The sequence below is a fragment of the Carassius carassius genome, chromosome 18 (genome assembly GCF_963082965.1).
Source record: "Carassius carassius chromosome 18, fCarCar2.1, whole genome shotgun sequence".
NCBI lineage: Eukaryota > Metazoa > Chordata > Actinopteri > Cypriniformes > Cyprinidae > Carassius > Carassius carassius.
The window spans coordinates 33,261,891-33,406,069 of NC_081772.1; the positions used below are offsets into that span (position 1 = coordinate 33,261,891).

The 144,179-nt window shown below is 40.5% G+C and overlaps 2 protein-coding genes and 1 long non-coding RNA gene across 4 annotated transcripts in view; 1 reads left to right on the forward strand and 2 right to left on the reverse strand.

The window, feature by feature from the left end:
* Positions 1-5,133: 5,133 nt before the first annotated feature.
* Positions 5,134-9,613, reverse strand: LOC132091977 (uncharacterized). The gene is made up of 4 exons (XR_009422183.1): positions 9,315-9,613; positions 8,975-9,023; positions 7,549-7,634; positions 5,134-5,266 (listed from the first exon to the last, which is right to left on the reverse strand). It is a non-coding gene; the product is annotated as an uncharacterized LOC132091977 (long non-coding RNA).
* Positions 9,614-54,914: 45,301 nt separating this feature from the next.
* LOC132092818 (monocarboxylate transporter 10-like) lies at positions 54,915-99,235 on the forward strand. The gene is made up of 6 exons (XM_059499242.1): positions 54,915-55,459; positions 82,052-82,196; positions 82,980-83,409; positions 89,393-89,536; positions 89,689-89,917; positions 97,516-99,235. The coding sequence occupies exons 1-6, from the start codon at positions 55,162-55,164 to the stop codon at positions 97,746-97,748; spliced, it is 1,479 nt and encodes a 492-aa protein (XP_059355225.1). The 5' UTR covers positions 54,915-55,161; the 3' UTR covers positions 97,749-99,235.
* A 42,183-nt stretch (positions 99,236-141,418) lies between these two features.
* The window catches only part of LOC132092825 (BTB/POZ domain-containing protein 9-like), a 27,230-nt gene continuing 24,469 nt past the window's right edge, over positions 141,419-144,179 (reverse strand). The window contains exons 8-10 of one of the 2 annotated variants that reach the window (XM_059499257.1): positions 143,070-143,177; positions 142,149-142,227; positions 141,419-142,073 (exon numbers count right to left, since the gene is read on the reverse strand). In XM_059499257.1, the coding sequence (XP_059355240.1) occupies positions 142,011-142,073; positions 142,149-142,227; positions 143,070-143,177 (250 nt within the window). In that variant the 3' untranslated portion in view covers positions 141,419-142,010. The remainder of the gene's footprint in view (positions 142,074-142,148; positions 142,228-143,069; positions 143,178-144,179) is intronic. The other variant, XM_059499258.1, reaches the window with a different exon arrangement.

The window sequence follows — 144,179 nt, forward strand, 5'->3', positions numbered from 1 at the left end:
CATTTATTCATTTAGCAGACGCTTTTATCCAAAGCGACTTACAGATGAAGACAGTGGAAGCAATCAAGAACAACAAAAAGAGCATTGATATATAAGAGCTATAACAAGTCTCAGTTAGGTTAACACAGTACACGTAGCATGGGATTTTAAATAATAATAGGATATTATAATAAATAATAAATAAAAAGAAAACAGATAGAATAAAAATAAAAAAGAATAGAGCAAGCTAGTTAGAGGTCTTTGCACATACACACACACACATACATATACAATTGCATAATGAATGAAAAGAGAATAGAATATAAAAAGATTAGAAAGGTAGTTAGATTTTTTTAAGAATAGAATTAGAATAGTGAGTGTTAAAGTTAGAGGGTCAAATAAAGATGGAAGAGATGTACTTTTAGGCCAATTCTTGAAGATGGCTAAGGACTCAGCTGTCCGGATAGAGTTGGGGAGGTCATTTCACCAGGAGGGAACATTTAATTTAAAAGTCCGTAAAAGTGACTTTGTGCTTCTTTGGGATGGCACAATCAAGCGACGTTCACTTGCAGAACGCAAGCTTCTAGAGGCACATAAGTCTGAAGTAACAAATTTAGGTAAATGGGTGCAGAGCCAGTGGTAGTTTTGTAGGTAAACATCAATGCCTTGAATTTTATGCGAGCAGCTATTGGAAGCCAGTGCAAATTGATAAACAGAGGTGTGACATGTATTTTTTTTGGCTCATTAAAAATTAATCTTGCTGCCACGTTCTGAATTAATTGTAAAGGTTTGATAGAGCTGGCTAGAAGACCTGCAGAGAGAGCATTGCAATAGTCCAGCTTGGACAGAACAAGAGCTTGAACAAGGAGTTGTGCAGCATGTTCCCAAAGAAAGGGCTTGATCTTCTTGATGTTGAATAAAGCAAATCTGCAGGATCGGACAGTTTTAGCAATGTGGTCTGAGAAAGTCAGCTGATCATCAATCATAACTCCAAGGCTTCTAGCTGTTTTTGAAGGAGTTATGGTTGATGTGCCTAACTTGATGGTGAAATTGTGATGAAACGATGGGTTTGCTGGAATCACAAGCAGTTCTGTCTTGGCAAGGTTGAGTTGAAGATGAAGAAATGTCTGTTAGACAAGCTGAGATGTGAATAGCAACCGTCGGATCATCAGGATGGAATGAGAGGTAGAGTTGAGTGTCGTCAGCATAGCAGTGGTATGAAAAGCCATGTTTCTGAATGACAGAACCTAATGATGCCATGTAGACAGAGAAGAGAAGTGGTCCAAGAACTGAGCCCTGAGGCACCCCAGTAGTTAGATGTTGTGACTTGGACACCTCACCTCTCCAAGATACTTTGAAGGACCTATCTGATAGGTAGGACTCAAACCACTGGAGTGCGGTTCCTGAGATGCCCTTTGCCAGTAGGGTTGATAGGAGGATCAGGTGGTTAACCGTGTCAAAAGCAGCGGACAGATCAAGCAGGATAAGTACTGAAGATTTGGATTCTGCTCTTGCCAGTCTTAGAGCTTCAACAACTGAGAGCAAGGCCGTCTCAGTTGAATGTCCACTTCTGAAGCCAGATTGGTTGCTGTCAAGGAGATTGTTGTTTGTGAGAAATGTAGAGACTTGGTTGAACACCGCTCCATCAAGTGTTTTTGCAATGAAAGGAAGAAGGGAAACTGGTCTGTAGTTATCTAAAAGAGATGGGTTGAGGTTGGGTTTCTTAAGTAGTGGAGTTATATGTGCCTGTCTAAATGATGAGGGAAAAACACCAGTGTGGAGTGAAGTGTTGATGATGTGAGTGAGTGCAGGTACAACTGCAGGAGAAATGGCTTGAAGGAGATGAGATGGAATAGGATCAAGCGGGCAAGTTGTAGGGTGATTAGAAAGGATGAGTTTGGAGACTTCTGCCTCAGAGAGTAAAGAGAAGGATGTAAATGAGTGTAAGGTTGCTGGTGATATGAGCTTGACTGATTGTGGTGTGGAAAATTGTGCACTAATGTGTTTAATTTTATTAATGAAAAAAGTTGCAAAGTCGTCAGCTATTAGAGATGAAGCAGAAGGGGGAGGAGGAGGACAAAGAAGTGAGGAAAATGTTTTAAAAAGCATGCGAGAGTTAGATGAATTGTTAATTTTGTTATGGTAGTATGTCATTTTAGCAGAGGAGACAGTATTTTTAGTATTTTTAGTATATTTTTTAGTATTTTTGGACTTGCGCCACACCCTTTCAGCAGCTCTAAGCGGACGGTGTTTGCGTAGAACATCAGATAACCAAGGGGCAGAAGGGGTGTTACAGGCTGGCCTGAAAGATAAGGGGCAAACAGTGTCTAAACAAGATGTAAGAGTGGAGCAGAAAGTGTCAGTAGCACTGTTAGCATCCAAAGATGCAAACAGTTTAGGGGAAGGAAGTGAAGATGAAACCATTGCAGATAGCCGGGAGGGTGAAAGTGTGCGTAGGTTACGTCGAAAGATGACATGTGGAGGGGTAAGTGATGTGTCAGGGACCATGTTGAGGTTAAGAGTGAGGAGGAAGTGATCCAACGTGTGCAGTGGAGTAACCAGAACATGATCAGTAGAGCAGTTTCGTGTATAAATAAGGTCCAGGTGGTTGCCTGATTTGTGAGTAGCAGTAGTTGACACTGAGGGGAATGTATAAACAATGATCATCTTCTTTGTATGACCTGACAGCGTGTAGTGGATGATGATCAATCAGTTCTTTCACATCAACAGCAATCAAAATGTGAGTGGGTGTCACACAATATGAAAACAAATGCCTCTCAAAGCCTATTGTTTCCCATTTCTGAACAACAAGCTTTACTGATGGTGTTTTTGATGTTTGCTCCATCAACAGGATGGTTTGTAAGAGCCCAAACTGGGGTTCTCCATCTGTGTCGTAGGCAAGGAACACTGTCATGCCTGGTCGGTATCCTGTACCGTTTACCTTAACCCATTCAGGCACAAACACTTCACTGAACAGTGGGAACCCTGTCAAACCACTTTGGATGTTTTTAAATTCTTCTAAAGTGGCCAGAAAGGAACTCTGCCCTGGGCCAACTTCCACATTGTGGCTCAAAATTGTGCCAGAAAGAAAATCATAACACTGCATCATCTGATGCCGAAACGCCATTGTCTTGCAGATGTTGCGGAACTTGCATGTGATGTGACTAATCCGTTTAAAGAAACCATGTTTGGCCTCAAAGCGCATTGACCAAAACTGCATCAGGGGGCCTAGCTTCTGAATTGCTGTTGGGTAATGCAGCATGAAGTGGTGTTTTGGCCGCAAATGTAGGTGGGGAAAGAGCTCCAGAAAAAGGCAGTGATGCTCCTCAATGATCTTTCTCAAGAACTCTGTTGCTGGAACAGTGAGAGAAGGAGAAAAAATAAACTCCATACACTGGAGCAGGAGCAACAGAAGTTGCCACTCTTTGTTTCCCACTGGTATCAGGTCACCAATCATGGTAGGCAGTAACCTAAGTAAGCACCACATCTGAGCTGCAGATTGGTGCATAGACTTGTCTAGGTTTCTGAGGTCAGTTTTGCTTATTAGAGAAGGTTTGTTGCTTTTATCACAAAACCCATAATCAAAGCTTGTGATTCTGTTGTTCAGCTTGTCAAGCGTAAGATGTTTTTGTTCAATTAATGAACTCAAGACAAGTTTCACTTCATATGGCCCCACACCTTCAAGGATGTCATGCATTATGTCTGGAGCCACATTTTGAGTTACATGATAAGACATCAAGTTGTTCAGCACGCTGTCTCTTTTTAACTCTGTCTCAGTGGGGTTTCCTATGAGCAAATCTGCCTCATGACTGCAGATAATGCTCAGGCAATAGCATTACATCTTCTGATGTCTGAACCCGCAAGACATCTCTATGTGCTTTGCACCATCTGCAGACATAATTTCCAGAGAAGCTTTCAGAATAGCCAAGAATGGCATTTACACCCAAATTATCCCCCAAGACTTGGACAACCGCAAACTTAACAGTACCTTTGAAGTTTGGAGTGTTCAGAATGATGCCATCAGTCTCAAGAGACCTGAGTTCTGCAACAATCGGGCTTAACAGTGCATCAAGGCCATAGGTCTTTGCATCGTCAGTTTTGTACACTGCTAAAAGGAAATGTGACCGTAAGCTTGACAACAACTCTGGTGGCAGGCTCTTTATGATGAAATATAAAAAGCCTAACTTATGAGTCATAGTCTACAATCCCAGAGGATTGACAGTTTCACAGTCATCATTAAAGAGCAGAAGAGGGATTGAAATCTCTTTCAAGAAAAGTGGGTGTGTTTTACAGAACTACCCATCAAAGACATCCTGAAGTGCTTCTCTGTTTTTCTGCTGCCATGACAGCATGGTTTCCAACATGCCAGGAATGTTAAGTACCTGGGCTAAAATTTGCTTCAGTGGAATACGCTGAAACGTATCAGGAACAGCTACTTGTTTAACAATGCCTGTGGAAGATTCTGTTTGCTGTACATAAGAAACTCCAGGCAACCCTTCCTCAATGAAGGTACCTGATTTTGCAAAATACTGCATCTGTTTATAATCTGACTCCAGGCCTCTGAAGGGCTCTGCAGCATTTGTGAACTCCTGTCTGAGTTCCTCTACCTCTGGAGTATGTTCATGGCCAAATGTCTGAAATAATGACATGGTCTTTGATTGTAGTTTCCTGAAAATGTCACTAATTAAACTGGAGGTCTGTCGGACTACCAAGTTTATGGTGGAAAATGTCTGAGAAGGTTTAGATCTCAGGTTAGCTAGAAAAAGAGCTACATGTTTGGTAATGCTGTCCTGCTCCAAATCATCCCATTCATTTTCAGCATTCTGTACTGGTTCCTCTGTGCTATATAGGAGCTCAAAGGACTGGTCTGGACCACCACTGGCCTCACAAAGAGGCTCTTCGGCCTGGTCTCTATGCTGCAGTAGGTGCCTAATGTAAGACCTTATGTATGAAAATGTTCTGCCACAACCGTTTTCACTACATTGAAAGTATGTTGTGGAACTGTTTACATTGTGCACTGCACGTAAATGTGTAAAAAGAAACTTTGTGTGACCAGGAATCTGCCTTTTACATCTAAAGCATATAAATGGCATCTGTTCAACAAGGCAAAACTGCAGTGAGTTTTGTGTGAATAGTGTCTAATAATTAAGTATCCGACCCAGTTCTAGCAACTCACAAATTTTTTGTAGTATTTCAGGAACTTCAGCCTAACACCGATCCTTGGAATTAGGCATTTAATGGTCCCCTCATCTAAAAAGCAAAAACCTCTCCTCATCAATTGCCTGTTCTGAAAAAGAAAAACAAAAGAAACAAATTTTTTTACATTTACTTAACGTATGACTCTTCGACAGTTTACCAAAAACTATAACACCCAAAAGGAGGTTATATACATCAGTTTTGTGTTGTTTATTATATCTAGAGCCAGATGTACATAACCCTCACCCTCATTCTTCAAAATATCTTATTTTGTGTTCAACAGAAGAAAGTCATGGTAGTTTGGAACAACATCTGTAAGAGTAAATGACAACATTTTGCAGAAATGTAAATTAGCTCACTTCCAGCATAAAAAAAATCCTGATAATTTACTCACCCACATGTTATTAAAAATTCATGTTCAGTCAAAAATAAATTAAGGTTTTTGATGAAAACATTCCAGGATTTTTCTCCATATAGTGGACTTTAATAGTGGCCAACGGGCTGAAGGTTCAAATTGCAGTTTAAGGCTCAATCCCAATTCTATTTTATACCCCTTCCCCTACCCCTCCGCCTACCTCTTCCCCTTATCCCTTAAAAAGTGTCAAGGGGTAGGGGAGAAGATATTCCCCTAAGGATTGGGACACCACTATTATACCGTCACACGCCATCATTCATCGTCTAGCTCTTACGATACACACATATACTGGTGGGCTAGTGTGCATTAGAGCCTTTAAATATCGTTCTGTATTAATGAGCTGCTTACTGACACACACACGCGCGTATATCGGAAATCATGCAGCTCACACATCCAGGAGAAAATAAACTTGTCAACGCTTCCCCTCGACTTTTATTAAATACAGTTTAAATACTAAATCGCTACATTATATTTTCCAGTGACGAGAGCTGTTTTTAAGTAAACTCACTCTAAAAATATAAAGCCACAGATGCAACTTCCATTTCTCTCTCTCTCTGTCTCTCTCTCCAATAGGCAATATTTGAGAAAATGGTTTAGCGATTTCTAATTATTGGGGGGATTAGCCCACATCAATGTCTATGGCAGTTATTGCCCTGATCAGACATATGCTGTGGCACTATCATGCTGTCTGTAATGATATGACGTTAGCAAATATTAGAGATTGCAAACATTTCTTTGAGTAACATGACCGTTAATATTAACTCACAATTGAATGTAACATAAAACAAATGATTACTTTTCGTTAAAATCTTTATTTATGCCAAAAAAGCTTACATTTATGTGTCTTTTTGTTCACTGTAGCTGCCATGTTCCCGAGATAATTCATACCCCTTCGTTTTAAGTGTGGTCCCGAAAAATCTTCGTTTTAAGGGCTATCTGGTCCTTCCCCTTACCCCTACCCCTCCAACCAAAAGAGAATCGAGACACCCCTACCCCTTCGCGTGGGGTAGGGGAAGGGCTAAGGGGTAGAATTGGGATTGGGCCTAAATGCAGCTTCTAAGGGCTCTACATGATCTCAGCTCTAAAAAAAAAATATATATATATATATATATATATATAAATATATATATATATATATATATATATATATATATGTATGTATGTATGTATGTATATATTAAATTTATATACTTTTTAAACGCAAATGCTTTTAAAAAGATAATAAACTTAAAATATAAAAATATATTTAAATGTTAATCTATTTAGAAAATTACAGATCATTTCACTAGATAAGACTCTTATTTTTTGCTGGGATCATGTAGTGCCTTTTGAACCTGCAATCTGTTATGCAGAACTCTGTATGTATGGAGAAAAATCCTGGAATATTTTCCTCAAAAAACTTAATTTCTTTTTGACTGAAGAAAGAAAGACATGAACATCTTGCATGACATGGGGGTGAGTAAATTATTGGGAAATTTTTATTCTGGAACTAATCCAATTTTATTGGCAAAGAAACACCCACGCAAAGTAGATTGCACTTGAATTGTTAAATGCACAGCTACCTGCGTCTATAAATAACTTGCATCTGTGTGCAGCATTATTCTCTTTTAGAAAATATAGTATAGTATAGTGATTTTATTAACACAAGTCGTGGGGCAGGGCTGATAAGTTTCTGTACTGAATTATTGTATGTGTGTGTACAGGGTGATCTCAGATCTCTATGTGCAAATTACGTTTGCGTGTTTCAGTGAAACATTTTTAATATACAACTGTGAATAAGCTGAGATTGAACTACCTGTGCATTAAACAGATTTGTGCCACAATTTGCAGCTAATCAGAATTAAGTATTCAGACAGAGTATGGTATAATTTAAGAATAGTGTATGGCCTGTATGACTTTATTGGATGGTGAAAGGACAGGACAAATATGACATAACAGGAAATAACAGGGAAACTTACCTTCAAAACTATTAACAAGTTCTGGAAGCTGCCATTCAGTTAACTTTTCCTGAACAAAGCAATCCATCCATGCATAATCAAAACACCTAAAACACAAAAACACAGACCTTCACTTACAGCAGACAGTTTTATTTCTGATGCATTATTCGACCATCATTTCTCCTTTCAGTGTCATACATACAACATAATTTTAGTCAGTCAAAACTTATTTTGAGGTAAACTATCCCTCATAGTCAAAGAAATATTTATTTAATTACGGGTATTTGATCTTAAAAAACTGAATTGCCCCATAATCAGATTTAAAATATTTTTTTTTAATTATTCAATTAAATGGTGAGTAACTGATGACAAAATTTCCATTTTCATGTGAACATTGAAGGCATAGTAGCAAAGACTACAGATATATACAGTATACCTGAAAATGACTTTGATATTAGTGAATTACTGAAGGTTTACCTAGTGACATCTGGTGATGACAAATGCTGTCATGACATCAGGAATGTTGTTTCTGGCTCCAAGCGTCCACTTGTTTCAAGTCTTAACATACATTTATGAGTAACTATTTATTCGTATTACAAATAAAATAAGCTTTTAAATACTCAGGTGTACACTGTAGTCTGTGAGATCACACCATTCCGGATACCAATATTTTAAACATAAATAAATCGTTATGTCAAATAATAATTTAGGACTAATAATTAATAATTTGTCAAATAATGTTCTTAGAACAGTGGTTTTTATGGTGCAATCAAGCCCTCCTGGGAAGTTAGTATGTATGAGTCGACAAATCGAATAATGACATATAGGGTGCGAGTTTGCCATCTATTAGCTCTCTATATGAAGCACGAAATTTAGAGTCACAGAAAGAAAAACGTTTTGTTGAAAAATGCACAATACATTATATTCCAATCTAGGATGAAGTCATTACGTTCATTAACAATAATTTGGGACAAATGTAATGTAAAATTATGTGAGTGGCGGCGCTGAGGCGCTCTGTGCGGCAGGATTTTTAACAGCGCCCAAAGTTGCAGCTGGGATCCTCGGACAGTCGTCGGTGTGCAATTCACTCATAAAAAACTATTTGTGCTAAGTTTACAGATTAGGTGCAGCGCGGCGCGGTCCAGTGTGTGGCCGCCTTAAGCCTGGAGTAGCATTTTATTTCAAAGAATTGTTTTAGAAGAGGACCCTGCAAGCTAGGCTAGTAACGTTAGTTAGTTTGTTTTTCCCGCAATGAGGGTAAGTTAGGAGGAGAGGGCAAAACCTCAATAGTCACGGTTCGCTACTGGTCGGTCCTAACTAAAGGGTATAACCACAGTATTGTTACCGGATCTTTTTAATAATAGTAACAGCTGTTTTTTAATGGTTTATGGCAATTTTATAACCAATGTATGGCAATAATTCAAATTAGATGAGTTAAAAGTGTCACCTCGAGCGAAAGGCTGTGGGTTTGCCACCAAGGACAGTCAAGAGCAGGTCTGAGGGAAAAAAAAAAACTATGTATTTTAATCCAAGATTAATTGACACTCACCTGGATTTCAAATAATAATACTAATAAATAAATAAATGATTAGATATGTATTTTTATTGTGAAAAAAAAATGAAACTCACATCAGACAGAAAAAAAATACGTTAAACATTGTAACGTTATCTCTGGTTCTCGCAAATGCAGGATGCTTTATGATCCGTCATACAAATGATATTTTAAAAACAGAACGGCACATTTTTGCCAATCGGTAACGATTCAATGATAAAAGACCATTACAAACCTTTATTTCACCAGAAAAAAAGGCTGAAGTCAGTCTGCTTGAAAGGTGCACCTTAGAATTTCTCCTGCTAACGATCCAAAATGCCCGCGACAGATGACCTAAAAATTGGGTTGTTTTGACTTAGCGCTGCATGCAGTAGGATGGGGGGTGGGCAGATTTGTGTACAAAAGGTGGTTTTCTGAAATTTATTACCAGAGATTTGCTTAAAGGCTGTAATGGACAAAAATCTAATTTTAATAATCTAAAAAGGCAAGGAATGCGCGTTTACATCACATTGATCTCATGGCATTGAAATTAATTGACTTAATGGACTTTGAAGTAAACTATGTCATATAACAGTTAGTTTAGAAGAAATGTAAGACTTTGACAAAAGGGGTGTTTAAAACATAAAAACAACAGTAGAAAACGTATTTACTATCCAGCAGGCATTACAAACCAGCAAATCAAAACGAGCGAAGCTGGCGGTGCATTCAATGTCATGTAAACTTGACTGTTGTCGCACATTTTTTTTGCCTTTTTATAGCCCTCAGTATTATGTTATGTGTGTAAATATGTTAAAAAATACATGTTAAATGTATAAATATATTGATACGAACCTTATTTCTCCAAATATTACAGCATGTGTGTGGCATCCACCTCCACCTCGAATTCAGTCAGCCCGCGCTGCGCTGAGCCTGCGCTGAGTTGATTTGACCCAATGAGCTGGGTTATTGCGTCCAAGTGGGGGAGGGGTGCATTGATTCAGCTCTCTGTGAAAACGACCCAGAAAATAACCCAGCGGTTGGGTTACATAGAACTACCCAAAAACTACCCAAGACTGAGAAAATAACCCCCAAAAATTACCCAAATGGCTCAACCCAGCACTTGGGTAGAAAAAATAACCCAGGATTTTTTAGTGTGTGTGTACATAAAGGGTCCAGTTCTGGTGGTGATGGTACCTGGCTGCCACTTTTCCAGTCTGTAGTCACGTGCTAAGACTTCTTGTCCTACTTGGAAGTTTCTTATTTGTCTATTGTTCATGTGCACAAATTGTTTGTTTTCTACATCTCGTCGAACATCAGGTTTGATGAGATCCAAACGAGATCTTATATTCCTCTTCAGGAACATCATCGCTGGTGTTTTAACCAGTCGTGGAGTGGGTGGCATTTCTATACATGAAAAGGACATTTTCTATTTTGTGTTGGAGCGAGATGGTGTCATTATACATTGCTTTTATTGCTTTCTTGAAGGCTTGTACAAACCTTTCTGCCAAGCCATTAGTGGCAGGATGGTATGGTGCGGAAGAAATGTGCTTGACTACGTTCAGCTTCATGAATTTCTGAAACTCGTCTGAGACGAAGTGTCGTCCATTATCCGTACATATCTGTTCTGGCAGCCCGTTTCTGGAGAATATTGTTCTTAGCACAGAAACAGTCTTTTCGGATGTGGTTGTCTTCATTAGAACAACCTCAGGCCACTTAGAATGCGCGTCCACGGCGATCAAGAATGTGGAGTCCTTGAATGGTCCAGCAAAGTTGACATGCAATCTTTGCCACAGTGTCGACGGCCATTCCCAGGGATGCAAGGGAGCTAATGGTGGAGAGTTCTGGGTCCTTTGACATCCTGGACAAGCCTTTGCTAGATCCTCAATCTGTTTGTCGATTCCCGGTCACCACATGTAACTGCGGGCAAGGTTTTTCATTTTTACAGTGCCCAAATGTCCTTCATGCAGTGTATCCAGCATCTTACTGCGCAACTTGGAGGGAATGACGACTCGTAAGCCACACATTAGAGTTCTTTGACAGAGAGTTTCTCTCCTCGCTGTGAATGCTGGATACAGGGAGTTCCCTTGTGTCGGCCACCCATGTACAGTGATATCATAGACCGTAGACAAATGTTGGGTCATTGCGGGTTTCTCTCTGAATAGTGGCATTTGTCACAGGAAACTGGCTCACAATTGAGGTTTGAAACGCGTCAGCTGGATCCATCACCTTTGACTCTTCTGTCAACTTTAGTGGAAGACGTGACAAGCCATCAGCATTACCGTGTAGTTTGGTGCCTTTGTACTCGATATCATATTGGTGAGCACCCAAGAAGAGTGACCAATGCTGCAGCAGTGCTGAGGCCATCGCTGAGACACCCTTCCGAACATTGAAGATCGAGACCAAGGGCTGATGATCTGTGATCAGGGTAAACCGTTGACCATACAGATAATGGTGGAATTTTTTTACACCCCACACGAGACTAAGTGCGTCACGGTCTATTTGTGCATAGTTACGTTCTGCTGTCATTAGTGATCTAGATGCGAAGGCTATTGGTTTTTCAGTGCCATCTGGAAACTTGTGTGACAGCACTGCACCAATTCCATATGGTGATGCATCGCATGCCAGTCTGATAGGCATAGATGGGTTGAAGTGTGTCAGCACTTCATCAGAAGTTATGAGCCTTTTGGTCTCTTGGAAAGCTTGTTCACAGCTGTCTGACCATTTCCACTGTGTCTTTGTTTGCAACAATGCATTCAAAGGATCTAGTACAGTGGAGAGGTTTGGAAGAAATTTGTGGTAATAGTTCACAAGTCCGAGATATGATCGCAGTTGAGACACATTTTGTGGGTGTGGTGCCTTTAGCACAGCTTCAATTTTGTCTTGTGACTTGTGTAGACCATCTTTGTCTATCACATGACCACAGTAAGAAATCTGAGACTTAAAGAACTCACATTTTTCTTTGTTGGCTCTTAGTCCATACTCACACAATCTCATCAGCACCCACTGCAAGTTTTGGAGGTGATCTGAATCCATCGCTCTCTGCCACAAAGCAGGGGCTGAGGCAATTCCAAAAACAAGATGGTTGTACTGATAGAGCCCTTTATGTGTGTTGATGGTCAAGAATTTCTTGGATTTCTCATCCATCTCCATTTGGAGGTAAGCTTGGGCTAGGTCAATTTTTGAGAAGTGTTCTCCACCAGACAAGGATGCAAAAATGTCTTCAATGCGTGGCATGGGATACTGTACTGCATGAAGCGCTGGATTAATGGTCACTTTAAAATCAAATTTTCCAAATCCAAAATCCAAATCGCAAATACGCACATCTCCTGCTTTCCCTTTTTTGATCACTGGGACTATGGGTGTTGCCCATTCACTCCATTCAACCCTTGTCAGAATTACCATTTTTTCCAAATTATCCAGCTCTGCCTCCACCTTGGGACGAATTGCGTACGGTACTGGGCGAGCTTTAAAGAATTTTGGAGAAGTGTTTTCTTCCAACTCCAGATTTGCTTTTATTCCCTTAAGTGTTCCTATTCCTTTCTGAAACACAGGTTCTGCATTTTCTATAATTTGCACTAGGGTCTTTTGTGTCTCTTTGTTATTGACTTGCTGGGACACATCCAGGTTTTTTAATTGTGTGCCAGTCCACAGGTATTTTCCTCAGCCACTCACGTCCGAACAATGCAGGCCCTCCGTTTACCAACACATACAAGTTCAATTGCTGCTGATTTTCTTTGTACTTCACAATTACTGGTAATTTCCCTTTTGGAGACACTTTTTCACCAGTATAGGTCTTTAATATCACTGATGTGCTTTGCAGTGGTATTTTTGAGAACAGTCGCTGGTAATCAGCTGCTGAGATGAACGATAAGGCCGATCCAGTGTCTAACTCCATTTTGAGTTTGACTCCTGACACTTCTGGTGTACGCCAAATAACTCTTCGATCAGTCTCCTTAATACTGTACAGTTCCAAACATGAAAGATAATCTGTACCTGAACTCGTGTTTGTTTCATTTTCAGTTACTTGATGTACAGTAGTGGATTTACATTTCACTTTGTGTGTTCTGTCTTTTTGTCTCCTCTGTCTGTCCATTTTGCATACACGTTCGACGTGCCCCTTTTTATGGCATTTCCTGCACTCTTTATCTTTGAACCAGCAGTCATTCGCATCATGAGACATTTTTTCGCAGCGATAACATTTCTGTTTTCTTTCCAATTTCAGTGACAGTTTATTTGTTGCACATTCCATTGTTTTTTGCTGCAATTCCAATGCATCTTTTGCTGCAGTCTCCATGGATATTGTTATGTTCAGTGCACGATCGAGTGTCAAGTCTTTTTCTGTCAACAGTCTTTTTTGTGTGCTTTCATTGTGCATTCCACACACAAGCCTGTCTCTTAATGCATCTGCCAGTCCAGCTCCAAATTGACAATGTTCTGACAATCGGCGTAGCTCAGCTATATATTCAGAAATGCTTTCTCCTTTTGCTTGGTTACGCCTATGGAATCTGAATCTTTCCGCAATTAATAGGGGTTTGGGGTTTAAATGTTCACTTATAATGTCCACTATTTGCTGAAACGTTTTATCCGCTGGCTTTTCAGGGGTTAACAAACTACGGACCAGTCCATACGTCTTTGCTCCCATCACGCTCAGCAAAACAGCCACTTTCTTATCATCTGCAACATCATTAGCCTCGCAGTATAATTCCACTCTTTCCACATAAGTTCCCCAATCTTCAGCATTACTATCAAAAGCGGTGATAGTTCCAATCATTGACATTTTGCTCATTTGCAGTTTAGCTTTACACTTTAATTGGCTTCTCTTTCTTTCATGTGACTCTGTGGCTGTCTTTTCACGATTACATGAAAAGACAGATACAGAAAAGATTTCACGATACATAAAATTACATTTTACTCTCCCTGTTACATGTCCATTAAAGCCTTGTTGACGCGTCTGTAGTTGTTGATCCAGACCTCGTCGCCAATTTTGTTGTGTATGTTGGCAGAATGAATGATACACAGCAGACAATCGAGTCGTGTTAACTCACATTGTTTTTACTCTGAACTGTTAACTTCAATACATCACTATATGAGTCACCACTAGAGGGCAGGCTTATTACAGAATGCTGATACCCAATAGTACATACATTACACTGAGAATTTACTCACCTTTATCTGAAGAAATAACAAAACATATGATTGGATGGGATGTATGCTATTTCATGTCTAGTTTATTCAAGAATCAACTGAAACTGCATAGACAAAGATTGATCTTGGAATTTAAGAATATTGTTCAAATGTAGATGTATATTATTAGTAGTTTCATATTACATTCTGCATTTGCATTGGTTTGAACAGCACTATATTTGCCTCACGTGCATACTAATAAAAACAATGAAAAATTAGATATTTTTCAGGTATGAATGTGTGCTGTTAAAACCCTACTAGAGAATGTTCTTGCACAGGAAGTGGTGCTGGATGAACTGCTGCACAATCACTGGTCCTCATGGACTGAAGGACATCAGCACAGTATGGGAAGTCCGAGTCCTTCTCGGGCACTTCAGGAGCAGATGACCGTTCTGAGTTCACCTGCTGAATCTCTGAAGGAAATGTGATTGCTTGAAGGACCAAATTTGGTCAGCCTTGTTTTGTTTAACTTAAGACATAGTTCACCCCAAAATTTAAATTCTGTCATTATTTACTCACCCTCATGTCATTCCAAACCTGTAAGACCTTTGTTCATCTTCTGCACTCAAATTAAGATATTTTGGATGAAATCCGAGAGCTTTCTAACCCTGCATAGATGGCAAGGTAACTGAAATGTTCAAGGCCCAGAAAGGTAGTGAGGACATAATTAAAATAGATCACAAGCATTAAAAACTGCTAGATCCGATTACTTTTCTTCTCTTTTAGAAGAAAACAAACATAACCCCAGGTATTTATTCAATACAGTGGCTAAATTAATGAAAAATAAAGCCTCAACAAGTGTTGACATTTCCCAACACCACAGCAGTAATGACTTTATGAACTACTTTACTTCTAAAATCGATACTATTAGAGATAAAATTGCAACCATTCAGCCGTCAGCTACAGTATCACATCAGACAGTGCACTATAGACCCCCTGAGGAACAGTTCCACTCATTCTCTACCATAGGAGAGGAAGAATTGTATAAACTTGTTAAATCATCTAAACCAACAACATGTATGTTAGACCCTATACCATCTAAGCTCCTAAAAGAGGTGCTTCCAGAAGTCATAGATCCTCTTCTGACTATTATTAATTCCTCATTGTCATTAGGATATGTCCCCAAAACCTTCAAACTGGCTGTTATTAAGCCTCTCATCAAAAAACCACAACTTGACCCCGAATCTCCCTTTTCTGTCCAAGATACTAGAAAAGGTGGTATCCTCACAATTATATTCCTTCTTAGAGAAAAATGGTATATGTGAGGATTTCCAGTCAGGATTTAGACCGTATAATAGTACTGAGACTGCTCTCCTTAGAGTTACAAATGATCTGCTCTTATCATCTGATCGTGGGTGTATCTCTCTATTAGTTTTATTGGATCTTAGTGCTGCGTTTGACACAATTGACCACAACATTCTTTTGCATAGACTTGAACACTTTGTTGGCATCAGTGGAAGTGCATTAGCATGGTTTAAATCATACTTATATGACCACCATCAATTCGTAGCAGTGAATGAAGAGGTATCATATCGATCACAAGTGCAGTATGGAGTACCTCAAGGCTTAGTACTAGGGCCGCTACTCTTCACGCTTTATATGTAACCCTTGGGAGACATCATCAGGAAACATGGTGTTAGCTTTCACTGTTATGCTGATGATACTCAGCTCTATATTTCTTCGCGGCCCGGTGAAACATGTTAATCCATGCATTTATGACCTCAAGGTTAGATTATTGTAATGCTTTATTGGGTGGTTGTTCTGCATGCTTAGTAAACAAACTACAGCTTGTCCAAAATGCAGCAGCAAGAGTTCTTACTAGAACCAGGAAGTATGACCATATTAGCCCGGTCCTGTCAACACTGCACTGGCTCCCTATCAAACATCGTATAGATTTTAAAATATGGCTTATTACTTATAAAGCCCTGAATGGTTTTGCACCTCAGTATTTGAATGAGCTCCTTTTACATTATAATCCTCTACGTCCGCTACGTTCTCAAAACTCAGGCAATTTGATAATACCTAGAATATCAAAATCAACTGTGGGCGGCAGATCCTTTTCATATTTGGCGCCTAAACTCTGGAATAACCTACCTAACATTGTTCGGGAGGCAGACACACTCTTGCAGTTTAAATCTAGATTAAAGACCCATCTCTTTAACCTGGCATACACATAACATACTAATATGCTTTTAATATCCAAATCCGTTAAAGGATTTTTAGGCTGCATTAATTAGGTAAACCGGAACCGGAAACACTTCCCATAACACCCTATGTACTTGCTACATCATTAGAAGAATGGCATCTACGCTAATATTTGTCTGTTTCTCTCTTGTTCCGAGGTCACCGTAGCCACCAGATCCAGTCTGTGTCCAGATCAGAGGGTCACTGCAGTCACCCGGATCCAGTACGTATCCAGACCAGATGCTGGATCAGCACCTAGAAAGGACCTCTACATCCCTGAAAGACAGCGGAGACCAGGACAACTAGAGCCCCAGATACAGATCCCCTGTAAAGACCTTGTCTCAGAGGAGCACCAGGACAAGACCACAGGAAACAGATGATTCTTCTGCACAATCTGACTTTGCTGCAGTCTGGAATTGAACTACTGGTTTCGTCTGGTCAGAGGAGAACTGGCCCCCCAACTGAGCCTGGTTTCTCCCAAGGTTTTTTTCTCCATTCTGTCACCGATGGAGTTTTGGTTCCTTGCAGCTGTCGCCTCTGGCTTGCTTAGTTGGGGTCACTTCATCTACAGCGATATCGTTGACTTGATTGCAAATAAATGCACAGACACTATTTAACTGAACAGAGATGACATCACTGAATCCAATGATGAACTGCCTTTAACTATCATTTTTGCATTATTGACACACTGTTTTCCTAATGAATGTTGTTCAGTTGCTTTGACGCAATGTATTTTGTTTAAAGCGCTATATAAATAAAGGTGACTTGACTTGACTTGACATCAGTAGATCAACCATAGGGTGAGCATATGTGCCGTTCATACGGGACATGTCCCAGCCAGGATTTTAATAATGCCTAAAACATCCAGAGCAGTTTGACCAATAACATGCAGGTATTGTACATAATCAACCAATCGTGGGGCTGCATGTGAGAAGGTGAGATCTAGAGGGAACGATCAAAGTGATGCAAATATGCTCACTTGTTTGTTCGTTCGATTGACTTGAAGCGTCGCTGCTCACAAAAAAAAAAAAAAAACAAAGTTTGCCACAATGCTTCATGTCAAACGAACGAACAAACACGTGCAAAATGCAAATGACAGATTTACAGATACTACTAGCAGGTAAATATCTCATACATCATACAACTATGATGAAATCGAGAGAAGCAGAAATTGTAATCTCAATTAAAATGTGCTTTATCATTAAGTCCATGTTCACGCTGATGTTCACCAGGGCAGCTCTGAATAACTCTAGTGCTTATCAGTGAGCAAGGAGTCTTATTTCTCTCATTGTAGTTAGACCAATATACAGGTGCAGCTCAATAAATTATAATGTCTTGGAAAAGTTCATTTATTTCAGTCATTCAACTCAAATTGTGAAAAAGAATTTATTAAAAGATTCAGTGCACAGAGACTGAAGTAGTTTAAGTCTTTTGCTTTGGTAACATGCAAGCATTTGCCAGATTTCAAGAGCTTAAATTCCCCGTTCAGAGGGTTTCATTTTCTGCTGAGTGGTTTAATCTTCCCAACCACTCGTTTTTTGCACGTATTTAGTTATCGAGAGGAAAAGCATGCAGCAGTTATTACTCATTTATCTAAAGGCAGCTCTCAATAGAGTCAGGGTGTTCACTGCTTGTGTATTTGGAACTTATTTTTACCCATAAATGCAGAATGCAGATGAACTTATCAAGGCCTGTGTGTCTGTGTGGCACTAGGCTTTTAATGTCACACGCAGGGCACCTGAAATCCTCTTCAGGCCAGACCTGATTGGACGAGATAATTATGGGATGCATGAAAGCATGTTCAGATGCTTCCTGCAGTCAGATATCGACCTGTGGCTCAGTTTTGTGGGGAACGTCCTGCTGGTGAGTTTGAGAGGCTGCTCTGCACTGCTCTCTCCGCTGTGTGACGTGCGTGTGTGTGTGTGTGTGTGCGTGCATGTGTTTGTGTGTGTTTGTCCTGCAGGCGGGAACACACTGTTGTGTCAGCAGACCAGGCCATCAGGATGTCTCCGCCAAGTCCCAGGAGTTCGGCCCACAGATCATCTGCAGGAAGTGCTTCTGACCCATGACTGATCCTAACGCACTTTTAACACTTTTAGACGGAGTTTTTCTTTTTCTTTCATTTTGTTGATGCTATAGAGTGCAGAAGATGGTGCCAAGTGTATTGAGTCTTTTAGGGCTCCTCTAAATCCTGTCTGTGTTTTTAGTTTCCAAGAGAAAAATTACCCTTTTAAGCACGAAGCTTTTAACTTTTAAGCTCCTTCACTCTTATACTGGTTGTATCAATCAAGATTATTTGTATCTTTGCCACTTTAATTATAATCTTATCAATCGATCATGTCTAATGTAAATGTATGTGTGTTTAATATATCTATGAGGTATGTATGTGACCTGTTCAGTGTTCTGATGCTCTTCATGAGGCTCACATTGCAGCTATTGCTGGTGTCACCAACAGTGGTGGACGAAGTTCAATTTTATATTAGCACATATTTTTTTATAGTCCTAATGCTCAAAATACCTGGGATTTTCCCAAAATAACCACTACATGGAGTCAAGATATATTTCTGTTGTTGATATGGATTGCGTTGATGAGAGTTATGTTCACTGTGAAGCTTACACTGCGATGTACCTGAGAGAAAGCAGACCTGACCATCTGATCTTCACCAGCAAGAAAAAAGTGTTTTAAAGTGTGTTGTTTTACAGAACATCACAGTTATATATGACATGAGAAAAAGGCCTGAACATTTTAAGTGAAACATAATTATATTTTGATAATGATTTTTTTTCTTCTCAAACCTTGTCTGTGGTGTAAACACTCGTGACCAAATGCCCCAGAGGGTATCACTTCCCACTTTGATAATTACTGTAGTTACTATGTTCTGAACATCACATCCTTTCTTTTCCCCTCAGATGTAATCTATCTAGATGTTTGAATAAAAATATTTGGACTTTATATCTAAAAATGACCTCAACTTAGCACCAGCAAGCTTGTTAGCTAGACAGTTAGCATCAGCTAACAATATTTACTTATTTTCAGCATGGTTATGAATAAACATTTATATGTGTCTACTCGGCTAGTTAAACCAAACAATATAAAATGTATACTGTTGATGAACAATATAAAAACAGAGATGTCACATAGGGCTAAATGCGTAGCATTTTAATATTGTTAACCTTAAGGCATTCATTTTTCCATTTATTTTATGGTATACTGAAAAACAATGATAACCATATATATTTTATAGGCTTTTATTAGCAAAAAATATATATAATGAGACAGTATTTACAGTGTTGACCCTTGTTGTTCTTAACCTCTGTAGTTCGCTCTGGCATGCTGGAAATTATCTTCTGGGTCGAATCTTGACTGATGGCCATCCATTCTTGCCTTATTAGTTCTAACTACGTTGATCACAATTTGTGGGTTTCTGCTTGTCCACTTGCCTTTTGAGGACTGACCACCTGTTCTCTATAGAATTGAGATCCGGGGAGTTGCCTGGCCATGGATTCAAAATTTCAATGTAATGATCTTCGAGCCACTTCTTTATCACTCTTGCTTTTTGACATGGTGCTCCATCATGCTGCGAAATGCATAGATCATCACCAAATTGCTCATGGATCGTTGGAAGAAGTTGCTCTTGCAGGACGTTTTTATACTATTCTTTATTCATGGCAGTGTTTTGCGGCAGAACTATGGGAGAGCCCACTTCCTCTGTTGAAAAGCAAGCCCACACATGGATGGTGTCAGGCTGCTTCACTGTTGGCACAACACAGGACTCATGGTAGCGTTCACCTTTTCTTCTCTGAACACTTGATTTTCCAGATGTCCCAAACAGTCGAAAGGGAGCTTCAGAGAAAATAACTTGGCACCAGTCTTCTTCTGTCCAATCCTTGTACTTCCTGCAGAATTTCAGTCTGTTCTTGAAGTTTTTCTTCTGCTCTTCTTGACATCAGGCCGTTATCCAAAGGTCTTGGCCTTACTGTGTGTGCAGATGCACTCACATCAACTGGCTGCGATTCCTGAGCAAGATCTGTACTGCTGGAGACACGATTCTGTAGCGGACCACTCGGGAGGAGACTGTCCTGTTCCATAGCTCTCTATTTATAAAGTGACATCAGGTGTTGTCAGCTCCTTGTTAGTGACTAAATAATATAGTAATTTGTTTACAGCAACTATAACCTTGTGAAACTGCAGTATTGGCATAAATAGAATTAAATTTATCACTTATCCTGAAGTATAATAAAAAAAAGTACATGCACCCAATATTTTGAGACAATATTTCACATAGTCTCACACAGACATCAAGATTTGGCCTATGATTCACAACAACGGTGACAATCAAATAAAAAAAAAGCTTGGGTATCAAGCATGAGTTTTGTACTATGAAGCTTTTTTGATTGTCACCATTGTTGTGAATCATAGGCCAAATCTTGATGTCTGTGTGTGACTGTGAAAATTTTCTCACGTTGGGTGCACATATTCTTTTAAATCATCCTTCAGGATAAATGATTATTTTAATGCTATTGGTGCCAATACTGAAGTTTCAAAAGATTATAATGAATACTATTGTACCAAACAAGAACAGAAAACATCAGATGATCACTTTCTGATGATTTAGTTATCATTAACAAGGAGCTGATAACACCTGATGTCTCTTTATCATGGCTTTCTTAGCCATAACTATTGTGTTTTACAGACAGTTACTGCAGCCAAAGAAAAGTTAACACAAATACGGGGACCAAGAGCCCAACTAAAGCAAACGCTTCCCACCACAGTGGTGACTTCAAATGTAACATATATATTAACATCTAAACCTCTGTACATTCTCAGTAAGAGCTTCTGTAGACGTCTGACAGAAATGGTCAAAGTGTCTGTCTCTTATTTCTGTGATTAAGGACAGCACCAGTGTCTCAGTGGGAAACACTGGCTCCTCACCGCAAGAAGTGTCTTTCCTTCAGGTCTAGTTTCTCTCACAATCCAAAGACGTGTGAATTACAGATGCTAAGTAGTCTAAAGTGTCTAAAGGTGTGAGCGAAGTTTCTTTTATTTTTATGATTTTTGGACAAACTCACACTGTCTGTGAGTTGATTTGCAATTACATAAGGAAAATACAGCTCTGGAAAAAATTAAGAGACCACTTAACATGGATTTCTCTATGTTAAGTGGTCTCTTAATTTTTTCCAGAGCTGTATGTCCACAATGAGCACATTTAAACTAGTGTTTAACCTTGAGGTTCCATGAGCGTCCAAAACAGACGTCATAAAAACTTTCATTCTGGCTTCTCAGTGGACGTCTTTTCAACGTACGCCTCTAGTGGCAAAGACGTAGAAAAGACATCTTTTGGACATAACATTGCTTAGTGGGTACGGACGATGCTTTTCATACTTTCCTGGACCTTGACACTGTTATTTACTTGGCAGTCTATGGGACAGTCTCAAGCCTCCCTGTTTTCATCCAAAATATCTAAAATTGTGTTCTGAAGATGAACAAAGCTTTTACGGGTTTGGAACGACATGGGAGTAAGTGATTAATGACAAAATTTTTATTTTGAGGCGGAGTAAGCCTTTAATAAGTCTGTCTACAAATATTAATTTAAATGAATTTATTATCAGACTGTTTTAAATAAATGAATGGAGACTTGTTCTAGAGTTTTTGAAGGAATGATTCAGTCCTAAAACAGATTTCAGCAATTATAGGTGTGTGCTGTACTGTATATACAGTCGTTATTGTATATAAACACAGACAGTCAGTTCCTCTGTCAGTTCAATTACATGAGAATAAGGACTGAACTGAGGAAGAACATTTTAAGTAAAATATAATTATATTTTGATAATGATTTTTTTCTTCTCAAACCTTGTCTGTGGTGTAAACACTCGTGATCAGATGCCCCCAGAGGGTATCACTTCCCACTTTGATAATTACTGTAGTTACTATGTTCTGAACATCATATTCTTTCTTTTTCCCTCAGATATAATCTATCTAGATGGTTGCATTAAAATATTTGAACGTTATATCTAAAAATGACCTCAACTTAGCACCAGCAAGCTTGTTAGCTAGACAGTTAGCATCAGCTAACAATATTTACTTATTTTCAGTATTGTTATGAATAAACATACATATCTGTCTACTCGGCCAGTTAATCCAAACAATATAAAAATGTATACTGTTGATAAACAATATAAAAACAGACGTCACATAGGGCTAAATGCGTAGCATTTTAATAGAACTGTTAACCTTAAGGCAGCAGGGAATTTGAATGTGCATGAGTTATCTTATTTAATCTGTTATTTTAATGTTTCATTTTTTTACCTAAAACACAGAGACACCGATTGATGTGATTCAAGCATTTCAGTGGGCTTAAATAGATCACACTTCACAGCAGATTTAGTTCACAAACAACTGACAGTTTTGACTAAATATGATTTCAAGTAACAAATAACAATAAATAATTAAAGTAACTTCCCAGATAGCAAGGTGACATTGATTCAATGTTGAAATTCCATCAGAATCATTATTTTGGGTGAGGTTGAAAATTCAATGCTAAATAACACTGGACCAATGCTTTTCGGTGTTGAAAAGACAGATATTGAATCAATATTGATTTTTGGTCTGTATTTCCCCTACGGTGGAATTTAGACTGTTTATACCTCATTCAAAACTTTAACGCAAATAAATTTGGTAAATTTTTTTGTGAAATGTAGTGAGCACATGCTCATCAGAGGATGAATCCTGTTAATTTTGTGAACTCATCACCACTAGCACCGAGAAAAAAAAAAATTCTGCCTGCAGAGTGTGGATTAATAAAAAAAAACTGTGAGCAGTGAGATGAACCTGTTAGACATTATTATTATGTTTTTACGCCATATCACCCAGATAGCAACATTGTGTCGGCCCAGATCCGGCCCACATCTGGCACCCATTGAAAGATGATCTGGCCCACATGCAGCGTGGAATGATGGCACTTGGGCGGACCGCTCCTGTTTGCCAGAACTGAGCCACAAGCAGGCCATAGCAATGCCACATGTCAGCCAAGAGTAAAGAAATTAACCAGAACTGGACCTTATCTGAGCCACAAAATCGGTTTATATATTAAATATGAATTTCAGCCTTAATAAGCCTGTTAACAAGCAGAATCACTGAAGTAAAGAAAATAACAGAGAAAGAGATAAGCAGAAACACAAGAACTACAACTGACTTCAGCCACAACCTTAGATGAAATCAACTGAAGATAAAAGAAGACATTAAATCTCTGGAGATCTCACCAGAGGAGGATTAAACAACTCCACAAACTGCATTAAAAGCTTCATTTATTACTAACCAGATTGACTTTATTTCTGTTGGACATCTACAAAAGTTTTATTGAGAATTAAGAAAGGTTTAACTCTAATGTGTGTCACCATAACAGTGATTAGTGTTTCCATTAGTTGGACTCCTAACTCTTATTTTATCTTTAGTCTTTTTTGGCTGCTGTGACAGTGTTTGTTAAACGCATTTGCGGCATCAAAAAAAGCTAAAGAGAATTGAGGTCAGGTGATGCCGGTTATCTGTTGATGATTTTATAATCCTCATGAAACATGCTGATTTGCTCATTTTTTTTTTAATCCAACAATTATTTCATTAACATATTAACATCACAAACCATGTTTTTCTCCAGCATGAGGTCAAGCAATATTACAACAATCAGTTAGAAGTTTTTAACGATTTTAAAGAATTCAATCTATGATGCCACACACAGACATCAACAATCAGCACATGAATCTCAACAATGGTGACAATCAAATGTACCTTGCTGCAATGCATGCTGGGTATTAGCATAGTACAAAACTCCCAGCATGCATTGCAACATGAATAAATTATGCAGCTGAATTGTCCTATTATTATGTTTAAATCTAAATATTTGCTTATATTTTGCTTTTGTTTTTGTTGTGACAGTAGCTTTTCAGTGAAGTTCTGAATTGATCAGTTTATCTAAATATTTTTGATTGTCACCATTATTGAGATTCATGTGCTGATTGTTTATATCTGTGTGTGTCAGCATAGGTTAAGTTTTTTTAAATCATGTTTGTTAAAATATTTTAACTGATTGTTATAATACTGCTGGATCTCATGTGGCAGAAACACAGGGTTTGTAATATGAATATATTACTGGAACAACATAATTGTTCGATTAAAAAAAAAACATCAATGAACCATTGTACTTCATGATGATTAAAAAAACCATCAACAGATAACAGCCGACACTTGATATCATGTCACTCTAGCTTTCTTTGAAGCTGCAAATGTGTTTAACAAACACACCATCACAGCAGCCAAAAAAGACAAACTATATAATAAGAGTTAAGAGCCCAACTAATGGAAACACTAATCACTGTTATGGTGAAACACATTAGTGTTAAACCTCTGTTAATTCTCAATAAAAAACTTTTGTAGATGTCTAACATAAATAAAGTCAATCTGGTTAGTAATAAGTGAAGCTGGTAATGCTGTTTGTGGAGTTGTTTAATCCTCCTCTGCTGAGATCTTGAGAGATTTAATGTCTTCTTTTATCTTCAGTTGATTTCATCTAAGGTTTTGGCTGAAGTGAGTTGTAGTTCTTGTGTTTCTGCTCTTCTGTTTTTCTGTTCTCTTCTTTCCTTCAGTGATTCTGCTTCTTAACAGGCTTATTAAGGCTGAAATTACTTCATATTTAATACACACAGATTTTGTGGCTCAGATAAGGTCCAGTTCTGGTTAATTTCTTTACTCTTGGCTGACATATGGCATTGCTATGGCCTGCTTGTGGCTCAGTTCTGGCAAACAGGAGCGGTCCGCCCAAGTGCCATCATTCCACGCTGCATCTGGGCCAGATCATCTTTCCATGGGTGCCAGATGTGGGCAGGATCTGGGCCGACACAATGTTGCTATCTGGGCAGCATGATTACTATGTCGCCTGCCTGGGCCTGGCCCATGCCGAGGCGGTGCTGGACGAGTCCAACTGTGGGCATTGTCTGGATCCACCGCAATGTGGCTCAAGGCCTACCACCGTGCCGCAGGTGGATCCTCCAACTCCCATTGACGGGAGCGTCTTGCTGCTCAGCCATCCCCAGCGGTCGCCCCATTCCCCGGTTCCCCAACCCGAGGACTGCTTCCGCCCTCCTTCCAACATCGCAGAGTGTGTGTCCTTTAGCCAGGAGGAGAGGGATGACATGATGTCCATCTTGGCATCTTATAGGGAGGATTGGGACAGCGTGGGACCCCTAGACCTCCAGGAGGAGCCCATGAGGGTTCTGTCAAGGGCTGTCCAGTAGTTGGAGCTTACTTGGAGTCCTCCCATGGAGGCTTTTAGGAGTAAGCTTGACTCCTGGTATTTCAGGTCCACCCGGAAAGCTGACTCTAGGGTGTCAGCCCCCTTCTTTCCTGACGTACATGAGCAGATGGTAAAAACATGGTCTGCGCCCAATCAGCGCACATCCACTCTGCCACAGAGGCCATGTTTTCCCATATGGATGGGGCACGGGGCCAACAGGTATGGACTTTGCGCTGATGGTGACAAAGCGAGCAGCCCAGGCTGTGGGTAAGGCCATGGGGTTTGTTGTCGTCCTTCAGAGGCACCTTTGGTTAAATCTGACTTACCTCAAGGATGCTGACCATCATCCTGATGGTCTGAAGAGAGGAGGAGAGTGCGGCCCGGCTCCCAAGCGCCACAAGTTCATGTTTTCAAATGATTGTGTGTTGGATGTTCATTCAATAAAAATGCATACATTCTCACAAAAAGAGTTAATTCCTCCTCACTCAGTCAATGTGGTGCCACTCACCCCCCTCAGAGAACTGCAGAGCCACCATCCACAAAAGTTATAGAAACGCAGCACTCGCCAGAGCATCCAACGATCAATCAACTAAAGCCATTATGTCAGTTCCTAAGCATGTGGAAAGTTATTATGTAAATATGCAGTCGAAATATATGTAATAATATGTATTACATAATATGTAATATATGCTCGAAAAAGGAGCGATAGAACAAGTCGCTACTAGTGAGTTGGAGAATGAGTTTTACAGCTGCTATTTCGTGGTACCCAAAAGAGATGGGGGACTCAGAGTGCTTTGCAAGCGTCTATTTAGGATTGAGGATGATCTATTTAGGATTCCCCACTGGGCGGGCAATCGACTGGTAGGCACGCGCTGGTGGTGAGTTTTCTTAAGGGGGTGAGGAGATTGCATCCCCCGCGTCTGCCTTCAGTCCCGCCCTGGGACTTAGAGATGGTTTTAAGAGCTCTTTCACAGCCATCATTTGAGCCTTTAGCATCCGTTAATATGAAGGTGTTATCTTTTAAAAGAGCATTTCTTCTTGCCCTTGTTTCGGCTAAGCGCATAGTGGATTTACATGTTTTCTGTGGACAGCAACTGTATTTGCTTCGGACCCAGTGACTGCAGTGTCACTCTCTGGCCGAAGCTGGGCTACATGCCTAAATCACTATCTACCCACTTCAGAGTGCAGACTGTGTCGCTGTCTGCCCGGTCTTCTGAGTCAATGATCTCTCGTGATGCGAACGCTCAGACTTCAGTGTGACCTGTCAGGGCTTTGAAGATTTACATTGATTGTTTGGCCAGCTTTCGGCAATCTGACCAGCTTTTTGTGTGCTACAGTGGTTGTGCGAAGGTTTGGAATGCCCCTTTCACATTAGGGCCCACTCAACAAGAGCTATTGCCTCCTCTTGGGGGAGGTCGAGAGGTATCTATTCAAAAGATATGCTTTACAGCTGGCTGGTCTTCTCAGAATAACCTTGTCAGATTTTACAAGCTGGACATATAGTCCTTAGCCTCCAGAGTGCTGTTGGTGAGTGACTAGTCTCAGCTTCAGGCGTCACGCCCACGGACCATTGGCTAAATGTCTGATGCATATGAGACACAAAAGTGGAAACACTTAAGGAGTGTCGAAGTCGTCATCGGATTGGTTGAATTCTATAGGATTTCCGGTAGAAGTGTGTGTCACGTTCTTTAACGTTCCTCCTGGAAACAATGATGGCATGGTGCCAAACCCCCTCACGAAAGAAAAAAGCCATTGTGTTTACAACTGTGATGACTGTGAATTATCAAGATCAACTAAACACTGGAGTTTCAAAAGTATTTGAAATATTTAAAGTTTGTGTCTATCTCTCAAATACATCAGAGAATTTTACACACAGGTCTGTTATTGTGGCGACAATTCCACACCCGAAACGTAATGCTAAACAAAATGAACTGTAATTGGTTGTTTGACATATCGGTCAAATGGCCTTATGGGCAGGCCTTGGGCAATGAAAGCTGTCATGGATTCCAGACCTTAAGCTTTCAGTCTGAAGGTCTGGCTATGCAAGACTAGTGAGTGACTGATTCATGTTACGCTATCTCTATTCATGTGTGTTTGCTGCCTTGTACAGTAATTACTCTGTGCAGCCCTATATGCAATTGTTGTTGGTGTCTGCCCTGTACTCAGTGCACCTTCCTGTAATTCATGTCTGATTCACTCCACCTATCAGCTGCAAACCAGTCCATCAGTTCTGATCATTTGTAGTCAGCCGAGAGCTGCGAACAGGAGGTGAGAGCGAGCACGCGTGCGGCTGCGGGAATGGCACGTCTATTGTGTGTCGTCTGTCTACTGTCTTCACCATGAAACACATTTTTTATAATTATCTTCACATGTTTATTTACGTATACGCATATGCTAATATACATATAAAACGAAAGTCTTTTTTTTTGAGCAACTGGGATGGTGACCCCCTGGGAGCTGGTGCCCTACGCAAACTGCGTACTCTGTGTATAGGGAGCGGTGGTACTGAATATGTCGCAATTTATTACACAGTGCCAGAACTGCAGCTGATAGAATGTGCGCTGCTGCATTATACAATGATATTTTTTCAAAACCAGGTTGTGGAGACATTTTTATCATCCATGATCAAAAATCTTCATATCGCACACCCCTTTCCTCGGAAGAAATCGCGGACCGAGGGCAGACCGGACCGAAAGAGCACTTTAGCGTTGGACCTCACAGGGTTTAGCCTCTCAAGCCCCAAACACCCCCTAGAAACTTTGGGCTGGTACTCAGTGTGTTTCCACCGCTGGAACCAGGAATTAAATAAATTTCCAGGTAAAAGAAATGCCCCTCAGAAAGTCCCTGCTGGTGAGGTAGTACTTTTTCAAAGTTCCGGAACTTTTGGGGGTGGGACTTGGCCGCTAAACATGCTGATTTGTTGAGTTCACGCAGCATTATGATTTCAACCTCCATTTATTCGGATCATTTTCAAAATATTAGTGTTATTGTGTCATGCAATGTAATTTTAAAAGTATTTCATGTGAGAATGTAGTTGTTTAAAACTCAAATCTGTGGTTTATTTATAAAGACAGCGCCTATTTAAAAATGTGTAGGAGGCAGTGCATCCATCCTATTTTGTTTTATTGTAAATATACAGAGAGAAAAATTGCAGTAGCCAAGGCGAGCTGACTGATGTTATCAAGTACGCTGCTGTTTGCTGAATTAATAGATTTGTGTCATCGTGGACATCACACTCCCGAGTCGAATGAGCAAAGTCCAAACTACCAAGGATGCTAGTCTTAAATGTGCATACTTTGTATTGAGAAACGCGCACAGACCTACGTCACCAGACTATTTGCCTAATCTTCCCGGTACTTTAGACCGTGGTGGAAACACAGAAAGCAACAGGTCTGGTGGGAAAATAGTTCCTGGGGAAAAAAGTTCCTGGTACAATTGTTCAGAGTAATTTCAGTGGAAACGCGACATAATGTAACTTCAAGCTGGCTGTCAACCGCCAATCAAATCAAAGCGCGCCGTAACAGATTTCAAATGCGCAACAGACGAGGCCTAAGGGCAGCAACAAAGTAGTTTTTAGAGGTAAGTAATGAAAGATTACTATAAAAAAGCGGCATAAAATATAACGCCTAGAAATAATAATAATATAAAAATCTGTGTACTTTCTTTGTTGACAGATGTTAATTCTTTTCGAAGCGATGAACATAACAGATTCAGAGAAAAGAAGCACTTCGGCTGTATTTCATTTCACGTGTATTTCATTATTCATCTTCCTTAGAACTTGTGTGTTTTCTGGACAAATCCAAGTGATCTGCCATGCTAAGAGTCACATGAATAAGCACCGCACAGACCAACAGCAAAGGTAAGGACTTTCCTTAAATATATTAAATTTCAGTTTGTTTTTCCACCAAACTCTAAGGCTGATGATATATGGGGCAACATTCTGAGCAATTTTGCCGGGCAACTTTTTTTGAGCAATGTTTTTTGGGCACTTTCCCATTAAGAAAACAAATAGACTTTAGATCAGTCATCAGCCCTGGGTCTCACCTGATTGCCCTTTGATGGCAACATTGCTCAAAAAGTTGCCCTGTGTATCATCAGCCTAACAAATGTGATCGTGAGAGTGTAATGTTTGTATTTGAACACTGCTTGTAACAGCATGAGCGTGCTGATCACGATTTTGACTTTTGTCCTAATTAAAAAAATATTAATATGTAATAAATATTTGTACAAAAATTATTATTAGTGTACCTACTTTGAGTTTGATAATAAAGGAAAACCTAGCATTGTTTGATATTATGTAATTTTTATGTTCTATGTGACCAGTTTAATAGATTACTTTTGTTTTACAATACAATTTTGACACACCTTGAGTAAGTAAGGCAAGGCAAGGCAAGGCAAGGCAATTTATTTCTAAAGCACGATTAAAAACAACAAGTTGACCAATGTGCTGTAAAGATTCTAAAAACACAAATAAGCAAACAACATATACACAAAAAACATTTCACAAATAACAAAATATCACTTAATAGCATTTTGCAAAAAAGCCTGGGAGAATAAATTTGTTTTTAAAGGGACTTAAATGACACCAGTGTGGAGGCAGTTTTTATCTGTACATTAACATTTACATTTAATCCTTAAGCAGACGCTTTTATCCAAAGCGACTTACAAATGAGAACAATAGAAGCAATCAGGTCAACAAGAGAACAACAACAGTATACAAGTGACATGACAAGTCTCAGTTAGTCTAGTATAGAACGCATAGGTAAGGTTTTTTTTTTTTTTTTTTTTTTTTTTTTTTATAAATGAAAAGACAAGAAAAGGAAAAGTGCTAGTGTTAGTTGGTTAAGTGCAGGCGAAAAAGATGAGTCTTTAGATGTTTCTTGAAAATGAGTAAAGACTCAGCTGTACGAATTGAGATTGGGAGGTCATTCCACCAGCTGGGCACAGTCCAGGAAAAGGTCCTTGAGAGTGATTTTGAACTTCTTTGGGATGGCACCACAAGGCGTCGTTCACTTGCAGAGCACAAACTTCTGGAGGGCACATAAGATTTAACCAGTGAGTTTAGGTAAGTTGGTGCCGTGCCAGTGGTCGTCTTGTAGGCAAGCATCAGTACCTTGAATTTGATGCGAGCGGCTGCTGGTAGCCAGTGTAACCTAATGAGGAGAGGAGTAACGTGAGCTTTTTTTGGCTCATTGAAGACAACCCTCACTGCTGCATTCTGGATCAATTGCAGAGGCTTGACAGTACATGCAGGAAGAGCCAGGAGAGTATTACAATAGTCCAGTCTGCACTGTAAAACCTGACAAGTTAACTTAACTCAAACCGTTTGAGTAAACAGATTGCCTTGATTTAAACCATGTAAGTTTTAAAACTTTGCATTCAAGTAATTAAGTGATTAACTAAGTGCTGATTGAGAATTAGTGATGAACAGCTGCTGTTAACAAACAGAATCACTGAGGAAAAGAGAAACACAAGAACTACTACAACTGACTTCAGACACAGCCTTAGATGAAATCAACTGAAATAAAATACATCTCTCAAGATCTGATTAAACAACCCCACAAACAGCATCACCAGCTCCACTTATTAATAACCAGACTGACTTTATTTCTGTCAGATGTCTACAGAAGATCTTATTGAGAATGAACTAAGGTTTAGATGTTGATTTGTTTCATTTGAAGTAACCATGTTAGAGATCAGTGTTTGCTTTAGTTGGGCTCTTGACCCTTGATTTCTGTCTTAGTCTTTTCTCTGGCTATTATAACCGTGTGTTTCTAAAACACATTTGTTGTATTCAAAAGCCCAGAAGAAATGCCATCAGGTGTTAACCTGTACCAAGGTGTAGGTTGTTATACTTTATATTGGTGATGATAATCATCAATTATTGATCCGTTCGGAGTCTAATCTCTGATGAAGTAGGTGTAGTGTAATTTGTAGAAGTGGTTCTAGTAAAAAATGACACTAAGAGCCAGTGGTTCTGTGATAATCAGTTAATATAAAAATGACTTTCTAAACATTTTGTACACATACATTTTTCTTCTGTGACAGTAATTGGTCAAACACAGACATTAATAATCAGAATATGAACCTCAACAATGGTGAGCATAAAAAAAATGTTGCAATGCATGCTGGGTACTATTGTATTACAAAACTCATCCATGGCTCCCAGCATGCTCTGCAGCATTTTTATGGTCACCATTGTTGAGGTTCATATTCTGATTATTGATGTCTGTGTGTGACTGTTTGACACCGTAGAAGACTAAGCTGTTTGAAAAGTCATTCAGATTAACTGATTATTACAGAGCCACTTGCTCTTAGAATCACTTTTACTATAATCAATCAAATTACACAACACCTACTTCATCAGAGATTAGACTCCGTACAGTTCAATAATTGATGATTACCATCGCCAATATAAAGTATAACAACCTGCGCCTAGGTACAGGTTAACACCTGATGGCATTTCTTCTGGGCTTTTGAATACAACAAATGTGTTTTGTTGTAATTACTTAATTGCAATGTATATCTTCTTTCAGTGAACTCAACTGAATTAAGTTCAGAGTACTTATAACTGTTAGTTTTTTCAACTTAAATGGTTTAAGGCAACCGGTTTCCTCAAATGGTTTGAGTTAACATAACTTAAGGATATCTGTTTACTCAAACCGTTTGAGTTAAGTTTACTTGTCTGGTTTTACAGTCAAGGCAATCGGTTTACTCAAACGGTTTGAGTTAAGTTAACTTGTCGGGTTTTACAGTGTGAAGAGAACAAGAGCTAGGACAAGAAGTTGGGTTTCTTGCTCTGACAGGAAGGGTCTAATCTTCCTAATGTTGTATAAGGCAAACCTGCAGGTAAACTGTAAAGGTAAACTATTCCAAAGCCTTGGGGCCACTACTGCAAAAGCCCGGTCCCCCCACTATTTGCGTCTCGACCTAGGACCAATCGAAAGTTTCTAGTCAGAAGACCTAAAAGATCTTGATGGAGTGTATGGTTGCAACAGATCTGAAAAATAAGATGGAGCAAGGCCATTTAAAGATTTAAAAACAAACAGCAAAATTTTAAAATCAATTCTATAATGGACCTGCAACCAATGCAAAGATAACAAAAAGGGAGTAATATGGTCCTGATTCCGAGAACCAGTTAGCAACCCTGCAGCGGCATTTTGGACAATCTGTAGCCGTGAAAGGGTGGACTGACTAATACCTACATACAGGGAATTACAGTAGTCCAAAAGGGAAGACAAAAAGCATACATCACTCTTTCCAAATCACAAAAGGATAAAAACAGTTTAATCTTTACCAGTGTTCTTAGTTGAAAGAAACCAGATCGAACAACACCATTGATCTGCTTATCAAATTTCAAGGCATCATCAAAAATTACACCTAAATTTTTTACCATGGATTTACCATAGATAGATAAAGCGCCTAAATCAACATTAGTAGACCCAGATGCATTAGAGGGTGCAAAAACAATAGTTTCAGTTTTACTTTCATTTAAGTGCAGAAAATTCACAGCCAACCATGTTTTCAAGTCCTTTAAGCATGCAAGGAGAGGTTCTAAAAAGTTACCTTTCTTCTTTACAGGTGCATAGATCTGAGAATCATCAGTGTAGCAGTGAAACGATATACCATGTTTACTAAAGATAGATCCAATTGGCAGCATATACAATGAAAACAGAGTGGGTCCCAAAGAGCCTTGTGGGATCCCACATGTAAGAGAGGCAGATGATGATGAAAATATGCCCAAGGTAACTGAAAAGCTCCTATTTGTTAGATAGGACTTAAACCAGTTTAAAACAGTACCTCGAATCCCTACCACCTGTTCAAGTCGAGTAATAAGAATTTCATGGTCTGTGGTGTCAAAAGCTGCACTAAGGTCAATTAACACCAAAAGTGCAGTATTACCAGAGTCCACTACTAGCAGAACATCATTTAGACCTTCAAAAGTGCAGACTTTCAGCTATGATGCTCTCTAAATCCTGACGGGAAAACTTCAAATAATGAATTCTTATTCAAAAAAGACTGCAATTGAATAAGGACAGCTTTCTCCAGCACCTTTGATTAAAAAAAACAGTTTTGAAATAGGCCTGCAATTTGTGTATTCTGTAGGATCCAATTAAGTATTTTTAATTAATTTTTAATTGCACTAAAGCATGCTTGAAAGGTACAGGAACAGTCCCTGATACATGGGAGCTATTTATTATTGATAAAATGCTAGGCCCAACTACATCAAATACTTGTTTAATTAGTCTGGATGGAACAACATCAAGAGGGGAATCCAATGGCTTCAACTGATCAACTATTCTAGCCAAGGTAGAAAATTGAAGAAGTTAGAACTGATAAAACACAGTAAGGCAACAAGAAGGAGCAGAGGGGGATCACTAGCTACAGGAGGAAATTGGGATCTAATCTTTTCAATCTTTGACACAAAAAAACTCTTAAAATTCTCACAAGCTTCCACTGAAATCTCCGGTCCAATGCTATTTAATGGATTAATAACAGTATAGATGGTATTAAACAATACTCTAGGTCTGTGACAATTATTTTCAATAATAGCAGAAAAATACTTTACCTTTATTGCCTTAAATGCTTTTTGGTAGGCATGCAAAGAATTCCTCAAAATTCCTCAAAATTTCAAAAGACACCTGGAGCCTGTCCTTGTGCCATTTACTCTCTGCTCTTCTGCAAGTTTGCCTGAGAGCTTGTGTAGTATCATTTAACCAAGGCTCTACCTTAGTTTTTAACACGTTTCACCTTAAGAGTTGCAATAGAGTCTAAAATATTTGAACAACCATACTTAAAAGAACACAGTACAGGTTCAGGATCCAAATATATTGGAGGATTTTCAAAGGTAGAAATATTATGATTTCTCAAAAATGCCCTAGAAAACTCACTAATCACACTAGAGTTCAACATACGACACAAACGTGTTGGTAGGCAAGATCTAACTGGCTGAAATGGGAGAAAAATCCCCAAAATAACTGGACTTGCATCACAAACATTCACATAACCCAAAGAAATACCATTAGATAAAACTCCATATTCCATGTGTAGGAATCTTTATAGACTGTTCAAGATTAAAATAATCAATAAGATTCAAAAAGTCTTTCACCAGGAGTTCAGCTGGACAGCACACATTAATATTAAAATCTCCCACAATTAAAAACTTATCAAATTTCAATAAAATGTCCCCTAGGAATTCAGAAATTTAATGAATGAAGTCTTTATTAAATTCACACTCGCCTTTGGAAGCAGAATGGTTGAAGTCGATCCTAGACGCCAAGACCCAGCCAGCAATGACATGTGGGGCCCAGATGAGGGCTTCATGGGCGGCAAATGTGGGCCCCATTATGGGCTTGCACCCGGGTCCAACTTGGGGCAAGCCGTGGAAGCCCAGACGTACTAAAAGTGGGACCTGTAAGGGTACGGCATGGGTCTTAATTGGGCAATTCATGTCAGACCCATTTGGGACCCACCTGCTTAAAAGGTGTTTAAAATGGGCTTGCTTGTCTATATATGTGTTTCTGCCCCAAGGGACTATTATTTGAAGTGTTACGGTAGGCCTGCAACCTTTCTGAGAGTCCAATAATCAGCATAATTCAACACAGTGTAAACAGATCAAACCCATGCCCACTCGGCCCATAAATATGTCATGCAAGACCCATATATGTGTTCCCAGATCAAACACATGCCCACTTGGCCCATAATTATGCTATGCAGGACCCATATATGTGTTCTCGGTTAAAACCCATGTCTTGTTGGCCCATGCTTGTCCCTTATGGGGCCCATATAATCAGCTCATATGGGCTTCCTATGTGGGACTCATACTATAAAACCTACATGGGACACGGTGATTTCACCCAGCCAAAGCCCATGCCCACACAGTAATGGAACCCGTACTTAACCCATCTGGGCCCCACATGTCATTGTCAGTTTAGCCTTAAGCATGAAAGAAAGTCCGCCTCATTTTCCACGTCTTCTTCGATGCTTTTTTGGAAAAAAAGGCCAGGGAAGCCGACACAAGGCCGGCGGCACTTCAGACAGGACTGGAGGAAGAAGTGATAGTCTTCCACATTCTTGCTCAAACCGTCTATCCACAGAATTTTGTATGTTAATCAGCGTAAGACAATCATAAACCAAGACGGCAGTTGTGTCCTGGACCAGAAATGCGACAAACAGAATAAAATAAAATAAAATAAAATAACATAAAAACAGTTACCAGATGGCAAGCCATACACCGGTGCAATCTTGAAAGGATTAAAAAGTATGTCACAAAAGTAATTAAAAGCAATGTTTGGTTGAACAATGGCTGTTTTTCAACCTTTTTTAAATCTTGGTCAGAGGATGGTGGGTTTTCATTTTTAAGACATTGTTTATTGTAAAATGACTGTAATACTGGCTGAACAAGATTCCAAAGTAAAGACCTCTGGAAAGGGCTAAAGAGGTCTGGGGTTTCTAAAGGATTAGACTGAGTTAGAAGAATCAAAGTGGATTCTTCAATGTGGAGATGCCAGGCGTGTGATGATAATAATAATAATAAAATAAAATAATAAAATAATTTGTTTTACTTGTTTTTTTTATTTAATTATTTTGAGAAAAGAAAGTTTTTCATTTAGCATGCATGTAAATGGATTCATGGTGTACTCGCTTATTACATACATTTTGTAAATCTTGAACACAAAAAAAGTTACGGACCGCAGCTCTGATTGGTTGTTTCTTACCGGGAGCAGTGAATTTCTGCAAATAGCAATAGGACCACTGGGAGGAGCCAGAGGAGCTTGATTTTTTCACAGATTATCTGTCTCATATTCTACTGTCAGGACATAATGACAGGTTTCACAAATACATTTTTACAACAGTTACCTACTTCAGCTTTAACACTCTTTTAGGTTGGCCGTGTTGCTGTTGTGGGAGGAGCATCAGTTGAGACACATGGGATGCTGGGCTGTAGTCTCAGTTAGAACAAAAAAACTTATTTAGAGGCACCAGGTGTGCATGTTTGGTTAGTCCATATGTGTCCTTTGATCCTAAATCCTAAAATGGGAACAGAGCGAGGACGAAGGAGTTAATGAGAATGAGAGACACCTGCTCCACTCACCGGTCTCGAGTCCCACGGAGGAGCTCCTGACGGATAAAGGGAGGAGTACGACAGTGAAGGACAAGAGAGGATCAGGCCTGGGTTTTATTTTGTGTTTTGATTTTGTTTGTGCGTGACAGTCGTCCACGAGGGGCTGTCGCACTGTTTTTTCTTTATTTTATTATTAAAGTTTTATTTAAAATCTTCGCCAATTCCCACCTCCTTCTTCCCATGACTATGAACATTTTTACATTGTTACAGTTAGCGGCTGATGGTAACCATTGACTTCCATAGTAGGGAACATATCTTCACTTATCATCTTTTGTGTTCAACAGAAGAAAGAAACTCAAACAGATTTGGAACATTTGTGTATTGAGTATATACTCCATATTGAGTTTGTATGATATATTGATATATAACTTATAAACAATGTAGGATGAGCCATTTAAATCATTATACAGTAGTTTATTATTACAAGCATCTGAAAAATAGAGGACACAGAATGAGCTGCTGTGTGGAAAGAGCATAATCCATTCTCCCAAACATGAAACATGCTTTATATTGTGTTTCAAAATAATATGTAAGTATTGTGTATTTTGAAAAATACAGACTGTAAAATGCACTGTTGTGTTCCCAGATGTATTGTAAACCAACAGCACATGCCGAGATGCAATAGGGCTCAAACGAGAAGAAGCAGAGTTGGGAGAAAGAAAAATTATGCTAAAATCACAAAAAAGGTTTTGGGATTTATAGTGATACGCTAAATAGGAATGCCAGGGACCGGTATGTGGACAAAATCGGCAGTATTAACGGTTTGGATCCATATGAAATTCCCAACAAAGAGTGTAGCACTGACGACGACTTGCTGTTGCACTTTTGCATTACAGATATCTTCGGCTACCTTGTTTGTTTTGTGAGCGCCTACACTTCACAATAGTTCCGAAGCTACAAGTCATTGGAGTCTCATGTGCATATCACAAATGGATGGGTTCAGGAGCTGCAGATCATAAAGCTGGCAAACAGTATACAGTAATCCGGACAAAGGAAACTGCGCTCCGCCTAGCTGCTAGTTTAGTAACTGTTAGTGCTAACAACCGTTCACATGTACATTTAACTATGGTCGCGTCCGAAATCGCATACTTCCATACTATATAGTAGGCGAAAAACAGTATGCGAAGCCAGTAGTATGTCCGAATTCTTAGTATTCGAAAAACAGTAGGCGAAATGTACCCGGATGGCCTACTACTTCCGCCCGAATTCCGTAGTATGCATAGGATGGGCACTACTCTATCCCATGAGGCCACGGGAGAGGACTCGTCATACTCATATTCGAAAATAACGGAAAATCGTGACGCCGCTGTTTTGAAGTGTAAGTACCTTATGGATAAACGCTGTTCATTGTGGTTAAAGTGTAACGTTACTTGTTTAACATAATCCAAGTAAACGACTGACTTGTTAAAGTTTTACACATTGTAAACTGATGAGACTATTTTGTAAATTGAGTTTAAAAACATGTTTAATAATCATTATCGATCAGAGGCTGTGCCTCAGCTTGTTAATGCTGCTTTCTACAGACGGCTCGTTAAGTAATTTAATGAGATAAAGTTAAAACAATTTAACGAGTTAATTTACATTTTACTAGTGTTGATAAAAATTGTTGGATACCTTAACTTAACTTAATAGGTGCCTCAGTTTGATCATAAATCATCAGTAATGTGTAAATCCTGTTCTGATGTTACAGAGACTGATGAAACCCTACTCACTGGAAAGCATAATTCAGTAAGTATATAAATTAAATTTAATCTTAACTACACACACTCTTTACATGCATTTATGTTAGGATCATCAATGATTTATGCTGTTTTTTTATTATAATATGAATTTCCAGTTGCTATATTGTCAGTTGCAAAGTGCTTAATAGCAAATATCTTTTGTAGCAGTTGTGTGCACACTGATTTTGCAGCAGTTTCCAGTTGTTTTTTAAACAAGCAACATCTTAACATCTGAAGAATGTTGTCTTGAGAATGGGTGCCACACTTTAGAGAAATACCCATACACCAAGTCACATTTAAAATTATTCTCTCTATTTATTTATTTATTTATTTTTCATTTCTACATGGATAAGAGCACAAAGCTTCAGACAAAACCACATTAACATTTTCATAAAGTAGTATAATAGAGCTTAAAGCAACACCAAAAGGGAATTTCTTAAGACGTTTCTATAATAATGTCAGGAAAATAAACTTCAGCAGCTTCAGTTCAGTAACTGTATGTGTACAAGATGAGGACTTTACATTTGGGTATCAAAAATGAGTGAAAAACAGTGGAAATCTAAAATTTACCCCAGGGATACAGTAATACAATTGTAAAATTAAACTTGTAAATATGGTGGTATGATATGTTATGTGATATGTTGCTAGATTTTCAAATAACTGTAATATTAATTCCCAGTTATCAGTGTAATATATTTATGTGTATATATAAATACACACACGTTTAAATTTAACTATTTACATGTGTATTTGTACATATTTATGTGATTTTATAGTATATATATATATATATATATGTATGTATATTTCTTAAATAACTAATATATGAATATCTCGATTTGACAGTCTTAAAATTACCTTCATAACTTACAGAAGCTTAAACAATAGCACTATGAGAACAAGACGTGATTTGCAGAGTCTTAACCTGTTCAACTGTCCTACAGGTAATCCTGCTCTTGAAGAGCTGCACACGGTCGTCTGGTGTGACACAGCTGTGCTCAGATTGTCCCACACATGCTCTCATGTGCTGGCTTCTGTGTTTTGAGGTTCCAGTGTATCATCGTCATGATCCTCCACAATTTGTGGATCCGCAATGTCCTCATTCAGAAGACGGAGGTTGTGGAGCACTGCACAGCATGCAACAACATCTGGCACAAAGACAGGACTCACTTCCAGGGCCTTGAAGAAGAAGAAGATGGAGCACAGCTTGTCTTCATCATCTGAAGGCTCTCTCAACAATGTTCTGTGCGTGAGCATCATTGGTGTTGAATGAGCTGTGCAGGATTCTGTTCAGGCTCTCTGTATGGAGTGATGAGGCAGATGAACACTCAAACAAGGATACCCACCATCTCCCAGGATGTGTTTTCCTGCAGGTGGATACAGGCCTCCAGTGTAAATAGAGCTGTTCTGCAGCACCCTGGCATCATACACAGACCCGGGACACTCAACAAACATATCACGGTACTTCCCCTGGTGGCGACCTGCAACTGAACAGAATGAAACCGCTTCCTGTTGAAATAACATTGGGCTTCACTTGCTGGAGGTTCAGTTTGTATGTGACAGCCATCTATTGTGCCAGCTACCAGAAGAAAAGCTGCTTCCACTGCCTCCAGCTCATCTGTGGTGGAGAAGGCAATCAGTCTCTTCAAAAACCCCATGACTGACCTGCTCATTCTGTGCACAATGTTATGCAGCTCTTGGATGTCGAAGGCCAGTGACAGCAGCCTGTATGATGCTGTTCACAGTCTGTAAATATGTAGTTTTAGTTTTTTAGAATAAAATTTCAATAGGTTACACATTTTTGCTGATATATCTATATCTATATATATATATGTGTGTGTATATTGTCTATAATGTATATATTATGTATGTATTTATGTATATATTGTGATGTGTGTATATATGTGTGTGTGTGTGTTTCTGTGTATATTTCTATAATGTATTTATGTGTATATATGTGTGTGTGTATTTGTCTAAGCATTCTTTCAAGTTTATTAATTAATTTATGTTCCTTTTGTTTCTTTTGTGTAATTTTATTTGTATTTATTTATTACAATAAATTACTTTATATCCTTACATAAAATCAGGCTGTCATTCTGTTCACAGATGTAGCTGCTGTTATTCTGAGGTAGAAAATTAAAAGCTAAATTTATATTTAGTAAAGGATTTACAAGCTGTCAACGAAGGCATGATCTGAATTGTTAATTCAAACGACGTAAAAACGCAGATGAAAGCGGTAAGAATAACGAAAATCATGTTCACTCAGTAGATTGGGCTCTTTAAATTTACGCGCTGTTGTGACGACATATGTCACGTGACAATGTCAACATGGCGGATGTAGTACGTCCGAATTCCATTCATACTACCCACATTCATACTATATAGAACATACTTTTCTAACGGTCGAGTAGTACGTTCAAATTCAAATGTAGTACCCAGTACGCAGTATGCGATTTCGGACGCAGCGTATGTGTTTCAAAAGTGTAGTTAGTAGCTGTCAACCCTCCCGTTTTTTCCGGGGTTCTCAGGTATTTGAGCTCTTTTCCCCTCTGTCTTCCTGTTTTAGTATTTTCCTGTAAAATATCCCGTTAATTTAGCCCTTCCATCGGACCTGTCAGTCTCTGCACTGTTGTCCTGTTGCTACCACCTTGCCCTTCCAGCAAAACAGATGTTTTCAAAGTGTTGTTTTGCTAACTTGAAAGCAACCTTAGCATGTTGGGCTTTTTAAGATAGCGTGGTTGTTACGAAAGCACGATTTCATGCCAATCTGTAAGTAAAGTCATGTCAGACCTAGCTTTACAACTTGCTTAGTTACTGAAGCAGTTTTGTTGTACGAATTTTTGCTGTCAGCAGAGGGATAGCAACAGAAAGATGAATGTTAAACATATGCCGTATATTGGATGAGTAACCAGGGTAATTTCCCTTTTTTTTCAATGTTGACTTAAGCTATATGAATTAATATTCAGATGTTATGGTCTCCGTGGTCGCGCCTCCAAGCAGGAAAGCGGTGGAAAGTTAATCCATTCTCATTTTTTTTCCAAGGGCGATTATGTGTTGCGCTATTACACCCCACAATACAGCAGCGGTTTACCATGGTTGAAATAGATTTTTAATTAATCAAATTAAGACACACGACTGAGAAGGCGTACGTCTAAACATTGCGCAGTAGTCCGTGTAGCAGTAAAGGAGGCCATCAACATGGCGGCCACGCAAAGTAATGACGTCACGACGCCCAAGCCGTATTCTCTGCATTCACTGTGAGATGTGATGTGAAGACACCAGATCTAGAGCTGATTGCTTGAGCAAAGTCTGCACTTCACATTGAATCACTCCTTAAATAACCTCCTGTTTGCTTTTATACTTTAGATGCCTTGCAACAATAACAAGGTGAAAGCTGAGAAAGAGTCCTCAGAGATCATCTTTGTTGTGACAGTGCAAAAGTGGCAAGATGTTCAGGGGCACAACCCCTGAACATCTTGGGGTCATTGCCTTGTGCTGGAAAGCCCGAAGTCCATCAGACCATCCATTTAATGAGGAGTAAGGACATCCTTTTTGAATCAGAAAAGTAGCTTCCAGTCCTGAACAGCAAACTGTGATAATGTGTCCGTATGTTGTACTTTGGTGTTTCTGCCTTTGTTGTTGAGTTTTCAATTTGCATTTACTTCCAGTTTACAGATGCAGTTTGGGTTGGTTATATATCGTCAGTTCTCATAGCATTTGCCTAAATTCAGAATTAATTATTCCATGTAACTTTGTCATCCATTTTATCATATCATGTGCCTATGTTGTATTTTAAGCTCTGTCTCCCAGTTTCACAGACACGGTTTAAGACTAGTCCCAGACTAAAATGCATGTTTGAGCTGTCTTAACTGAAAATAACTTCCTCTGAAAGATCTTAAAATATGTCTGTCATTTTTTTTGTCTCAAGATGCACATCAGTAATGTGTTTTTTCTCAGGCATTTTTAAAAAAAACTTAAAATGTCCTATTTTTACTGAGGCCTAATCCTTTATTAAAAGCTCATCCCTGTCTGTGAATCAGGACCTATATATATATATATATATGTATGAATTGGGGGCACCACAAAAATTTTTACTTGAATGTGATGCTATTTTCCAGTTCAAATCATTTGTTTAAATCGTGTGTCAACGGGAGATTGACAGACGGATCGGTGCAGCTTCTGCAGTAATGCGGTCGATGTACCGGTCTGTCGTGGTGAAAGAGTTGAGCCGCAAGGCGAAGCTCTCGATTTACCGGTCAATCTACAGTCCTACTCTCACCTATGGTCATGAGCTTTGGGTCATGACCGAAAGGACAAGATCCCGGATACAGGCGGCCGAAATGAGCTTTCTCCGCAGGGTGGCTGGGCGATCCCTTAGAGATAGGGTGAGAAGCTCGGTCACCCGGGAGGAGCTCAGAGTAGAGCCGCTGCTCCTCCACATCGAGAGGGGTCAGCTGAGGTGGCTCGGGCATCTGTTCCGGATGCCTCCTGGACGCCTTCCCGGGAAGGTGTTCCGGGCGCGTCCCACTGGGAGGAGACCCCGGGGAAGAGCTAGGACACGCTGGAGAGACTATGTCTCCCGGCTGGCCTGGGAACGCCTCGGTGTCCCCCCAGAAGAGCTGGAGGAAGTGTCTAGGGAGAGGGAAGTCTGGGGTTCTCTGCTTAGACTGCTGCCCCCGCGACCCGGCCCCGGATAAGCAGAAGAAGATGGATGGATGGATGGTGTGGGGGCAAAAATAAATATTTGCACGTAAACTGAAGCATGTTGTTTACTTTGAGTGACCTTTTGATGCAAAACCATATTAATTGCAGTCCTGCATGTTCTCTGATTGAAAAGAGTAAAATCAAGATTGGTTTGATCATATTTCCATTTAGGTTCAATGTTAAATATGTGGTTTAGTTTAAGTTAAAGAAATGCAGATTTTTATGACCATCTTGATCTATTTTTAACCATTGAAATAACATTATTGAAGGGTGAAACCCTGACAAAAAAATTATGTTAAACTTCAACATTGATTCAATGATAATTTGGTTGATGCATTAACATTGATTCAGTGTTCATTCAGTGTTGGTCAGCAGCATCAATCGCGCACACTCACAAGATCTCCCAGTTCTTACTTGTGAATTCAGTTCACTGGAGACTCGCACAAAATGGTTCATTTGATTCAGTGAGCTGTCGACTCGAGAACAGCTGTAATTGGATCATTCTAATTTGAGAATGAATCGTTTGGTGCAGTTTGGTGAACTGATTTAAAAGGTTAATTGAAAAGAATCAGTTCGTTCTTGAATCAGACACCTCTTCTGCGTGATATATTATGAGTAACAATATGTTTTATTAAATGTAGTGAAGTAAAAAGTAAGATCTTATGATTTGAAATGTAGTGAAGTAAAAGTTACTCAAAATAAAACTACTCCAGTAAAGTACAAATACTTGAAAAATGTACTTAAGTACAGTAACAAAGTAAAGCATTAAAGCATTAAAAACTGCTAGATCTGATTACTTTTCCTCTCTTTTAGAAGAAAACAAACATAACCCCAGGTATTTATTCAATACAGTGGCTAAATTACATTTAGCTGACGCTTTTATCCAAAGCGACTTACAATTGCTACATATGTCAGAGGTAGCATGCCTCTGGAGCAACTAGGGGTTAAAGTGTCTTGCTCAGGGACACATTGGTATCTCACAGTGGATTCGAACCCGGGTCTCTCACACCAAAAGCATGTGTCTTATCCACTGCGCCAACACCACCCCTAAATTAACGAAAAATAAAGCCTCAACAAGTGTTGACATTTCCCAACATCACAGCAGTAATGACTTTATGAACTACTTTACTTCTAAAATCGATACTATTAGAGATAAAATTGCAACCATTCAGCCGTCAGCTACAGTATCACATCAGACAGTGCACTATAGACTCCCTGAGGAACAGTTCCACTCATTCTCTACTATAGGAGAGGAAGAATTGTATAAACTTGTTAAATCATCTAAACCAACAACATGTATGTTAGACCCTATACCATCTAAGCTCCTAAAAGAGGTGCTTCCAGAAGTCATAGATCCTCTTCTGACCATTATTAATTCCTCATTGTCATTAGGATATGTCCCCAAAACCTTCAAACTGGCTGTTATTAAGCCTCTCATCAAAAAACCACAACTTGACCCCAAAGAACTAGTTAATTATAGACCAATCTCGAATCTCCCTTTTCTGTCCAAGATACTAGAAAAGGTGGTATCCTCACAATTATATTCCTTCTTAGAGAAAAATGGTATATGTGAGGATTTCCAGTCAGGATTTAGACCGTATCATAGTACTGAGACTGCTCTCCTTAGAGTTACAAATGATCTGCTCTTATCATCTGATCGTGGGTGTATCTCTCTATTAGTTTTATTGGATCTTAGTGCTGCGTTTGACACAATTGACCACAACATTCTTTTGCATAGACTTGAATACTTTGTTGGTAAATGGACTGCATGTTGTTGGCATTAATGGAAGTGCATTAGCATGGTTTAAATCGTACTTATATGACCGCCATCAGTTCGTAGCAGTGAATGGAGATGTATCATATCGATCACAAGTGCAGTATGGAGTACCTCAAGGCTCAGTACTAGGGCCGTTACTCTTCACGCTTTTTATGTAACCCTTGAGAGATATCATCAGGAAACATGGTGTTAGCTTTCACTGTTATGCTGATGATACTCAGATCTATATTTCTTCGCGGCCCGGTGAAACACACCAATTTGAAAAACTAATGGAATGCATAGTTGATATAAAAAACTGGATGATGAGTAATTTCTTACTGATAATTTCGGAAAAAAACAGAGGTGTTAATTATAGGACCTAAAAACTCTGCATGTAATAACCTAGAACACTGTCTAAGACTTGATGGTTGCTCTGTCAATTCTTCGTCATCAGTTAGGAACCTAGGTGTGCTACTTGATCGCAATCTTTCCTTAGAAAGCCACGTTTCTAGCATTTGTAAAACTGCATTTTTCCATCTCAAAAATATATCTAAATTACGGCCTATGCTCTCAATGTCAAATGCAGAAATGTTAATCCATGCATTTATGACCTCAAGGTTAGATTATTGTAATGCTTTATTGGGTGGTTGTTCTGCACGTTTAGTAAACAAACTACAGCTAGTCCAAAATGCAGCAGCAAGAGTTCTTACTAGAACCAGGAAGTATGACCATATTAGCCCGGTCCTGTCAACACTGCACTGGCTCCCTATCAAACATCGTATAGACTTTAAAATATTGCTTATTACTTATAAAGCCCTGAATGGTTTAGCACCTCAGTATTTGAATGAGCTCCTTTTACATTATAATCCTCTACGTCCGCTACGTTCTCAAAACTCAGGCAATTTGATAATACCTAGAATATCAAAATCAACTGCAGGCGGCAGATCCTTTTCCTATTTGGCGCCTAAACTCTGGAATAACCTACCTAACATTGTTCGGGAGGCAGACACACTCTTGCAGTTTAAATCTAGATTAAAAACCCATCTTTTTAACCTTGCTTACACATAACATACTAATATGCTTTTATTATCCAAATCCGTTAAAGGATTTTTAGGCTGCATTAATTAGGTAAACCGGAACCGGGAACACTTCCTATAACACCCTATGTACTTGCTACATCATTAGAAGAATGGCATCTACGCTAATATTAGTCTGTTTCTCTCTTGTTCCGAGGTCACCGTAGCCACCAGATCCAGTCTGTGTCCAGATCAGAGGGTCACTGCAGTCACCCGGATCCAGTACGTATCCAGACCAGATGGTGGATCAGCACCTAGAAAGGACCTCTACATCCCTGAAAGACAGCAGAGACCAGGACAACTAGAGCCCCAGATACAGATCCCCTGTAAAGACCTTGTCTCAGAGGAGCACCAGGACAAGACCACAGGAAACAGATGATTCTTCTGCACAATCTGACTTTGCTGCAGCCTGGAATTGAACTACTGGTTTCGTCTGGTCAGAGGAGAACTGGCCCCCCAACTGAGCCTGGTTTCTCCCAAGGTTTTTTTCTCCATTCTGTCACCGATGGAGTTTCGGTTCCTTGCCGCTGTCGCCTCTGGCTTGCTTAGTTGGGGTCACTTCATCTACAGCGATATCGTTGACTCGATTGCAAATAAATGCACAGACACTACTTAACTGAACAGAGATGACATCACTGAATTCAATGATGAACTGCCTTTAACTATCATTTTGCATTATTGACACACTGTTTTCCTAATGAATGTTGTTCAGTTGCTTTGAAGCAATGTATTTTGTTTAAAGCGCTATATAAATAAAGGTGACTTGACTTGACTTAAAGCTACTCCGTTACTGTCCACTGTTCCACAGACAGTGTCACCATGAGAAAACATCATGTCATAAATATTACACATCTAGATGTCAAGATTACATGAACAAAGTCTGCTTTATATCATTGTCTGCATCCTGGCCTTTTCAGAGAGGACTTTTGTTCAGGGCCACTATAACAGCAGGAATCAGGCTTTCTCAGAAGCGAGCCCTTCTGCACCTTAGTGTCCCACATGAACAGGACATTTTTTTTCAGTCATTAAGTCAAAATAAATACAAATAATTCATATAGACAGTAGGTACAAGACTTACATGTGCCACTGGCATAACAATGTCATGTGCAGAAAGAGTCTCTTTAAATCCCCCACTACTAAATTACTGTCTTGTGACGTGAAAACAAGATGTTTTAACTTTAAAGTCCATAATAACACTTCCTCCAGTGAAAAGGTGCTTCTCCTGTTGTCTTTCACATCAAAATCCACACACATATTTGATTAGAGTTGTTTAAACGCTGCTTGATCTGTGCAGATTTCTCTCCTGATTCAGACCAGAACACTTTTTCACTGGAGGAAGTGTTATTATGGATTATGGACTCTATGTATTTGAGTAAAAAATGTCTTAATGCTGGATTTGTTTCATCTTTTTGTTATATCTTCGTAAGAACGCAAACAACACAGAGATAGCTTTTCAACATGCTTTTACTCGGACTAACTCATCTTCACTCTACAGGTACACTCATATGCATTTCAGATCTACTAGAACCAGTGGTGACACCACATCTAGCTCTATTTTAACAATTGTACCTAGTATTCACTTATGTCCATACAGTGATCAAATGTTGTTGTTGTTTTTTTAACAATGACTTTGCATAACAGTACGAACCTTTCAAACATGAACTTAACATTTTCCCCTGAATTTCACAAATGCACAACTTGCATTACAGAACAACACTCTATAGGTATTCATTACCTTATTACATATCCTCATGTAAAATAATATTCACATGAAATCAATGAACCCCCTTTAGTTCATAACATAGTCCCGAGCCCATACTGGTGCTCGTTTAACTCTAACCTGTCTTTCCGGCTGAGTCACTGGTGCAGTTTGCATTTTACAGTCATAATCAAAGTTAGCCAGTTCCTGTACCCCACTCTCCTCCTTCCCATAAGAGAAAGGTGTGAGGTGAGAAGCATTCCAAGTACGCCCATCAGACAGTTTGTACATGTAAGGACCAGTCTTTTCCAGTACTTTCAATGGTTTGGAAAATGCAGATTGGAGCTTAGGAAGGATACCTGGTTGCTTCACTTGGACAAATGATCCTTGTTTGAATGACACTTCCGTCGCCCCATGCTTGTTATCAGTGTATGTTTTGGAGCTCTTCTGCATGTGTTTCACTCGATTCACAATGTTCTGCACACATGGTTGTTGAAGATGCTGCAGTTACTGTAATCCAAAAATGTGACGTTTAGTGCGCATCGGTCTTGCGTGTAACAATTCAGCAGGTGAACGCTGAGTAGTCGAATGAGGTGTAGCACGGTATGCTTGTAAGAATTCCCTTGTGAATTCTTTCCATCCTTTGCCTTCCAGGGAAGCAGTTAGCAACACGTGCTTCAAAGTACGGTTAAAACATTCAACCTCTCTACTGGCACGAGGATAACACACAGATGAAGTTCGATGCATAATTCCTTGGTTTTGAAGAAACATTTCAAACTCACATGACATGAATTGAGAGCCGCGACCTGAGATCAGCTCCTTTGGGTTACCTTCACGGCTGAACACAGTCGACAGAAATTGAATAACCGCTGAAGAGGTTACCTGAGGCATGAAAGCAATCTCTGGCCACTTACTAAAGTAGTCCACTAAAGTTACAGCAAAATGACATTTTGCTGGAGCTTTGTCAAAGGGCCCCACAATGTCTATAACGAGTTTCTCCCATGCTTAGTGATGGCAAAATCGAGGCCTCGTGAACCAATGAAACAGTTGAACCAAATGTGCCATATTGTTTCGAGGCTTCGAATCAATCCGACACCTGTCTCAACGGTGACACCTAGTGGTCACTTGCAGGTGTTGATCTGAAACAACCTTGACGAGCCATTAAAAAATGTGTTGTTTTTTTATTATTATAATGTTCTAATATGTGAAGCTTGTAACCTATAGGCTCCTCACTGTGCATAATGTTATTTTGGTCATGAAAAATGAATATTAATAGAAGAAATCAAGCCACAATGTCTCACTTTTTTAGAGATTTTTATTCAAAAATATTAATTTATCTGCTGTGGAAGGACTTAGCCTACTTCTTTTTTTACAGATAATTTCTCCAGCCTTTGAAAAAATCCTCTCACAAGGGACACTTGTTGCTGGCATACAAAGATATTTTTTTGCAAGGACATACAAATGAGGAAAGATTACTGCTCTCTCTTTCCAGTAAGTTAGTGGATCATGAGTTCTGGGCAAATACGCATCGTTGATGTATTTTTTTCACTTCCACTGTGGCATCAGCTGTAGCATTGTGTATCATCTTGGTTTGATGGATGCGAGTATCAAAAAGTTCCCATAAACTGTCCTGTGTTTCTACTGGTGTTGATGTTGATGGTGATGGTGATGATGATGATGATGGGTGTGATGTTGACATTTCTGGGTCTGAATAAAAATGAAAACAGCAATTAGTAACAAATCCTAAACTGACGGCATATATGAAGGATATATTTTATTACATGATTCAGATTACATAACATAACACAGACTGAAACTGCTCACCAGGATTTGTGTTTGAACGCATCAGTGAAGCACACTCCAGTGTGATATGCTTTTCAGCTTCCTGGGCTTTGGCAGCATTTCCAAATGCCACATTTTTTAACCTTGGGTCCAGCAGTGTAGCCAATGCCAAGGCTCTAAAACTCTCATAACCTCCACATCTGGAGTGCAGACCTTCTTGCAGATGTGAGCCTATGAGCCAAAACAGGAGAAACACATATTTATAATAATGACAATAATATGACAGTTATGGCCAATCACATGGGTAGTATGGTCATTGTGGCCTACCTAATTGAACAGTTGATTCCTGCGTTGCATTTCCTTTTTTCTGTGCAAGCTTGTGCTGCAACATCCTGTACAGTGGTATAAGCTTTGAAGCAGACACTCTCTTTTCCTCTGACATCTCTGTTGTTGCGAGTTTGAATGGTTGCAGTATTGACAATGATTGTTGAATAATGTCATAATCAATACTTGTCAGGGGAGCAGTATCATTGTTTAAGTTGGAAAGTGCAGCAGCCACTGGTTCACGTTGGTCATACAAGCGCTGTAGCATGTCAAATGTGCTGTTCCATCTCGTGTCAACCTCCTGTATCAGTTTCAGAGTTGGTCTTCCCATCAAGCTCTGCATCTCCACAAGCTTGTCCTTTGCTTTGCAGCTGGATCTGAACAACCCCACTATCTTTCTGGCCTTCTGGCGTATTTCATTGATGACTGGGGTTTGATCTAGTGCCTTTTTCACAATCAAATTTAAAGTATGAGCAAAACATGGGACATGGCGAAGGTGGAGTAGCTGGGCACTTAGGATCATGTTAGATGCATTGTCAGTCACCATGCACTGAACTTTGGAGGTTATTCCCCACTCAGCCATTAGCAAGGCTTTAGCCTCCATGAGATGCAAGATATCCATCCATATTAATGGAGGACCACATGTCAGCTGTAAGGCTAACAAATTCGGCCTTTTGTAGGTCCTCCATTGTCTTCTCCTTGGCTTTGTTGTACTTTTCACTGACCATTATTTTAAGCACCTTCCGGGATGGGAGGACATAGCTTGGATCAAGCTTGTTCACAAATGCCCTGAATCCCTCATCGTCCACGATGGTGAAGGGCTGCAGATTCACCACCATGTTTATAAGAGCCTCATCCAATTCCCTCTGTCTGACTTTTAAAAGAGAAGACAAAACATACTTTCAGACAAATACATTGGAAAAATACAGCTTCAATTAGTGCACATCTATTAAAAGTATAGCCTACTGGTTCATTATTTGGAAACCTTCCAGTGTTTATAATCAGTGCTTTATATAACTTATAAACTTTATAAACAGTGTCCCAAAAGGTTGTAATTATATTTCAATTATAATTATATCCCAAACAATGCATACCTTGCTTAGATGGCCCAGCAGTGTCAGTAGCAGGCCTAGGTACAGGGGGAATGCCATCCTCTGCACCCTGCAAAATGGCAGGATGAGTGCTCCTCAAATGGCGCATCATGGATGATGTATTGTTGCAGTAGGCTAGCTGCCGATCACAATACACACATCTCACTTTATTTGGGGTTTCTAAATGGAAATGCTCCCACATCACAGATGTACGGCATCTCTTCTGGGGAGCTTCCATTTTATCTATCTATCCAAATCTATCTATCTATATATGAATCGATCTATGTATCTAGATATGTATCTATAATCTATGTATCTATATATGTATCTATCTATAATATATGTATTTATATATGTATCTATAATCTATCTATATATGTATCTATCTATAATATATGTATTTATATATGTATCTGTAATCTATCTATATATGTATCTATCTATTAATCTAGCTGTCTATATATATTTATATCTATGTATCTATTAATGTGTCACTATATGTATACTCTGTCTGTCTCTAGCCTCTCAGTCAATGTGTTGTGTAAATTTAAATGTAAGTCTAAATTGCCTATAACTAATCAAATCGCACTGTCACTATATCACCAAAAATCCGCTATCTCAAAGTCAAACTCCTCTCACAAAAACCCACGAGGTCAAAATGCGTTTATTTCACTTTTATACAGATGTGCGATTGTGTGGTCTGTTCCCGACCGTTCCAATCAAACGCTGATTCGGCGGACCACACCTGATGAAACAATTAGTGAAACACTTCGAGGCTTCGTTTGGTCATAGTCACGTGACATGGGTGTTTCGAATCACGCATCGGATCAGTGTTTCGACACATCTGCGCTTCGGGATCTCGCAAAGCTTCGGAACGCCTGTTTCGCTTCAGCCATCCTTACCCATGCTCCATCTGGGAGGGGTACAGGCTGAAGTGGTGGAGTGTGAATGGCTGCTGACTTGTCATGAGTTTGACACGTAATGCATGATTTAATGGCTGTCTCAACCTGGGCATCCATACTTGTCTTTACTTGGTTCTAACAATGCCTTGATGAGTTTGTGAGCCAATGCAATGAACTGCCCATGCAAAGACTCTGGTACTAAATGTCTTACCACGTAATAATCCTTAAGAAAAAAGTTAATGTTGAATTTTGTAGTATGGTAACAGATTAGGTCCTAGGCCCTTAGGGGAGTTTGGCCATGTGGTCATCAGTAAGTTATGTACTTCACTGTACATGTATATTGAATCATCAGCACATATGGCCGTGAGGGTTGAAGTAAGTGCAACCACTTCCACATCATCCTCCAGCACAGGGTCACTGCTCTGTAATGGATAGCGAGACAAGCAATCAGCTGTAACATTTTCACGGCCAGGCTTGTACTGGATGTAGTAGTCAAAAGCCATCAACCTAGCTGACCACCGAACAATCTGATGTCCTGCTCACCCTTGTCCCTTCGAAGTGAACAATGTTGTGAGTGGGCTGTGGTCTGTACGTAAACTAAGTAAAAACAAGTTCTCCATTTCTCTGTTGCCCACACACAGCCTAATGCTTCCTTCTCAATTGTGGAGTACTTGCGTTCAGCCTGTGTGAGAGTGTGTGGTGCAAAAGCAACAGTCTTTTCAGACCCGTCTGGGTGCATTTGGGTGAGAACGGCGCCCAGATTGTAATTAGAAACATCAGTTGTAACGATAGTGTGTAGCTCAGGGTCGAAAAGTGTCAGTGCAGGGCTATTACTCGGCCCTGACACCAGTCCATAAGGTACTCGCTTACAGCTCAATAAGCCTTCATGCGTGATAAATGAAGTGAGGCTGCAGCTATCCTCATGCAGTAGAACTTGGTGATAGGCACTCTGAAGATCTAGCGTTGGAAAGACAGTTGATGCCCTCAGCTCTGCAAACATTTCTTCCATGTAAGTGGAAAACTGTCCACTACTATGGCCTTATTTGGTTATCGCAAATCCACGCAAAGTTGTATGTTTCCATCTTTTTTTTTGACCACAACTGGTGAGACCCATTCTGATGATTAAATAGGTTCGATCACATCCTGCTGAATGAGTCAGTTTCTCAGGATCCGAATTTTAATGTCAGCTGAATTTATCATGCGGCTTGACGATGTAAGAATATGGCCATCTAACAGCTGCAGTTGCAAGGCCGCAAACAAGTCTCGTCCCAACACTGCAGTGCCAGTTTTCACAACGAACAGTTCAGCTGTAGCACGCCGCTCGTCATACATGATCTCAGCTTCTATGCATCCCATTACAGATATGGCGTGTCCACCATAGCTCACTAAGTTCACTTTCACAAGGGTAGCATTAGGAAAATACTGATTACACACTGACATTGGAATAATTGATACTGCTGAGCCCGTATCCAGCATTAACTCCACATTCTGTGTTGTTTCACATACAGTAATCTGAACAGTACACATTATCTTGCTTGAGTCGCACAGTCACTTCAGGAATTGAAATCTCACTTACGTTTTTGTGTCCATGGCACACTTTGGCACAATGTCCTTTTTTCTTACATGCATTACAGATATTGTCTTTGGCAGGGCATTTTTGAAAGTTGTCAGTATGCTATTTTGACCCACACCTGTAACATGTTTTCCCTTGAGATGTAGATGAGTGCATTGCCGTTGCTCCTCGTAATGTCTGTGCATTTTTCCCCGTTTCGCGGCTAGATCTATTGTGCTGATGACGTGACTGTTGAATCACTTGTACTGTGCCATTTGCCGATTTGCTCATCACAATTTGCCTCTGCCACTGCCGTTTCTATCTGGCTGGCGATTGTAACAGCTTTTTTCAAAGTAAGATCCAGCTCTAGGAGTAAACTTTCCCGTACGCGATTTGAATTGGTTTTTTCAACAAGTTGATCCCTGATTATTTCCTCCTCCATGGCTCCGAATTCACATGTAACCGCAAGCTCCTTTAACGCCGCGACATATTGATCTGTAGTTTCACCAGGCCATTGTCCTCGCTGGTGAAATCTGTACCGTTCAGCTACCACATCCACTTTTGACTCAAAGAATGTGCGAATAGCTTGCAATGCCATGCTGTATTTATCATCTGCAACCGTGAGCATGTAAAATAGTCTCTGGCCTTCTGCCCCAGGGAGTGAATCAATAGAGTGTTTTTTCAGGCTTCTGATAGCTCTTCGTCCATGGCCAAGACACAATTCTCGAAAACACGAATCCATGCCTTAAATGGCATTGGTGGCTCACCCACATTTTGTAGAAATGGTGTCGGCTGATTTAAATTCAATGGCAACCTCGTCTCCAATATGTTATATCTTTGTAAGAACGCAAACAACACAGAGATAGCTTTTCAACATCCTTTTACTCAGACTAACTTATCTTCACTCTACAGGTACACTCATATGCATTTCAGATCTACTACTGCCACCCACAGGACAAGTGGTGACACCTCACTTTTGTCTTCTCCAGATGTTCACTGATGGACTGGAGTGCTGTGGATTATTGTGATGTTTTTCACAGACTCTCATTCTGACGGCACCCATTCACTGCAGAGCATCCATTGATGAGACACTGATGCAGTGCTACATTTCTACAAATCTGATGAAGAAACAAACTTATCTACATCTAAGATGGCTCGAGTGTTTCATTTATGCGTAAACTATTTTTTAGTAAACAAACAAACTGACAGTCTGTATGGGAAACAAACCAGTAACGTAAACTTGTTTTCTATAGAAAGAGGCTTTTATGTGTCTGACGGATGAGGCCTACAGTATTTCACAGCAGACCCAGTGAGATCTGTCAGGCAGCAGTGAGCTGTGGTTTGTGGTTCTGTTGTGTTCACCGGTCAGAGCACGTGTCAGTGTGCGCGTGCGGCGCGCGGACAGCAGAGGACAGTGGCGCGTGCTGAATGATGCAGGCACTGTCCTCAACACTCAGTCTGAGAGTCTGCAGATGATCTCGATTTTATTCAGCAGTGTGATTGACAGCATGAGTAAGTGCGTCCAGCTGCAGCGTTCTCGCGCGCGTCGCGTCCATCAGAACCTCTCCATCTGATCCGGCTCAGACGGTGGGTCTGTAGCCCCGCCCCTGCTGCCCGATCTGTATTTATGGTTATTGCAGCAGCAGAAGTCAGTCGGTCGGTAGTGTAAGATCCTCAGCTCACTGACGCACGCGCTCTCACACCGCAGACCGGAGCAGCATGACCGAGACGCAGTCCGAACCCGCTCCAGACGCCCCGGAGGCGACAGCGCCGCCGCAGGACGCGAACGAGCCGGAGGTGAAGCAGGAGAACGGCGACTATCAAGTCTCCACGAGCGAGGAGAAGACGCCACGGGAGTTCGAGCCCCCGGAGGGCGGCTGGGGGTGGGTCGTGATGCTGGCCTCGATGTGGTGCAACGGCTCGGTGTTCGGCATCCAGAACGCGTTCGGCATCTTGTTCGTGTCTCTGCTGAAAGAGTTCGGCTCCGAGACGGACGAAGACCTGCGCTTTAAAACAGGTAACGCAGGCGCTCCATGTGTGTGTGTGTGTGTGTGTGTGTGTGTGTGTGTGAGGGGCTCGCGGTCACTGTATGTCCCCCGGCTGACTGTATGATCAACAGCGAAGCGAAACATTACACCTCTTCGCCTGCTTTCGAAACAATGTCATAGAGAAAGTTCTGCGGTTTAGTGTCGGGAAATCGGATCGGGGACCCGGGGCTCTGGCGCAGTCTCACTGCAGTGAATGTTTATCAGCTTGCACCTATTTTCCAAACTCAGTTCAGTTCAGTTCAGTTTTTTTCTTCTTATAGACACATCCCCCAGCGTTTATTAAACGCGTGTTGTGACAACATGCCCCTCTGTTCATCCAGATGTTAAATACTTGTTTTGGCCAGCAGAGATAAAATCGCAAAATAACACCTGCTCTGTGAGAAAACACTTCAACCTTTCAGTTCCCTTAAGAAAATGAACCATGATTTTATTGTAGTAAAAGTGTAGTAACCATTTTTTCTGGCTTATTGGTTACCATTTGTATAACAGTGTAATAAAACCATGCTTGATTTTTGGTTACCATGGCCTAACTATAGTTACCATGTTTTATTGGTTTTATTTGTAGTAAAACTGTGGTTAATTTTCATAAGTTTCTAGTTTAGAGGACAGACTCAGTCTCAGTTTAGACCAAATATTCAAGCACTGCCAGAGAAACTTCAACAACTCACTGTGTGACAACTAGCCCCAGTCTCACTATGTTCATGGACCATGGCAGCATGTGTATAATATATGTATATATATATATATATATCACCATATACACTCTTAAAATGCTGGGTTATTTTGACCAAGCTGGTTGGATTAAATGTTCTTACCCAACATGCTGGATTGAGGTGAATGTGCTGAAATGAGTCAGTTTTGACATCAAGCTGCAACCAAAATGATCAGTTTTGTTTGATCAAAGTCTGTCAATGAGGTGCATGTCTCACTTTCTCACCAGTGTTTCTGTCATGATTCATTTACCATTTAGATCACTCATTTACTCAGATCTCAAGTGGAAGCGAACACATTTTTACTACACTTCGACTGATGTTGGCAGGAAAGTCTGTAGTGTTTGTACTGCTGTCTGTGGTGTGATATGCGGGGAGAAGTTAGGAGAAGCCATGCATGTGTGGGATGTTATCATGTTTACAGCAGTTCTGTTCCATCTTTCAGATGAGTCTTTATGAAAGTTAGTGCTCTGACTCATCTACATCTGATTGCATATTACGGCTGAGATTAATGGTGCTCTGATAGCAGCTCATGCTCCTTGACACATGTGACTACAGGGTTCTTCAGGTCCTAATGCTGCATCAAAAAGACAAAATTGAAGGCCTTAAAAACTCTTAAATCAGAGCAGAAAGTCTTGAATTCATAAAGTCATGGCATTAAATGTTGCATTCATTGCAAAGAAAATAATATTTTTCTCAGTATTTTTGTCTTTTTTTCCAATATAGATATGAAAATGTTCATAAATCAAGATGTACTTGAGATGCAAAATGTGCATATAAAGTCTTGTTTTCTGAATTGAATGAAATGAAGTGAGTTTATGCTTAAAACAAGAACAAATCTGTCATTGGGTATGAAAACGTGTGAAACAGTTGATTGAGTCTACTGGAAGTTTTTTTTTTTTTTTTTCAATTTCTCAGAAAATGAGACTTATTTTATGTAATTTTGTTTCTTCATGAATGTATTTTGAATCTTAAGGCATTTGCACTGAAAAATAAAAGTGAGGATGAACAGCACTTTTTCTGCTGTGTCATCAGAAGATACAGTAAGAGTTTCCACATTCTGTGTGTAGTGGTTCCATATTCATATTCACGTTTACATTTAGAAACCATATTGAAGTATTAAATTCCATTAATTGAAGTCCTGAGATCCTGCAGAAGCCCTATTGTTGAGCAGAGGCATGCAAGGACATTGTGATTTTAATAAAAAGTCTTGTCCTCAGATTGGTTGAAGTGCTTTAAGCTGAAATGTGTTAAGGTCGATAACACAACAGAGTAAATATAGCTGTGAAGCTTTCCTGCCATTGTAAGTTGCCTTCACATTTTCCATTAACAGACTCGGTCTGATTTGAATAATGCAATCAGGAGTTTGTCCATCAGACCGGCTGTCTTCGCTCATTCATTAAACGTTTCCTGTGTAATGCTGGCGGAGGATTGCGTCATGTCCAGCTGTCCATGTGCACATCAACACGGCTCTGTCAGCTCATGCCAGCAGCACTCAGAGGTCAGTTTCCAGTCTGCCATCTGTCACTCCATTGACCACAAGAGCAAATGCAGCTGATGTTACAAGCTGGGGTTCCTAGTACAGTTTAGTGTAGTCTCCATATGAAATGTTATATATGCATAGGTATCCAACTCTTTATATATAGTACACATACATGCTACATAGCAAATCTCAGCAGCTTGATTGTTTATATTGTTGCATAAAGATAAACTATATTATCATCAAGCTCTAATTTGCTGAATGCATCTATAAGGCATGGTGATCGTAAGATATTATAAGCATTAACTTCATTAGCGCCCTATGTAATCTGTTTTGTTTTTACCAAATTCTATGTTTTCCATATTAATTTTTCTGGATTTCATTTTAATGCAGTCAGCTATCAAAAAGTCTTAGTGTGTCTTAGTTAATTAAATTCATAAAAAACAATTTATTCTTATTATTACAACAATAGGGCCCTATGAAATGTTTTTCTGGAAATCAAATGAAGACACAAAATAATTTAATTTATCCTTTAATCTGATGGAAATTAAACAAACTGGAGTGCTGAAATATGGAAGAAATTATTGTTATAGAATAATTATTATTATTATAGAAAGAGATTATTGTATTGATTATTGAGTAATAGTTTTATTATTATCAGTCTTAGTATTATTATGGCAGATGCTGAAAACACAGTGAGCGTCACATGCTCTTCAGTATGTGTGTAGTAAATGAAACTTTTGGTTACTATCGAAACCCCGGGTTCACTTATAACAGGAGTGAAGTATCTTATTATGGGATATAGACAACTCCTTTATTGCAGATATGCTGTCCACGGCAGGCATGTCAACCAACACAAGCCCTCCACTATTCACAGAATAGAACAGAGACGTGAAAAACAAAGCATCCTCTGTACAAGTGTTTGTTTGTTTGTTTGTACACACTTAGGATGGAATGAGCCAATGACTGCTCTATAACGAGCTCATAAAATCTTGCAAATGTGTGTGGTGAAGCCCAGCTTGCCGCAGCACAAATGTCTTGAATTGAAATGCTCTTAAATAATGCCCACGAGGTAGCCAAACCTCTGGTACTATTAGCCCTCAGGCCTAAGACCTATGCTATTATAACCCAGTATGATAGCCTCCACTACCCAGTGAGACAGGCACTGACAAGAAATAGGTTTACCCTTATGAGAATCAGCCCATGAGATGCAATGCACGGACAGGGCACAAGCAATGAAGCCTCTCTTCTTCTTCCAGTAAATCCACCTGTCTACAGGCAAAAGTGACTCGCTGACTTTAGGCACAAGTGCTGGATTAGTTTTGAGAGTTACTCGCGAGAAATCCATAGCAAATAGCAATACATGTGTTATGAACCAACAAAGCATGAAGTTTACTCATGCATTTTGTGCGTTTTGAAAGGAGCTTTAAATCAGTTTTATATATCTGCTCAAAAGGAGGCCGATATCACATCAGCCACAGTTTCCCGCATTCTCTTACTCTTTTTAGAGTCAGTACGATCAAACTTAGTGGAGGAAACATGTAAAGCATCCACACCCATAGGTTGACCTTCTCTCGTCAGAGAGAAGAATAGAGGGCAGTGAGTATTCCATCTACAGCAGTTTGGGCAGAACCTCTCCCAAAACTGGTCCACTACCTGAGGGTGGAGAGTCCATTCCACGTACAGAGGATTCCCCTTGGACTGGAGATTTGCCCCTGTATTCATTATTCCCAGGACATGAGTCATCCGTAATATTGGACATTCCCAACTCCTTCTAAGCATCCTGCTTAGAGGAAGCTTTAACAGGTACCCTATGTGAGAAGGGTTTGTCCCAGAAGCTCCGCATCTCTGCAACACATGCTGGGAAGGCTGGTATCAGTTGCTTGACTAGGGAAATGCATGATGACAGCATCTTCCCTTCATATAAATCCCTCTCTGCGCCCTGGCTCTCTTGCTGAGATGGCCAGTCAATAGAGAGTTTAGCATCTGCTCTCCTACACATTTCATTGGGGGAGGGCACTCACCCATAGCACTGCCAGACCATGGCAGGAAAGCATACCGATCCTTCACAGCACATAACGTAAGGGAGTAATTCATAGAAAGGAGCTGCTTGAAAAGGAACATGCATTGACATGCTGGTCCCCACTACAAAAGATATAGAGAAAGAAAAGCAGAAAGAAAATATTCACTTTAAATTTGCACATGTCCCAAATAAGCAACCACATTCGGCTCATCCTTGAACAGTTTAGTGGCTACCCTTTACATGATCTGCTGAGGATAGCTTCCTAATAAGATCTTCACGGTGAGGAGAACCAGAATGAGGTAGGGACGATAGCAGCGATATATGAGGGAGGCAGGACTCCCGCATCACTGTTGTGATTGGTCTGCCAATCAGTAAGCCCCTCCCCTCAAACATGGATTAACCAATGGCAGTCGAGTATCAGTTGCACAGGGAGCAGAACTCAGACTCATCTTTAGGTTTCAGCGTCATAGAGAAACATTGGAAGATCCGAAGCACGCATCTGTTTAATGGTGTTTATGCTACAAAAATGGAACAACTATATGCCTGGAATACTTGTAACACTAATTTCAGTTATCCTGAGAGGATAGGCAATGTAATTTATTTTATTCCATTTCCTAAATCCAACCAAAAACAGAGCAAAATGTCCCTAAACATTCAACCCCAATTGCAATGAAGACGAAAGCGTAAATTTTCTGGTTATCATACTCCCTTTAAGATACACTTTTCATCTGCTCAAGCAGAATGTTAATGTGATCTTGTGCTTCAGCAAGGTATTTTTGGCTAAAACTAGCTAACGCTCGTGTTAAAGTTAGTGAGTCCATGCTAATGCACAAACCTAAATAGCAAACTGTTTTCACATCAGTATATGAACGGTGTTGATCCGGGATGTTGCCATTGCAATCATGACGACTGTAACATAATTCTCCTGTTTGCATTGTGATATGTAATCTTTTATAAATCCCTCCATGGCATACAGTACTTAAGTCCTATTTGAAGGTCCATCTGTGTCCAAAATTTATCAGAAACATTTCAGAAATAAGGTTTTCACTGACAGCTGTCATTGTAAGACCGTTAACAACTCTGTTTGTTGCTAGTTTTTGATTTATTCATCCTAAATTTGACAAATTCCGTGGGATTCTGCGTTATACTGTAAATTCTGTTTTTATGGTTTTATAGTGATTCTGTCTGCATTTTGGGCATCACAGAAATCATAGGGCTATATGATCATCCTGATTTCCTTTGAAGCTAATTTGAAACTATGTGTTTTGTGGAAAGGGCTGTACAAATAAGTTTGACTTTGGAGCATATACTTGTCTAATGGTCAGAGTCTCATGTTTGTCAATCAGTTCAAACAAAAGGCACACAAGACCTGCTGTAAACTCACTCTAGCAACCTTAGCAACCATTCAGAGCACCTTAGCAACCGTTTAGCAAGGCCAACATCCATTTAAAGTCCTTTAAATTGCTCTTCAAACACCTGCAGTCCATGAGGCCTGTGTAAGCAAAACAAGCGTGACTCTGTTGATCCAGCATTGAGCGACTGTTTGTCTTTTCTGTATCTGACTGTCTGTGAGTGTCAGTGAGCTGCCCTGTTATAAGAGTCACATCCCACAGTCTACACCAGTGTTTCCCAACCATTAATGTGCCCTGACAGGTTGTTAGCTGTGTCGTGGGAAAATAAAAATGTAATTATATTTTGTTATTATTATTTGAAATCATTTAACCAATGACCAAAGCATTCAAAAGAGGTGGTGACTAAACCTCGTAATGTCATTGGATCCTCAGCTGACGACCTCATAACTCCATCCACCTCCATTCAGAATGAAGACTGGAGAATGTCTCTTCATGTATCTTCTGCGCCACAAGGTTGCGCTGTTTCTACATGTATTTAGCTTTGATCTGAAAGAAAACAGCATATCCCTGTGGCGCGACTGATACAGAAAAGATATGGAGATACGGAGAGACACGGAGGAGTTTTCTTTGCTTACAAAAGTTTTCCCGTCGCTTCATATAACCCAGATTGCACGTCTGATGGCAGATGGAGTATTCTGACAATGACTTTCATACCTTTTATGGACCATGACACTGTTATTTACTTGGCAGTCCATGGGAGTCTCAATAAGTGATTAATGACAACATTTTCATTTTGGGGTGGAGTATCCCTTTAAGCTCAAGTTTCATAATGATGCAATATTTACACTGAAGCTGGCAGGTGGCTATGGTAAGGGGTATGACATTTCCCGACCAGGCGCCAAATGCAGCCAATCACAACACACATAGACCCTGCTAACCAATCACAGCACATTTCGTATTTCAGAAGGCGGGCCTTCATTTGATACAGGAACTATTCAAGCCATTCATGCCAGACTGGGGAGAGAGGTGTTGTAACAATGTAAAATATGAGAAAAATAATGTGTTTTTCGTACAACCTAGTTTGAGAGCCTGTTCTAGTACACCCCCAAAACAAGATCAAGACTTTGTGAAAGAGAATAATAGGACCCTTTTAAGGCCTTTCCACACTGAGCGCAATGCGAAAAAGTGAGGCAAATCACCTGATGAAGGTGAAACGATTGTTCACCTTGCGCTAATTCACGACTGCATGCTAGGTGGTGCAGACCAACAATGCATTTTTCCACAGATATGTATCTATGGATTTAATATAATCTGCTGCTCAGTATACAGCATTAAATGAAGATAAACAAGGTTCTACACCAGAAACAAACTATCTATAATGCTTACAAGAATAGGCTGCATCCTAAAATATAATTAGAAGTACAATTAGCACCTATCTACACTTGAAAATGTATGTAATTTTTGATGTATTTGTTTACCCACTTAAAACCATCATCTAGGGCTTGTGTAAAAGACTCTTAGGATACTGCTTATTCGTAGGGGGAGCATCACAATGGGATGTCAGTTAAAACACCTTGAGACAACATCCATTTGCATGTTTATTTCACCAGTGCCAGTACATCATTCTTTCCACAGGTGTATCAGACTGGTTTCTGAACTTAAACAAGATAAACAAATAAAGATAAACATTTAAAAGGAATTACAAACAAAATCCAAACCATACAAAACAAACAATAAACTTACATCTGTACACAGCCACAACACCATATGAAAGAATCCAGAGCAGTCAACAAGGAGTGAACTGATTGCTGCTCTAAAGCAACCCTTTTTAAAGGCCCTTAATTGGAGTCAGAATAGGGTGCAGCTGTCAACAATGGGTGGAGCTACAATTACTATGTCATGGGTTTTTCAACAAAGCCGCCCCAAAATATGACATCATATTTTCAATTCTAGAAAATCACAATGACATAATACTCAATACTAATCCTTAATAAAGGGTAAAGTAATAAGCCGGCTAACAGGACGAACATAAGATTTCCCTTTGATTTCTATCTCAGCCACTCTAACACGGCCATCCTTGCCCAAGAAAGTCTTTAATACTTTACCAATGGGCCATAAAGCACGGGGAAGTCGAGGGTCCAAGATCATGACTACATCAGAATCGTTCAGGTTACCTTGATCTTGCTGCCATTTTTGGCGAATTTGTAGATTTGGCAGATAATTCCTAATAAAACTGGTCCAAAATTGATCCGCCAGAACCTAGCTATGTCTCCATCTTCTCTGAGATAAAGTATTAGAATCTGCATAAATCACTTGGGGTAACGAAGCATCCCGCCGCCCCATTAGAAGCAAATTAGGAGTAACAGGATCCAAATCATCAACACTAGAAGAAACATATCCTAAAGGTTTGGAATTCAATATTTCTTCAACCTCCACCAATACAGTTGTTAGAACCTCCTCAGTAACTACTGGACTTCCTAAAATAGATCAAAGTGCACCCTTGATGGTTTGGATTTCCCTCTCCCACGTTCCTCCAAAATGTGGAGCATAAGAATCAGAATCAGAATCAGAATGAGCTTTATTGCCAGGTATGTTCACACATACGAGGAATTTGTTTTCGTGACAGAGCTCCGCAGTGCAACATAACAATAACACAATAACAAAAAACACAATAAGGAATAAAAAATACAAAAAAATACAAATAGGTGGGTAAGGATTGACAATATACAAATTGACAATGTATGGCAGGTATATTAAAATGAGCATTTATGTATGTACATGTATATTATGTGGAAAAGTTTTAACTGTACGCTAAGTATGTGTGTTGGATAAATAAGTGTATATAAATATAAATATAAGTAGTGTATTGTGTTCCATGTATGTACATGTATATTATGTGCAAAAGATTTAAGTGTACGCTAAGTATGTGTGTTGGATAAAAAGTGTAGTGTATATAAATATAAATAGTGTAAGGGGGATTATAGGTGAATTTAATCTGATGATTAGACAGCTTTTCTTGCAAGACTGGGCTTAATTGGTCAAAGGCACTTTTCAGTTCACTTTCACCCCCATGAAAATTAGTTCCTTGATCAAAAATCACTTCATAAGGTTGTCCTCTTCGAGCTACAAAACGGCGGAGTGCCATTAAAAAACTATCAAGACTAGTCAGAAGTTCTAAATGAACACATCTAGTGGTCTGACATTTGAAAAGTATACCCCATCGCTTCTCAGTCTTACGACCAGACTTGATCACAAATGGCCCAAAACAGTCGATTCCTGTGGACCAGAAGGGAGGTTTGAACAGATTGAGCTTAGATGGAGGAAGATCAGCCATCCTAGGAACTATTGGTTTTCCTTTCCATTTGGCACACTCCAGACACTTTCTTTGATATTTCTTCACAGCTTGTCTACCTTTTAAAATCCAGTAGTAGCGCCTAAGATGAGCATAAACTCTATCTACTCCAGGATGACCCAATTTGGCATCTACATCTGCAATCAAAAGTTGAACAATAGAGTTTCTTGAATCAAGAATAATTGGATGAATGGTATCAAAAGCCAATTCTTGACTATGTCGAAGTCGCCCTCCTACTCTAATAACTTCAACAATGGGATCGAACTCAGGTGCAAGATTGTACAATCGACTACTAGATGGAACACTTTTTCCAATTCGCAATGCACCATACTCCTCTGCAAAGTCTTTCCTCTGAGCCTGTCGCAACAGGAGAAGTTCAATCTGAGCCTTGTCCAGCAAAGAGTTAACTGCCACAGCTTCAACAAGCTCATTCCACGACTTGTATTGCTGAACATCAAGATTCACAAGGTTATCTTCAACATCAGTCAGGCCACAGAACAGAGTCTTCCTTAACTCTGTAGCATCAGAGTCTCCAATCATACCAGGGAATTTTGGCCACTGATCAGGGTCAGAATAAAAGGAAAGAAGGGCCTCGAGTCCAATGATTAGGTTTGGTTAGATCAGTCAGATTCTTGCCCCTAGTGATATCATCAGCTGGATTGCTAGTGGTATTAACATAACGCCATTGATTAGGAGCAGAGTACTCTAAGATTTCAGTAATACGATTTGCAACAAATACTTTATAGCGGCAAGTCTCAGAACGAATCCAGTTGAGTACTGTCATTGAATCAGACCACAGTATTGTTTGTTGAATGAGCAGATCAAGTTCCCTCTGCAACAGATTTGCCAATTGAACCCCGGTGAGGGCAGCACACAATTCTAGACGAGGTATAGAAATTGACTTACGAGGTGCAACTCTGGATCGGGCCATCACAAAGGAGACTAGAACTTCACTCTCCTGATTGACAGTCCTTAAGTAGGCCACTGACCCATAAGCCAATTCTGAGGCGTCACAAAATACGTGCAACTCCCTCCTAAGGGAATTTCCATCAAGATCAACAGGACCATACGTTCTTGGTAGTTCAATGGATGTGACAGCAGGAAGTTCACTCTCCCATGCTACCCAGGCCTTCTTAATACCTTCAGGTAGTGCAGGATCATCCCATTGTCTTCCTTTACTCCACATTTGTTGAAGCAGGACTTTGGCTCTAGTGGTAAAAGGTAGAAGGAACCCTATAGGGTCATATTGACTTGGAAGGACCCTATAAACATTGCGCAAGGTAAGAGAATCATAAGCAACAGGACGATGTTTGTAACCGAGGGTATCTCTGGCACAGTGCCAAATTAATCCCAGCATGCCTTCACTAGGATCTGAACAGTCTTGACTTAACAAAAGTTCAGTGTGGGCGGACTTTGCGTCGCTGGGCAGATCCTCCACCACCTCTGAAACATTACTTGCCCACTGTCGAAATTGAAAGCCTCCATCTCTCAAATGGGTCCGTAACTTCCCAACCAACTCCTTTGCTGTGGGGATGTCCATAACACTTTGTAGACAGTTATCAACATAAAAAGCCTTGGTGATAGACTCCCTAACATCTTCACAGTCCTCTGGTAGAGCTCTTACATGCTTTTGCAAAGCATAAACCGCACAGCAAGGGCTACAGGTACTTCCAAATGGCAAAACTTGCCATTAATAAACATCAGCTGGCTTATCCCGTCTCATGCTTCGCCACAGAAAACGCAGGAGAGGTTTATCAGAAGGCAACAGACAAACTTGATGAAACATGGACTTAATATCACCACTAATGGCCACAGGACGTTCCCTAAAACGAAGGAGTACACCTAATAAGGATGACCCTAATGTCGGACCAGGCAGTAGGTGAGCATTCAGTGATTCTCCTTTATACATATAGGAACAGTTAAACACTAATCAATTCTTTCCATTATGCTTTACGAGATGGTGAGGTACAAACCAGGACTCACTACTTTGAAAGGCTTCTTCATGACTCAACTTTCTCGCATAACCAGAATCAACCAGTTTCTGAATCTCTCCTTCATAGACAAGGGCCTGCTCTGGATTTCGTGTCAGTTGGCACTCTGTCCATCGGAGGGATGACATAACTGCCACTTTAGGAGCATTGAACAAGGGTGCATGCTTTGAGCGAAGTAGAGAAGTGGCATATTTAGAGACACCATTCACAGTCTCTCTTGTCGTCAACCGGTTAAGACAATCTAGGGCATACTGGTCTTGTTTGGACCGTATAATTGTTTTCTCACTCTTATAGGGGAACACATCCACTTGCCATAACCGCTCTACATCCTGTTGGAGTTGAGAGGTGATGGAAACTCCAGAAAGAAACAGACACTGGGTTTCAGTCTCATTTGATTGAGCTGACGATACTGGACTTTGAAGAGCCCATCCCAATCTGGTATGAACTGCGGCTGGTCCCCCATGAGGGCTAAGACGAACCTTCTCCACTGGAGCTAGAAGATACGGATGATCAGCACCAATCAAAAGCATAGGCTGGACTTTATTAAATGTTTCCAGTGGAACTCCCTTTAGATGGTTGAATCGTTTTAAAAGGCTAGAAATGGGATAGGATTGCTCAGGAAGGCCCAATCCCTGTGCAGTGAAAGCCCCTTGGATCTGATATTTCTTATGAGAATTTGCTGGAGAAATTGTAAAGCTTACACTGGCTCCTCTTAGGACCTCTGTGTCTTGACGCACAGTTCTTAGCACCAATGATTCAGCTGTGCCCTTCAATCAAAGTTGCTGTGCTGCTAGAGGTAGAAGCATTGTCCTTTCAGAACCGTCATCTAAGATGGCATAAGTCTCCATACATCTACCATTATGGCTCAGGAGGACTTTAACTACTTTCAGTACAACTCTTGGGGAACAGCTTGGGCGACTAAGCAGGAAAACACCAGAGTCTGGCTTCTTCTGATTCACCTCATGTAGAATTCCCAGGTGTTTACCTTTACATTTCGGACAGCCTTTCTTTAGGTCACACCGAGAGGCCTGATGAGCCCTACCACATCTCCAACAGCAATGATGCTCTTTAATCCATTTTCTCATATTCTCCAGATCAAGCAGGCTAAAAGCTTGGCATCTACTAAGGTGATGATCATCACTTTTACAGAATGGACATGGGAACCTCAGCAACGCCTTTCCCTCAAAACTGGAATTTTGGACGGGACTAAAAGAATCACTGATCTTTTCTACTGGAACACCACTTACTCCATGAAGAATATTTGTAGTTGGTGGATACTGCCTTAGTTTCCTCCCCATCTGGTAATGGTCATTAGATTTCGGCCGGACAACACTGACTTGTCCTACTATTGCTTGACAGTCTGCTTCCTCTTGCAGCCATGAAGAGAAATTCACCAAGTTATTGGGTTCTCCTGGTCGAGTGGCTCTACTATGCCGGATGTAATTAGCAACTTGTTCAGGGGGGAGTTTACTCAGTAGTTTCTGTACATGAGAAGCACAGGCCAACTCTGCTGCTCCTTCACCTTCACCCCAAGACTGTAACATCCCCACCAAGGCACGAATACAAACTGCTAAGCTACTGAAAGCTTGCGAATCACCAGTTTTAATGGTTGGGAGGCCCATAATCTCAGCAATTTCTCTCAAAACTAATTGATGTGGCTGACCATATTTCTGCTGGAGGGCTGACCACGCTGCCCTGAGTGGCAGAGGATGTTTAGAATAAGCCAAAACTAAGTTTTGTGCTGATTCTAATTTTAAATGGTCGAGGAGAATATGGTATTTGTACTGCTCAGTCTCATCTGGGGGTAGTAAATTCTCCAGAGCCATCTTTAACATTATGAATTGTTTAGGATCCTCCTTATAAAGATATGGAAATTAAGGACCTTCAATTCGAGAAGATCTTGAAAGATAGCTTACTTGGGCTCTTGAAACAGGCTGTTGGACTGAAGACTGAGAGACACAAGGTATAGGATTATTCTCTTGGATCTCGTTATTTTGTTGTTGCACAATAGGTCTCACAAGAAGAGGTGAAGGTAAACTGGGCATAGCTAATGGTAGTGAAGACTGAACATCTTGATTCCCCTGCTGGACACAATTGGTCATATTTCCACTTTGAGCTGTAATGGGTACAGATGGTGTAATCGTGCCAGAGGCCAGATATGTAGAAGAAACAGGTAATTGACTAATAGGAGGTTCAGATCTAACCACCGAATTATGCAAAGCCTGCTGTGAAAATGGTGGATACTGAGATGACATAAAACCCTGGGAATCTTGTGCTTCTTGATGAACAGCATTCATAGGAACTGACAAATGGCTTGGATACAAAGGACCTGGTACTGGTGGCCAAAAACCAGGATAAACTGGCCCAAACAATGGTGGATTCATAGCCCAAGGAGGGATTGGTGGCTGCACTGCAGGTCTAGTGAGGTCAAGTCCACTGCATGAGACGGTCCTGATAACTGATGATACGCATCAACCCAAGGGTTTAGAGCATACAAATCAGGGGCCATGAAATGACTTGCCGGATGCTGTGAACTTCCCATCAAAGTAGACAAATGAGGAGCATAAGGGCTCCGATCTGTAAGTAATTGCCTTGACACTGGATGGCTAACAACATTCACATCAGTAGGGACTTGATTTACGTGTGAAACATTCAAATCAGGAGCCAAATGGGATTGAGGAGTCAACACCATAGAAGAAGGTGGAGGAAGAGAGGACGCTCTACGCATACATGGCGGTGACTTTAACTCGGAACCAACTTTCCCATGATGTTGTTCCTGTAGATGAACTCGAAGTTCTTGAGCTAATGCTGTAGCGGAATCAGTCACCGTACAAGGAACAAGAGAATCCTTATCAGGTAAGGGCGGTGCAGATAAATCTTTGCTACCTTCTTCAGATGACCAAGAACTTCCTGAAGAACACATCCGATTCACTTTGGAATTTATCTGCTTCACACTTCGGCCTAATTCCATTACGAACTCCTTTAACTGCTTCATTTCCAGTAAGACAGGGTCACAAGGTTCAGAATGACTCTCTCTGGCATATTCAATACTGCTTTGGACTGGGGCTGAGGAAACTGACTGACTGGCCCGAGGAGGCTTCGAGGGCAGTAAGGTAGTCTCATAGTCCTCAAGATAGACTGGAGGCTTGGTCTGTCTTGAAGACTCTCGCCGAGGTGGTACATGGCATTGGTTAGTATGTTGCTCTTGGTCCATTGGAATGCTCATTTCCGGCTCGAAGGACCATGTAAAAGACTCTTAGGATACTGCTTATTCGTAGGGGGAGCAACACAATGGGATGTCAGTTAAAACACCTTGAGACAACATCCATTTGCATGTTTATTTCACCAATGCCAGTACATCATTCTTTCCACAGGTGTATCAGACTGGTTTCTGAACTTAAACAAGATAAACAAATAAAGATAAACAATCAAAGGAATTACAAACAAAATCCAAACCATACAAAACAAACAATAAACTTACATCTGTACACAGCCACAACACCATATGAAAGAATCCAGAGCAGTCAACAAGGAGTGAACTGATTGCTGCTCTAAAGCAACCCTTTTTAAAGGCCCTTAATTGGAGTCAGAATAGGGTGCAGCTGTCAACAATGGGTGGAGCTACAATTACTATGTCATGGGTTTTTCAACAGCTTGTAATAAATTCCAGATGTGATCTATAGTTGATTTTATATGATTAATAGGCAGACACATGCACTCTTTGTATGTTTAACAACGCTACACTGCTAATATTTGTCATAAATATTCTTTATTACTATAAAAATACCATGAGCTGCATACAAAACACATACAGAAAATATATTGTCAAAATCATATGTCTATTTGCTTTCATATTTCATGTGTAGAAAAAGAGTGAATGCGCTCTGACTCACGCACGTGGAAGAAAACGGACAGTGCTCTACAGAGCACATAATTCAGTGGACACTTCATAGAATTAATTATTAATAGAATGAAATTCTGTATAAAGAACATGTGAGAATAAATCTGTTTTCAAATACCAATGATAACAAGAACTCAGCATCCACTCTCTTCTCATAGTTCATACTTTTCAGTTGGCCAAGATTTCTAAAAACCCTTTCTTTGTATTGGCCTTAAGTTATATTCTAATTTTCTGAGATACTGAATTTGGGGTTTTCCTTAGTTGTCAGTTTTAATTATCAAAATTAAAAGAAATAAACATTTATTTCAACATTTGAAATACAGTATATCAGTCTGTGTGTAATGAATGAATATAATATACAAGTTTCACTTTTTGAATGGATTTAGTGAAATAAATCAACTTTTTGATGATATTCTAATTATATGACCAGCACCTGTATGTGGAAGCATCCACAGAAATCTATTGTCTTATTCCAGCGAGTCATCACGTCCGATATTCGTTCTGCTTTGTTGCGCTCAGTGTGGAAAGCACATTGCACTGGGAAATGTGAGTTAAAGTTCCTGTGAGAAGCGTGTGGTGAGATTTCTCCTACAGATGATGTGTGTAATGATGTGTACCATGTGACTGTGCGTCTGCTTGCTCCATTAACCTCATTTCTGTCTCACAGACACTTTGAATTATACAGTAACTGCAGGATGTACTTGATGTAGTTGATCCGAGGAAATGTGTGACGCTCAGGTAAACCAAGACTAATTAGCTATTCATCTGCTAGCAGTCTGACAGTGTTTGGTGCTCAAACATGATGATTTGTTCTAGTACATCTGCAAATAATAATTCATCTCGATCATTCAGACGTGTGCTGGATGTGATGGACTCATATGCCATCCATATCACTCGATTTCTGATGAATAAGATAAATCAGACCATTTTATATGTTCATTCTCTAAAAAATATTGTCAAGTTTGCATCATAATAACTGCAGTAATTCTAAGACATTAGTTCAGACTAACTTTTGGGGGTTTTATTATTAAAAAATCAAATAAGCAAGCGCAGCCCAGGTGACAAAAAGTAACGCAAAAGTAACAAAAAGCATTACTTTACACTTTACACAGTTACTTTTTTATGGTGTAACTCAATATTGTAATGCATTACTTTTAAATGTGACTTTCCCCAACAGTGCTTCTGAGTATGAAAAAGGAATGAAAGTTCTTGCTTTTTATGTTTATTGTCATTTTTCAGTGAGAAGTCCTATTTTTAAAAGTTGGATCATCTTGTGATGCCAAAGTTCAGGTGTCAAATACATTAAGCATTATTTTCTGTAAGCAATGTCAATTATCTTTCAGCTGGAAATTAGACTTGTTAACTGTGAATAGTAATTATTAGTTAGTTGTCATGCTTATTGCAAGTGCTTGTTTTTCTCATGAAGTAGCTTATCAGTATGAGCAGTCATTGCTTTGTGCAGTGCACTTGTGTTTTTAACTCAAAACATGAGCTCATTCTCATTCTGAGGATGGTGTTATTCAGTCTAAAAATGTGCTTCATCAGTCATGATGGTGACGCATTCATGAGAAGAGGAATCAGGACTGACATGGGTTATTTGTTCAGACACTCCACTGTGTTGTGTGAACGGGGCTGTATGAACCACAGACGTCAGACGCTGTTATCAGTGCAGTCATGTTCATGTTGGTGAGGTTGAGAGCTGAGATAAGAGCCAACAGGACACTGCACTGTCATTGGGCTGTTCAGTTGCTCTTCATCATTCTTAGAAATGGAAACCTGCCAAAGGAAATGTTTCCCAACAGACTGATATCGGCTCGATTCATTTGAAGTCTCGGTCAAACGTGTCTCAGTGACCCAATGTTTCCAAAGCACTTTGTCAAGAAAAGCTTCAACACAACTCATTTATGACAGCTAAACACACAACAGCTGAGAGTACGAGACACACACACAAACACACACAGCAGAAGAAATACAGCCCACTACAACCCATCTTTTATTAGCACTAATAGGTTTACGTGTTTCATATAAAATGGTCGTAACTTTAACATAATTTTAACACAAACTGATACATTTCATGTGATGCATCAATGACACAGGTCAGATTTCTGCAATATTACTTTTAAACTGAATGTGTGTCAAATACAAAATTAAACCAGCTTTATATATTCATTTATCATCAATAAATGCATTTTAGCCAACTGAATATTGCTTTTTTTCCCCAGCTAGCCATGTTAACCGTGTTCATCCTTTTTTTTAATCAAAAAACATTTAACTGTTTTAAGAATTTTTCTGATTCTAAGCAATTTAATGCATTTTAAAATATGATTGTTTAAATTAAAAATTAGATGCAACTAGTCAATAAAAAACAATCAGCTTTGTTTATGTATGACTGACAAATATGCATCACAATTTTCGTTAGTTAAGTTAAAACAGTGATGCAAATGGATTTTTATATAACTACATTTTATATGCATTTCGAATACAGACTTGATTTTTTCTAAATAAATTCAGATTTTTAGACTGAATAATGACGGTATTTGAGATCACCGTCAGATGGCGAATCTGAACAAGCTCATGATTGACACAGCCGTTCATTTCTGTTCTGTACGTTCCCACACACACACTTCAAAACAAGAGTAAAGTCTTAAAGCAATAGAAAGTGCACAGATTGGTTCACTGCATTATCTGTGTGTCATGGTTCTGCTTTACTGCCTGCCACTGCAGTAGTTATTAAGTGAAGTGAAGTGACATTCAGCCAAGTATGGTGACCCATACTCAGAATTTGTGCTCTGCATTTAACCCATCCGAAATGTACACACACAGAGCAGTGAACACACACACTGTGAGCACACACCCAGAGCAGTGTTCATCATTTATGCTGCGGCGCCCGGGGAGCAGTTGGGGGTTCAATGCCTTGCTCAAGGGCACCTAAGTCGTGGTATTGAAGGTGGAGAGAGAACTGTACATGCACTCCCCCCACCCACAATTCCTGCCGGCCCGGGACTCGAACCCACAACCCTTCGATTGGGAGTCCGATTCTCTAACCACCAGGCCACAACTTCCCTTAAATGGCTTCACTGATGTCTGATGGTTGTAATCGATGGTTGTAATCAGTTTGCGGTATTTTTCATGAGTGGTCTACAGCTCTCTGGTGTCTCCTGTATTTGAATAGTGCTTTATTCAATACTGGTTGTGTCAAAGCAGCTTTAAAGAGTCAAACAGGAAAATAGTGTGTCAATGATGCAAGAGGACGATAACAGAGAGTCATTTCTCCAGCTGAAGTCAGTGCCCTGATGATTCGGTGATGTCATCGTCCGGCTCAGCTCTCTTCAGTGTGTGTGTTGTGCACTGCAGCAGTGATGTGTGACACCAGTTGTTGTAATTCCTGTAGGGCAGGGGTGTCAAGCTCTGCAGAGTTTAGTTTCAACACTGCTCCAACACACATACCACGTTGTTTTCAGATAAGCCTGAAGGACTTGATTCGTTGGATCAGGTGTGTTTAAACTCTTGAGTTAGACACACCTGGTTTATACCAAGGATCCTCAAACCTCTGCTAGGGTGTCTTTCATTGACACATAAGAAGAAAGGTCTGTCATCCCAGCTTTATTCTGTGCTGTTCTCTTTGAATGTGTTTATGGAGGTAGACTTCGAACAGGACGTGCAGTGTCCAGTTCGTCAACAGTTACTCCTTCATTCATGATCCTGGCCTTGGTTCTGTCCGCGGTGAAGCAGGTGGAGTTACGTGCACTGCCTCACATGTGAGTTAATAGTCAACAGAGTGTTTGATCTGTGTTGACACACGCTTTAGGTGAAGGTTCCTGGCAGATAAACAGGTAAGCAAACACGGACACAGTGAGGAGCGTCCTGTACGAGCACCAATCGCTGGCACTCTACAGAATGGCAACATCGCCCTACAAGTTCAGCGCGTCATGTGGAAGTGGACATGGCCAGTGGCAGCTGCTCGGGGGGGTGATAAGGCCCTGGTACAGCCAGAGTTAAAAGAGTTCAGCCATACAGGTGCTGGGGGAGCTTCTGTAGACAGCCAGCTGCTTTATGACTGACACTAAAGCTGTGTTGCCACACCTTCTTAACCTAATAATGTGTTTCAGCTCAATTTGACCCTCACTTGATTTGAAACATTGGTTAAACTATTTATTTCTTCTTAAAACTTTGTCACTTTTTCTCATTTAGGACCTTGCATGTGAAGATTTAACATATAGAAAGGTCCAAAAGCTGTCACTGGGACAGAACCTTTTCGAAAGGTACAAATATGTGCGACTTCAACTTGGGGCAAATGAGATACACAAATGTCCCTTTTGAAATGTCACGGTCCCAGATTGATTGTTTAGGTCTATTTTGGAAAAGCTGCACAAAAAATCAACCTGTGTAAAACAGAAAAATAAAAAAACTAAAACTTGTGTCAAACACTACAGTATGAAATGAATACAAACTTTAGAAATAAAAGTATAAATTTAAGATTCAAAGTTTACAGTCAAAAATCTGTGAGATGACTGGTTTGTTTTATGGATCTCAGATACTAGTCTGTTACAGCATGAAAATAAATAAGTGTGCGAGACCCGGTGTACCCTCACAAGGGTGTGAGAAACAAACACCACAGAAAGGCAGAGGCTATTTACACTAAGTACACTGAATGTGTGATACTATTTATACTAAGTTATTTGCACTTCAGTGTTCACGGATGTTCATTTGAAAATAAAAACTTAGTTTTTGTCTGCGCAGCAAATTTTGAACATAAAAATATGCAGTGACCCGAAACACAAATCTAAATAGGGGTTCATAATATCTCATTTATATATATTTTTAGAAGTTTCCGGTTGTAGATGAGTATTTTTATTTCCATAGTGTTGATTTTTGGTGAATTGCATAGAAATCAGTGGGGGTCAGTTTAAACCCCCAACACAAAAGGGCTTCTGATACTCAACAGGAGAACAGCGCTGCAGTCACGGCTCCTCGTGTGGCTCCTGTGAGCTGTCTGAAGTCCTGACGCTGGACACTGGGACATCATCTGTGTGCCTCTTCTTGGTCCTGTGCGCTACAGTAAGCTGTCTGAGCTGTACAGTACGTGCAGCAGATCCCGATCCTCCAGCACTCACACCTAATGTGTGCCAGCTGTGTGCGGCCGTGCACCAATCCCCCAGAGATGTTCCTGAGGATTCTGCAGAGTCACGGTGAGGCTTCTGGATAATGAGCGGCACTCAGAGCTGGAAATGCTCAATGGAAGGATTGGCTTATGCCATAAAGTCTCTGTGATCTTCAGGAAGAGCCCGAGGCGGCGTGCTGTGGATCCCCAAGCTCTGTGAAGGATGAAGCAGATGTGTCAGTCAACAGTGTCCTTTCATGCTCTCAGAGGAGCAGCACTTACACAAACTCGACTTATACGGGCTCTGGATGTTTCTGTAAGCACTAACAGATGTGCTTGTGTGGTTTCCTCTCACTTCTGCCTTCATTATTGGCAGTGAGTCAGGATTGATCTGGCGGCTGTTTTCTGCAGGAGGATCCTTCCTGCGATCGCATTCTGTGGTGAAACTACAGAAACCATTTCCACCCACCCAGTCATGTGACCTGATCAAACAGAGAGGCAGTAGGAAGTGGGACAAGCTGAAACACAGCGCACACAAGCACTTCGGTAAAGTCATGAACTAAACCAGCTTTTACCAACTTTGATTTGAAGCAAAGAAATCAGACAAAAAGAGAAAAGTGGAAGATTTGAACTGAACAGCTTTATTAAGGGGAAAAACTGCAATCCCATGAAGTATTGCGAATGATGTTGTGTGTATGTGGACAAATGATATGTTTTACATTTATTGCAAATAAATTCTTATTATACATACAAACATTTAAGTAGTTTGGCAGCTTCATGGGAGTGGGCGGAGCTAAGTGTTCTCTTGGCGATTCTGTGATTGGTGGAGATTTCTCTGCAGGATCATGGGTAATGTAGTTTAACACTGCTGTTAAGTGTGAATATTTACAACATTTATTAGAAGTAATGCAAACAAATGGAAAAAGTCTAATTATAAGTTGTTGTTCCATAATTACCCTATGAAAACAAATGAATGAGATTTGTACTTCCAGAACCCGACTCTGTATAATTCAGAGAGAATTTGAGCAGGGAATTCTGGGAAATGAAGTCATCGTCCACCCTGTCCTGTTCATTTTGTTGAATAGAAATAAATTGTGTAGAATTGTCTATATGTTATCAAGAAATTGTGTGTGGTTTACCTCAAGGTTCCATTTTGGGCCCAAAATTGTTTAACATGTATATAAATGATATTTGTAAAACATCTTAAATATTGAGATTCATTTTGTTTGCAGACGATGCAAATATTTATGCATCTGGAAACTATTTACAACAACCGTGTCAAATTGTTACTTTAGAACTTAAAAGCAAAATGATGATATTTGGCAACGCTAATTTCAATGTTTAGGAAACAATTCAGATAGAGGGTGTTGTTATAGAGCGGGTGCATGAAATTACATTCCTTGGAGTAATTATTGATGATAGAATTACTTGGAACTCTCATATTAAATATTTAGTTACAAAAATATCAAGAAATATTTCGGTTATTGCAAAAGTTAAGCATATTTTAAACATCAAAGCTCTGCATACTTTGTACTGTTCTTAGATTTTGCTCCATTTACATTATTGTTCTGTGGAATGGGGTAGTACTTATAAAAGCACATTAAAACCTATAGTAAAGATGCAAAAAAGAGTTATCCGATTAATTCATAAAGCTGGGTTTTTGGATCACACGAACTCATTATTTTTAAAATCTAAGTTTATGAAGTTTTATGACATTGTTGAGTTCCAATCAATACAGATGCTATATAACAGACTGTTACCAAGTCAAAAACATAACATAGGATACTGTGAGTGTATATAGTCCATTAATTGTTTTGTTTTTGTTGATATTGTTTCCTTGTGTTGTTGTTTTGCTTTTGCACTATGTACTATTGTAAAATGAGAATTTTTGTTGTATTAATTATTTATTTATTTATTATTATTACTATTTTATTTTTTTGTATTACCTGGGGGTGGGCGCTTATAAGCTCTTCGCTCCGGCCCACTCCTTTTGAGCAGATTGGTTACTGCTCAAATAAATAAATAAATAAAAATAAATGTGACATTTTCAACAGATTTGTCTGTAAGGCCTGTGAAACCTCTGATGTCAAGACTTTTTAACTCTATTTCAACATTCAAATGGACAAATTAAAGTGTCAAAAAGGGTATTCTTTGTCATTTTTTGAACTTCACAATGAGATTGAACTTGAAAGCTGAGTTTAAATCAAAAGTACTGCGATTATAAGACATTATTTTAAAGAATATCCCACACTTTATGTCCATGTTTTAATGTAAACCTCTCTTGTGCAGCACTTTACCAACAAAAATTAATAAAGTAAAAGAAATTGTAAAAATTTCATTTGATTACATTTTAAGAGATGAGTTACATTTTTTAAGTTGTATACAGTAGATTAAGTTGATTACCACCTTCTTTGATTGAATTAAATCAGAATCCAGAAACATGAAAACAGCCGACACAGAATTTCTGAAAGAATACGACTCATTTCTGATCATACGGAAGTATTACTGCTATATATTTTAATAAAGTCTTTCATTTTGTGTTTTATGAAAAATTGTATTAATTAGATTAGAAATGCTTTTTGATTATTAAGGTTTAGTTCGAACGGAATCCAGAAAAATAGAAAAATAATAATTTGGGGAAATATTAAATGGAATTTGGGAGAAATAAGGCTGATTTGATAGAGCCCTGAAGAACCTTGTCCTGTAAACTCTCATGTTTGTCAGCATAAATACAGATCGACACTCTGTGGACTTCATGATAACATCCACTATCTTATCATTAAGAGTGGTAATCTTCAGCTTTATGGTCATTAATGTCAGTGTTTGTCAATCTGACACTGGTGCACTGTGAGAGTCTGATCCAGAGCCTGAGAGATATATATATATATATATATAATTCTACTGTATTTACTGCGTTTATGTCTATTGTGAATTGCGCTTTGTCTGTAAACACACTGTTATGCAAGAAAAATCTCATACTTTGACAAGAAAGTAGATGTGTGTGTGTATCTTTATGGAGATGTGTAATGTTCAGAGAGCAGCAGATGATCAGTTTATCGGCCGCTCTCCGTCCTGGGTGTGTGTCTCTGATGGATCTGATCACTCAAGACTCAAACAGGAAATGAATCGATCTCAGTGCGCTCTTCACGTCACACAGTCAAGTGTTTGGTGGTGTGGTGCTTATTTGTGGCTCTCAGGAAGCTGGTTTTCAGGAACAGGAGGACATAACTCTGTGTGAGGAGACAGCGAAGGCTTCGTTTCCTTCAGCTGGTTTCTCACTTTAGTTTAGTTTAACTGACACAAATTCAAATGAATAAAAACTATACAAAACTATATGCAAAAACACAACAAACTAAATTAACATGTAAGCAGAAAATATAAAAATACAGTCTAATAAAAAATATTAACTACAGTATATTTCAGTGACAGTGAAAGCCCACTGGGTTGTTCTGCTTTCTCTTGTTTTCTCGTTTCGCTGGTGTTATCACTGTGTTTATCACTGTTGTGTTAGTAAATTAAGCCGACTGCTGTAGCGTTAGCATATATCCAGCTCACGCGTGTTCTCCCTTTATTTTGAATGTGTATATATACTGTTTTAATGACCGCTTGGTAGATCTGTTGGCGATCAGATATTCATTATCTCTACTCATCACAAGTGCTTGGTTCATTATCAGCAGCGGGAGACGTTCAAACTAATCTTGTGATGATTGGTTTATATATCAGAAGTGAGGCTAGCCTCCTCTACGAGGTTTCTTTTCTCAACTCTCCTCAGCGCTGAAAGTCAACACTCGATGCTGATTGGCTAATTTGTTTTTGTTTTTTTCAGTGTCACGTGATCTTCAGAAATCAGAATAATATGATGATTTATTATCAGAGCTGAAACTGTTCTGCTGCTTCAGATTTTTATTTGTTTTTTTGGAACCTGTGATACTTTTTTCAGGAATCTTTGATCAATAAAAAGTAAAAAAGAAGAGCATTTATTTAAAATATAAATATTTTCCAACAATATACACTACAGTTCAAACATTTTTATTCTTTCTTTTTTTTTTTTGAAAGAAATTAAAACTTTTATTCAGCAAGGATGTGTTAAATTGTTAAGTGATAGCAAAGATTTATTATGTTAGAAAATATTTATAATTTGAATAAATGCTGTTCTTTTGAACTTTTTATTCATCAAAGAATCCAGAAAAAAGTATCGCAGTTTCCAAAAAAGTATTTGTCAGCACAACACTGATAATTCTAATAATGAATCATCATATTTTCATGATTTCTGAAGATCATGTGACACTTTATACTGGAGTCATGATGATAAATTCAGCTTTAATCACAGAAATAAATTACAATTTAACAGAGATTCACATAGAAACCATTATTTTATATTGTAATAACATTTTGCGAGATTACTGTTTTTTTTTTTTTCAAACAAATGCAGCCTTGAAGAGACTTCTTTAAATTACAAGTCTTACTGATCACAAACTTTTGAACGGCAGTGTATGTCATTCACATCATTTTTTTAATTAATCAAAATTCATTTAAAAGTAATTGAATTTCTTCAGCTGATACAGAAGTCAGTAGAGATTTGTTTGTGTTTAAACTGGAATATTCCTTTAAAATGTTTATAGAGCAGTACAGTCTGGACGTCATGATGACATTTAGTTAGGGTTTAATATTCAGTAATATTTTCAGCTTAACTGTAAACAGAACATCAGATTAGGATCAGTTAGGCCGTGTGTGTTTGACCCCGGTGGGAGTGTGTGTGTTTGCTGTGCTGACAGTGTGTTTCCAGCATCTCTGATACTCTCTCCAGACTGGACACACGCCATGGTTTCACTCAGGTCCTGCTCGCTGATGCTGGAGACAGTCACACGTCTCAAACCCTCTGTCCTTCTCATTATGATTCACTAATTTCTTCATGATTTTGTGTAATATTGATATGATGAAGCTGCACCACACTGTGTCCGACAGTGACGCCAAATACAGCCGGTGCTTGTCTTATTGTGAATAATATAATGTATTTCTACTCTAAAATAACTTTTTCATAGACAGACTCTAGTTTTGTTGAAATAAAGTAGAATGAATAGGAAGTCTTCATGAGTGTCATTTAGGGAAGTTAGATGGCCGTGTGTGTTTCTGTCGGAGAGAGACTGGCTTCCTAACCCAGACCATCACATGATCACTTTGACTTCCTTTGTGAAACTGCAGCATGAAGTATCGTATCGTATGTCAGGCTCACGTGTTCGACTCAAACACGGATGATTTTACTGCAAACTCACGTGATCCTCTTCATGCTAACACATTTCAAAGCTTGACGGAGGACATTTAATTATCTTTTGTACAACAGGTCTGTAGTAGAACCTGTGTTTGTCATGCCACAGAAATATAATGTAAGTCTGTGGTGTGTTAGATTAAAGCGGTCTTATGATGCGATTTCAGTTGTTCCTTTCTCTGTGGAGGGTTACAAGCTCTTGGTGCATAAAGGAGATCTGTAAAGTTGCAAAAGAGATATTCTTTATCAAATTTAAGAGTCCACGCCCCCCCCCCCCCCCCCCCCCCCCGAAACTGCTCATTCTGACACGCCACACATATCTGCGTCACCATGTGGGAAGGTTTGCTTAACACTGGCCAGATGTTCACACAAAGAAAGAAGGTGTAACTCTTAACTCGTTGCAGTATCTTTAAAACAGCATTATATAATTGTTTATCACACACATTTAAATGTATCTAATGGCTTGTGTCTGTGTGTCTGTGTGTGTGTGTGTGTGTGTGTGTCTGTGTGTGTGTGTGTGTGTGTGTCTGGGTGTGTGTGTGTGTGTGTGTGTGTGTCTGTGTGTGTGTGTGTGTGTCTGGGTCTGTGTGTGTCTGTGTGTGTGTGTGTGTGTGTGTGTGTCTGTGTGTGTGTGTGTGTGTGTGTCTGTGTGTGTGTGTGTCTGTGTCTGTGTGTGTGTGTCTGTGTCTGTCTGTGTGTGTGTGTGTGTGTGTGTCTGGGTGTGTGTGTGTGTGTGTGTGTGTGTGTGTGTCTGCCTGTGCGTGTGTCTGTCTGTGTGTGTCTGTGTGTGTGTGTGTGTCTGTGTGTGTGTGTGTGTGTGTGTGTGTGTGTGTGTGTGTCTGTGTGTGTGTGTGTGTGTGTGTGTGTGTGTCTGGGTGTGTGTGTGTGTGTGTGTGTGTGTGTCTGTGTGTGTGTGTGTGTGTGTGTGTGTGTGTGTCTGGGTGTGTGTGTGTGTGTGTGTGTGTCTGCCTGTGCGTGTGTCTGTCTGTGTGTGTCTGTGTGTGTGTGTCTGTGTGTGTGTGTGTGTGTGTGTGTGTGTGTCTGGGTGTGTGTGTGTGTGTGTGTGTGTGTGTGTGTGTGTCTGGGTGTGTGTGTGTGTGTGTGTGTGTGTGTGTGTGTGTGTGTGTGTGTGTGTCTGGGTGTGTGTGTGTGTGTGTGTGTGTGTGTGTGTGTGTGTGTGTGTGTGTGTGTGTGTGTGTGTGTGTGTGTGTGTCTGGGTGTGTGTGTGTGTGTGTGTGTGTGTGTGTGTGTCTGTGTGTGTGTGTGTGTCTGTGTGTGTCTGTGTGTGTGTGTGTGTGTGTCTGGGTGTGTGTGTGTGTGTGTGTGTGTGTGTGTGTGTGTGTGTGTGTGTGTGTGTGTGTCTGGGTGTGTGTGTGTGTGTGCAGCATGGGTCGGCTCGCTCTCGATGGGGATGATCTTCTTCTTCTCGCCGATCGTCAGTGTGTTCACTGATCTGTTGGGCTGCCGGATCACAGCAGTTGGAGGGGCAGCGGTGGCATTCGTGGGACTTCTGGGCAGTTCCTTCGTCAAGTAAGTACATTATATTCCCCCAGGTTTTAGATAAAGAGTTGTTGTTGTTGTTGTTTTTCTTACTAAGGAGTTCATTTAGGTGGTAATGACCATCCTTCACTACCGAGTTTACTTACTAGTGCTTAGCAAATAGACTGAAAACTGGATAAGCGTGATGTTATGTTCGCTGTCAAAAGGGTGCAATGGTTTTGTCTGTAAGCAGTGGATGGAGATGTTTCTGAAGGCATTTGACTATTATTGTAAGTAAAGAAATTAATACAACAGTAATGACTTGGATAGTGGATACTTTAAAAAGTAATCTGATTACTTAATGCACTTTGTATGACTGTATGAGATGATCAACGACAAGTTGTTGTTTATTGTTTCTCTAAATACTGAAGATTAATAAATAAATACCTGTACTTAAATACACTGCACTAAAAACATGTTGCAGCCTGCCTAACTGGAGAGCATAACTACTGTAGCTTTAAATGGAGTTTAGCTGAACACAAAGCAATTATACATTTACACTCCTGACTTTAAAGCTAACATGAACTGAACTGAAAATTAGCCATTGGGCAGTGAAATAGATGAATGTTTTGAAAGCATCACAAAGTTGCAGTGGTTCACTCTTCAGCAGAAACAATCTATGCATCACTGATTCACAGTCAACATTAAACTGAGAGAAGAGGAAGAATTTTGATAGCACAAAAACTGCCTGGGGAAATTTCACAATTGTGCTTTGAATTGCATTAATAGTAGTATTCAAAGCTAACACAGTCCCATCATTATTATTCTCTGCAGGTCTCTCGGGCCACTGTACTTCACCTACGGCATAGTCTTTGCTTGTGGCTGCAGTTTTGCATATCAGCCGAGTCTGGTGATCCTGGGTCACTATTTCAAGCGGAGGCTGGGCCTGGTGAATGGCATTGTGACGGCGGGCAGCAGTGTATTCACCATCACACTCCCGTACATGCTGACCGGCCTGCTGAAGAGCGTGGGACTCGCATACACGCTGCGTCTGATGAGCATCTTCATGTTCTTGCTCATGCTGGCAGGACTCACCTACAAACCCCTGCTGCCCAAACCCGTCAGCAGCAGTAAGTCAGGCGGCCGCTGTCCCTCGCTCAAGAGGGTGTTCAACGTACACATCTGGAGGTCTCTGGGATACCGCATATGGGCCTTTGGGATCCCTGCAGCCCTGTACGGATACTTTGTGCCTTACGTTCATCTGGTGAGTGTGCTGAATTTCTCTGTTCTGCCTTAACACTGTTTCACACTGAGAGCAAATAAGCAAGGTGAACCTCCGACGAACGGAGCTTTCCCTCCGAGTGCGAAACGATTGATTGCCTTCTGCTAATTCACGTCTGTATGCTAGGTGGCGCTGACCAACCATGCATTTTTCCTCAGTTATGTATCTCATTTATGGAGTTAACATCGTCCACTGCTCATTATAAAGCATTTAATTAAGATAAATATCGTTTGGTTCTACATTAGAAACACAAACGATCTATAATGCTTACAAGAATACATCTTAAAACATAAGTTATAGTATAATTAGCATCAAGCCACACTTGAAAATGTATGTGATTATTAATAGCTTAAAACCAAATCTGAACCATCATCGAGTGCTTGTAATGACTTCTGGTTGTGATGTCTAGCCGTGCAACAGCAGCTGCTCCAGGCATGTGATCTAAGCTCAGATCTAATTGGACAGCCTGTTTCCTCCTGGAGCAACGGAGGGGGGGGGGGGGGGGGGGGGGGTCTAGACAAATGGTTTTTTAAAAATTGCACCACAAATAATTGTGCTTGGTGTAAATAGCCCCAAAGGGATCTATTGTTTCGCCTCAAAAGTGTCATTGCACCAAACATTTTTGCATTCAGTGTGAAAAGACCCTTAACAACATGAGAGTTTCGTCTCAGGAACTTCATTATAGAAATGTTCTGCTTAGTTCAACCAAATGTGAGGACCTTCACCATCTCTCATGCTGTTCCAAACCCTTATGTCTTAAAGCAGGGATGCCCAAACTCGGTCCTGGAGGGCCGGTGTCCTGCAGAGTTTAGCTTCATCCTTAATCAAACATCCCTGAACCAGCTTATCAAGCGCTTACTAGGCATGCTAGAAACTTCCCGGCAGGTTTGTTGAAGCAAGTTTGTGCTAAACTCTGCAGGAGGGCACCCCTGTCTTAAGGGAATAATTATGCATTTGCTGAAAATGTGCTCATTCTCACGTCATCCCAGGTGGAGATGAGTTTGTTTCTTCATCAGATTAAGAGAACTGTAGCATTGAATCATTGTCTCTGCAGTGAATGGGTGCCATCAGAGTCCAAACAGCTGATAAAAACATCACAATAATCTACAAGTAATCCACTGCACTCCAGTCCATCAGTTAACATCTGAAGACAAAAGCTGTGTGTTCGGAAGAATCAAATCTATCTTTAAAACATATTTATCTTCAAACCATTGCTTCTGCCTAAAATACGAGCCCATAATCCAGAACACTTCCTCCAGTCAAGCTACTAGTTTAAGGCTGGATTGCACTACACAGTTTTTGTACTGATTTTTGCTCCGATTAAGAATCTGGATGAGTTGAAGATAGTTAGCAAAAGTTGGAGCCAGTCTGCAGTTTTTAATTGACATATTTCACAGAAAAGGATTCTATCCAGTTGTTAGAGATCAAGCGTTTGCTATTTTGAATGTGTTGTTTTCAGAACATTTGTGATACCTAGTGTTCTAACATCTGTTCAGATTTTAAAAGTCATATAGTGCATTTTAGCCTTTACTTTCTTCTGCAAAGACTGCACTGACAGGGACTGGAGCTTACAAGCTTCTGCAGAACGCATCAAAGCAGCAGTTCACGTGACTGTAGCTTCAAGTTAAATTGTGCTTTGTGTGAGGAGCAGACTGATATTTGCCTCAAATGTCCATGATGGTGAATGAACCAAACCTTCCTCGGATGAGCCACATCAGCAGAGTATCTGCGCGGTTCCTTCATCTGCGCGCTGGTCTTCTGCGTGGATGGAAGTTGATGCTGTGAGGTTTATTGAAATAAAAGGTCAATTTGATGTGAGAAGCACGGGCATAGCTGCAGACTGTGCTCTACACAAACATCGGCTCTGTTATTGTAGTATCTCCAGACGTGTTTTGCAGAGGCTGGATGATGGGCAGCACTGAAAGGGAAAGAGGTTGTTTATCTGTGGAGAGCCGTTCTCTCATTGGGAATCCTGTGGATGTTTTCCTGCCGCTCTCTCTGGGTCGAGGAGGTTAGCAGTGGATAAACACACATCTCAGCGTGTCATTGTCATCTGCCAGAGGCTGAAGAGCTCACTTGAACTGTTCAAGTCAAAACAAAAGCATGTTCCTCGAGTTTGGAGGGCACATGGCCTCACTGGGTTTGGGTGTTGTTGTGAAGTCCTCACAGCGATCGCTGCTTCGCTCCAAACAGCACACGTCACTTCAGGTTAACAGCAGGTTAACACCTCAAACTGGTTTCTTCAAGTATTCTCTGTTTATGTAGTCTCTAGTAGTCGTGTCTGTTAGCATGCAAGCTCTGATGTGCTCCTGTGTGGTCATCTAAAGCTCAGAACTTGCATGTGTCTTTTCCTGATTATTATTGGTTGCTTTCTGTTCCCTTGTGTAAAAGAAGCACACCATAACTAACTTTTTAAGAACAGCACTTCAAGTCAAGGTGATAATATTGCCAGTTTAATACCAAATATTAAGTGCCCCCAACTAAGAAAGCCCAAAGGTGACAGTTACAAGGATCCTCCATCGGTGACAGATTATTGAACTTATTATGATCTAAAAGGATATACAAGTTCGTGTTTATAAGTGTGAACTTTTCAGACACTTAATTGCATGCTATTTACATTCATATTCAAGGATTCAAAGGATTCAAAGCGAGTATTGTCAAATACACAGTGAGAAAAACAAGTTTCCCTGAGCAATGAAAGTCTTACTTTGCTGTCCACAATGAATGAATGAAAACTAATGAATAGTTTTCTTTCCCGTCGTTATATAGAGAATGCCCTGGTTAAGATTTTAAATTACTTATTGGTAATAGCTGGACTCTGGACTTTTTTCTGTATCCATTTTTCTTGATTTATTGGCATTCCACATAAAATCTTAATAGATATTTTGCAGTCCATAGGAATTGTCGGTAGTTCCTTCCTCATATCTCTCACGTCATACTTGGTCTGAACAACTAAGCCAGTTTCAATTTAAGTCATCTGATATCATGACAGGTGTCCCACAGGGATCCGTTCTGGGCTCTTTATTGTTTATCATTTATTGTGCCTACTCCCTTGTGTCCCACAGCTCACCCCATTTCATCACTCACTTACATTTTCTAAGCCATTTTGTTGGGATGTGTTATATATTCTTTATAGGTAAGTGTATCTGACTGTTTGCTGGAGGAAACCTCTGGTCTCATGATGCTGACAGTGTCATGATATTGCATTTCTGAAGCTGCTGAGGTCAGCAGTTATGCGCTGAAGCATTAAGAAATGCAGATGAGCACTTTTAGCAGTCAGAGTCCATTCTTTTATTCGTTTATGATCATGATCCAGCAGTTAAAGGTCAGCGGTTCACCTGCTGTCACACATGAACTGTCATCATCTGCACACTTTATCAAACTCATTGTGAAATTTCGTGGACTTGCTTCACATCTCATCTGTGATAGAACCATTTCTAAACCATTGAAGTTTTTTTGATTCATAACAGATTTTTCTTTAAAAAAGGCGTACTCAAGTATAAACAGCTCAGAACACTACCACGCCTCCACGTTTTCAGCACACAGCTAATATAATCATCATACACACTATTGCAGTTGGAAGCTTTGTTTCTGAATGCCCAAAGTAAAGACATAGTGTAGATTAAACAGACTCTTGTAAAGCCAGTCAGACTATTCATAAATCAAATGCATGTGAAAACTGAATGAAATGTAGCCATATGTAAACAATGATTTAAACACAACTCCAGCACAATCTGAGTATTGTAAATGCTCAAGACAATTATCACTACCTGCACGTCACAGCCATTGCCATTTTCCATGTGACTTTCCAAAGGTTTGAGTATTTCTCATTTCAAAACATTTACATTTACAGTCATTAGACATTCATAAAGTGTTGAAAACTGGAATTGGTTGGTTTTCTATATTAACTGGTCATAAAATGTTCATCAAAGTCATAAGTTTTGACAAAATGTGCTTAAGCCAATACCACACAAACAATTATTATCTGTCATGGACAAACAAACCACTCATGGTCTACTCATGGAAGTTGTCAAAAAACAAATGTGGATCATCCAGGTCATGACAAGGTAAAGTTCAATTACTTTTTCCACAGCACTGTGAATGTTTTTATGGGGGATGTGTTCAATAAAGACATGAAAGATCATAATTGTGTGCATGTTATTTGCTTTAGCACACTGTGTTTGTCTATACTTGTGACTTTGATATGATTACATTTTTTGACCAAATATGCTAGAATGCTGCTCTAAAAATGCTGATATCTAAAAATCCCAATGCACTTTACTAAAGAATGATTGCTTGCGCTTCTGGTTTATGTAACTGGTTATTTGAACACATTTTGACAGATGCTGCCAAAACCATCACTCTTATAATTTCAAGAAACCCTCGTTTGTGTTAGCCAGCGGGATATCATGATGACCCACATAATGTATTCAAAACGCCCAATTCCTATGGTAAAATAAGGACGACTGACGGCCCGGGTCAGCGAGAGGGAATTTCAGAACTGTTGATGTGTTTATATGAACATAACAAATTTACATTTCTAAATGCCCTAAAGAAAGGCATAAAGAAGCATGCAGGGGTCTGGAGCTGATCCTGGCTGCCAGTCGTCCTCGAGTCTTCATGTGTTCAGCACAGGTCATGGATCAACTCAATCAGAACATGAGCAGACTGCCAGGCGTTATGTTGTTCTTCATGTTTATGCAGTGAAACTCTGTAAGTGTGTGTGTGTGTGTGTCGTGGGGCCGTGTGTGGGCCGCTCCTCTCGCAGCCCTCAGATTGGTGTGTTTTGGGAGGAGGAACCCAAACGCCCAGGATCCCATCTACATCTGCTCCTGTGTTTTCACGTTTCATTTTTCCATGTCCTCTTCTGTACTAATTGAACACCTCTGGTTCTGATCTGCTTACGTCTGTCTTTCTGAATGAGTGTGTGTGTGTGTGTGTGTGTAGGGTTCACTGTTAGGCTGTACAGCAGTAAGTATGTATAATAGACATCATGAAAACGGCTGGGAGGTGGTTCTGCTCACACACACACACACACACACATGTAGCGCTGTGCAGGAAGCGGGTTCAAGTGTCAGTTTGGAGTGCTGTAACAGAACAGTCCCTAAAACAGGCCCCTTTTCCTGTCTGTTCGCTCCGAGTGAATTCCTGTTTGTCCCCAACTCGCAAAAAACACACACACACACACGTACGCACGCACACACACACACACACACACACACACGAACAAGCGGTGGTTGCTTGAGAAACACAAGAGTCTTTCGAAAAGCACTAATGGCGTTCAGTTAACAATATGTGTGTGTGATTTTTCAGGCAGAGATGTTTCTGACTAGCTGAGACAAGCTTTTACTGTTTTGTCTGTTAATACATGCATCACATGAAATGAAGCCCAGCGGCTGGATTCATGACATGTCCTTAAGAATAAAACTCTTCTTAACTGCTGTTTTCTGCTTATTTTCTAATTTAAGAAAAATGGCTACAAATGTTTGATATTAAAAATGACAACTCTCTCATCATTTCCTCGCCCTCACGTCATTCCAAACCTGTATGAATGTCTTTCAGCTGTTGAACACAAAAATAGATTGAGGGTAAACCGAGCAGTTGTTGGTCATTGACTTCCATAGTATTTTTGCCCACATTATAGAAGTCAGTGAGGACCAGAAATTGTTTGGCTACCCATATTCTTCAAAATATTTTCTCATATCTAACACGGACTGTATTGGTAAAGCCCATGTGCTCCTGTCACGTCACATTCACAGCAGACACAAACAAAACACTTTCTGGAAAATGTAACCCTAGCATGATTTCTATGACGAGGACAGTGGTTATTCTTAATACAAATAAACAGAAGGTGTACACAGCTACCACAGTATTAAAGGGACAGGTCTGGGTGAAGTATGTGTCATGTGATAATGTGTTTGTGTGTGAGTGCCGTCTCTGATTAAGATCCTTCTGTCTCTCTCAGATGAAGCATGTGGAGGAGCGTTTTGGTCAAGATGCAAATAAAGAGGTTCTGCTCACATGTATCGGCATCACGTCTGGAGTGGGTCGTCTGATCTTCGGGAGAGTGGCTGACTACGTCCCTGGAGTCAACAAAGTCTTCCTGCAGGTGAGAGACTGATCAACACTGTGGAGTCTGGACACACACACACACACACACACACACAGGCACACACACAGGCACACACACACACACACACACACACACACAAAAGTCTGTTACGTGTGCCTTCAGTGGCTGTGATGTGTGTGTCTCTTCAGGTGTCCTCGTTCCTGGTGATCGGGGTGATGTCCATGATGATTCCTCTGTGTCACGTGTTCGGAGGGCTGATCGCCGTGTGTCTGCTCATGGGTCTCTTTGATGGATGCTTCATCTGCATCATGGCTCCCATTGCATTCGAGCTGGTCGGCTCCCAAAACGTGTCGCAGGCCATCGGCTTCCTCCTGGGCATGATGTCCGTCCCCATGACGGTCGGGCCACCCATCGCAGGTAATGAAGCCTGATCATCTTGTGCCACCTGCTGGCTGGAGTTCAGCTGCTGCTGCAAATGCAGAGAAACAACCCTCTCACAGAAGCATTCTTCACTGTAAAAACTGATCATAATTTTAACAGTAACAGCTATGGGGAAAATGTTAATTGGTTAACAGTAACTAAATAGAAAAAGAACAAGTCATCTAATAATTTACAGTGAAAAACTGTAAACTGACATTCCCTCGAATGTGACACTTACATTTTTGGTAACACTTTCTATGAAGCCTGTATTTATAATTTATTATAAAAGTATTCTTAAGGGATTATGCATAATGCATTATCAAAAACCTTATTTTTGTATCATCTCATGAGTAATCAGAATTTTTAATGCATTATAATATTTACTTATTTGTACTTTTACTTATTACTTATATAGCTTCTAAGATCATGATGATTTATAACACACAATGAACACACACTTAACTTACATTTACATGTATTCATTTAGCAGACGCTTTTATCCAAAGCGACTTACAAATGAGGACAGTGGAAGCAATCAAGAACAACAAAAAGAGCAATGATATATAAGAGCTATAACAAGTCTCAGTTAGGTTAACACAGTACAGGTAGCATGGGCTTTTAAATAATACAATAAATAAAAAGAAAACAGATAGAGTAGAAAAAGAATAGAGCAAGCAAGTGTTAGAGGTCTTTATATATATAGCTATGATGACTTTCACCTTGATATTTTAGCGCGGATGTATGCCTAACCGAATTGCACCGTAGGGGGCGAGAACGAGACTTTAAACCTGTGTGTATGCCTACTGAGAAATTACCACATCAAATGTGACGTGCTAACATGGATGCAGCTGAAGCCGCCGGGTTTGCTTCAGGGAATTTTCTCAGCTGCTCGGATTGAGTTGGGCAGGTCATTCCACCAGGAGGAACATTTAATTTAAAAGTCCGTAAAAGTGACTTTGTGCTTCTTTGGGATGGCACAATCAAGCGACGTTCACTTGAAGAACGCAAGCTTCTAGAGGCACATAAGTCTGAAGTAACAAATTTAGGTAAAGGGGTGCAGAGCCAGTGGTAGTTTTGTAGGTAAACATCAATGCCTTGAATTTTATGCGAGCAGCTATTGGTAGCCAGTGCAAATTGATAAACAGATGTGTGACATGTATTATTTTTGGCTCATTAAAAATTAATCTTGCTGCCGCGTTCTGAATTAATTGTAAAGGTTTGATAGAATTGGCTGGAAGACCTGCCAAGAGAGCATTGCAATAGTCCAGCCTGGACAGAACAAGAGCTTGAACAAGGAGTTGTGCAGCATGTTCCCAAAGAAAGGGCTTGATCTTCTTGATGTTGAATAAAGCAAATCTGCAGGATCGGACAGTTTTAGCAATGTGGTCTGAGAAAGTCAGCTGATCATCAATCATAACTCCAAGGCTTCTAGCTGTTTTTGAAGGAGTTATGGTTGATGTGCCTAACTTGATGGTGAAATTGTGATGAAACGATGGGTTTGCTGGAATCACAAGCAGTTCTGTCTTGGCAAGGTTGAGTTGAAGATGATGGTCCATCATCCAGCAAGAAATGTCTGTTAGACAAGCTGAGATGCGAATAGCTACCGTCGGATCATCAGGATGGAATGAGAGGTAGAGTTGAGTGTCATCAGCATAGCAGTGGTATGAAAAGCCATGTTTCTGAATGACAGAACCTAAAGATGCCATGTAGACAGAGAAGAGAAGTGGTCCAAGAACTGAGCCCTGAGGCACCCCAGTAGTTAGATGTTGTGATTTGGACACCTCACCTCTCCAAGATACTTTGAAGGACCAATCTCAAACCACTAGAACGGTGTTCGCGTAGAACATCAGATAACCAAGGGGCAGAAGGGGTGTTACAGGCTGGCCTGGAAGATAAGGGGCAAACAGTGTCTAAACAAGATGTAAGAGTGGAGCAGAAAGTATCAGTAGCACTGTTAGCATCAAACGATGCAAACAGTTTAGGGGAAGGAAGTGAAGATGAAACCATTGCAGATAGCCGGGAGGGTGAAAGTGTGCGTAGGTTACGTCGAAAGATGACATGTGGAGGGGTAAGTGATGTGTCAGGGACCATGTTGAGGTTAAGAGTGAGGAGGAAGTGATCCGACGTGTGCAGTGGAGTAACCAGAACATGATCAGTAGAGCAGTTTCGTGTATAAATAATGTCCAGTTGGTTGCCTGATTTGTGAGTAGCAGTAGTTGACACTCGGTTGAGATCAAAAGTGGCAAGCAGAGTGTGGAAATCAGCAAACAGAGGTTTATCTAGATGGATGTTGAAATCTCCAAGCATAACTAGAGGAGTACCATCCTCAGAAAAGGTTGAGAGCAACACATCTAATTCATCCAGAAAGTTACCCAGTGGTCCTGGGGGTCGATAGACAACTACAAAATGTATTTTAAGAGGGTAGGTAACAGTAACTGAATGAGATTCAAAGGAGCTGTTGATACCCAAAGATGGTAAAGAATTAAATTTCCAGTCATTAGAGATGAGCAGACCAGTACCTCCACCTCTTCCAGTCAAACGGGGGGAGTGGGAAAATGAGAAATTATTGGAGAGTGCTGCAGGTGTAGCAGTGTCCTCTGGTTTGATCCAGGTCTCTGTTAGGGCCATGAGATTAAGCTTTGAATGACTAATAATAGAAGTAATGAAATCGGCTTTGTTAACAGCAGACTGGCAATTCCAGAGACCAATAGAAAAAGAAAGTAGTGTATTAGCAGATATAGGCAAAGTGTGCAGATTGTTAAGATTGCGCTGTCTACATTGTGTGATGTGTGGTTTGAGAGTGGTAGTGATAGTAGGGATCTGGAAACACATAGTAAGATTTGGTTATAAAAAAACAACAACTGAAACAGAAATGAAACAAGGAGAAGTAAAAAGAGATAAATCAAAACAATACTTATATTCCCTGCCGGTGTCCCTGTCCGGTGGAGTTGCACGGTAGGGTCGTTGGTCTTTACACTCTTCGGTCTTCACACGAGGAGGGCTTAACTGGAGGGCTGCTGCGGTATACTAACCTTTATTTTTAATTTTTTATACCAGAAAAAGCAGAAATTGAATTCAGCTGAACGCACTTTACTGTATATCACAAGAAAGGTCTAAGCAAGCGCACAACACTGACAACGTATGCGATAGAGTACGAGACCAAACGCAGCACGTCTCAACACAGTAAACAAACAAGTGTTTCCTAGCAACGACAACTGCGCTAAACACTAATGAGACAAGAAATAAACACACATACGATCTGGTGATCTACACCGATGATCTTAACTCACAATGGATTGTATTATAAGTCTCATAGCTTGCCATTGTTAACTTGTTACATTACTTAAAGCAGACAAAGGCCACTTATAAATAACAACAACAACAACAATAAATATAAAAATGTTTTTTCTTAAACAACCATAAGATCATATATCTGATCAGATGAATGTGCAATATGGTGCATTTGATTTTAACTTTATTTATTGTAATATCAGTAAGATACTGTACAGATCTTAAATAAATAATTTCAAGATATGAAACTTATAATACATTTTAAATTAGTATTTTGGTTTGTTTGCTCCTTCTATATTTTAAAAGCTGGTAAATTAACATTTATGTCAGTCACAGTTTTTCTGAATTGCTAAAACACATTTAATGAAACCATCACTCATTTTCTCAAAGCCTTAAACACAAACACAAAGCTTCAAATTAAATCAAACAATCGCTTCAAACCCATTTCACCTGTGCTCAGAATCACACACACATTAGTCAGTAATATACACAATACAGAATCAGATCATTCTGTAGACACTACATCAACACATGGAGAACACTGTGTCCAGTGCATGGAGTTACAATCAAACAAAAAAACTGTTTATTGTATTTAGTAAATATTTAGCAATAAAATGCACACACACACAAAAGAAATCACACCTAAGTTTAGTGAATATATATATATATATACAATTTTCATAGTCATGAAAATAAAGAAAACTCTTTGAATGAGAATGAGAAGGTGTGTCCAAACTTTTGGTCTGTACTATATATATATATATATATATGTGTGTGTGGGTATGTGTGTGTGTGTGTGTGTGTGTGTATATATGAGCTGTGCTGGCAGAATGAGTGTGAATGTGCATGGTCTGATATTGAGCTACAAGCAATAGTGGAAGATGTCAGTTTTGGTCGAATTTGAGGTATTCCCCAAAATGAGTTCATTAAGCCCTCGTCTAGAGATCTGATGTGTAATATTACATCAGATCCATGCATGACAGTAGGTCTTATATACATCTGTCTCAATGTCAATCAAACGTTAAAAGACGGAATCATTTGCTGCTCTTGATTAAACTTCAGTTTATTTCACATCTTATTTTTAATAACAAAGGAAAAATAAAAAAACAGCTTTATTGTGATTAATAATATAGTAATTATTATTAAATAAGAACTGGAGGAAAAGATGCGAGGTTGCTCTGTGGTTTTGCTTTGGGACCTTCAGGGTTGTCTTTGCAGAGGTGTAGCTCAGTCAGATTCCAGTGTGAAAGTGACGAGAACTCATTAGTGAAAATCAGTTCGTTCCGACTCATTTTGCCAGCACAGGTCACATATACATCTAAGAGCAGTGTTTCTCAACCCTGGTCCTGAGCGTCCCCAACACTGCCTCCCTTATCTGACGTCTGTGTGTATGTGTGTGTGTGTGTGTGTGTGTGTGTGTGTTCACAAGAACATGCTCCATCACCGCAGCTCTGATTTAATTGTGATGGATTTACATTTATTCATTTAGCTGACGCTTTTATCAAAGGGATTTCAAATCTCAAATTTCAAATGGATTTATTAAAACATTCAATTCAGGTTAATACAGCTACATATAAACAAACCTGTTAATACACAAAAGTACAACAAAATTAAAATAACAAATAATAAAAAGGCAAACAAAGCAATGTAAGATTGTAGGATTTGGTGATGTAAAAGCTGATATGTGTGAAAGTCATCTGTCATTCTGTACATCAGTGTCCAAACACTGTCCATAGCTGCAGTAAATACATTCATTCCCCAGTTGGGTGCTTATTAAGTCCTGTGTGACCTATTCTCAGACGAGTTATAATATTCCCTTCACTTTGGTTCCTGCTCTTCCTCCTCCAAGCACCACCCACATAGCAACATTGTGTGCGGCCCAGATCCGGCCCACATCTGGCACCCATGGAAAGATGATCTGGCCCACATGCAGCGTGGAATGATGGCACTTGGGCGGACCGCTCCTGTTTGCCAGAACTGAGCCACAAGCAGGCCATAGCAATGCCACATGTCAGCCAAGAGTAAAGAAATTAACCAGAACTGGACCTTATCTGAGCCACAAAATCGGTTTATATATTAAATATGAATTTCCGCCTTAATAAGCCTGTTAACAAGCAGAATAACTGAAGTAAAGAAAATAACAGAGAAAGAGATAAGCAGAAACACAAGAACTACAACTGACTTCAGCCACAACCTTAGATGAAATCAACTGAAGATAAAAGAAGACATTAAATCTCTCAAGATCTCACCAGAGGAGGATTAAACAACTCCACAAACAGCATTACCAGCTTCACTTATTACTAACCAGATTGACTTTATTTCTGTTGGACATCTACAAAAGTTTTATTGAGAATTAAGAAAGGTTTAATTCTAATGTGTTTCACCATAACAGTGATTAGTGTTTCCATTAGTTGGGCTCTTAACTCTTATTATATAGTTCGTCTTTTTTGGCTGCTGTGACAGTGTTTGTTAAACGCATTTGCGGCATCAAAGAAAGCTAAAGAGAATTGAGGTCAGGTGATGGCGGTTATCTGTTGATGATTTTATAATCCTCATGAAACATGCTGATTTGCTGATATTTTATTTAAATCTAACAATTGTTTCATTAATATATTCACATCACAAACTATGTGTTTCTCCAGCATGAGGTCAAGCAATATTACAACAATCAGTTAGAAGTTTTTAAAGAATTCAATCTATGATGCCACACACAGACATCAACAATCAGCACATGAATCTCAACAATGGTGACAATCAAATGTACCTTGCTGCAATGCATGCTGGGTATTAGCATAGTACAAAACTCCCAGCATGCATTGCAACATGAATAAATTATGCAGCTGAATTGTCCTATTATTATGTTTAATTCTAAATATTTGCTTATATTTTGCTTTTGTTTTTGTTGTGACAGTAGCTTTTCAGTGAAGTTCTGAATTGATCAGTTTATCTAAATATTTTTGATTGTCACCATTATTGAGATTCATGTGCTGATTGTTTATATCTGTGTGTGTCAGCATAAGTTAAGTTTTTTAAACTCATGTTTGTTAAAAGATTTTAACTGATTGTTATAATACTGCTGGATCTCATGTGGCAGAAACACAGGGTTTGTAATATGAATATATTACTGGAACAACATAATTGTTCGATTAAAAAAAAAAAAACATCAATGAACATCAGTGTACTTCATGATGATTAAAAAACCATCAACAGATAACAGCCGACACTTGATATCATGTCACTCTAGCTTTCTTTGAAGCTGCAAATGTGTTTAACAAACACACTGTCACAGCAGCCAAAAAAGACAAACTATATAATAAGAGTTAAGAGCCCAACTAATGGAAACACTAATCACTGTTATGGTGACACACATTAGAGTTAAACCTCTGTTAATTCTCAATAAAAAACTTTTGTAGATGTCTAACATAAATAAAGTCAATCTGGTTAGTAATAAGAGAAGCTGGTAGAGCTGTTTGTGGAGTTGTTTAATCCTCCTCTGCTGAGATCTTGAGAGATTTAATGTCTTCTTTTATCTTCAGTTGATTTCATCTAAGGTTGTGGCTGAAGTCAGTTGTAGTTCTTGTGTTTCTGCTTATCTCTTTCTCTGTTATTTTCTTTACTTCAGTTATTCTGCTTGTTAACAGGCTTATTAAGGCTGAAATTACTTCATATTTAATACACACAGATTTTGTGGCTCAGATAAGGTCCAGTTCTGGTTAATTTCTTTACTCTTGGCTGACATGTGGCATTGCTATGGCCTGCTTGTGGCTCAGTTCTGGCAAACAGGAGCGGTCCGCCCAAGTGCCATCATTCCACGCTGCATGTGGGCCAGATCATCTTTCCATGGGTGCCAGATGTGGGCCGGATCTGGGCCGACACAATGTTGCTATGTGGGCAGCGTGTTTTTGTATACTGTATTATATAAATGTCCACCTGTTTCAATACCATCCCAATATATATCTGCCATACTGATTGCACATATTTCCTAATGTATGCTTTAGCTTCTGCTTTGCTTAATGGAACTTGTTTTAATTTTAGAGTTTGTTTAGACATAATATCCACCTTCTCATTCTCTTCCACACCAACATGAGCAGGAACACATTGCTAACTCTCTCTACCACATGACTTTACTTAAGGAAACCTAAAACACTCTAGCATCCCTGGTGGTAGGGAAGAAAACTGCTCATGTCTGATTAATGTGGAAATGCATTAATACCACTTCTGAACAGCTTTCAAATGTGAAAGACAGAAGCACTTTTGCGGTGTAAACGTGGCTTGTTGACCTGACTGTCTGTCTCTGTACGCAGGCTTCCTCAGAGACCGTCTGGGCAGCTATGACGTGGCCTTTTACCTGGCAGGCATTCCTCCCATCATCGGGGGGGCCATGCTGTGTCTGATCCCGTGGGTGGAGGCGCGGAGGAAGAGGAAGGAGGCGCAGACAGGAGGAGACACCACCGAGAAGATGCTGGAGAGCAAGAGTGGCACACAGGACGACACAGACGGAGAGATGAAGACCAAGGACCCCGAATCTGTCATCTGAGAGCCGTGAAGGTTTACAGCGGAGAGACTGATAGATCTGTGTGTGTGTGTGTGTGTGTGTGTGTGTGTGTGTGTGTTCTCTATCCCTGCAGGATCATCAGCATAAAACGGGGCTTCTCCACAATTGTGATTTTTGAGCTATGCATCTTTCAGAATGTTTTCTTGAATATTTTTGTACAGAGTTTCTAGGCTTTAAAAGGGAAATGTTAGACAATCATTGGTTAAGAAGGCATGATGTTTGCTGGTGAAGCCCTGAGAGATGATGCATGGGATTTCATTTTAACCAGTTTATGTTTGCTTTACTCTTAGAATCTAGCTATGAATTGTTTTATGTCAGACTATATGAAGTCACTCGTCTGATTGTTTTAAAGGGGAACATCAGCCATGCAATATGTATTCATTCCTCTTGAGTTTGGAAAATTTGAAACATGTTTTTGCAAATGCACATTTTAGCCATGAGTGTTATTAGAGGAAACGTCACTGCATGGAGACAGTGTTTTTATATGCAATTACCTGTGATGTATTTGACTGAGAAGTAGCAGCTGAGGAATCATTAATGCTGCTTTAATGCTGTGTCAGTGTTCTCGGTGAGAGTTAGTATCGAGCGGGTCGAGGAACGTTTACAGGATGATTTTCATCTGTTCCAGCCCCTTCAGCGCAGACATCAGTGTTTGACATGAACTGGGATTGTTCTCTGTTTTAAGGAATGTGTTGCGTTGGTTGGTTAGATCGAGCCAAACTGGCAGTGTGAGCTCATGTTCACATTCACAGCCGCTGAGGCCTTGACTGAAAAAGTCCCGCTGTATCTCACATGATCGGTCTGCAGGAGATCTGGTCCTGTGATCTACCTCAATTAAGATGATTCTGGAAATATCAGAGGATCGTAAGGGAATAAAGAGAGACGCGTGTCTGTCCACAGTCACAGAACGATGACCACCAAGTGCTCGTACGTCATCCGTATCCCTGCTCTCTTCCTTCTTCTTTTTTGAGTTTTATATCTTGTGTTTCACAGATGTTTTACAACAAGCATTAGTGCCTTGACAATATGATTGTTGAACAGAGATGAATTCTTAATGAGAATGGAATATTAACCAGCAGCTTCCAAAGCATGTATTTGACTCATTTCAATACGACACAAACACATTTCACAGAAAAAAACAACCTTTATCTGAACCTTAGCAGCAATATGTGCAGAGTGTCTGTCTGTCAAATTCATTGGTTTATTCAATTCTTTCTTTTTAAAAACCATTTCCATGTTTTTGAGAAGATTGTCTCTTTTTTTTTAACTTTTTGTACATGATCCAATTTGTATTTGATTTTTAAATGTATACTGTTCATGTAAATCATTGTTGTACACCAAACCAGAAAGGGTTGTGCTGCACACGCACACACACACACACACACACACACACACACACACACACACACACACACACACAATCACACACACCCACCTACACACACACACACACACACACAATCACACACCCACCTACACACACACACACACACACACACACACACACACAATCACACACACCCACCTACACACACACACACACAATCACACACACACACCTACACACACACACACACACACACACACACACACAATCACACACACACACAATGTAATATAACCGCGGGTTGGTTTTGATGGCTGGTTGGTTTGGTTTTGAAGTGATTTAATCAGGGTTATAATACATGCCAAATAACTCTAGGCCTCAGCTAAACACCAAATTATCGACTTAAGTTCTTGACGAATTGATTGAAAACTTTTCCTACATCTATTTGAGATTGTAACACTTAAAAAGCACATTTATTGAATAACAAGAAAAGCAAAATACACCATCGGTTGCAATTAAGAAAATAGGCTTGCAGTTTATTTTATAGTAGGTGCACACACTTACCATGTACTTACCAACAGAAAGCTAGTAGCTAGTTATCACTGGGTTATCATTAAAGTACACAGTATGTACGTCCAGAACAGGACTGTAAAATAAAGTGCTTCTGAAAATCATCAAATAACAAACACTTCACAATGGATCTGTTCTGCAACTACAGCTTCATTAGAATGGCCTGCATGATATTTCTATTTTTTGTATGTACTACACATTTGATTCTGAACTACAATAAAGAAAACATTATTGGTTTTATTAATGAAATTTTTGTTTTTGTTTTTTTTCATTATTTTGTCGTCATACCGTCAAAGAACTTTTTAAGAATCTACTGTCTGGTGAAATTCTTCCATTGATGTTAAAGGGTTCATCACGATACCATCAATGGCAAAACATTAATAACTTATTGTGCTATAGTTTAATCACCATTAAAAGCAAGATGATAACGCTCGAACTCAACGCTCTCTGCCACAATAAGAGTGTTTTATAACACACAGTTATAACAGCCAGAGACAAGCTAACACAAGAAGTATGAGGACCAAGATCCCAACTAAAGCAAACACCGTCCACCACAATGGTGACTTCAAATGATGTTGATGTAAATGATGTAAATTGATCCTCCTCTGCTGAGATCTTCAGAGATTTAATGTCTTTGATTTGCAGTTGATTTTACCACATGCTCAATCGTCATTTTTTTTCATTATTTCATAAAGATTATTTTATTTTCTTGATTTTAGGACAAACACAGTATCTGGAAATTACATTGAAATAACATGACTCTAAATCTAATGCATCCTGAGAGTGTTGATTTGGTCCAGAAACAGTATAAGTTATGTCTAAATGAACCTTAAATGATGTTGAAATATTTCCACTGACCACTTTTGAACTAGTTTTTAACCTTGTAAGGAGGTTCTGTGAACGTCTAAATCAGACGTACGGAAGACGTCAAAAAAAGACGTCCTAAAATCTTTCATTCTGGCTCCTCAGTGGACGTCTTTTCAACGTCTGCAAAGACATAAAAAGACGTCCACAAGACGTCAACTGGACATAACTTTGCCCAGTGGGTTGGCTTTCTAGCTAAAATTGCAGTTTTAAATTTTCACTGAGATAATTCGATAAAAGATTCAATAATGTGTTCACTGAACTGTTCAGTAGACCAGTCTTTCTCAATGGGTGAAACAACACTGCTGATCATTCAATACTTCAAGAGTGTTTTCACACAGCAGCGACCTGTCCCAGCATGCCTCTGATTCAAGGAAATGGACAAGAATCCAGTAACATTCACACACTGACGTCATATCAGTCTGATGGCACTGCTCCATCACAGTCCAGAGTGAGTAATATTGTATTTATAGGAAAAAAAGATGACCAACTAAACTGTGCATAATTTGTGTTTATGTAGCAGCTGTGGTGATGCACTGGTGTTTGCAGCATATATGTCAGACAACACTTCTATCTGGCATCCTTCCATTCCATATCTGTTTCATTTTCAGAAGGTGAGATGATGGGAATATGTGTGTCATCAATGCATCCAACCAGTGGTGTAGTCTAGTTTTTGTAATGGGTATACACGGACTTTCCCTCGCAGCCTCATACTCACAATCCCACAGCGACACCCTATAAACACCACACACTCACTAATTCATACAATATGCATCTATATAACTGAGAGCATTGTGAAAGACTGCTTATGTGATATCAACATCTCAATTTATTATAAGTAACAGAAGACTTCAACAGCCAATGACATTTACAGCTGGGGAGACTGGACTGATTTCTAACTGTTTAGTGTTAATCATTTAACTCAGCCACTGCAGTTACAGGTTTTAGTAGCTGGCAATTTTCAAATCACATTAAAGAATGCCTGTTTTTAAATTCCCTTGCCTGACTTTCAGTCCACAAGGCTGGTCAGGATTTCTCATCTCTCTCATCATCTAAAACAAGAAGATATAAACATTGTATTCGGTTGTGTGTTATCTCTCCTATTCATTGATCCACCACACTAATGTTACTTAAGTTATTTATACTATTTATATTATTTATACTATTTATATTATTTATACTATTATTTATACTTAAGTTACTTAAGCTAGTTATACTATGTTATACTGTTATACTATTTAAACTTATTATTATTATTTTGAGACCAATAATTTTTTCAACTGTTCTGTATATCTCCCTAGGGCTTTAATGCTACAGCACCAAACTCATCAGAGACATTAGACCTGATCTGTAGTTTTTTTTAAAAATATATTATCTATATAATCATTTTATAATCATAAACATATAATCATCATCATTTTCTATATAAGGTTTCTATGAATATTTATCAAAAATAAAAAATTTTTAGACTTGCATTGGCTGAGTAAAAATGCCCTCTCAAGAGGCCAAATGCAGTCCACTAGAGGGAGCCACAGGATAAGAAATCTTTCAACTCCCCTCATTTACGTTAGTTTCCAGACAGGTACATTCACAAATTTGCATACTTTTTTATGCCACCAAGCAAACCTAACATATTTGATAATGACCAGGTCAGATGGTGACTATCTGATGTCCAGAGGCCAGTGTGAAAACTGATTCTGTTTTAAAAGAAAAATTGTAAAGTATTTAATGGATTCAAATGAAAAGAATTATAAAGCAAGGTAAGGCAAATGGTTCAAATGTGATAATTATGATTTTTAAAGATACACATTTAACATATTTGGACCTTTCTATGAAAAGGTATGTTTTGTTCAAATCAAACAACCCTAAGAAATGTATATTTGTAACAAAATGTATTTTTCACCTTGCCATCATCTCAGACATCTGAATTTGCCACTGGCCCATATGTCACTTTTTATGTGGTTTCAGTTCTCTTTTAAATAGAGCATGAAATAGTATACAGATTTCCTGTACCGATATAACCTACTTGACCCTCCAGAGTTCCCGTTGACCCTCCAGAGTCGAGTCCGGTTCCCGTTGACCCTCCAGAGTTGGGTCAGGTCACCGTTAACTCTCATCATCTTCCATGTTCCCAACGTGAGTTCAACACAGGTTTGGTTGGATGGCCCTGCTTATGCCCCTGCAACTTTACCCAATATACCATGGCAAGTTGAAGACGTCTCAGAGATAAAGGCATCTCCCAAACCGGGATTGAAGAAGCCTTAAATGCACCACTAAACAGACGTCTGATTCCCACACCTGCATACACAGCCTGTAACAGAATCACGGACTCTAAAGTGAATTTAGCTGTGTTTTTCTTTCTTTTTTGTTTTGTTTTCTCCCTCTCCTGGAATGGCTATCCCAGCAGTCCAACTCCTGTGCCTGGAGCAACTGGACCGTTCGCTGGAGGACCATACCAGGGACTTTATCCATTTGGCGTGCCTTACCAGCTTCCCAGACCGCTCGCTCTCTAATTTTTATTACACCGGTCTGAGTGAGTTGTGTAAGGCACGCCTGCCAGTGAACGGTCCCAGAGAGGATTTCGCCGCCTTCGTGGAGTGGGTGCTGGAGAATAATGGATCCCCATTCACTGTCAGCCCCTCTGAAGAGGATATCTCCAGAACCAGAGTCCAGCCAGCCGCCATCCTTCTGGACGGAGCAACCGCCTGAGCCCACCATGACGGATCCGATCATCGCCAGGGAGTCTGAGCCTCAAGCAGCGTGTAGGGGGCTTGGAGGGAAGCCCTGCCCACACTCCCGCTACTGAGGGTGAGCTGCATCTGGTTTCTTTAAATTATATGGAGGAATTAATGGACATTTTTCAAATGGACCTTATAGACTGGTTTGTGGAGGTAATTCCTGAATCCCCTGTGTCTCCGCTGGTTCCACCCAGCCCTCAATCTCCTGTTTCTCTGCTGGTTCCACCCAGCCCTGAATCTCCTATTTATACACTGGTTCCACCCAGCCCTGAATCTCCTGTTTCTCCACTGGTTCCGTCCAGCCCTGATCCTCCTGTCTTCCCTCCCAGCCTCCCTCTCCCGCCTCCTCCTAGACCAGTCAGTTCCTCTGCTCCATTTCCGCTGGTTCCCCTCAGCCCTGAATCTCCTGTTTCTCTGCTGGTTCCGCCCAGCCCTGAATCTCCTGTTTTTCCGCTGGTTCTGCCCAGCCCTGAATCTCCTGTTTCTCCGCTGGTTCAGTCCAGCCCTGAATCTCCTGTTTCTCCACTGGTTCTGTCCAGGCCTGATCCTCCTGTGTTCCCTCCCAGCCTCCCTCTCTTGCCTCCTCCTAGACCTGTCAGTTCCTCTGCTCCACTTCTGCTGGTTCAGTCCAGCCCCTTATCACCTGTTTCTCTGCTGGTTCTGTCCAGCCCTGATCCTTCTGTGTTTCCTCCTGGCCTCCCTCTCTCACCCCCTCCTAGACCAGCCAGTTCCTCAACCTCATCTCCTCTGGTAACAGTTAGTCCTGCAGCTCACCCTCAGTCATCGCCATCTGGGCACTCCGGTCAGCCTCGGGACTTCCAGTCTTCAGCTCTGCCTTGGCGTAAGGATTCCCTGTCTCCACCTCCAGCCGCCGAGCCTGCCTTGGTCGCCTGAGCCTTCTGCTCTGCGTTAACCCTCCAGATCCTTGGCTTCACCCTGGCTCTCTGTCTGCTTGGCTCCAACCTGGGCTCCTGATCCACCGGCGCAGTCTCCATCAGTCGGCCCCCGGTTGTCGTCGGCCCCTCTTCCACCATGGCTACTCCCGCCGTCAACTCCACCGTGGGTCATCTTGGCTGGTCTCTAGAGGACCATCTGGCTTCTTCTGCTCCAGGCTCCTCCCTGGCTCCTCCCTCCTACTCCCCCCTAGGTCCATGCTCCATACTTCCTCTCCATTGCCTGCCCCACGCCCACCTCCAGAACCCCCACCCTCCCTCCGCTGGAATTCCTCTTTCGGTGCAAGGACACACCGTTCTGGGAGGGGGCGAACTGTTACGTTCATGGACCCTATTTTGGTCATGTCCCGTTTCTTGTTTGGTTAATTGATTAATCCCCACCTGTTCTCCATTCCCCAGATTACCTCCCTTGTGTTTAAAACCCTGTCTTTTTCGTTCCTTCCTGTCCGCGATTGTCTGTTACCTCTGTTGAAGTTATTGTTGTTCATTAAACTTCTCTTTCATTTATTACCCTCCTCGCTCATCTGATTCCCATGCCTCCCATTTTATAACATAATTCATCCGTACCAGGGGACGTTGCTCTGGCCCCTACCAACGCACTTTTAAGCTCAAATAAAGAAAAGGAAACATTTAGTGTTCCATTAAAATCATCCATTTCCATTAGTATGTTAGAGTGCTCTCTCATTACTTAATCTCTACCTTTCCTTGCATCAAGTGTCAGATTAGAATAGCTATGAACTTTTAAGAATGTTTTTGCCAGAGCCTCCGTCTTATCTTTATTTGTTATCATAATTTCGTTATTATATTTAATAGCTGGCAATGTATACTCCCTCCTAATTCCTCCCATCCTTCTTATCATACCCCACACGTTTCTTTTCCTATGTTATTGCAAAATTGATTCCAGTAATTTCGCATTAGCTTTTCTAATTGCTCATCTAACTTTTGCTTGTGTCTTTTTGTATTCTTTTAGGTCATTAAAAGAAAATGTTCTTTTAACTTTCCTAAAAGCTTTATTTCTTGCCTTAATTGCTTTATTGCATTCATCTGACCACCAGGGGACTACCTTATGTTGTTTTAATCTACCGATAACTTATTTTGCAGTGGAGTGCATGATTTCTACTACGTTTGCATTAAAGTCATCTATACTATTATACCTGTTTTAACTTATTCCTTCTAACCTCATACTACATGTCATATTATAAAGTGTCCAGTTGGCATTTCTTAATTTCCATCAAGGGAGACCTATTTCCTCCAATTTAATTAGTCCCACTCCTATTTCATAGATTATTGGGTAATAATCACTAGGGCTGTCAAAATAGCTGAAAAACTAAATTAGATTTTTTTACTTAAATATTATCAAAAATGTTAATTATATTTGAATTTAAAATAAATAATATCAGTTAGGGTGATGAAAAGCTTTTTGCTTCTCTCCTGAGGCCACGAGGGCGCATCGAGCAAAATATTATTAATGCACGTTTATTCAAAGCATTAGAATACATGACTGTGAAAAAAAAAAACATCATATTTAAAATAATGTTTATGAAACAATTATAATTAATTAATTTGCTTAAAGAACTATAAACAAAACAGCATCATGTAGGCTATGCATGTGTAGTTAAATAAAAAGGGTGGAAAGCCAGTCACACAGAATGATCTTTTTTCATTTAAAAAAATGAGATGCAGTGGGATGGGGAACAAAAACCCATCATAAAGTCTCGATATATGTTTTTAAAAAGTTGAACTTACATTAATTTTACATTGATTTCCAAACATCCAGCTCTCTTGTGCGAGACGCCTGTCCAATGGTGTCCCTCTAGAAAATGTGTGAAAAATGCGTTGTGGTGTTGTTTTTTTGTTATTGGATAGGCTAACATAAACCTTATAATGCAATGACACTTACATCGCCATCACATCTTGTGGTTTTTATTTACATCTACTCTAGTTACTCTTCCATCATTCAAACAAACTAGATCTTGAGCCTCTATAAATTCTTTCACCACACTCCCATTATTATCAGTGTGTGTACCACCCCAAAGTGTGCGTTGAGCATTAAAATCCCCATACCAAACTGTCTTGTGTATTTCTTCACCAATTATCTTTTCAAGTGCCTCTTTACTTAGTTTCCCTAATGGATTATAATATTTCACTATCCATATGTACATTTTTTCTATCCATACTTCAACTACAACAGCCTCAGAATCTTTGCTTATATTTATAATCCTATATCCTATTCCTTGTTGAATAAACATTGGTGAACTTGTTCAAGAAGATCCAGTCACATCGAGTGATTCCTTCGCAAACCGGATATCACTAAACTGCAGTGTTTTTAACTCGCTCACAACAGACCCAGAAGAGAAGACAATGCTGAATAAAGTTAAAGTTTTGACTATTTTTGGACCAAAATGTATTTTCGATGCTTCAAAATATTCTAACTGACCCTCCGATGTCACATGGACTACTTTGATGATGTTTTTATTACCTTTCTGGACATGGACAGTATACCGTACATACGTTTTCAATGGAGGGACTGAGAGATCTTGGACTAAATCTAAAATATTTTAAACTGTGTTCCAAAGATGAATGGAGGTCTTACGGGTTTGGAATGCCATGACAAGACCGTTGTAAACTCTTGAGACAAATAGAACGCCCGGCACATGATTGTTAGCTGCTCCAGATGAAGCAAACCGGAATGTGACAGAGTGGTAATGTCCCTGGGGTCACACCATCTCTTGTTGACCATGAAACAGGCCCCACCACCTCTGGTTTTGCCGGCCTCCGCACTACAGTCCTGTCCATCTAGATAACAGAGAAGCTATCAGATGGTGTTACAGCTTCATTCAGTACCGAGGGGTTCAGCCATGTTTCTGTTAAGCATATTATGTTGCAGTCCCTTATGTCCCGATGGAATCTTATCCTGGCTCTGAGATCATCCATCTTGTTCTCAAGCGATTGAACGTTGGCTAACAGGATACTGGGTAAAGGTGGACTGTGTGCTCTGGTCCTCAGTCTGTTTTGAACCCCAGCGTGTTTCCTTCTGTGTTTTCTGTTTCATTGCCTTGGAGGAGCCCTCTCATAGCCATTGTTCTCATCCGTCATGCGGAGAATCTCAGGTGGCCAACTTGGATCGTTAAGTAAAACGGTGAAGAAACTGGTTTCTGATGTTTAAAAGTGTTCTGCTGCCATATGTGATCAGTGTTACAGGATGTAATAGGTCATGCGATCGACAGTTGATTGCTCATGCTTTGTTGTTGTATGGCTGCTCTGTTGTGAATACAGTGACTGAGTTACACTCTCATGTCTGCCTTTTATTTACACATAAACATCGTGTCAGAAGATGCCTAGCGCGCATTCTTAAATTTAACCCTCTGGAGTCTAAGGGTATTTTTGGGGCCTGGAGAAGTTTTGTCATGCCCTGACATTTGTGCTTTTTTCAGTTTCTTATAAATATCTAAATGGGTAAAGTCTAATCTCACTGTAATCAGCACAAACTGGGCTATAATAATATGTAAAATGCATGTATGTACATGATTGTGTTTTTGAGAAAAAAATATTATGCGTGGTGAGTGAAAAACTAAAAATGTAAAAACACTTGAATAAGGCAAAAAAACACATAGAGAACAATGGTTCCCGGGATTTTTGAGAACTGGAGCTTTTAGCCTAGAATTTTTCTTTCTACGTTATGTGAAAATCATCTTGTTTACTCACTCACAGAAAACAATATATTGATTTAAATTTTCTAAGACACTTTTTGTTGGTAAAAGTCATATGCGAGTAGGCGTCAACTACCATGAATATCATTGTGATTTACACCTGAGAAGACAAAGGCCTGCATAATGAGCTGCATAATGAGCTGCATAATGATCCTTTCAGTCATCTGTGCCACTGTGAGGGAAGAGTTACAAGAAAGAATGTGAGAACAAAATAAATCTATATAATTTTATGTTTGTACTTTATTTAGAATATATTTAATTATCCCACAACATACTTTAATATCCACTTGGGGGAGCAGTTAAACAGTTTATCAGGAACAATCAAAGCTGACTTTCAAACTAATTGTTTTGCATCATTACTCCAGTCACACAATCCTTCAGAAATCCTTTTAACAATCTTAACTGGAAAACGTGGCTATGGAATTGAAAGCAAATCTGCAAAGGTTATTATTTGCTTGCGATGGAGATCCTTATTAGATGAACACCGCGTGTGCTGTCTACTGTTTAACAGGTAATAACTTGGGCTACATTCGATTACAGTACACGATACCACTGTGACATTAGTTTGTTGTACGTGTGTGGCTTATAACAGAGGGGAGTCAAGTTAAATGCAGCTTCCAAAAGACAAAAAATAGCAGATTAAGATTTTATTAATTTTAATACAATCACACTGGTGCAAGTACGTTCAGCAAGTCATATCATCAGCTGCTAAATTCAGATCTGTGATCGCTTGCTGGCGCTGAGCCAGAGATAGATGCGTTTATACAGCGCTGCGCATTATAACCAATCACACATGATTCTGTTGAGCTTATTAAAGCATTGGCCAATCAGAGGCGTTCCGATGAGTCATCGCTGAAATACCGGTGCTTCCTTCACTCGCTCACTGACTGAATACCTCTTTCTGGCGAATTCTCTCGCAGGAACAACAAAGTGCAGATGTGTGTACGAATCTTTAATTAAGATATTGATTTCACAGTGTTAACAGTTTCAGTGATTTTAATGGGAGTTTCTGAGAGTGATTGAAATCTAGACTGTCAGTGAAAATGATCTTTAATAATGTAAATGTTATTTGCTCTCTTTCTGAACAATGAAAGATTAGTAGCAATATTTATATCACATTAACTTTCAATGTTAAATTCACATTTAATATAAAGTCAGTTGTATTAAAAATATGTTATGGCATGACACCTATATCTGTTACTTAAGTAAACAGACAAGCTTTTATAATAAATTACATAAATTGGAGTAAAGGATGATGAAATATATACATTTATACACACACATATACATTACATACATTTTATCTATATATCTAAATAAAAATAGGCTCAGTATATATGACCCAAATAACTAGTAACTAACTACTTGAGTAGATTTTTTATCCGATACTCTTTTACTCTTACTCAAGTAACTATTCAAGACTAGTACTTTTACTTTTACTTGAGTAAATATTTCTAGAAGTATTTTTACTTTTACTTGAGTACAGTTTTTGGGTACTCTACCCACCTCTGTCCATTTCTCAAATCCTCAACCACATCACATCTTTTTGGGGTGAATTATGTCTTATTCCTCTCATCGCGAAGCAAACAGTAAAAGTAAAAACTTGAAGAACAGTCTGGCTGCATTTTCTTCTGTTATGGGCGTATTCAAGCCGCGCTTCAGTTTGAATCTGAATAGCGCGTTCAGCGCGGGGCGTGGTCACATTAGATATACTGAAGGGAGACATGAAAAACAGACATCGCGTTGTTTTCATATGGATTACTATCACAGAATATCTGTTTTCGGCGGCACTTGTTTAGTTTAAAAGTGGACATGTCAAGCTTTTATAGATATCTCTCTCATGTCTCTTCGTTGAGTATTCACGGAGTTACAGTTCATTTTAATGACGTGTTTGTAAATGAAGATCAGCGCAGACAAAGGCTGCAGACAGCACACCTTGTTTGTTATCTTTATTTTATAAGTGCACAAAGTTTTGTTGTTATTATGTCTGTATCCAAAAAAAAGTAGACCCTTTACAGATTCGATTGATGTATTGCTCTTATCTGTACGATTAAAACTGAAAGTATAATTTAAGTTCTTTTCGGGGTTATCAGGAGAAAATGACTCAAAACACGTATCCGCGTTAATCGACTCCAGAGGGTTAAGTTGTGCTGATGCCAGCCTAAGGAGTTTATTGATTATGGATGCTGATAATGCTGCGGCCGCGCTTTGCCCGTCCAGCAGCGGACCGGCTAACATACCTCCGCCATTACCGATGAACATGAACGGAGACTAGACCGCTAACTGGGACTTATTCAGAGCCGAGATTGAGGATTATGCGCTGGTCACTGGCCTAGCTGAAAAGACCAGGGAAGTACAAACTGCTACACTGAGAAGTGTGATGGGATCTGAATGCAGACATTGCTAGGAAACAATTCAGGCCTAACAAGCAGATGCAGATTATTTCACCAAGACTCTTAGACACAAGCAAGACATGTCGATACTGTGGTAATATGCATTCAAGTATGCATTCAAGAAGCCGGGAATATGGCAGAACATGTAGACTCTGTGGGACTGATAATCACTTTGCTAAAGTATGCTTTAAAAGCAAAAGCAGATTTACAGAGGGGAAGCTTCACTGTATTGAACATTTTAAGGAGCCGGTTGGGGACAGTGATGATGACATTTACGTTGTTGAGTTCATTAGCACAGTGCACATGAAAGGAAAGAAATGGTTTGTTTCCCTGAAATTTCATGGCAAGTCACTGCATTGTCAGTTAGATTCAGGAGCAACATGCAATGTGATGAGCTATAAGGACAAAGTAAAGGTGGCAACACACACACCACTCCGCCATAGTAGCATCAAACTACGGCTGTACTCAGGCTAGTCACTGAATTCCATAGGCGTTTTTGACACAGAATGTGTGGTCAAAGGAGAAAAATATCAGTTGTCATTTGAGATAGTAGAATCAAGTCAAAATCCACTTCTTTCAGGCTCAACTTGTGAACAGCTAGGCTTGTTCTCAAAATTGGATATGACCCAGATAGCAACATTGTGTCGGCCCAGATCCGGCCCACATCTGGCACCCATGGAAAGATGATCTGGCCCACATGCAGCGTGGAATGATGGCACTTGGGCGGACCGCTCCTGTTTGCCAGAACTGAGCCACAAGCAGGCCATAGCAATGCCATATGTCAGCCAAGAGTAAAGAAATTAACCAGAACTGGACCTTATCTGAGCCACAAAATCGGTTTATATATTAAATATGAATTTCCGCCTTAATAAGCCTGTTAACAAGCAGAATCACTGAAGTAAAGAAAATAACAGAGAAAGAGATAAGCAGAAACACAAGAACTACAACTGACTTCAGCCACAACCTTAGATGAAATCAACTGAAGATAAAAGAAGACATTAAATCTCTCAAGATCTCACCAGAGGAGGATTAAACAACTCCACAAACAGCTTTACCAGCTTCTCTTATTACTAACCAGACTGACTTTATTTCTGTTGGACATCTACAAAAGTTTTATTGAGAATTAAGAAAGGTTTAACTCTAATGTGTGTCACCATAACAGTGATTAGCGTTTCCATTAGTTGGACTCCTAACTCTTATTTTATCTTTAGTCTTTTTTGGCTGCTGTGACAGTGTGTTTGTTAAACGCATTTGCGGCATCAAAGAGAGCTAAAGAGAATTGAGGTCAGGTGATGGCGGTTATCTGTTGATGATTTTATAATCCTCCTGAAACCGGCTGATTTGATAATTTTTTTTTAAATCTAACAATTGTTACATTAATATATTCACATCACAAACGATTCTAAAGAATTCAATCTATGATGCCACACACAGACATCAACAATCAGCACATGAATCTCAACAATGGTGACAATCGTATGTACCTTGCTGCAATGCATGCTGGGTATTAGCATAGTACAAAACTCCCAGCATGCATTGCAACATGAATAAATTATGCAGCTGAATTGTCCTATTATTATGTTTAATTCTAAATATTTGCTTATATTTTGCTTTTGTTTTTGTTGTGACAGTAGCTTTTCAGTGAAGTTCTGAATTGATCAGTTTATCTAAATATTTTTGATTGTCACCATTATTGAGATTCATGTGCTGATTGTTTATATCTGTGTGTGTCAGCATTGGTTAAGTTTTTTAAACTCATGTTTGTTAAAATATTTTAACTGATTGTTATAATACTGCTGGATCTCATGCGGCAGAAACACAGGGTTTGTAATATGAAAGCATTACTGGAACAACATAATTGTTCGATTAAAAAAAAAACATCAATGAACATCAGTGTACTTCATGATGATTAAAAAAACCATCAACAGATAACAGCCGACACTTGATATCATGTCACTCTAGCTTTCTTTGAAGCTGCAAATGTGTTTAACAAACACACTGTCACAGCAGCCAAAAAAGACAAACTATATAATAAGAGTTAAGAGCCCAACTAATGGAAACACTAATCACTGTTATGGTGAAGAACATTAGTGTTAAACCTCTGTTAATTCTCAATAAAAAACTTTTGTAGATGTCTAACATAAATAAAGTCAATCTGGTTAGTAATAAGAGAAGCTGGTAAAGCTGTTTGTGGAGTAGTTTAATCCTCCTCTGCTGAGATCTTGAGAGATTTAATGTCTTCTTTTATCAGTTGATTTCATCTAAGGTTGTGGCTGAAGTCAGTTGTAGTTCTTGTGTTTCTGCTCTTCTGTTTTTCTGTTCTCTTCTTTCCTTCAGTGATTCTGCTTGTTAACAGGCTTATTAAGGCTGAAATTACTTCATATTTAATATAAACAGATTTTGTGGCTCAGATAAGGTCCATTTCTGGTTAATTTCTTTACTCTTGGCTGACATATGGCATTGCTATGGCCTGCTTGTGGCTCAGTTCTGGCAAACAGGAGCGGTCCGCCCAAGTGCCATCATTCCACGCTGCATGTGGGCCAGATCATCTTTCCATGGGTGCCAGATGTGGGCCGGATCTGGGCCGACACAATGTTGCTATCTGGGGAGCGGTCTGAGCCTCTGAATAAGGAACAGTTAATTGACAAATACAGTGATGTGTTCAACTTGCCTGTGGAATCACTGCCTGGTGAGGTCCATTTTGAGCTGGATCCCAGTGTTACACTGGTAAAGTGTGCCCCATGAAATGTTCCAATTGTTATGAAAGCAACAGTCAAAGCCCAACTGAATGCATATCAGGCTAAGAGCCAACATATTGGATCAGCAACATGGTCATAGTAAAACAACCAGAAAAGCTGAGAATTTGCTTAGACCCAAAGTTTCTGAACAAAGCTCTGAAACGCTCTCATTATACCATGCCAACCGTGGAGGATGTGTTATACAAATTGCCTAAAGCAAGGATCTTCACATTGGTTAATGCCAAACATGCATTTTTACAGTGCAGGCTGGACCAAGAGAGCTGCTTAATGACCAAATTCTGGACCCCATATGGCAGGAAAAGGTGGCTAAAGCTACCATTTGGTGTCTCAGTGGCTCCTGAGGTCTTTCAACGAAAACAGCATGAACTTTTAGCAGATCTAAAGGGCATTGAGCCCATCGTAGATTATATTCTTGTTGTTGGTTGTGGTGACACGGACCAGCAAGCTGAAAATGATCATGATCACAAACATGAAGATGCAGTTTGCAAGCTAAAATACATGGCCACATCAATGCCTATGCTACGCTATTACGATGTTGCCAAGTCTGTCACATTACAAAATGATTCCAGCCAAAGTGGTCTTGGGACTCCCACCGAAAAAAATTATGCACAAATCGAAAGAGTGTCTCAGTATTGTCCTCGCTTGTCAAAGATTTCACCATTACCTGTATGGACGAGAGTTGGTCACAGCAGAGATGTAACGATCGTGTATCCAGAGAGACACAGGGACAGCGAGATCCAAAAGCAGGTATGCGTTTATTGAGGGACAATCCAAAATCGAGGTCAAACAATCCAAGGTCAAAACCAACAATCAGTCCAGAACAAAAACAAACAAAGAAAAAGAAAGGGAAAGGAACGGAACGGGAACTCGGAGGACGAGAAGGTAGGGATGAATCTCGGGGAACGAGAAGGCTGAATAACACAAAAGATAAGGACTCCATACAAACAACAGGGAAAGACAAGTATTCATAAGGAGGCTAATGACAATAGATTCCCTGCACCTGGTGCAATTAACTGGAGTGCAATTACTGTGAAGACAGGACCTGACTAGAGGAATTATAGTGCCTATGGTGAAGTGCCTAAGGGGAAGTGAGCCCACTAGTGGACACCCAGGGAAACAGAGACTGACAGCGTGACAAGAGACTGACCAAGGCAGCTGATGACTGTACAGGCATGGGAGCCATTTACCAGAGGCATGCCATATGTCATCTCTAGAAAGAGCAGGAAAAGGTACAATTTATCAACCAAGCAGAATACCTGTATGTGACGGACCAGCGGTTGGGAACAATCAGGGAGCATACTGAAAGGGATGAAGCATTACAGGCCCTTAAAACCACTGTCCTGGCAGGCTGGCCTGATGAGAAAGAAAGGACAACACAAAGGTAAGATGGTTGCATCATCATTCAGACAGATATTTCCTTAGAAGACCTGTGGAAGTATGGAGTTTGCAGGGCACACTGACTGATGCTGCTGCAGCATTTCTCCCTGTGGAGCGTCTTGCAGGCAGATGGGTACTTACTACGTGAAATGTGCAGTTAAGGCGCACTAAAGAGAAGGTTGCAGTCATAATTCCACTATGTACAGTGGTTGAGATATAAGATAAATAAGTCTATTGAATTTACCTTATTTTGAATGTTGCACACATTTTCTAATACAAATTAAGTTATATTGATAACAAAGTTATTTAGTAAACACATTTGTACAGACATGGGGCCCTATTATAACAATCTAAACGCAAGTTGTAAAGCTCACGGCGCAGGTGTACTCAGGGCGTGTCCAAATCCACTTGTTTCTTGGGCGTAACGTGCAATAAAACAATCAGAGTCTCATCTTCCATTCCCTTTGAGAGCCAGTCGCGTTGCGCTGTTTACAAGGTGGAATTTGACAAGCGCAAAGACAGAACGCGTCTCCGAGATGAAAATGGAGCTGCTCGTGTGCGAGGAAATAGATAATTCTGATACATGCGATGACTATCCATTACGACATTTATATATATTTTTGTGTGTGTTTGTGTCCTGCTGTGCCCCCCTGTGTTTAATAAGCAGCGTGTACACTCTTTAAATATATATAGTGGTATTCTCAATGATACCCAGAAAACAGGATACAGGTTTAACTCATTTGAAATACTTCTGCTTCTATTGTATCTCTTGAAATCTATTGTATCTCTTGCTCTGGCTACTGTGTATAGACCACCAGGGCCGTATACAGAATTCTTAAAAAATTTGCAGATTTCCTCTCAGACTTCTGGTGACAGTTGATAAATGCTAATCATGGGAGATTTTAATATTCACGCTGATAATACAAATGATGCATTAGGACTTGCGTTTACTGACCTAATAAACTCTTTTGGAGTCAAGCAAAATGTCACAGGGCCCACTCATCGTTTTAATCAAACACTAGATTAATTATATTGCATGGAATCGATCTTACTGATATAGATATCGTACCTCAAAGTGATGATGTTACCGACCATTTACTTGTATCGTGCATGCTGTGTATAACTGATATTAACTATATGTCTCAGCGTTACCGTCTGGGCAGAACTATTGTTCCAGCCACCAAAGACAGATTTGCAATTAAACAGCCTGATTTATCTCATCTGCTATTTGTACCCAAAAATACACATGAATTAGACGAAATGACTGGCAACATGGGCACTATTTTCTCTAATACATTAGAAGCTGTTGCCCCCATCAAATTGAAAAAGGTTAGAGAAAAACGTACTGTACCATGGTATAACAGTAATACTCACTCTCTCAAGAAAGTAACTCGTAGTCTTGAACGCAAATGGAGAAAAACTAACTTGGAAGTTTTTAAAATTGCGTGGAGAAACAGTATGTCCAGCTATAGACAGGCTCTAAAAACTGCAAGGGCAGAGCATATCCACAAACTCATAGAAAATAACCAAAACAATCCAAGGTTTTTATTTAGCACAGTGGCTAAGTTAACAAATTACCAGACGCCACCTGATTCAAATATTCCACCAACGTTAAATAGTAATGACTTTATGAATGTCTTCACTGATAAAATAGATAACATTAGAAATACAATAGCGAATGTAGATTCTACAGCGTCTAACACTTCAGTTTCATCCATCGCACCCAAAGATAAACTGCAGTGCTTTACAACTATAGGACAGGAAGAGCTAAATAAACTTATCACTGTATCTAAACCAACAACATGTTTATTAGATCCTGTACCCACTAAATTACTGAAAAAGTTGTTACCTGTAGCCAAAAAAAAAACACTTCTCAATATTATCAACTGATTGTTATCTTTAGGTCACGTCCCAAAACCATTTAAGCTGGCTGTTATTAAGCCTCTTATTAAGAAATCACAACTAGATCCTGGTGAACTGGCAAATTATAGGCCTATTTCAAATCTTCCATTTATGTCTAAAATTTTTGAAAAAGTTGTGTCTGCTCAATTGAGCACCTTCCTGCATAAAAATGATCTGTATGAAGAATTTCAGTCAGGTTTCAGGCCCCACCATAGCACAGAAACTGCACTTGTTAAAATTACAAATTACCTGCTTCTTGCGTCAGATCAAGGCTGCATCTCATTTCTAGTCTTACTTGATCTTAGTGCTGCGTTCGACACCATAGATCATGACATACTCATAGATCGATTACAAAACTATACAGGTATTCAAGGGCAGGCTCTAAGATGGTTTAGATCAGGCATCAGCAACCTTTTCGGCATGACGTGCCATTTTTTATTTTTATGGTTAACCACTGTGCCAACACAGCCCCCCCCCACACACCCCCGATATAATTCTGTATTTAAACGGTACACACACAATTTTTTATTATACGATAAAAAAATACGTTTTTTTAACGTTTAATCAACGTTAATGCACTGCTTTAATTGATGAACGTGCACACAGACACACACACACACACCACTGGCACACAGAGATCTGAGATCGTGCTGTGCAAAAAGTAGCATTCAGAGTGTTGTCACGCTACTTTTATTAATCGATACTGAATCGCTACATTATATTTCTCAACAACAAAGGGGCAAAATCGCTTCATTGTCTGCAGAGAGAGACAATTTACCCCCCCCCCCCGGCTTTCTTTCTCTCAAAATGGCCATATTTCAGAAAATTTTTCATCACTGGATATAGCTTTAGGTCATTTAACATTTCTATGGTAAAACGTATTATTAAAAGTTGACTAATGTTAACTGATTTGCAGCTTCATCTTACCTCACTCTCTTTAACGTTAAACTGACGCTTCGGGCTCTGCTTCTGTGAACAGTAAACCCCGCCTACTTTGATCTGATTGGCCATCTCAGTCATTTTGACATTGACGAGTGCTGTTAGACCGAGGCTTTGATCTGAAGCACCTAGTATGTGCAGTGTTTGCACGTGCATCCATGCAAGTTAATTCTCACACTTTAATAGTATTTGTAGCTCCTAACAGGCTGTGTGACTATGAGAAGTTATTACATCAAACTGTACGTCATTATACAGTTTTCCTTATTGCTTGCGTGCCAGCAATTATCCCTCTGCGTGCCACTGTTGGCACGCGTGCCGTAGGTTGCCAACCCCTGGTTTAGATCGTACCTGTCCGGTCGCTACCATTTTGTTTATTTAAATGGGGAGTCATCTCATTTATCACCTGTAAAATATGGAGTGCCACAAGGATCCGTCATAGGTCCCCTTATATTTTCAATATACATGTTGCCCCTTGGTAATATTATTAGAAAATACAGAATTAGTTTCCACTGTTATGCTGATGATACTCTATGGGATTAGAATCCCGCCAAATGTATTGCAGTTACAGATCGAAAAATAATAAGCATAAATAAAATATTTAAAAACACGTGTAAAATAATAACGCACAAAACCGAAAAACAAATGCAATTTTTTAAAATAACAAACAGCACAGTTATTGATTACACAAAACTGAAACATGAATTAAAAATTTTCCAAATCGCAAACAAAATCAGGTTTCCTGCTCATATGTTATTTCTTTTGTGTGCTTGTGGTCTTTTGCCCTTTGCCCTTGTTTCCACGTTCTGCGCTTGCGTTTCTAAAAGTTGCAGTTTGAGTTTCATGTAAATCAGGGTAGGCTTCAGTGTCACCATTGGCCGCAAGTTCCAGATTGACAGCTGCGCCTCTAGCCAATCAGTTCAAGGGGGAGTTGACGTCACTCCAATGCGACTCTTAGCTGCTGTGGCAGGTGTGTGAAGATGGATAGCCAGCGTCAGCAGACAAATCCCGGATGATCTCAGGTGATTAGCCATAAATATTTTGTTAGTGGGTGACAGAAACATTCCCTTTGTGTATAATGATATTTTCTGCAAGCACTATGTAGTCCGAGTAGGCCGATATCCTGTTAACACGTGTCTTGTTAGTTTTGGTTTATTTACCAATACTTTATATTTTAATACTTTATATTAAGTCGAACACTAATGCTGCTCCTTGTGAAAGCGCGCAGATGATGGAGATTTACCGCTGTTTACACAACCAGCTTTACTGACATGATGCGCATTAAATATTACACAAAGGGAATGTTTCTGTCACCCACTAACAAAATATTTAAGACCAATTACCTGAGATCGTCCGGGATTTGCCTGCTGACGCTGGCTATCCATCTTCACACTAGAGACTGACATTGATTGTAAACAAAATCACTATCACGGGATTGGGACGGGACGGGAAAAAATGTTGGTGGGACCTGGAATCGTAATAACACTTTGACCCCCAACTTTCTACACAAATATAGCCTACCTTTTAAATAAATAAAGTATAAACTGTAGGCTTATATTTTAATTTTTAACTCAATTGTACTCACCCTGTGTCTTTATGCTGTCCTCCTGTTTGCTTTGGTGTGGCTGATAAAGGACAGATCATTAACGGCTGGTCTATGTGGTAATACAGTAGCCTACATCGGCCAGTACATCCAAAAGCCCACATACAGTATCATTCATAGACCTCAAATATAGCTTTTCATCGAAAAGATGTTTGTAGTAATAACTTTATATGGCCTCTCAATCTAATGTTGACCTACAGAAATGGGCGCTATTGAAGTGTGTGTGGACACTGAACAGCAGGACAGATGGAGGCACCAATGCTATCACTTGCTCTTAAAATGTGAACTTGAGCGAGAAACTCCATGTATGAAAAATAAATCTATAGAGAGTGCCACTCTCAGAGTGCAATGTCTATGCTCAGATGAAAAAAAAAAAAAAAATAGAAAACGTGTGTGAAATGCACAATGTGCATTGATTAAGATTGCTTTCGGTTCAATAAAATAACAAAAAAAAAATTATTTAACTAAAGTGGGGATGCTGTGATCTGTGCTGTACTTTTTCACTGTAACTGACAGATTCCGGCTGAAAAAAAAAATACAACATGGGAGAGGGAGAGATCGTGAGTCATTCCGGGAAATGGGACGGGATTTTCCCCCAGTTTTTTTCGTGGGATTGGGACGGGACGGGATCTTTTTTTGCGGGAGGGGGACGGGAGAGATTTGAAAATCCACTCCCGTGTCACCATCACATACTTCACACACACACACACACACACACACCTGCCACAGCAGCCACGAGTCGCATTGGAGTGACGTCAACTCCCCCTTGAACTGATTGGCTAGAGGCGCAGCTGTAAATCTAGAAATTGCGGCCAATGGTGACGCTGAAGCCTACCCTGATTTACATGAAACTCAAACTGCAACTTTTAGAAACGCAAGCGCAGAACGTGGAAACAAGGGCAAAGGGGAAAAGACCACAAGCACACAAAAGAAATAACATATGAGCAGGAAACCTGATTTTGTTTGCGATTTGGAAAATTTTTAATTCATGTTTCAGTTTTGTGCAATAGAATTTAAAATGCGTTTACATGTTTGATTTACGCTTATTATTTTTCAATCCATGACTGCGCTTTTTGTTATTTAAAAAAAAAAGCATTTGTTTTTCGGTTTTGAGCGTTATTATTTTACACGTGTTTTTAAATATTTGATCTTTGCTTGTTATTTTTCGCTCTGTGACTGCAATACATTTGGCGGGATTATAATCCCATAATACTCAGCTATATATCTCAATGAGACCAAATGAAACTTCTAAATTATCTAAGATAACAGAGTACGTTAAAAATTTAAAAGATTGGATGACCACTAATTTTCTCCTGTTAAATTCGGATAAGACAGAGATATTAATTATTGGACCAAAAAACAGTACACTGAATCTTGTAGATTACAATCTGCAACTAGATGGATCTACTGTTACTTCTTCTACAGTCAGAAATCTGGGTGTTATATTAGACCGCAACTAGTCTTTTGAAAATAATATTTCCCATGTTACAAAAACTGCATTCTTCCATCTTAGAAACTGTGACGAGTGGGGTGGGGACCCAGATAGCAACATTGTGTCGGCCCAGATCTGGCCCACATCTGGCACCCATGGAAAGATGATCTGGCCCACATGCAGCGTGGAATGATGGCACTTGGGCGGACCGCTCCTGTTTGCCAGAACTGAGCCACAAGCAGGCCATAGCAATGCCATATGTCAGCCAAGAGTAAAGAAATTAACCAGAACTGGACCTTATCTGAGCCACAAAATTTGTGTGTATTAAATATGAAGTAATTTCAGCCTTAATAAGCCTGTTAACAAGCAGAATCACTGAAGGAAAGAAGAGAACAGAAAAACAGAAGAGTAGAAACACAAGAACTACAACTGACTTCAGCCACAACCTTAGATGAAATCAACTGAAGATAAAAGAAGACATTAAATCTCTCAAGATCTCAGCAGAGGAGGATTAAACAACTCCACAAACTGCTTTACCAGCTTCTCTTATTACTAACCAGACTGACTTTATTTATGTTAGACATCTACAAAAGTTTTTTATTGAGAATTAACAGAGGTTTAACACTAATGTGTTTCACCATAACAGTGATTAGTGTTTCCATTAGTTGGGCTCTTAACTCTTATTATATAGTTTGTCTTTTTTGGCCACTGTGACAGTGTGTTTGTTAAACACATTTGCAGCTTCAAAGAAAGCTAGAGTGACATGATATCAAGTGTCGGCTGTTATCTGTTGATGGTTTTTTAATCATCATGAAGTACACTGATGTTCATTGATGTTTTTTTTTTTTAATCGAACAATTATGTTGTTCCAGTAATGCTTTCATATTACAAACCCTGTGTTTCTGCCGCATGAGATCCAGCAGTATTATAACAATCAGTTAAAATCTTTTAACAAACATGAGTTTAAAAAAACTTAACCTATGCTGACACACACAGATATAAACAATCAGCACATGAATCTCAATAATGGTGACAATCAAAAATATTTAGATAAACTGATCAATTCAGAACTTCACTGAAAAGCTACTGTCACAACAAAAACAAAAGCAAAATATAAGCAAATATTTAGATTTAAACAATAATAGGACAATTCAGCTGCATAATTTATTCATGTTGCAATGCATGCTGGGAGTTTTGTACTATGCTAATACCCAGCATGCATTGCAGCAAGGTACATGTGATTGTCACCATTGTTGAGATTCATGTGCTGATTGTTGATGTCTGTGTGTGGCATCATAGATTGAATTCTTTATAATCGTTAAAAACTTCTAACTGATTGTTGTAATATTGCTTGACCTCATGTTGGAGAAACACATAACAGGCATCACCTGACCTCAATTCTCTTTAGCTTTCTTTGATGCTGCAAATGCGTTTAACAAACACACTGTCACAGCAGCCAAAAAAGACTAAAGATAAAATAAGAGTTAAGAGTCCAACTAATGGAAACGCTAATCACTGTTATGGTGACACACATTAGAGTTAAACCTTTCTTAATTCTCAATAAAACTTTTGTAGATGTCCAACAGAAATAAAGTCAATCTGGTTAGTAATAAGAGAAGCTGGTAATGCAGTTTGTGGAGTTGTTGAATCCTCCTCTGATGAGATCTTGAGAGATTTAATGTCTTCTTTTATCTTCAGTTGATTTCATCTAAGGTTGTGGCTGAAGTCAGTTGTAGTTCTTGTGTTTCTGCTTATCTCTTTCTCTGTTATTTTCTTTACTTCAGTGATTCTGCTTGTTAACAGGCTTATTAAGGCTGAAATTCATATTTAATATATAAACAGATTTTGTGGCTCAGATAAGGTCCAGTTCTGGTTAATTTCTTTACTCTTGGCTGACATGTGGCATTGCTATGGCCTGCTTGTGGCTCAGTTCTGGCAAACAGGAGCGGTCCGCCCAAGTGCCATCATTCCACGCTGCATGTGGGCCAGATCATCTTTCCATGGGTGCCAGATGTGGGCCGGATCTGGGCCGACACAATGTTGCTATGTGGGCCGAGAGCCGTGGGAACGGGGTGAGGCCGGTCGAGTGATTGAGAAATGAGCGACACCTGCGCCACTAACCGGTCTCGCGTCCCACGGAGGAGATGGAAGGATATAAAACAGGAGTGACGACAGTGATGGACGAGAGGACCAGGCCTGGATTTTATTTGTGTTTGGTTTTTGTTTGTTGCGTGGCAGTCGTCCGTGAGGGGCTGCCGCGCTGTTTTGTCTTTATTTTATTATTAAAGTCATTTTGCTCATTACTCCTTCTTCCCGATGTTTAGGAAGTTTGTACAGTGTTACAGAAACATTCCTGTGACGGGTGGGGTGGGGCCGAGGGACGTGGGAACAGGAGCGAGGCCGGTGGAGTGATTGAAGATGAGCGACACCTGCGACACTCGCCGGTCTCGAGTCCCACGGAGGAGATGGAGGGATATAAAACCGGAGCGACGACAGTGAAGGAGGAGAGAGGACCAGGCCTGGACTTTATTTTGTGTTTGCTTTTTATTTGTGCGCAAAAGTCGTCCGCGAGGGGCTGTTGCGCTGTTTTGTCTTTATTTTGAGTATTAAAGTTTCAGTTGATTGTCCGCCGGTTCCCGCCTCCTTCTTCTCGATAAATATGGAGTTTTTATCATTACAATTGCCAAGCTACGAAACATGTTGTCTGTTTCTGATGCAGAAAAGCTAGTTCATGCATTCATGACCTCTAGACTGGACTATTGTAATGCACTATAATTAGCGATTCTAGGATTTTCATTTTAGTGGGGATCAGCCCCCAATGAGGATATGATATATAATATATATATAATGTTTGACTAATAGGAGTGGTATGATACATTTATATGCCAAAAAGTGTATTTCACTGTATTGCATAGATAGGTATAACAACTGAATAAGCCAAATACAAGTCTTCATGATCACACACACGCGTATTTTACTGTTTGCATTTCTAGTACAACACTCTTTCTTTAGCTCAAGAATGCAAACCTCTTTGTCACATGCACTGGAAAATGCATTACATCGAAAGTAAAATTTTCAGATGAAAATGGCAACATGATTATTGTATAAATTATGCATTCATATGTGCTTAATTTTCACTGGAGGGACCAGCTGTGGTGTGATGAGGGGTGAACGCAGTGAAAACTTAGGCTACAGTAGATCGGGAACCAAATTATATTTTGTAAACTGTATTTATGACAAAGAACAGAACTGCACAGATGTAGATATTATGATAATTTATCGTTAAACACACACCTTGTCATCTTTTTCTCGCTCTGCGCCGCCGGGGATTGATAAAGAACACACTGAAAGTCTGCCACTGTTTTCATATTATTTATGTCTTTCATAAATTTAAAGTGGACTGAGGCGATCATGAATTTGTGTAAATTTTAAGGAGCTAATCGCTAAATTTTAGGAGGGATAAGTAGGCTAGCTACAGCCCACTAAAATTATCCCAGTGACGCCCATGGCTTCAACATTGCTTTGTAAGAAAAATGCCCCTTTCTCAACAGAGAGAAAGAACTTTTGAAGAAAAAGTACGTCAGGATCTTGCTAGCTGGAGAAGTTGGAGCAGGAAAGTCCAGCTTCATCAACTCAATCAATAGTGTTTTTCAAGGAAGGATCACAACAGAAGCCCTTGCTGACGCTGGCTTTGGCAGAAGTTTTATAAAAACAGTAGGTGTATGAACCCGTATGTTTTAAAATAAAATAAAAGGGCTTACTAAATTATGCCGACTACACACTTCATGAAAATGAAGCTACTGAGGCAACACACATGAATGATAGCGCTGTCACAGTTTAATTAATGAAAGAAGTTTGTCTTGGCTAACTTATGTTTCAGACATAATATTGCCAGCTATTTTAGCTTTTTTTGCTCCAGTGACACTAGTTCTGAACAAAAACATGATAACACCATCATAATAACTGTGTTGAATGAGGCGAACAGCGTTAGGAAAGCACAACCTCAGAGACTGGGACAAGTCTGTGCGGTTAAACTCTTGAGATGTGGCTTAAGCCACCAGATTTGCAGTTTTATCAAAACAATTAATACATTAATTTAGTAGGATCATTACCCAGGATACATGTCTTGCATTTCTTAAAATGGCTGAATTCCTGAAGTGTGCATCTGGATTTATGCCAAGCAATCCCTGGCTATGACTGCTAGGATCTTCTGCATCGACAAGCAAAAGAAGTCATCTTCATGAACCAATCCAAATGCCTTGTTTTATGTGCTGGTTGCTTTTGCATGTGTCCATATCAAATACATTTGAAATTGTTTATTTTGTTGTTTTACTTCTGCATTTATCTACAGTACAGAACTTATTACATAAGTAATGGACAATCAGTTCTGCCTTTTGTCTTCAATGACATCATGGGCTTAGAATCCGAAGAAGCACAGGGAGTTCATTCAGAAGACATTGCCAAATCCCTTGAGGGTCTCCTTAAGGAAGGACACAATGTGAGGAAACTTTTCTTTTATTCGAACAATGCACTGACACCAAATTATAAAAGAGTGCCTTTCCTCTTTTATCCTTCATATGAAGAGGACAGATGTATGTCCTCTTTCCACTCATCTCTTTGTTTTTCTCTTTTACTTTTCCATATATAGAATATATCAAAATTTATTCCATATATGTGCCAATCTTCCTGTTGCCAGCAGGTGGCGCTATCATTATAATGGAATATTGGCCTTCAGATGTGTTCAGGCCAGGACTCTTATCGAACATGTGAAGTTTGGGGAAGATCAAACATTTTATGCCTGAGTTACAACAACTTCTTTTCCTGTGGCGAGACATCAAATTTTGTCATGGCGCCATGGACACGCCCTTTAACAAAAATTGAAGATCTTCACAACTTAACATCGCACAGGCCTTTAGATTAGACTGACCACAAAAAATACATTAATGTATTTTGAGTAGTTTGTCGCAGCGTAAAATATGTCACTTCCTGTTGCCAGCAGGTGGCGCTATGACTATAACTGAATATGGGCATGTAGATCTGTTAAGGGCAGAAGTCTTATCCAACATGTGAAGTTTGGGGCAGATTGGACATTGTAAAAAAAATGACCAAAATTACACAAAATTTGCTCATAAAATTAAAAATAACTGACTTCCTGTTGGGTTTAGAATTTTGCTCCAAGAGACTTTTTTGTAGGTATTGGTGTGTTACATATGTGTGTACCGATTTTCATACATGTACGTGAAACATAGCTGGAAGGCTGTTGATTTTCTTAGTATAGGTGGCGCTGTCGAGCCATTTTGCCACACCCTCTTCTGAATCCTATATCAGACGTAAATTTTCACCAGGTTTGACGTGTGTGCAAAGTTTCATGACTTTTTGAGCATGTTTAAGCCCTCAAAAATGCGATTCATTTGGGAGAAGAAGAAGAAGAAGAAGAATAGACAGAGCAGATACAAGAGGGTCCTCGCACCAATAATAATGGTGCTCGGGCCCTAATAATAATTCTGAACCATGGGTCCAAAAATGCTCATGTTTGTGTTTATTTCAGTGCAATTGTTATCAATAAACAAAATATCCATTCTTTCATATGCATTCTAAACATTGTGTTTAATTGTAAATGTAAAAATGGGGGCGGCACGACAGCGTTTCACCGCAAATATATTTCCAACTTCTTTTACCTACATGCAATGAACGAAAAGAACTTCACTGTGAGTGTATATAGTCATAAAGAGGGGAACTGAACTACAGGGACTGACTACCATAAACCTTAGTAAATCACCTTACACGATTCACTCAAGATAGTTTATAGTATGCAGCAGTATTTACACTTGTCTTACATATTTGCCCATCGGCCTCTGACCATCATGGCCTCCTAACAATCCCCAGATCTGCTGATTGGCTTCATCACTCTGTCTCCTCTCCACCAGTAAGCTGGTGTGTGTGGTGGGCGTTCTGGCGCACTATGGCTGCCGTCGCATCATCAGGTGGATGCTGCACACTGGTGGTGGATGAGGAGATACCCCCTGATGTAGAGCGCTTTGAGTGCCTAGAAAAGCACTATATGAATGTAATGAATTATTAATTATTATTATAAGTACTATCCAAATTTATCTTAAAACTTACCTGTATTTTTTCTGAGCCACAACAAATGCTTCCTAAACTGGTCCATTGGTCAAACAAACAGATGCCAGATGACTGAGCCAGTGTTGGAAGTCAGGAATAAAAGGTTGATGGTTTTAATATTTGTTTGGTTGTTTTGCACACAAAATAATTCATAAACGTACTCATAATATAGTAGTGTAGGTGTTTTATCAGTGTCCAATTCTTTTTTGGTGGGCATTTAAATTAAATCAAAGTATATTATATATAGTGTATGCTCTCTGTATCTTCCCCAGGTCGCCGTGATTTTGCCAAGACATGTTCCTGGATCAACATTACAGTCCATAAGTATAGACCTATCCCCTAAAAATATAGTCCCTACCCCTAAACTTGACCCTACCTATGATTTATTCCTAAAATAAGAGAGAAATGATAGGTGAATAACAAGGGTGTAGAAGCATTTAACCCTAAAACTGACATTTCATGAAAACGTATCCCTTAATTCTGAAGAAAAAAGCACAAGTGATGTTTAAACACCCCATTCATTCATTCGCTGAAATTGTTTTCTTAGCAATATTTTGGTATCTAAATTAAATGAATTTTACTTTAAACAAGAAGAATAATCAAAATTCAAATGGAAACAAAATTATTTTTCTAACCACATTGGCAGATGAATTGAAAAATGAGAAAAATACACTTAAAGACTAATTACCTTGCAATTTTTCTTATGTAGAAAATCTTGATTTAAGAATCTTTAGATATTTTGACTGGAAACAAAAAAATACAATGTAAGAAAAGTATTTTTGGTTACACTTCATTTCGATAGTCCAATTTAGACATTCTACTGACTATAAGTAACTTTGTAACTACATGTCAACTAAATCTCAGAAATGTGCAACTACATGTCTACTAACTCTCAGAGTAGACTGTTAGGGTAAGTTTAAGGTTAGTGTTAGGGGTAGGTTTAGGCTAAGTATAAGTTGACAATAAGTTGACAAAGAAAGTTAGAAGATATTAAGCAGACAGTCTACTAATACTCTACTAACTGCTTGTTGACATGTAGCTGCAAAGTTACGTACTGCTAGTAGAATGTCTAAAGTGGACTATCAAAATAAAGTGTTACCGTATTTTTTGCAGTGCTGTACATTCATTCAGTCATGTCAAGTCAAGTCACCTTTATTTATATAGCGCTTTAAACAACATACATTGCGTCAAAGCAACTGAACAACATTCATTAGGAAAACAGTGTCAATAATGCAAAAATGACAGTTAAAGGCAGTTCATCATTGAATTCAGTGATGTCATCTCTGTTCAGTTAAATAGTGTCTGTGCATTTATTTGCAATCAAGTCAACGATATCGCTGTAGATGAAGTGTCCCCAACTAAGCAAGCCAGAGGCGACAGCGGCAAGGAACCGAAACTCCATCGGTGACAGAATGGAGAAAAAAACCTTGGGAGAAACCAGGCTCAGTTGGGGGGCCAGTTCTCCTCTGACCAGACGAAACCAGTAGTTCAATTCCAGGCTGCAGCAAAGTCAGATTGTGCAGAAGAATCATCTGTTTCCTGTGGTCTTGTCCTGGTGCTCCTCTGAGACAAGGTCTTTACAGGGGATCTGTATCTGGGGCTCTAGTTGTCCTGGTCTCCGCTGTCTTTCAGGGATGTAGAGGTCCTTTCTAGGTGCTTGTAATGAATTAAACCTTGCTAATCATCGGGAAGAAGGAGGCGGGAACCGGCGGACAATCAAACAACATTTTAATAAAGCAAAATAAACAGAAAACAGCGCACCAGCCCCTCAGGGACGACTGGTGCGCGCAAATAAAAAGCAAAACACAACTAAAAGCCCAGGCCTGGTCCTCTCTCGTCCTTCACTGTCGTCGCTCCAGTTTTATATCCTTCCATCTCCTCCATGGGCCTCGAGACCGGTGGGTCGAACAGGTGTAGCTCATCTCCAATCACTCCACCGGCCTCGCTCCCATGTCCCTCGGCCCCGCACCACTCGTCACAGTGCTGATCCAGCATCTGGTCTGGATACGTACTGGATCTGGGTGACTGCAGTGACCCTCTGATCTGGACACAGACTGGATCTGGTGGCTACGGTGACCTCGGAATAAGAAAGAAACAGACAAATATTAGCGTAGATGCCATTCTTCTAATGATGTAGCAAGTACATAGGGTGTTATGGGAAGTGTTTCCGGTTCCGGTTTACCTAATTAATGCAGCCTAAAAATCCTTTAACGGATTTGGATATTAAAAGCATATTAGTATGTTATGTGTATGCCAGGTTAAAGAGATGGGTCTTTAATCTAGATTTAAACTGCAAGAGTGTGTCTGCCTCCCGAACAATGTTAGGTAGGTTATTCCAGAGTTTGGGCGCCAAATAGGAAAAGGATCTGCCGCCTGCAGTTGATTTTGATATTCTAGGTATTATCAAATTGCCTGAGTTTTGAGAACGTAGCGGACGTAGAGGATTATAATGTAAAAGGAGCTCATTCAAATACTGAGGTGCTACACCATTCAGGGCTTTATAAGTTATAAGCAATATTTTAAAATCTATACGATGTTTGATAGGGAGCCAGTGCAGTGTTGACAGGACCGGGCTAATATGGTCATACTTCCTGGTTCTAGTAAGAACTCTTGCTGCTGCATTTTGGACTAGCTATAGTTTGTTTACTAAGCGTGCAGAACAACCACCCAATAAAGCATTACAATAATCTAACCTTGAGGTCATAAATGCATGGATTAACATTTCTGCATTTGACATTGAGAGCATAGGCCGTAATTTAGATATATTTTTGAGATGTTTTACAAATGCTAGAAACGTGGCTTTCTAAGGAAAGATTGCGATCAAGTAGCACACCTAGGTTCCTAACTGATGACGAAGAATTGACAGAGCAACCATCAAGTCTTAGACAGTGTTCTAGGTTATTACAAGCAGAGTTTTTAGGTCCTATAATTAACACCTCTGTTTTTTTCTGAAATTATCAGTAAGAAATTACTCGTCATCCAGTTTTTTATATCGACTATGCATTCCACTAGTTTTTCAAATTTTCAAAAAAAAAACGGGCCACAAAGAAATATAGAGCTGAGTATCATCAGCATAACAGTGAAAGCTAACACCATGTTTCCTGATAATATCTCCCAAGGGTAACATATAAAGCGTGAAGAGTAGCGGCCCTAGTACTGAGCCTTGAGGTACTCCATACTGCACTTGTGATCGATAGGATACATCTCCATTCACTGCTACAAATTGATGGTGGTCATATAAGTATGATTTAAACCATGCTAATGCACTTCCATTAATGCCAACAAAGTGTTCAAGTCTATGCAAAAGAATGTTGTGGTCAATTGTGTCAAACGCAGCACTCAGATCCAATAAAACTAATAGAGAGATACACCCACGATCAGATGATAAGAGCAGATCATTTGTAACTCTAAGGAGAGCAGTCTCAGTACAATGATACGGTCTAAATCCTGACTGGAAATCCTCACATATACCATTTTCCTCTAAGAAGACAATATAATTGTGAGGATATCACCTTTTCTAGTATCTTGGACAGAAAAGGGAGATTCGAGATTGGTCTATAATTAACTAGTTCTTTGGGGTCAAGTTGTGGTTTTTTGATGAGAGGCTTAATAACAGCCAGTTTGAAGGTTTTGGGGACATATCCTAATGACAATGAGGAATTAATAATAGTCAGAAGAGGATCTATGACTTCTGGAAGCACCTCTTTTAGGAGCTTAGATGGTATAGGGTCTAACATACATGTTGTTGGTTTAGATGATTTAACAAGTTTATACAATTCTTCCTCTCCTATGGTAGAGAATGAGTGGAACTGTTCCTCAGGGGGTCTATAGTGCACTGTGTGATGTGATACTGTAGCTGACGGCTGAATGGTTGCAATTTTATCTCTAATAGTATCGATTTTAGAAGTAAAGTAGTTCATAAAGTCATTACTGCTGTGATGTTGGGAAATGTCAACACTTGTTGAGGCTTTATTTTCCGTTAATTTAGCCACTGTATTGAATAAATACCTGGGGTTATGTTTGTTTTCTTCTAAAAGAGAAGAAAAGTAATCGGATCTAGCAGTTTTTAATGCTTTTCTGTAAGATAGGTTACTTTCCCGCCAAGCAATAAAAAAATTCAGTGCACATATGTTCATCATGCAGACAGTGTGAAAGTGACATAAACAGCATGTCCTCTTATACTGAATCCTGTAGATGAGGAGGCTGCATTGATTTGTAGGGAGTTACATTTACATCAGGAGGGGAATTTTTTTTTTTCTGTGATAAGCACATGCATATTTATTTGAGCGGTACCATTTTGAAACGGTAGTTTTCTATACACTGAAAACCCTAATAAGTTGACTGAACTAAATTGATTGAGTAAACTTGTTGCTTCAATTTAATTGAGTAATGGAGTCTCCCAAAACTTACATATTTAAGTTTATTTAACTTGACGGTTTTGTAGACTCTACCTAAATCACTCAGAGGTTTAAATGTTGATACTTGATTCATTTGAAGTCACCATTGTGGTGGAAAGTGTTTGGTTTAGTTGGGATCTTGGTCCAGTTGCTGCTGGGTTGGTGTATTTTAAAACGCTGTTTTTGTGGTGAAAAAATACAAATTTAAATGAGGTCAGGTGTTATCAGATGTTTTTTGTTGATGAGAAAGTCATCACATAATACGTCTTTGAGATCATAAAATAAGTTTTGTTTGATATTTTTAACAGGCACCAAGAGCAAAATACTTATTTTGAAGATGGACAAAATGAATGCATTTGAAATATTTTGAGTAAAAGGATCAAGTACTCACACACACAGACTTCTAGATTTAGCATATGCATCACAACAACGGTGACAAACAAAAGAGCTCCATAGCACAAACTCATCCTTATTTTACAGCCTTTTTTGTTCTGATTGTCACCATTGATGTGATGCATATCCAAAATCTTGATGTCTGGTTGTGACGACGTGATCTGTTTTCAAAAAGTAAGTACATTATTTTATCTACTAGGTTTCTATCCATAAAAGTGAATCCACAGTTGCAGCAATACATTTTATTTTAACTTGTCACCATTACAAGCAAGATGTGCATGTCTGATCTCAACTCTCATTGCCACAATAACAGTGTTTTACAACACACAAGTTACAGCAGCAAGAGACAAGCTAACACTAATAAAGAGCTGATGACACCGGAGCTCATTTAAGTTTGTCTTTCTTCGACACAAAAACAGTGTTTTAAAATACACTGTTACAGCAGCAAAAGACAAGCTTACACAAGAAGTAACTGGACCAAGATCCCAACTAAACCAAACACTTTCCACCACAATGGTGACTTCAAATGTATAAAGTATCAACATTTAAACCTCTGTTAATTCTCAATAAGAGCTTCTCTAGATGTCTGACAGAAATAAAGTCACAGAAAACCTTGTAAGGAGGATCTGTGAACGTCTATATCGGACGTACAGAAGACATAAAAAACATTTTAAAAAAGACATCATAAAACAGTCTGCCTCCTCAGTGGACATCTTTTCAACGTCTGCAAAGACATAAAAAGACTTCCACTGGACGTAACTTTGCCCAATGGATTAGGATGATGTTAAAATCAAAAACATAGTAATTTTTTGTTAAGTTTACTCAAAAAAGCGCTAGCGATAAGTTGCCTTATTTTTTTAAGTTGACACAACTTTTTTTTTTACAGTGCAGTATAGGGTTTACTGTATTTTCATAAATATTGTGACATTTTGTCAAAAGGTCAAAGTTTAAATATGCTGTTATTTGTTTTACTTCAGTGTGCAAAAAGTGTGCGGTCAAAAATAAGAACATAATTTTCTGTTAAATTTACATGTTGAGTTAACTTAAATATATAAGTACACTTGAAATGAATACCAAGTTAAGTGAACATAATCGTTTAAGTACATTAAATAAGCACCAAGTTTGGTGAACTGAGTGATTTAAGTACAATCTACCAAACCGTCAAGTTAAATAAACTTAAATATGTAAGTTTTGGGAAACTCCATTACTCAATTAAATTGAGGCAACGAGTTTACTCAATCAATTTAGTTCAGTCAACTTATTAGGGTTTCCAGTGTATTGGTTTAACGAGTTAAGCAGTAACGTTAGCTGCCATGTTCTTTCTCTCAAAGGAAAACGATTGGGCCACTTCATCAAATACTATAAGTTGTCGTTTCAATAATCATACCATATCAAAATCACGTACCTCAAGGATAACATATTTCACTAGTAGAAATCATGCAAAACAACTTTATATCTACATAACTTTACTCACCTAACATAATACACAAAAAAAAAAACGTCATCTTGAAATGTAGTTCAGCAAACCAAACAGACCAAAAGGACGAATTTTGTAATCCACCAATCAGTGCTTTTGTTCTCTTGTTGCTAGGCAGAATTCCTCCCATGGCCAATCACATTAAAGGAAGAACAGAGTGACGTTGAGTTTTTCCAAAGGATTACTCATGATTTTGAGCTCACAACACTTGAAATCTTAAGTTTATGCATTTTAAAGGTAAATTAGTTAAGTTAACTCATATTTTTAAGTGACAGGGCCAAAACGCAAAATTTTAAGTAATGTTTAGTCAACATTACTTGATTTTTTTAAGTCAAGACAACATTAGGGTTTACAGTGTATAACATCAGGGTTGCAGAGCACATTAGTAAAGCTGTCGTCTGTTTTGCTCTCACGCGCTTTCTTATAATATTTGTTTAGTTTTCTGAGCAACAACCAATGGACAATTAAGCTGATTACTTTATGGAATAGAAGGATAGTTGGAGAAATATGCCGTCACCATCACCACAGTGGTTTAATTTCTTTTCTGTAAAAATGTATTTCCTACAAATACAGAAGCAACTGTTGTTATTTTTTTTCCTGTTGGATTTTAATATTCTTTAATACTTGTTATTGTGGCAATCTCCTCTTCATCTGTTTTTCATAATTCTTGCGTACTTCTTGCTGTTGGCTGAGTAGAAGTAAGATGTTAATTTAATTAACTTTAATTAAGAATTTCAACAGTTTGGATTAGATAATATTTAATTATGTATAAAGAGCATTAGACTTTGTGGAAAAGCTCCTGCAAATTTAATCAGACTGAGTTAAAGTTATTTAATATGTCAAATGCTTGTAAAATAATGTAGCCTACATCCATGAACCTTTTATATTTAAAGTGGTCATGTGATGCAATTAAAATTTTTCCTTTCTCTTCGGCATGTTACAAGCTCTTTGTGCATAAAGAATATCTGTTAATTTGCAAAGACTAAAGTCTCAAATCCAAAGAGATATTCTTTATAAAAGTTAAGACTCAACCACACCCTCCTAAAACATGATGTTCAAGCAAAGAAAGGTAAATTTTCTTCTTGTTGTAATATTGTTGTTGCCACTGCTGTCATGCTGTATAGATGCTGTGTGTTTCACTGTGAATGTGAAACTACTTTGGTTGGCCTTTCAGAAGTGGACGATATCTACTTCGTCATGCCTGGAGCTGATCCGTGCTGGTCCCTGAGGAAATAAATCAACTTTGCACTGTGGATCACCGGATCGGCTTTCACTGTGGACTAAGCAGAGTCTAGCCCGGGGTCAAGAGTCCACCCACTCTAGGCCTCCGCCCACTCTAGGCCTCCGCCCACTCAAGGCCTCCGCCCACTCAAGGCCTCCGCCCACTCTAGGCCTCCGCCCACTCTAGGCCTCCGCCCACTCAAGGCCTCCGCCCACTCAAGGCCTCCGCCTACTCAAGGCCTCCGCTCACTCAAGGCCTCCGCCCACTCAAGGCCTCCGCCCACTCAAGGCCTCCGCCCAGTCTAGGCCTCCGCCCACTCAAGGCCTCCGCCCACTCAAGGCCTCCGCCCACTCTAGGCCTCCGCCCACTCTAGGCCTCCGCCCACTCTAGGTCTCCGCCCACTCTAGGCCTCCGCTCACTCTAGGCCTCCGCTCACTCAAGGCCTCCGCTCACTGTAGTCCTCCGCTCACTCTAGGCCTCGGCTCACTGTAGGCCTCCGCTCACTCAAGGCCTCCGCTCACTCAAGGCCGTGGCTCACTGTAGTCCTCCGCTCACTCAAGGCCGTGGCTCACTGTAGTCCTCCGCTCACTCAAGGCCGTGGCTCACTGTAGTCCTCCGCTCACTCTAGGCCTCGGCTCACTCTAGTCCTCCGCTCACTCAAGGCTGTGGCTCATTCTAGGCCTCCGCTCACTCAAGGCCTCCAGTCACTCAAGGCCGTGGCTCACTGTAGTCCTCCGCTCACTCTAGGCCTCGGCTCACTCTAGGCCTCCGCTCACTCAAAGCCTCGGCTCATTCTAGGCCTCCGCTCATTCTAGGCCTCCGCTCACTCAAGGCCTCCGCTCACTCAAGGCCGTGGCTCACTCAAGGCCTCCGCTCACTCAAGGCCGTGGTTCACTCTAGGCCTCCGCTCACTCAAAGCCTCCGCTCACTCTAGTCGTCCGCTCACTCAAGGCCTCCGCTCACTCAAGGCCGTGGCTCACTTTAGTCCTCCGCTCACTCAAGGCCTCCGCTCACTCTAGGCCTCCACTCACTCAAGGCCTCCGCTCACTCAAGGCCGTGGCTCATTCTAGGCCTCCGCTCACTCAAGGCCTCCAGTCACTCAAGGCCGTGGCTCACTGTAGTCCTCCGCTCACTCTAGGCCTCGGCTCACTCTAGGCCTCCGCTCACTCAAAGCCTCGGCTCATTCTAGGCCTCCGCTCATTCTAGGCCTCCGCTCACTCAAGGCCTCCGCTCACTCAAGGCCGTGGCTCACTCAAGGCCTCGGCTCACTCAAGGCCGTGGTTCACTCTAGGCCTCCGCTCACTCAAAGCCTCCGCTCACTCTAGTCATCCGCTCACTCAAGGCCTCCGCTCACTCAAGGCCGTGGCTCACTTTAGTCCTCCGCTCACTCAAAGCCTCCGCTCACTCTAGGCCTCCACTCACTCAAGGCCTCCGCTCACTCAAGGCCTCCGCTCACTCAAGGCCTCCGCCCACTCAAGGCCTCCGCCCACTCTAGACCTCCGCCCACTCTAGACCTCCGCTCACTCAAGGCCGTGGCTCACTCAAGGCCTCCGCTCACTCAAGGCCTCCGCTCACTCAAGGCCGTGGCTCACTTTAGTCCTCCGCTCACTCAAAGTCTCCGCTCACTCTAGTCCTCCGCTCACTCTAGTCCTCCGCTCACTCTAGGCCGTGGCTCACTTTAGTCCTCCGCTCACTCTAGTCCTCCGCTCACTCAAGGCCTCCGCTCACTCAAGGCCTCCGCTCACTCAAGGCCTCCGCTCACTCTAGGCCTCCGCTCACTCTAGGCCTCCGCTCACTCTAGGCCTCCGCTCACTCAAGGCCTCCGCTCACTCAAGGCCTCCGCTCACTCTAGCCGTCCGCTCACTCAAGGCCTCCGCTCACTCAAGGCCTCCGCTCACTCAAGGCCGTGGCTCACTTTAGTCCTCCGCTCACTCAAAGTCTCCGCTCACTCTAGTCCTCCGCTCAATCTAGGCCGTGGCTCACTTTAGTCCTCCGCTCACTCTAGTCCTCCGCTCACTCAAGGCCTCCGCTCACTCAAGGCCTCCGCTCACTCAAGGCCTCCGCCCAATCAAGGCCTCCGCTCACTCAAGGCCGTGGCTCACTCAAAGCCTCCGCTCACTCAAAGCCTCCGCTCACTCTAGTCCTCCGCTCACTCAAGGCCTCCGCTCACTCAAATCCTCGCCTCATTTTAGTCCTCCGCTCACTCAAAGCCGTGGCTCACTTTAGTCCTCCGCTCACTCAAAGCCTCTGCTCACTTTAGTCCTCCGCTCACTCAAAGCCTCTGCTCACTTTAGTCCTCCGCTCACTCAAAGCCTCGGCTCACTTTAGTCCTCCGCTCACTCAAGGCCTTGGCTCACTTTAGTCCTCCGCTCACTCAAGGCCGTGGCTCACTGTAGTCCTCCGCTCACTCAAGGCCGTGGCTCACTGTAGTCCTCCGCTCACTCTAGGCCTCGGCTCACTCTAGTCCTCCGCTCACTCAAGGCCGTGGCTCATTCTAGGCCTCCGCTCACTCAAGGCCTCCAGTCACTCAAGGCCGTGGCTCACTGTAGTCCTCCGCTCACTCTAGGCCTCGGCTCACTCTAGGCCTCCGCTCACTCAAAGCCTCGGCTCATTCTAGGCCTCCGCTCACTCAAGGCCGTGGCTCACTCAAGGCCGTGGCTCACTGTAGTCCTCCGCTCACTCAAGGCCGTGGTTCACTCTAGGCCTCTGCTCACTCTAGTCGTCCGCTCACTCAAGGCCTCCGCTCACTCTAGTCCTCCGCTCACTCAAGGCCTCCGCTCACTCAAGGCCTCCGCTCACTCAAGGCCTCCGCTCACTCAAGGCCTCCGCTCACTCAAGGCCGTGGCTCACTCAAAGCCTCCGCTCACTCAAAGCCTCCGCTCACTCAAAGCCTCCGCTCACTCTAGTCCTCCGCTCACTCAAAGCCTCGCCTCATTTTAGTCCTCCGCTCACTCAAAGCCGTGGCTCACTTTAGTCCTCCGCTCACTCAAAGCCTCGGCTCACTTTAGTCCTCCGCTCACTCAAAGCCTCTGCTCACTTTAGTCCTCCGCTCACTCAAAGCCTCGGCTCACTTTAGTCCTCCGCTCACTCAAGGCCTTGGCTCACTTTAGTCCTCCGCTCACTCAAGGCCGTGGCTCACTGTAGTCCTCCGCTCACTCAAGGCCGTGGCTCACTGTAGTCCTCCGCTCACTCTAGGCCTCGGCTCACTCTAGTCCTCCGCTCACTCAAGGCCGTGGCTCATTCTAGGCCTCCGCTCACTCAAGGCCTCCAGTCACTCAAGGCCGTGGCTCACTGTAGTCCTCCGCTCACTCTAGGCCTCGGCTCACTCTAGGCCTCCGCTCACTCAAAGCCTCGGCTCATTCTAGGCCTCCGCTCACTCAAGGCCGTGGCTCACTCAAGGCCGTGGCTCACTGTAGTCCTCCGCTCACTCAAGGCCGTGGTTCACTCTAGGCCTCTGCTCACTCTAGTCGTCCGCTCACTCAAGGCCTCCGCTCACTCTAGTCCTCCGCTCACTCAAGGCCGTGGCTCACTTTAGTCCTCCGCTCACTCAAGGCCGTGGCTCACTTTAGTCCTCCGCTCACTCAAAGCCTCGGCTCACTTTAGTCCTCCGCTCACTTTAGTCCTCCGCTCACTCAAGGCCTTGGCTCACTTTAGTCCTCCGCTCACTCAAAGCCTCGGCTCACTTTAGTCCTCCGCTCACTCAAAGCCTCGGCTCACTTTAGTCCTCCGCTCACTTTAGTCCTCCGCTCACTCAAAGCCTCGGCTCACTTTAGTCCTCCGCTCACTTTAGTCCTCCGCTCACTCAAGGCCTTGGCTCACTTTAGTCCTCCGCTCACTCAAAGCCTCGGCTCACTTTAGTCCTCCGCTCACTCAAGGCCTCCGCTCACTCAAGGCCGTGGCTCACTGTAGTCCTCCGCTCACTCAAGGCCGTGGTTCACTCTAGGCCTCTGCTCACTCTAGTCGTCCGCTCACTCAAAGCCTCGGCTCACTTTAGTCCTCCGCTCACTCAAGGCCTTGGCTCACTTTAGTCCTCCGCTCACTCAAGGCCTTGGCTCACTCTAGGCCTCCGCTCACTCAAGGCCTTCGCTCACTCAAGGCCTCCGCTCACTCAAGGCCGTGGCTCACTCAAGGCCTCCGCTCACTCAAGGCCGTGGTTCACTCTAGGCCTCCGCTCACTCAAAGCCTCCGCTCACTCTAGTCGTCCGCTCACTCAAGGCCTCCGCTCACTCAAGGCCGTGGCTCACTTTAGTCCTCCGCTCACTCAAAGCCTCCGCTCACTCAAGGCCTCCGCTCACTCTAGGCCTCCACTCACTCAAGGCCTCCGCTCACTCAAGGCCTCCGCTCACTCAAGGCCGTGGCTCATTCTAGGCCTCCGCTCACTCAAGGCCTCCAGTCACTCAAGGCCGTGGCTCACTGTAGTCCTCCGCTCACTCTAGGCCTCGGCTCACTCTAGGCCTCGGCTCACTCAAAGCCTCGGCTCATTCTAGGCCTCCGCTCACTCAAGGCCTCCGCTCACTCAAGGCCGTGGCTCACTCAAGGCCTCCGCTCACTCAAAGCCTCCGCTCACTCTAGTCGTCCGCTCACTCAAGGCCTCCGCTCACTCAAGGCCGTGGCTCACTTTAGTCCTCCGCTCACTCAAGGCCTCCGCTCACTCAAGGCCTCCGCTCACTCTAGGCCTCCGCTCACTCAAGGCCTCCGCTCACTCAAGGCCTCCGCTCACTCAAGGCCTCCGCCCACTCAAGGCCTCCGCCCACTCAAGGCCTCCGCCCACTCTAGACCTCCGCTCACTCTAGCCGTCCGCTCACTCAAGGCCTCCGCTCACTCAAGGCCGTGGCTCACTTTAGTCCTCCGCTCACTCAAAGTCTCCGCTCACTCTAGTCCTCCGCTCACTCTAGGCCGTGGCTCACTTTAGTCCTCCGCTCACTCTATGCCTCCGCTCACTCTAGGCCTCCGCTCACTCTAGGCCTCCGCTCACTTAAGGCCTCCGCTCACTCAAGGCCTCCGCTCACTCAAGGCCTCCGCTCACTCAAGGCCTCCGCTCACTCAAGGCCTCCGCTCACTCTAGCCGTCCGCTCACTCAAGGCCTCCGCTCACTCAAGGCCGTGGCTCACTTTAGTCCTCCGCTCACTCAAAGTCTCCGCTCACTCTAGTCCTCCGCTCACTCTAGGCCGTGGCTCACTCTAGGCCGTGGCTCACTTTAGTCCTCCGCTCACTCTAGTCCTCCGCTCACTCTAGTCCTCCGCTCACTCAAGGCCTCCGCTCACTCAAGGCCTCCGCTCACTCAAGGCCTCCGCCCACTCAAGGCCTCCGCCCACTCAAGGCCTCCGCCCACTCTAGTCCTCGGCTCACTCAAAGCCTCCGCTCACTCAAAGCCTCCGCTCACTCTAGTCCTCCGCTCACTCAAGGCCTCCGCTCACTCAAAGCCTTGCCTCATTTTAGTCCTCCGCTCACTCAAAGCCGTGGCTCACTTTAGTCCTCCGCTCACTCAAAGCCTCGGCTCACTTTAGTCCTCCGCTCACTCAAAGCCTCTGCTCACTTTAGTCCTCCGCTCACTCAAAGCCTCCGCTCACTCTAGTCCTCCGCTCACTCAAGGCCTCCGCTCACTCAAAGCCTTGCCTCATTTTAGTCCTCCGCTCACTCAAAGCCGTGGCTCACTTTAGTCCTCCGCTCACTCAAAGCCTCGGCTCACTTTAGTCCTCCGCTCACTCAAGGCCTTGGCTCACTTTAGTCCTCCGCTCACTCAAGGCCGTGGCTCACTGTAGTCCTCCGCTCACTCAAGGCCGTGGCTCACTGTAGTCCTCCGCTCACTCTAGGCCTCGGCTCACTCTAGTCCTCCGCTCACTCAAGGCCGTGGCTCATTCTAGGCCTCCGCTCACTCAAGGCCTCCAGTCACTCAAGGCCGTGGCTCACTGTAGTCCTCCGCTCACTCTAGGCCTCGGCTCACTCTAGGCCTCCGCTCACTCAAAGCCTCGGCTCATTCTAGGCCTCCGCTCACTCAAGGCCGTGGCTCACTGTAGTCCTCCGCTCACTCAAGGCCGTGGCTCACTGTAGTCCTCCGCTCACTCAAGGCCGTGGTTCACTCTAGGCCTCTGCTCACTCTAGTCGTCCGCTCACTCAAGGCCTCCGCTCACTCTAGTCCTCCGCTCACTCAAGGCCGTGGCTCACTTTAGTCCTCCGCTCACTCAAGGCCGTGGCTCACTTTAGTCCTCCGCTCACTCAAGGCCGTGGCTCACTTTAGTCCTCCGCTCACTCAAAGCCTCGGCTCACTTTAGTCCTCCGCTCACTTTAGTCCTCCGCTCACTCAAGGCCTTGGCTCACTTTAGTCCTCCGCTCACTCAAAGCCTCGGCTCACTTTAGTCCTCCGCTCACTCAAAGCCTCGGCTCACTTTAGTCCTCCGCTCACTTTAGTCCTCCGCTCACTCAAAGCCTCGGCTCACTTTAGTCCTCCGCTCACTTTAGTCCTCCGCTCACTCAAAGCCTCGGCTCACTTTAGTCCTCCGCTCACTCAAGGCCTCCGCTCACTCAAGGCCGTGGCTCACTGTAGTCCTCCGCTCACTCAAGGCCGTGGTTCACTCTAGGCCTCTGCTCACTCTAGTCGTCCGCTCACTCAAAGCCTCGGCTCACTTTAGTCCTCCGCTCACTCAAGGCCTTGGCTCACTTTAGTCCTCCGCTCACTCAAGGCCTTGGCTCACTTTAGTCCTCCGCTCACTCTAGGCCTCGGCTCACTCTAGTCCTCCGCTCACTTTAGTCCTCCGCTCACTTTAGTCCTCCGCTCACTCAAGCCTTCCGCTCACTCAAAAAAAGAAATAATAATTATATATTGTTTATAAAGTTTTTATTTACTTTCAAGCCATTTTTTTCTAAAAGTGTGGACCATCTATTGAGTCAAATTCATTTGTATTGTTACCAAGCAAATTAAATCAGCATCAACAGAATGTATCTTTGCAGTACAGAGGAAACACAGAAGCTGCACCTGAAGTGTCACTTACATGCATTTACACACTGTTTAATGCAGCAAATTTAAAGGTACCTTTATGTGATATTAAAACCACCAGTAGGTGTTGTTAAACTTGTGAAAGTTGTGAGAGGAGTCATTTGTTCCTGTGGCTCAGTGGTAGAGCATTGTGATAGCAGCACAAAAGGTATTGTGTTTGATTTCCAGAGAACACACATACTGATAAAAACAATGTATAGCCTGAATGCACTGTAAGGATAAAAGCGTCTGCTAAATGCAAAAATGTCAATGTATTTGGCTGCTGCAAACTGCTATTAGTGCAGTTCTCTGGTCGTTTATGCTGTTGTGTGATCTACAAGGATTGTAGATTACAATGTGATCACTTCTGTGATCGGAGCTCCTGGAAGAAGATCCAGTCTCTGAATGTCCCCTAAAGTCTGACTCTGGGTCGACTGATCAACACAGAACAGGGTGCCAGACACTGGCTAAACTCAAAACACTGTAAATCATTAGAGAGCACATTTTAGAAAACCAACACTTTATTGAGTTCAGCAGATACAAACCCAGAGAAACACGCACAGCTTCAAAATGACCTTAGGCTATTTACAGCCTCACAAACCGCGTGTGTGTGTGTGAGCAGCATCAGAGCCCAGAACAAACACACAGACTCTGGAAGACAGTGATGTTCAGAGAGGTCAGTATCAAACAATTATTTCAAGTGTGTTAGCCACAGTACATAAAAAAAGTCTAGAAGTACAACACTGAGCAGAATGACATATCACGTATTCTTCGATTCAGTTGGGATCAGATACTATGTTTAATAATAGCTTGGATGGATCTAATTTAAAACTAATTAAAAATAAGTGTTTGAGTCTATTACCAATGTTATAGTGCAATGCCATCTCCAAAACTGAATATATTACAAGAGAAAACAAGTTCTTATTTGAATAAATATGCTTCAGATCAACTGACATTTACAATAATAAGCAAACAATCTAATAAATAACACATAAAACAACAGAATCAAGCAATAAGACCTGGTCAGTGCAGATGAAGTAAATGGAAGTCTTCAGGAAGTGCAGGTGTGATGATGATGATGAAGAGTGAGGAGCATCACGAGGGCTGTGTGCGGGACGGAGCGGCTCCTGGACACTCAAAGTGCACACAGTGAAAGACCTGCAGGGTTCATGGGAAAGAGGTCAGAGACACAGACGCTTGTGTTGAGCAGAGTTCCTCCACACGCGCTCTCACCTCATTAGCAGTGTTGTGAGTTCCCACGATCCGGACGAATGCCGCTGCATGCTTGTCAAAGCTCAGCACCTGCCAGGATCTGACGCATCACAGAGACAGAGACGCACGTGAAACATACAAACCTGATGCACTCTTTAAAAAACACAGTTTCACTGAAATCTACATTTAGTGGGAAATCACATTTATTTAACTCTTTCCCTGCCAGAGTTATCCCGCCAAAGACAAATTTTTACAGCTTTTTGTGTTTTCACTGTTGTACACTCGGGGGCGCTATTACACACTTCTGAATGAGTACAAAACCTCCCGAACACAAGCACACATGAACAGGAAGGAGAAACCGTGATCTTTCATGTAAACAGATGCATATTAAATATAATGCAATCATCAGCAATAGACAGCACATAAATCTAAACTGCATGATGTTATGGAGTAAAATGTTGATCCAGGAAGTGATATATGTCTGTGCAAGCTTTGTACAGTAGGTGTTGATGGAAGCGACTTACTGGATTTATGCTTTGATAATCAGACTGAATATTATCCAGATGTAGTTTTTAATAAAAATTTGATTTTCACAACTTTTGGCTCAGAATTATGCATTTTTATGAAACCTACCTATATTCAAGTGTTGATAAAAAAGGCTTTAAGATCGAATAAAACGGACTCTTTTTTTTTTTTTTAAGTAAACGCTCTGATATTTATTTTGGTGTATTGTGCACTCAAATATTCATTCAGCAAAATAAACTGGAGGCCATTAAATTGAAGTAAAAATCATCAAAATCGCTGGCAGTGGCTGGCAACTTTTTTTCAAAAATGGTGGCAGGGAAAGAGTTAACAAATCCACAAATGAATCAAAGGTATTTAATAATCTGCACTAATTGTCAGTGTGAGTGTGTGTAGTGCTGCAGAGGATGGTCAGATCACCGGCAGGCCACTTTGGTCCGGTCCAGCACTTTGGTCCACTGCTGCTGGTTGGTGGACACCTCGATGTAGTAACTGTACGAGCATTCATCACAGTCCCACAGCAACAGCCTGAACACATTACAGATGTCTGTCAGTCAAACCTCATCTGAGTCTTCAGCACACTCTCTCTCTGTTGCTCAGCTCTGTTTGTGGGTCTTACAAATATTAAACCAATGAACTAGGGCTGGGAAGATAAATCGATGTAGAATCGATTCGTGGATCGATTCATAGATTTTCAGAATGCATCGAGATTCTGAGCTTAGATTTTAACAGCAGATGGCGCTCTAATCTAGTTTTTATCCGCACACTTAAATGCTCATGAAGAAGAGCGCTAAAGAGTGCTTGTGCATTCGGCTGAGTCATGTAATTTCACTTCATCTAAGGATGCTTTTATGATGCAAGAGTAATGTAAACACAGCCCACTGTGAACACCTTTGTAATTCGCTTCAACCTTTCGAATTTTATGAATGAATTTTTTAGGTTCAAGTGTCTGTAATTATTTGGAAACGAACAGAGTACAAGTGTTTCTAAAGCATGCAGTGCCATCAGCTGTTCAAAACTAATCTCAGAATCAATTCAAGAAAGAATCGCGATGCATTCGGAAAATCTCAGAATCGAATCATTTGCTGAAGCATTTCTCGATTCACGATGCATCGATTTATTTTCCCAGCCCTACATTGAACAGCATTCAAAAGAGCTTGTGAGTAAACCTCATCACTCCACTCTCCTTCATACACCGTCTGGAGACGGATCTCAGCTCGCTCACAGTGCACTGGTTAATATAGGACCGATGTTTGAATCGGTACAGGGTTTTCTTATACTTTAGTTAATTTTTACTTACTTTTTGGTATATTTCAGTGCTTAATGGAGTGCCATGGGATTTTTTACTGATCAAAACTGTGCTGCAGCAGAAAATGGTTGGGAAAGATGGCTTTAGGCACACCGACAAGACACTAGAGTATTGTTCACGAGCTGCGCATGCGCTGCTAATAGCGCCGTGCTCGCGCTTCTCCGCTCGCGCGCTGCTGTGGAGGGAGGAACTTCAGTGAACGAGAAATGAGTCAGTGGATT

Excerpts from the sequence above, each read along its gene's own strand:
- LOC132092818 (XM_059499242.1), top strand. The coding sequence starts at position 55,162 with ATGACCGAGACGCAGTCCGAACCCGCTCCAGACGCCCCGGAGGCGACA. Across the intron at positions 55,460-82,051 it reads AGACCTGCGCTTTAAAACAG|CATGGGTCGGCTCGCTCTCG; the intron begins GTAACGCAGGCG and ends GTGTGTGTGCAG. Across the intron at positions 89,537-89,688 it reads TCAACAAAGTCTTCCTGCAG|GTGTCCTCGTTCCTGGTGAT; the intron begins GTGAGAGACTGA and ends GTGTCTCTTCAG.